The 144,179-nt window shown below is 42.7% G+C and overlaps 1 protein-coding gene across 2 annotated transcripts; it reads left to right on the top strand.

Annotated features, from left to right (window-relative positions):
• The first annotated feature begins 61,822 nt into the window (after positions 1 to 61,822).
• Lrp12 (LDL receptor related protein 12) lies at positions 61,823 to 140,072 on the top strand. Of its 2 annotated transcripts, XM_051159521.1 has the most exons (7): positions 61,823 to 61,949; positions 101,094 to 101,150; positions 125,375 to 125,510; positions 130,859 to 131,061; positions 132,835 to 133,939; positions 135,518 to 135,650; positions 139,028 to 140,072. In XM_051159521.1, exons 1-7 carry the CDS (start codon positions 61,871 to 61,873, stop codon positions 139,889 to 139,891), a joined length of 2,577 nt encoding a protein of 858 aa, XP_051015478.1. In that variant the 5' UTR covers positions 61,823 to 61,870; the 3' UTR covers positions 139,892 to 140,072. The 2 variants fall into 2 exon arrangements, with proteins under 2 accessions (XP_051015478.1, XP_051015479.1); XM_051159522.1 differs by lacking the exon at positions 101,094 to 101,150 and having other exon boundaries at positions 61,831 to 61,949.
• The last annotated feature ends 4,107 nt before the right edge of the window (positions 140,073 to 144,179 follow it).

The following is a 144,179-nucleotide window of genomic DNA, read 5'->3' as shown; positions in this document are numbered from 1 at the left end:
AAAAGGTTTATTTATTTATTACTATGTATACAGTGTTCTGTTTGCATGTACACCTACACACCAAAGAGGGCACCAGACCTCATTGTAGATGGTTGTGAGCCACCATGTGGTTGCTGGGAATTGAACTCAGGACCTTTGGAAGAGCAGGCAGTGCTCTTAACCACTGAGGTACCTCTCCAGCCCCATGAAACAATATTAATGCTTACTATATTTACGTTCATATTTTCCTAGTCTAGATTAGTCTTTCCAAAAATACTTTTCAAAATAACTGATTTGACTAACTACGCCCATCAGAATCCAATAGTAGACATGGTGCTATAGAGTAAAAAAGACTGCCACAGTGGAGCGTAATAAAGGGACTTGACGAGAACAGCATCACCTGCCGAGCATCACATTTTGCTGCTGTCTATAAAGGAAGCACTGGGCTTTCTGAAGAAGCCAAGGGGCCCTGGAGAAATGCTAGAAATGCTGCTGTCAGGATGGTAAAAGCCAACAGAAGCCAGTAGACTCGATGATTATTTCTCAAATATGACACAGTTAACAGAAACGATCAAAGGGCAGAACTTCTTTTTAAAAGGTTTATTCACTTATTATTATGGATACAGTGCTCTGCCTTCATGTACACCTGCAGGCCAGAAGAGAGCATCACATTATAGATGCTTGTGAGCCACCATGTGGTTGCTGGGAATTGAACTCAGGACCTCTGGAGGAGCAGAGGTCCTCCACCTCTGAACCATCTCTCCAGCCCCCAAAAGGAAGAACGTAAAGAAAAGAGAACTTGCTTTAAAAAAGAAAAAAGAACAATGCTAATAGGAGCAGCCTCTAGGTGTCTGTCCCATCAGAGTCTTTTTTCTGCTGTGAGAAATTGCCCTGGTCAGCTGAGACATCCCTGGCAGATGAGTAGAGGCTAACAAGAACCATCGTTAAAGCGGCAGACAGTGTTTGGGTGGAGGGACTCAAGTGCCCAGAGGCCTGAACTTTCCTCCTCATCAGAGACCTTATCATTCTTTGAATCAGGAGGAATTGCTGGATTTTTTTTTTTTTTTTTAGCACAATCATCACCAAGGAGGAAGAGTAACAATTTTCTGCCTAGAAATCCAATAGGGTTGGAGCCCAGAGAACCACAGAGACATGGAGTTGTCAGCCTTTCGATTTCCTGTGGCTCAGAAAAGAGTCGGCAGCCTCCAACCTCCCAAGAGAACCCCACAGCAAATGCTACGCTCAGTACATCTACTGGTTTGATTGAAGTCATGATATAAAAAAAAAAAGGTAAGGATTGTAAAAATAATAGTAAGGGCTTTTCTACGCCTGTTCTAGCTCCCAAATAATAACAGAGTCCTATTACATTTATTAATTAGCTTCAATTCTAAGCTGTCTACGCTGGTCTAGACTATTTCCCAGCCATGTCTAGTCTTACCCTGGCTGCTTCTGTTCTCCTCATGGTAACTCTCTCATGGCTACCCCACCCCCCATGTGTGTGTGTGTGTGTGTGTGTGTGTGTGTGTGTGTGTGTGTGTGTGTGTGTGTGTGTGTTTGTCTGTCTGTCTCTCTCTCTCTCTCTCTCTCTCTCACTGTCTCTCTCTGTCTCTGTTTCCCTTCTCTCCCCCTCCCCCACCAGTTATTGGCTATTTAACTCTTTATTAACCAATCAGAGACAATGAAGAACATTTTTTACACAACAATGAGACAGGAGATATGACAATGCCCACATCCAGACTGCAACCAGATCTCTGGGCACAGAATCTGAATACATAGTGCACAAAACCAACAGAGGCTTCCTGGGGGAATATGGCTGCTTATATATTTTAAGGAATGCTACATTTTCTATAGTCTAGAGGGAAAATATAAAAAGCATACAGTCTCTGAGTCAGATCCCTAGAGTAACCAACCATCCAGATTTGCCTGGGACTGCCCGGATTTTACCACTGAAGATCTTTCATCCAGAGAGAGTCCCCAGGCCTATGCAAACTGGCATGGCTGTCATCTTTAGTTCAGTTAGTTTGCAGCTTGTTGACTGGTGATTATAATTGTACTGACACTGTGACATCTGACAGTGTGACTCATCACCTCTGAGTAATTTACTCAACACCGTGGGCTTCAGTTTCCTCCTGTTATAAAGAGGGGGAAATAGTGCTTACCCACCACCAATAGGAAGGCAGAAATGCTCTGTGGTAGCACAGCTCTTTCACTGCTTTAGGGGATGGAGTCAGAGCCAACTTCAACTACAGCAGGACTAAGATGGAGCACAGAGTGAGCCAGTGAGGAACAAAACTCTAAGAACCAGGAGTGTAACCGCTGGCCACTAGCAGTGATGACAGCCTTTTGCCCTTCTAAGTGAGGAGTGATCTGAACAGAGCCTACAATGGGCCTAGAAGACAAGATGCTTTGGGGACGAAGGGAAAGACAGACATCTGTAAAAAGAAAGAAAAGAAAAAAGAAAAGAAAAGAAAAACATATCTATCATAATTTTATATATGTGTGCTAATATATAAGCAACAAAAATGCAAATTATCAAGTGTGTTCTACCTTCAGAACAGAGAAAATATTAAAAATGCACCCTGTCATGTGTAAAGAAGTTGATGCTTATTCAAAAAAAAAAGGGGGAGGTGTTGGCAATTATCCAGCAGTTGCCAATTTATTTATTTTTACATTGTCTTTCTCATGTTGGAGGTGGTTTCTCGCTTTGTTTAAATTCATAGTCGGCTATATTAGTGTGAATAGCTACGCTCTGAGAGCCATATGTTCCAACTGATTTAGCACTGTTCTGCTTCTGTTGCGGCTACAGGCCACGGATAAGACACTGCATACTTGCATTTTTACTTCTTTCTACAAAAGTTACTTTTTTTTAAAAAAAGCCATAAATTATTCAAAACAATTCATTCTTTCCAATGTAATCTCAGGGACCAATAATACCACTCTCCTAACAGTAATAACCTCCGATGATTCCCCCCAAAGGATGAAGAGGGACACTGTTAGGACAGTATCAAGAAGAAGTTGTGCCACACACTTCATGAATGGCTAAGCAAGGCAAAATGTAAGCCATTAAACAAAGGCTTTGGTCAGGAATGAGGTCTAGAAGGGGTCTGAGGGAAGGCAGTGAGCCTTACCAGCCAAAGCCAAGAGATTTTCCAGAGCAGGGAAGCACACATCATAAGAAGGAAATTAAGACCTTTCAACTGCACCAGAGGCAAGGAATGAAAGAGCAGAGAAATAAAATGTTAACATGACGGGTCGGACAGAACGTTTAGGAAACAAATGAATCTTCTTCTCAGCTGAAAGACCTCCAACTGTAATAATTAAGCACAAGTGATACTTGGCATCCCGGCCTGTGCCAAGCACTGCACTGGTTATTCTTCTTGCACAGATTTTGTGAGACAGGTACTGGAACCCATCTCAAGTCTGGGAAAGATAACAAATGTGCTGAAGGTTACCTAGCTATTAAATAACTGTTGAGCTTCAAACCCCAACTCATCTGCTTCCAAAGTGTGTGTGTGTGTGTGTGTGTGTGTGTGTGTGTGTGTGTGTGTGTGTGTAACATTGTGAGTACAAATATTCACCAATTAAGATTAATTTTTCAAAACGTTATTCACATAAGACTTTCATTTTTTTCAAGACTTAAAATATTTTAAAATTGAGTTCTTTGGTAACTCTCAAACCAAGTTTTTTTCAGTGTTTCTTAGTCTGCCCCCATACGGTGAGTATTCTTTCATGGCAGGTTAACATAAATTGCTCAAAGGTCGTACATAGACTATGGTACAATACGACATCACAGTTCCATGGGTACATACTAACTTTGGAAACTCAGTAATACACAGATAGATGAGAGTTGGGACACTTATAAAGCCATCTGCAACATCCTACACGTTAGGACAGAAGATCTCAGGGTAAGCAAAGTCACCCAATGTTAGGGGCACTGGGAGTACTCTCTGAGGCAGCTCTGGTTTTGTACAATCCAGCAACAGCAATCAGGGCCCAGACAGAGACTGACTTCTACTGAGATTTGGGCATTTGTTCAGACAGAGCAGAATTTATCACACCGTCCTAGTCACTGAACTGGAAGACTGCACCAAGAGCTGGTAAAGCAAGTGCTGTCACGCATCTCCCGTTTACCTGCCATCAAGTCCACGCGTCTTTTGCCCTTGCCAGTCTCCTTGGTGTGTAAGAATCCAGGCCTGCCATTTGCCTTAGTCTGCGTCTACAAAAAATGTCCAGTCATTTATCCAAACGCTGTTCCCACAACTGGGAAGCCATACATAAATAAGACAAATGAGAACAATTCTCCTAAGTGGCCCCCATTCTACATAGTTCACACAAATAAAAAGATAGGATCATGAGGCTGGAGAGACAGTCATTAAAAGATCAAATCACAAGGCTGGCAAGATGGCTTAACAGATAAAGGGGCTGGCTAGCCAGGCTGAAAATGAAGGTTTGACACCTCCCCCCCTCAGAAGCACGGTGGAAAGAGAAAATGAACTATTTTCCCACATACGCAACCACATACACAAGATAAATAAATATAACAAAAATTATTTTTAAACCAAAAAGAGGTGAAATTACATGAAAAGCCATTAAAGAAGACCTTGGGTGGTTTGGAGATGCTCACATGATGCTAAAACAATGCACATATCCATAATGCGTTGCCTTACATCATAAAAAGAAAATTGACCATAAAAGTGTGTCCAGTACTCAAGTATTTGGCTGGAAGAGAACATTCTGCCTCCTCTTTGCAGACTGTCTCCTTCCTTCTATGTTAAAGATGAAAACACTGTCCTTAGGTGGAAGGACTTTTTTCTGCACACCTGCATTAGTGGAAATAACAGTTCATACAAACAACCAAACACAACGTAAGCTGGTCAGTGGTGGCAGCCATCCCAGAGCGCACACTCGCGATCCATCTGAATACAAACGGCAAATCTGTGCAACTGAACAGATGTGAGAGAGAGAGGCTCAGCATCATGTTTTTTAATGCATCCTTGTGGGGCTTCCCATGAAAATTTAAATACCTGAGACTTTTGTGCTAAGAAAATGAGAGAACCACAGGAATCAAGTAAGACAGACAAACAGATTAGCAAGGAAAGCTGGGAAAAGGCGATGGAGGGGGACCGGGGGGGGGGGGGGGGGGGGAGGTGGTAATAACATGGAGTGGAGTCAAGCCTCAAAGAATACAGGTCTCCGGGGAGCTCCCTGCCATCCCACCATCCAGGGAAACGTCCCACTGCTGAGCTGTAGAGTCCCAGTGGGCCTGATCCTGAAAGGTACTTCAAGGAAACTTACCAACAGTGAACAGGCCCAGAATCATGTTTCCTCGTACACAGCATTGCTTTCAAGCTCCCTCGGGTGGCATCGATTTAGGAGACACTTTGTGAATAGAAACACTGAGCCGGACAATTATATCTCTCTTTTGCTTAACTCACAAGCCTGTGCCGAGCCCCTTTGAAGTTCCAGGTGCTGGGGCCCAGGGTGGGGTTGGGGGGTGGAGTATGAGGGGTGGGGGATCCTGGCAGCTCCCCTTCACCTCTGCTCTCAGCATGTCCAGGCAAGGCTTCCTAGTGTGAATCCCTAATGAAGTGAGGTCAGTGTTCACAGGGCTTATACTCACATCCTTGAGTGAACCGCAGATTAGAAGAAATGGAATGTTAAACCATCGCTATGAAGCTAATAGTGAGTCTGTGTACTTACCCCTTTTGGGATGCAGAAGGGGAAGTGAGAAGTGTGGTTAATTTGCAGCTTCCCAGAGGAGGCATCTGACAAGTAATCCATTATCCATAACACTGTCCACTGTTGTTCGACATTAGACATCTGGGCATAGAAGCCAGCTCTGGCTACTGCTTATTAAAATTAAACAGCATTACTGAGAAAAATTTATGATTTTAAAATCACCAAAACATACATCTTTAAACAAAAAGTTAGGATCCCATTGAAAGAAACAAATGTTAGTTGTGACCTAGCAAATACTTGATGCCATCTATAATACACATGACAAAATGTTTAAAACACAAAACAGCCCCTCAGTAGTGAAATCAGTACAGCATATGCCATTTTAGTGCTATGCATTATAAAAAAAAAAAAAAAAACCTTAACCTTCTTCCCAGAGATTTTTATCTACGTTGTAAATGATTGTATTCTCCACTTGAGCCAGAAGTAGGCAGTTTTCCCCTGAAGTAGCACTGCAGTAAAGCTCCAAAGACACCTGATTTTCTACAGTGTCTGCATAGAATGAAGGAGCTGGAAAGGGTTCCAGAAACGCTTTGATTAAAGTTCTGATGTCAGATGAGCCTAGGACATTTACCTGGAGCGTTCACAGCTGATAGTCAGATCGCTGTACACCTTGGTCCTTCTGCTGGGTAGTGTACCACTGCTGGACTGCGGGGATGTCCTTAGCTTAGAATTCTTCTCATTTCCATCATGAACAGGAACCACAGGTGGCCATCGGGTCTGCTGTTTAGAGTCTTCATAATTCAGGAAAGACTCCATTCTGATGGCAATAGGTTCAGCATTAGATGTAAACTCTCCAGGAGACCAGCTATATTAGATTTTTTTTTTTTTTTTTTTTTTTTGTCATATAGTGAACCACTGAAACCAAGTCAAGCAAAACAATAAATGTAATCACTCATGTGGCTCTGTAGTCAGATGCTATGTGGCTTTAGGGACAACTCAGCTCTAAATGAGTCTTCCAATATATTGTCAGGAAGTCTACCCACACTTGCAGGCTTAGACCGAGGGACCAAGACAGGACAAAGTGATTCCTTGGGTCCTGTCGGAACTCATGGGGCGGAACTTCACTGGTTCAGTTCTCTGGGAGCCTGTGTGCCTTGACTAGCAGCTAAGAGTGCTGCCTGGCTGCACTTGGGTTAGGCTGGATTCACAATTAGGGGCAAGTAAAAGTCTAAAATGACATTGAGATACAATTAGCAGGCGGGCCTCCTACGAGGGTCTTGCTTCTACTATCTGTTAAGATACTGTTTTTGTGCATGCACTTTTGCTATTAACATAGCAACTCAGAGAAATGCCTGAAAGGTGTCTTCTCACTCTTCAAGACAGTAACCCAGTTAAAGAACTTTTGATGCATAATATGCCTTCAGGCAGTAACCTCTCGGTTTATAGCATTGCTGTTGCCAAGCTCAGAATGCTTCCTAATTGGATGAAAAGAAGAACTAAAAGGAGGACACGACTGCTCTCAAGGGGTTCAGGTTCTTATAACAGATATAAGGCACAGGCCTCTGGAAGAGTCCAGACAGAACAAGCCCGGCAAACTGAACTGTGCCATGTGAGGAGGGGGAAGGGAGAAGGGAGAGACAGATGCCAAGAGGCCAAGAGAGCAAGGCAGGAGACAAAGAGACTAAGAGGTTAAGAAACCAGTGTGGCCAAACTGGCTGGGTTATATAGGAATCTGAGAAGCTGGAGAAGACCAGACCCTGTGCTGGAGAGCTTAGGGTATGGGTGGGATATGCCAGGTACTGGCAATGCTGAGAGAAACTGGCAGACAACATTTGCTTTGACATGTTAAATAGGCATCTCAGCTACTTGAGGTTTGAGGTTTAAGACCTAACATTCAATTTCTTTCTGCTCTATAGCTTTAACAACTATTCTAGATTTTGTGACAACACATTGGTTTTCAAGAAATACATCAATGCTAATGCCTAAAGGATGAGAAGACTTGTATAGTCACACACAAGTGGACAGTCTAGAAACTCAGGCCACCACTAGCCATGTCTCCTGATAGCCCGTGATGCCAAGCCAGTTTTCTACAGTATTTCTAAGGACACACAGAAGGTTCTAGAGAAGAAGGCTATGAAATAACTCTAATTTCACTGGGGGCATGTATAATACTATTCAGGAAGATGAGGCAAACTCAGAGAGCCAAGAGTGGCTTTATACAGATGTAATCTTTTTTCACATTTCACCTGCTGAAGTATGCTTTTCGATAGGAGAGCTTCTGCAGCCATAGAAACTGTGGAATTCATTTGTACAACAACAAACACTGTGTGTGTGTGTGTTATGAGTGCTGTACACTGAAATAAACCTTGACATAAAAACAGTGAAGACAATGAGGCCCAGGAATACAAAACAGTTTGCTGAAGGTCAGAGATGGTAGGCATCACGGCCGTACTTTGAAAGCAGGTCTGTGTTATTAAAAAAAAAAAAAAAAAAAAACCCTGGGTTCCTCCCAGACAGTCAGGATTCCTTCCTGAGCAGCCTGGGATTTTCCCAGCAAATTTTTTTCTGTTGCCAACCTCTGCCCTCAGCCTTCCTGAGCCTTCAGTATCTTATGCTTTTACATTCATTTGCTTAGGGAAAGGGGCCATGCCATAGTGCCCATAGGAAGTCAGAGGACAGCCGATAGGAACCAGTTCTTTCCTTTCACCACGTGGGTCTGGGGATATTTGAACTCAAGTCATGCATCACGCTTAGAGGCTAAGCCATCTCACTAGCCTGTATGCTGTCCTTCACAATTTCCTTTTCTGGAACCCACCCAGCCTTGGACTTCTTTGTGTAGTCTTCTCCACCTTCAACTGTTCCCTTGAATGAGCCATCACCTGGACTAGGTTGCTTGTTGCACGTACTTGGTCACTTCTTTCAGATTCTAATATCTCTTGACCCTGTTTGGTAAAGATAATAAAATGAAACTGCCAAGTTCCAATGACTGTCCTTCTTTTACTTACTAGATTTGTAAAATAAAGGCAAAAAAAAAAAAAAAAAAAAGTCTTAAGGATCTTCTGCCGTAAAATCTTCCACCTGAATCTTCTTTTGACCCAAAAACTCTAAGAATGAGTGGGATATAAACAATGAGATTGTGACTTGCATAATTAAAAAATATAAATAATCCATAATTGAGAAATCTCCAAGGCATAAGAATTCCCGCAGCTACTCAGGAAAAGAAAATGGCAATATGAATAGAAAGAATTGCATCTATATACTTGGACTCTAACCGCACAGATGTTTTTCTGGGATCCCAAGCCACAAAAGTTGCAGGGCCTAAGAGTGCACATATGTTTGCTACAGCACTGGAGAAATTGACAAAAAGCTACTTCTGACAGGGAGGTTGAATAAATCCCTGTGTATTCAAGCAAAGAATACAGCCTTTATGAGAGTAAAGGAGATCAATAACAGCCCGTGGGAACGGCTGCTCCTTTTGGCTGCTCTGACGCCCCACTCACCAAGCACACACTGACTAATAAACATAACACAGGACAGGTAGGGTACATTGCTCACTGGCCCTGTTCTAGCTATACCATGCTCTAAGTTCCTGAGTCATGGCCTCCCTTTAAGTTTTATGATTTGTCCCTGTGACCTTTGATACTAGCCATTCTAAAACTCGACTTTAGTGTTGCCTAGTGAAGCCCTTTAAAAGAAGTGAGTTCTATGTAGGTGGGTAGGGCTACAGCAAGGTCCAGAGTTTTGTAGAGAAATTGTGTAATAAGATGCAATATTTTAAAAGTAAACAATGTCCAAAAAATCAGATAGATAAAGCTATAAGGATTCATACTTAAATATTTATATAACTTAAGTAAGACTGATGCTTTTTCTCCCACCAAACAGTTTTTTGTTGACAACGCTGTTAGTTCAAAAGCCAGTCTGCTTGCCTGCTAGCCAATCTGATCTGTCTCTAGGTTGCTTAGCAACCTCTGACATCATCATCTGCCACCAACCACTAGGTGTGTGCCAGAGGCACCAGATATAAAAGGAAAAGGACCAACCAGCCACCTCTCACTCTCTCCAAGGGGCGCGCTCTTCCCTTTCTCTCTCTCTCTCTCTCTCTCTCTCTCTCTCTCTCTCTCTCTCTCTCTCTCTGCTCTCATGGCCCACTCAGCCCCTAACTCCTCTCCCCTTCCCTTCCCCCAAACAAATCTCTCCACACCATATCAATTGTGTGGCATCTCATTCTTAATGATAACTAACATAAGATAATTAGGGAGAACAGAGACAGGCTGGGGGTACTTTACTGTATTTAAATATATATTTAAAAACTATGAAGTCTCTGGTTTATTTCTATAACAAAGTCACCACATATAATTAAGATAATTTTATTTATGTTTAAGATTTCATATTTATTTATCATGTGTGTTCATACATGTGGGTGCCCATGTGTGGCGCTCCAGGGACAACATGTGGGAGCAGACTCTCTCCTTCCACCATGTGTGTTCCAGGGTTCAAACTCAGGCCATCAACTTGGCAGTGAGTCCCTTACTGACTGAGGCAGCTAGCCAGGCCAATAGTATAATTTTAGGAGAGGATTTTAATTTTTTAAAAAAAAGTTTACAGAAAAAAGTTTCCACACATGTGCCTATGGAGGTGAGGACAACAGTGGAAAGTGTTGTTTCATATGATGTCAAAGACACCGTTCCTGTTATGAGAGCCATCTTCCTCCCACCTCCTTTAGGAGCAACTCAAGAGCGCACTGTGAGTGGTGCTGCGTGGAGTCACACAGCACAGCAGCCTCAGAGAAGCCTTTTGGCATAAAAAAAAAAAGCCTCCACAGTTGAGTGGAGAGTGTGATACGACTTTCTCACGTACTCTGGTGCCTCACATTTGACCATGTCCCTGGAGGGGGAGACCTGGTGGCACTCAGAGGAAGGACAGCAAGTAGCCAAGAAGAGACTTGATACCCTATGAGAATATATAGGGGGACGTAATCCCCCTCAGGAACAGTCATAGGGGAGGGGAATAATGGGAAAATAGGGGGGGGGAGGAATGGGAGGATACAAGGGATGGGATAAACATTGAGATGTAACAAAAATAAATTAATAAAATAAATAAATAAATAAATAAATAAATAAATAATAAAACCAAAAAAAAAAAGCCTCAAATAGAAATCAGGAGAAGTGAATGTACAAGCAGTGTGAAGAGGCTGCCACACTGGAAAGGGGAGGCATGGATGGAGTGATAGGGAACAGCATGGACACTTGGCATGGACTTCGCCTGCAGATCTCAACATAGATTCCTCCAGAAGAGACATGACAGATATGATTGCTCACGATCATATTCAGCGAGCACAGCACAGTTTGATAAAGCCCATAGGCGTTCTAATCCATTATTACCTTTTCATAAGACCTATCAGCACATCAGAACTGATAGGAGTTCTCAGAGGATTTTGGGATTTCTAAAAATAAGCCTCAAGTTATAAGCCACTCCCCAAGGAATACTTGCAACACTGTACCTTTCATTTTCCATCAAGACACTACCTCAAATATAAGAAAAAGTGACAGGATATGAATGGAAGAATCAATTCGCTCTAATTTATATAGAAAATCAATCTTCGCAAGCTTCAATATTTCATCATTAGCAACAAAAAGCATGAGTCAGACCAAACCGTGATTGTGCAGATCTCGTTCATCACAAGAGGACCTTCTAACTCAGTACCAGAGAGCATTACAACAAGCGACGGATGCAGTTGTGTGCAGAATTCTAAGTGTGTTCTTTTAAAAAGAGAAACCCATGTTAGCAATAGCAAATGGGGCTGTGGACCCTGCCCACATCCTTGCACCTGCTAATCAACTGACAGACATGTGCCATCCACCATCCTACAGCTGCCCACCTCAAATTCTGGGTGCATCACCAAACTGTGAATCTATTTTTGTCCCTCTGGGCACGGGTGCGTGCGTGCGTGTGTGCGTGCGTGCGTGCGTGCGTGTGTGTGTGTGTGTGTGTGTGTGTGTGTGCGTGTGTGTGTGTGATCTTGGAGGATAGAGTCAATATGGGTCCTTTCTTCTAATACTCCATAGCCACCCACCACTACCAACTTCCCTTCTCAAGAAAACAATCAAAAATATGTCAGAGAGAGTAAAAGCTGTGGGGGTGGAGGGGAGTAGAAATCCAATGAGAGCCACATTACAAGGATTCAGACCAGAGACAATGAAAAAACCACATGGAAAGGAGCCAGCTTGGCAATGACTAACTCTATTCTAGAAAACAAACTGTATAAAGTTGCCGCCTTAAGCAAACATAAAATAAAAAATCAACGTGAGTTTGAGTTTTTGGTGTTTATTTTAATCCCTCCATACTTGGGGAGTTAGTGGTGGGGACCTCTAGTCAGGCACACCTTTTGTTAGGATTCTAAGGTCTACTTCTCGTGTCTTGCATCTCTCCGTTAGAAGGAACAATTTCTGGCTTCAGGGCTTTTACGATCGTTGCGGAGAACTCTCTCCCTACATGTGATTGCTCAACAAAGTTCAAACTTTAAGCACAGTTCCTTATGAAGCACAAATCGGATGCAGCCTGTGTTATAGGGTCGTTTTCTCTTTTAGTTCCAATTGTATCTTCAAAGGTATCATAACTCGATGAGTCTTCTTGTGCTGGGTGGCAATAAAGACGCCCGTTTCTTAGTTGTAGACGCTTCACACTTTTATGGGTCCTTCTCGGTCTCCGTTTACACTTAGGTGACGCGCTCGGCTCCCGTGAGCCTTTCCGTTTACTGTCTCCACATTACTTTCATAGCTTTACCTCTTTATCTATCTGCGGCCACTCAGATCTTGGCAGTATGTGGCTTAAAGTGGCTTCTTTCTCCTTTAGCATCCGCTTTCCAAAGTTGCCTGCTGTGGCTCTTACCTGGAGTTTCTCCTACCCCATCTTCGCGCCTCTCTACCCTTCTCTCTAGCTCCAGTTCCCCTTCTGTCCTTCAAACAATTACCCAGGGAATGCGAGGAATTCAGACTGAGTAGTAATTGAGACCTGCCCCCTGGAGTACCAAAGTCACACGCGACCCCCTCTTGCTGCAGCACGCCAGTGGGCACCAGGATGGGCTGAGGCAACTGATAGTAGAATACTGGTCAGTCGTCTCCTGAGCTCGTCCACAGAGCCTGAATAAAACACTTCTTAAAAGAGAGTAATTCATAGCCAGACATGGTGACATACGTCTGAAGCGCCATCACTTGGGAGGTGGGGTTAAGGGAGATCGTGGCTTTGAGGCTACACAGTCTCATTTACAAATAAAAGTGAGTATATACGAATAAATGATACATAGTTAGTTCACGGTGCCACTTGAAAAACCTACCACCCATCTTCATTTGCAAATCATGTGGCGGCACAGGATTAGACATGTTCCTAATCAAGCATCTAATAAGACTTACATCGCACGCAAACCATCAGCATCACACATTACTTACACCGCTGTCTTGATGTACAACTCCATTTTAAAATTGCCAGTGCTGCACATCTTCCTGCCTGGGGGGCAGAAACTGTGGCAGAATCAACAACATTTTTGATCCAGGTAACGCTGAGAAGGACTCCGTCCACCAGGGCAAGTACTCTACTCTCCCAGCATTAGGAGAGCTCATGTGTGTGTGTCGGCCACCCCATCCCCACTCCCCACCACCTACAAAGTCATATATTGAAGCATTTAATCCCATGTGATTCATTTGGATATGAGGACTTTAGGAGTTAATTGGATTTAGAGTTGATCATGAAGATCAGCCCTTCACATAAAGGTTAATGCCTTTAGAAGAAGTAGAGCCCACCCCTCCCCCCAGTGGTCTATAGCTAGAATGGTGGAGAATAAATGCTTGTTGTTTAAAGTGTCCAGCCTAGGGTGTTTTGTTATGGCAGCCCCTGCTAAGCCACGCAGGAGTAAATGCAATAATCGTAAAGACCAAAATGAATAAAGTGTAGCTGCAAATCTAACGATGAGTCATCGGCGCACGAGCGTCCCTCTACGTAGAGCCAGCCACACCATTACTCATTGGTGGCTCTGGATGGAATAGGCTGTGTTAAGACAGCCATCTGTTCTGTTTGATTTGATGATGGAACTAAGGCAGGAAACAGCAAGTTTATAGCCAGTGCAACTTAAACTTACATGGCAGAAGGTAAATGAGCTTTCGCTGGAGAAACTGAACAGAATAGCCTCCCAGAATATTACTTAAATTAAATCGTGTTCCATAGCAATTCATGTTGAAATTTTACTTAGATAGTTTTGCCTCCAATGGACTTAATAGGTGCTAAATATTTACGCAAATCCAGGGCTCCAACATTGAATTGTGGTATTTTATCATCACTCTTTTATGCTTCATCTGTGAGAAGAAGCTACAAACATTATGTAGAGATTTCAAGGCCAATTAGGTTATTCAATGATTATTTTTGCTCTCTGGGTGCATAGACTATTGATGGCATTTTGTTTATAGAGCTTCCAGCTGCTGAAGTATTAAAGGATTTCTTGATTCCTTCATAGCAGGACTAAAGCTTCCACCAGTACTTAACAGGAGTGGCCATCCTCCTGTGAGCTCTTAAAAGGGACTGTTAGCAGCGTTTTGGCAGAAATGGAACCTAAAAGCATTCGGTGCTAACTGCATGCAGCTGCCTTGCTGAACCCAACAATATACAGCTTTCAGAATGAAAACAACAGAGGACAAGATGCATTTCGGATGCTAACGCATTCTTCCACTCAAGGACAAGGCCCAAGAAACATACACAGATTTTCAGGATCATTGTGGTTTTATTTCTTCATAGCATACTATCCCCAGACTGTTTAAAATTATGCCTTTTTCTCCTTTCACGAGTAATTCCCTATTATGTCATGCAAGGATAATCAAATTATTTTTATCACTTCTTCCCGGTCGTTAAAAAAGATATCCCATGTAAGTGGTCTTGTAATAGTAACCCAACTGACATTCTGCTACCCAGCCTCTTCCTTGCTTAGTTTAAAACAGGACTATCTTTCATTATGGCTTATGTGCCTTTGTTCCCTCCTCCGCGCCCCCCCCCCAGCAGTTCAGAGGATTTGTAATACACCACCACTCTTCAGTGTTCAATGTCGAATTATCCTCCCATCAGACTACTGGAAGAGTCCACAATTGCTAATTCACACCAGAGACCTGTGAGCTTGCCCTTACCCGACCCCATGGCCTTAGTTGCCCTGGCTTCATTTTCATTTTCTACACTAGAAGCCATAGCTACTTTTTAGCATCTCAAATGTGATAACATTCATTTTGCTTGATGGCCTTTGCACTTACTTGGCAAATGGGAGCTGTATAAGAACTGTATTTAGAAGCTTGGGCTTCATCAGCTTTATAGTAACTTCCTCCTCTTCTTCCTAAACCTCTTCATAATGTGTACCGAGATTAAATCATTACTTGCCGTCCCCCAATTTGTGAGCTTCTTGGGGGGGGGGGGTGGGACAGAACTTGTCATGCTCACGCCTGTGGCCTCTGGTGTAAGTATAGACTTTCAGGAAGTGCTTACGGGATGAGGAAATGAATGAGGAAATAAGATCTTCCATAATAATCTTACTTCCGAGTCGCGCAACAATTTTCTGTGGATTCGATATAACAAAAGAAAGAAACATTGCTTTGATTGTAGTAGTTCCACAAGCTTCACTCCAGGAGATGACAGCATTTTTTTCATTTTCAATCATCTGAGATGAAAGAGCCAGAGCAAAATTGACAATATATACAGAGTAAGTGTATGCCACAAAGGCAGGATGATACTTCCACCATATTTGAAAGCTTCTCGTTTGAGACATATCCCAAGGAGATTGCCTGGTTCCCACAACGATCAAACCCCATGCCAGACTGAGTCCCCTGGGATCACCTTCTGTTTCTCTTCAAGTCATGAAAGACATTATTACACTTTGAAGATTCTGTGGCACAAAAGAAAACCTTCTTCTGTGCAAAAAGACTATATGCAGTGATGGGGCAGTAAATGTTTACAGTCCCCTGAGCACTGGGGTAAAGTATATGGCCTAGGCATCTGCCGCTTCCTGTGGTGTAAGAACACCACTGCAGCCAGTGCTAAGCTGTGTCTAATACCCAGCTTGTGAAACTCCTCAAAATGTAGCCATCTGCTTTTACAAAGCCATGTGCGCATCTCCAGCAACTCACCGGCTGCTTTGTCCCTTATAGATTTGCACTTTTACAATGACATAGGGCTTACAAATGAATCAAAATCACTTTCAAAATATGTGTGCAGTTGCGATAAAATTGGGAACAGAAAAAAAAAAAGTAATAAGGGCAAAGAAAGAGTTCATATTATTTTACTGTTGATAAAGTTGATTTTATGATCAGCTGACTCCTTCTTCCTGTCGCCATGAGGAATCTGCCCCCCAAAGTCTTTCCTCTGTCAAATGCTGTTCATATCACTTTACTGCTGACTCTGCCATCGTCAGAAGGTATTAAGTACAGAAAGAGCATTTTCCTGTTGGTTACTGAAATATTTGCCAAGTAACTAACTACTATTACTTACTTGTTATAGATCATACATAATTGTCACTATGAGCCACTACCTGGCCTGATAGCCTCTAGAAATTTGGACACACACAGTGCTAGCCTCAAAGGAGCTCAGTTTGTCCTGAAGAAAACCAAGCACAGCAGCATGCAGAAACTCTTCTGTAAAAGAAACATTTACTCTCTTTGCTCAATTACTGTCTGGGAGGCTCACTGCCTCCTTCTGCTAAGCTAAACCTAGTCTTTGAAGCTTCTAGCCTCTGTAGAATCTAACCTAGGCCTAGAATGTTTTCAGCCTCTGAGACTTACTGCTTAATAAGTTCACTCTTACTTGTTCTTTCTGAGTGCTGCGCTGGCTGGTTCAACTCAGCTGTTCTGGCTCAAACTCTTCTCCCGGCTGACTTATTTAATCTGGCTTCTCTCTCAGCCCGAAATGGTTCTGCTTGGCCTCAAACTAACTCAGCAATCTGCTCTAATCTTCTGGCTATTTCTCATTTTCTGGCTCATTCCATCTTCACCTGAGTCCTCTCTCTCAGGAACCCATCTCTCTATCACTGTCCTAGTAAATAAAACTGCCTCCTCTCTGTGAAAAACTGTCTCTTAAGTAACTTCCCTTTCCTCTCTTTTCTTATGACAGTTGGTCATACCTTATTCTGTCATATCTCCTCTGGTATGTCAGCTTTTCTGCCACCTAATTAGACATCACTTTCAAACATGTGTCCTTCTTTCTACAAACTAACTTCGCCTTCATTGTTTGGGATTAAAGGCATGTACCAACCATGCCTGGACCTAAGCTTTTCTTTATCTGATACTTGCTCTATACCAGACTGGCTTTGAACTCAGATCTGTTTGCCTCTGTCTCCTGGATTAAAGGTGTGCTTGTAGTTGAGTCAGATCACACAGACCTAGAAGATCTTTGGATGTGATCTCTTGCCAGAGCAGGCATGTTCTGTCTGAATTAGCATTCCTCTGCAGTCCTGGGTGGCCTAGAGAACACATGGTACATAAACATCACAAAGCAGTAAGAGAAAAGCCAGCGTTAACCTGTGGACTTGAAGCAGGAGTGGGTGTCGGTCATGGAAAACGTTAGGGGACAGGCACTCCCTGAAGAAGGGATCCCAAGCAAGAATTTACATAAGGAGTTATCTCCTCCCCTATGACTCATATGTTCAAGCACAGAGCATCCTCGAAGTGAAGGAGTCCTGAGGCTTTAAGCCTCCCTTGGGGTGTGGTGGATCAGTGACAAGGGCTTCCGTGCTGCGCAAAGGGCTTGGGTTTCACAGCAAAGGCAAAGCATCAAAGGACAGCCCAGGCTTTAAAACTGGGGAGCAGCAATGGGGCTGCCACAGTATGTGAGCATGGGGTGAGAAAGGGATGGGAAAATCATGTGACAATGACCTCAGCCCTGTAAGCCCAAGTCTCCATCCATCACTGTTTGTTTGCTCTGGAGTTCTTTACCAAAACTACTATAGCCCAACAACTTCTAGAATATAGGAACATGTTGCAAAATTCCCTGTCTGTGTTCCCTGATGACCATTCAGATCGTAAGAGACTGAAAAGCAGCTTTATATGCAAATGCAGAGACTAGGCCATGGGACTCCTTCCGAAGAAGAAGCAAATCTCCTGAAAGTCAGAAGAGGGCACGGGATGACCATGCCCTCAGCTTGATGGGACAAACAGTTTCCAAAGTGAGAAGATTCTGAAGGCTGATGGTAAAATTTATATGTAGTTATAAATAGTTGCCATCATAGACTATGAGTGGAATAATTCTCAAAAAAAAAAAAAAAAAAAAAAAAGTCCTTTACATCTTCCAAAGGTGGTAAGGAACACATTCAGCTATTCTCTGCATAGATGCCTGGATCCAGGGATGAGAAAACTAAACAGAACTTCATGAAAGAATTTTCTTTTAGCAAGGTTTATTTCTGTCTTGGTGTGATGTGCTTCTCACATCTAGCTCATAAGAGGAAGAGCATCTGAAATTCACGGAGCTTTCAACTAGGTTAGATTAATGTCATTTACCGTATCTACTGTGGCAGCTTTCTAAACCCTGATCAGAAGAGAGGGGAGTGGAGAGGGGAGGAACCCACTGCTCTGTCTGTGCAGATCGAACCCATTATTGGGAGATAAGAAGGTAGCATTTGCTTGCTCACCACCAGGCCCACAACACCTGGCCTAGACATAAGCACTGACTAAGCCGGCCTGTCATTTCACCAATGTTAGGCTACTGGGTTATTGTGGAAAAGGGAAAGACTAAAGGAAAGGAGGGAATGAGAGGGGAGGGAGGGAGGAAAAAAGAGAGGCTGGGAGGGAAGGAACGGAGAGGGGTGGAGCTAGCTCATGGAGAGGGGTGGAGCTTGCTCCTGGAGATGGGCGGAGCTTGCTCATGGAGAGGAGCAGAGCTTGTTCATGGAGATGGGCGGAGCTTGCTCATGGAGAGGGGTGGAGCTTGCTCATGGAGAGAGGTGGAGCTTGCTCATGGAGAGGGGTGGAGCTTGCTCATGGAGAGGGGTGGAGCTTGCTCATGGAGAGGGGTGGAGCTTGGTCCTCTCCTCTCACATTCTCACTGGAGCCTGAAGAAGACTGCCGTGTTCACACCCTGAAGAAGTAAGACCCCTCTAGCAGACCTCACTGTGGAGCAGCATGAAAAGCACAGGCCTAGCATGAGGAGATCCAGGTTGGCTACTCTTCCTACCAACCGAAAGCCCAGACACCCTCAGCTTTAGACATTCTTTTTAAACCTAAGTAATATTCCTACTTACCTTGAAAAATTGGTGTAGAGGTCATGTATTTACTTCCATATATATTTATTATCTAATTTTTACATATAACTATGTGCAACCAATGTATCAATAGTGATAGATAATACCCAGGGGGAATTACATGAGTGGTTGTTAGACTTGGTTACCAATAGAAACATTTGAGGATGTAGTTAAATTTTATATTTTTAGATTTCACCATATACAAGCCAAACCAAAATTTCCAGGGATGGCAATATATATGTATACATATACAAATATTTTCCAGTATTATTCTCAAAACTGGTTTGGTTTGGAATTCCAGTCACACTTAAAAATCAAAATTATTCAGTGGTATGCTGTGGCCTAGTGATTCTGTGATTCTGATTAAAGCTAATATTAGTGCCCATGAGATAATCTAGATTTTGGCTAAGGAGACAAGCAGTTACTTTATTCCACACGGTATCATGCAGGCACTTAAAGATGGCCAGGATCTTCAACAGACTCACTGAGGAAATGCCAGTACAGCAGTAACTTGCTTAGAGCAAATTCTGCTCTCATTTGCATGCTCAGAACCATTAAAGGGAGATTTTACAGCTCATGATCATTTTAAGCACCATGGATTTATGAATATAGCTGCTTTCACTGTTTCAAAACTTTATTGAGAATTCTATATCTTCCTGCAATCCTTTAATGTGGAGATGATGTAATGGATTCTTCAATGAGGGGTGGAGGAAGGTGAAAATTAAGAAGAATGTAAAACACAATATAGCAGTGCCAGCCTTCGCAATAACATTTTCTTTAACATCTGTTGTGACTTTATAATTGAAGTGTGAGAATTAATTTTTGCTCTTCAATTTCCCCCTAGAAGAGAAAGACATTTTAAAAGGTATTTAAAAAACAAAGGTAATTGAGACTTTCTGTAAGAACATCTCATTTCTTCAATATTTCCTGGTCTAAGCTTCCACGGGTTTATACCAGCTCTTAATAACGTCCTTAAGATGTGCCACTTTTTCGAAAATGTTCAGTCATAATATATGCCATGCCTAAGCACAACAAGGCTCCTTTCTGAAGGTGACAATGACTTCAGGTCTGTTTTCATAAGAGAGTAGAAGCAGCGTGTTTCGCCTGAGGGCTTTGCTCTAGGCTTCAGTTGGCTGCCCCCGGGTAGAAGGACCAGTTCCTTCCTTGACACATCTACTGGACAGAAGAGTCATCCTAAGGATACCAGCATGACTTCAAGATCACTGCTTATCAACATGCTGCTCCTCGAATAGACTATAGAAATATTCAGGGCTTTAATATTCAAATACAAGCTCAACAAAATAGAAATCACAATTCTGCATTATACTTCTTACTCTCCTCTAGGGACGTGACCACCCTCCGTGCTTTTTCTAGGCAACTCGATGGCCCCATCATCACAAACAAGGAAGATTAGAAACTCTCTTCTGAGGCCCACCTCTTTTTTGAATGTTCAAAGAAGCTTCCATGTGGCTTTCTGGATTCCAAAATCCTGCCTAATCTGCTCTTAAATCATAGTGAAATTAGTTCTTACAAGCGCTCCATGGAGGCTGATGAAATCCTAGCAGTTATGAATGCTGAGTTTCCCCCAGGTAGTAGTAGCACAGCGCTGCATTTGCTGCTATTCCATGGAATAGCCCACTAATCCCTGACTTACCACTAACTCCCACTTGTGGTGGTATGAATGAAAATGGTTCCCATAGCTCATATATCTGAATGCTGGGCCCTCAGTTATTGGAACTGTTTGGGAAGGATTAGGAGATAAGGCTTTGTTGGGGTCACTGGGCAAGCTTTGAGGTTTGAAAAGCCCAAGGCGTTCTCACTTCTCTCTCTCCCTCCCTCCCTCCCTCCCTCCCTCCGTTCCTCCCTCCCTTCTTCCTTCCCAGCTCTCCCTTTCTCTCTCTCTCTCTCTGTCTCTGTCTCTCTCTCTCTCTCTCTCTCTCTCTCTCTCTCTCTCTCTCTCTCTCTCTCTCTCTCTCCCCCCCCGAAGATAGGGTTTCTCTTGTAGTCCTGGCTGTCCTGGACTCACCTTGTAGACCAGTTGGTCTTCAACTCACAGAGATCCACCTGCTTCTGCCTCCTGAGTGCTGAGACTAAAGGTGCACGATTAAAGGGATGCACCACTACGCCCGGCACAGAGTCCTCAGAATTAAACTAACTGCAGCAGGCAAAGACCACACCCCTCTCTGTGCCACACAAGACAGGCCATTACCAGCTAGCAAAGACCACGTCGCACACAGGACAGTTATCAGCTGTGGACAAACTAAAGCCCAAACTAAAATCTCACACTTGGGATTAAAACAAAAACATGTTTATGTAACACAATTGCGCTTTTAAAGGCACCAAAACTCCACCATGCCACTCCTGCCATTCATACCAGAGTTCAAGTGCTGCTGGCCTTACTGATAGACAGCTCTATCTACCATGTCTATGAGAAACTGGTGGCCCTGGAATTATCCCCCATTAGAATGTCCTGCAGACCTGCTGAAATACAAATGCTGGCTCTCCCTAGCAGAGATTCTATGTGGTGGCTGTAAAAACATGTCCTGAGCAGTTTCCAGGGCTGAGCTCTCCCACAGCAGCAGCCAAAGGCCCCTCCTATTCCTTCTTGCGTGAAGAAATGCCCCAGTCGCTTATTTGTGCTGCCATTCTAAGGGCACAAACAGAATCCGTGTTTCCAATCCCAAATAAAGAAAGCTGATTAGAGCCACCCCTGTGGGAGGAAGTACAAGTCCATGCATCTGTTCTCCAGCATGCAGTCCTTTCCTTTAGCTTTTGTACTCGGTCACTCAAACGCCTCCTTTCTACTCATGTCTGCTACCATAGAAAAATTGTTGTCCTTCAACCATCCAACTTTTCTCTAAGCAATTCCTCTGGCCTTAGGTCTTTCAGCCCTTTATGGTAACTTTTTTTTTAATCATTGGAGTTTTTTATGTTTACCCCGGATTTGGCCTTACTCAAGACTAAGTGGCCTGACCAAGTAAACGTCCATAATATTTAATTTGAGAGTATCATTGTGGCTTCTGTCCTATGGAGTCCCCAGATTCCAAATGCAATAGATTTCACTCTTGTCTTAGCAATCTCCATAAGGAGACCAAGTGTGATTAAGGGCTATTAATAGATGTCACCACTGTGGATGTTGAGCTCTAATTAACAGATGCAGGGTAGATGAACAAATGTGTACACGTGGGCACACAGATGCACACACAGGAAAAATGAAACGACAAGATCTCCGGCAGAACAAAAGGCGCAACGCAAGGTTTTTCTTTGCAATGAGATCGCTGTGCAGTTTCCTGCAGAACAGTGGAGCGAGCCCTTAGTTACTCAGTAAATCAATGGCTGTCAGTCACAGCATGCGACAAATCTCCAACCCCCCAACCTTAGAAGCGAGCACTCCAGTATTAGCATAAATGTGATCATAATCACAAGTAGGTAAGTAGACAGGTAAATCTTTTTTATGGTCAGTGACCTTTATTATTTCAGCATGGCATTCTATTATATATGCATACCTAGCCTGCTTGGAAATTACATATTAATAATAATGACAGAAGACTTGCTTTCTGGTCAGTGTTCCCTTATTTGATATGTATAGAGTTTTAAATGTGTAACAATAGCAAAATTTGCTCAGTGTTATTCACTATCAGTATTTATTCTGTAAAGTGCCTTAAGGCATGTTCAGTATAAAGGATGTTGTAAAAATATTATATTTTGTTCCTGTTACTAATATGGGTAGATCACCTCTGAATGTACTTTAACATAAAAATAAAATTACTCACCAGTATCTTTCACAAGTAAAGAATACTGTGTAAGAGAATAATTAAAAAAAATAAGAAAATGAAACACCTTTTCCTAAGTATCTAAAAATCACATTAGTGTTTAATAAACACATTATGATATCATTGACTTTAAAAATATCTTCTTCATAGCTATTTTCCTCATATTTTAAGTTTTCACGAGTAAGCTTTGGTGTTTTCATTACATTGCACAAATACTACAGTTTATACATGGATTGAGTGTTTAAAAACTTTTTTTACACAAAAGTTTCATTACATTGTCAGGCTACTTTTAGAATTCATGATCCTCCTGCTTTAATTTTTCCAGTACTGGCAATACAGGTAGGCGTTTGCCACCATGCTAGTATAAGTTGTTTTCTTCTAGAAAATACATCAGATACTTAAATGCACAGAATAGCAATGTGAGGGGGACACCTCAGATGCTAACGGGACTGGAACTTATCTGTAGGTGAATAGACACTGTCCACTCCCAAAGCCTTTCTCTATCCACGCCAAACACTGAGCAATTGTCCCCAGTTTCAGCTGAAGTGTCCCGTCGCCCCCAGTTTCACCCGAAGCGTCCCGGCGTCCCCAGTTTCAGCTGAAGTGGACCTGTGTCCCCAGTTCCAGCTGAAGTGTCCTGACGCCCCCAGTTTCAGCTGAAGTGTCCCCGCACCCCCAGTTTCAGCTGAAGTGTCCCCGCGCCCCCAGTTTCAGCTGAAGTGTCCCCGTGCCTCTGGCGCACACCTCAAGCTTCTTCTGTAAAGTTTTGTTCACGAGCTGCCTCCATCTTCCTTCCTATCTGCTAGGAAGGTCTCTGCTAGACGGTCTCTAGCTTATAATACATGGCAGAGTGAAAATGCTATGATGTAGTTTGACAAATTTTGTGCAGTTTTTTTTTTTTTCAGAATGCTTTCAATGAACGCTTGGTTGAGTCTGCAGATGTGGAACATGCAGACATAGAGAGCCAGCTCTTAGCAATCACCGTCTTGCTTGGCTTCAGGTGGACCATTAGGCTTGCGTCTCTTCACCCTGGTTGCCTTTCTTGGCCCTTGGCCCTTTGATGCCCATCCTAAATACCAGGTATTAATCTGCTGCTTCTGGCTTCTTTTATTTCACATTGTGTTTTAAGTACGCATCCACTAGTAGTATACAGATAGATATATAGTAAGTTGTTCATTGTAATTGGTGAATTCTGTAATCTGACCTAACAAAAGGTATTCATGCATTCTATTTTTGTTGGACATTTGGACTGTTTACAGTTTGAGATCTATAGAACCGAAGCAGTGTGTGTTTTCAGAGCAATAAACCAGTATCAGTCAGAGATATTGTACAGCACATCCAAATGCCATTCTGTTGGTACTGAGAGTCTTGATGACAGTGCAAATATTAGAATCATTGTTAAGAATATACATATTTTAATTCCTGTGGGTAATATAAGGTGTATGGTGGCAAGCCCTTGTGTTGAGTGTGTACCTGGGTGAGGAGCTTCAAAGTCATAGGGTATATGTGGCCTCAACTTGCCATGAATGATACCAAGTATAGTGTAAACATATAACCTAACAGGTTACAGTTGAGAAATACGTTCTCTATTGTCCTTTACCCAGGTTTCAGCTCAAATGCTATGACCCTTGGGCATCCTGGTTAAAGAACACACAGGAATCCCTCTTCTTCCTGGACTATCTTGTCTGCTGCTCTTAGCAATTTTCTTTAAGCCCCTGATCACTATTTGATATCACGTTGTTCGTTCCTGTGCTCCTCCAAGCAAGCAGGAACATCCTCATGCAGAGATAAGGAGCCATCTGGAACGCAATAGGCTCCCGACAAATATTTATTGAATGACTGCCGTAGATGCTACAATAATGCCAGTAGAAAAGATGTCACAGAATATAAATTGTGAATATCCTATTGAAAGGAGCAATACATTTTTGAATAGGAATTTCATGATCCATGAAATATGTTTAACAGTTAGTATTCAAAAAACAATTATAATTTAATTATCCTGTAATGTGACCATCACGACACATATAGAATAAATTTTCCTGCTTCATGAACATGGGGGACATAATATTGCCTACCTGGGTGAGAAAACAGGTGCCTGTAAATAAAGACTTCTTGTCTTTTAAAGTAGAGGCCATAACAATTAATTGACATGCTTGTCATAAATAATAATGCATGCTTCCTCAAGGAACCAAGCACGTAATTGATGATCTAGTCTGAAGAGGCTCAGGCCTGTGATTGTTTGTTATCTATGGACTCCTGCAGCCAACTTTACTGTCTTGCTTTTAGCATCACTTGGAATAAATATTTATGAATTTGTATTTTGCATCCAGTCTCTGTGGACTAGAAAGCAGTAGTGAATGACTCTGGGGATATGCTGAGTCCTTCATGGCACTTGGACAGGAAGGCCATAGTGACAAAGTCAGGAAAGTCACTTCCTTGCAGGAACAGGACCAATCCCCCACAGTGAATCTAAATATTTGAAGCAAGCAATGATATATTAAACTATAATTCGTGACAGAGCACTTCCAATAGTAAATACTACGATGACAACAGATTTGATGGTGATCTTCAGTGTTCCAGTCTTTTGACGGGTCCATGCTTTCCTTGCTTTTATTTGTTTGGGAATTCTTCTCTTTTTAAAATTACTTTTCTTACATATACATTTATATTATTACACATATATACAATAAGCTACACGCAGCAAGAAGAAACATGAAGCAATCAGAATTATATAAATGTTACATTCATAGTGTTTTGGCCATTTGTACTTGGCAACCTTGAAGAAAAACATCTTTCCTATCTTGGTGAGTCTGAAAGTAATTCTGAATGTAAATCCTTAGCTATCATATCTCATCTTTATCAACTTAAAACATCTATCTAGACCTAAAAGCATCTTAACTCCTAAACAACTAAGCTTAATTGTGAAACTAAACTATCTGGTCTTCAACCCCATCAGAGACTTGAGAAGGAATAAAATTAATTACTTGAGTAAACAGGAAATGCAAGTTAGTAGCTTCCAAAATGAGAAAATGACGGAGACAGTTTGCTGCCTGAACAGTCACCCAAAACTCTCTATAGCGTTGGAGCATCACCTTCACCCTATGGCAGACATAATTGTGAGGCAGGAACCATTGAGGAGTTGGCAGATTTTGGCCACCGACTCTGTATGCATCCAAGCTTGCCCAGTTTTAGGCAGAATTCTGTCTGTGGCCAAAGGAGTGGCCAGTTTGAAGCCATCTCCATAAGGAGGTTCTTTGATGCTCATCATCTTCTTTGAGGCAGACTGGGTGTTGCCAGGAGTTAACCTGTCTCGTTGTCAAAGAACCTTTAAAATAATAAAAACATGTTTAAATGCCATATTCTGTAGGTCTCTGGGGTTTTGAAGACTTTATCTAATTATTTTACTTTATCTATCTATAAAATCATATCTATCTGTTATACCTAGGATGTATATTCTTATATTGAAAAATAGACTAGTAATTGACATGACCATGATTTGATCAACTAACAACTAACTTGTATTAATTAATTATCTAAGCAGCCTGCACTTTCAAAGTATTGGAAGTAAACCTTGTATTTTAATTGAGTTGTATGGGTACAATACTTCATATATAGTAGATACAGATATATATAATATGTGTGAAGAATGATATTAAATTTGATTTCTATACCAATGTATCAAAATTAAACTTATTTTGCATCAATATATGAAATTCTATGCCAGTAAATTAAAAATAATGTTGTAAGTAACAATTAAGGCATTAAAGTCCTGTGTGGGACAGTCTGAAATGCTGGACCAACTGGGATCAGAAGCTTTCCTCAAACCTGTCCCGGGAGCTGGCCTGTTCTGACGAGGAACAGCAACTGAAGCACTTGGTGCTGGAACATGGAGGATGCAGGACGTCAGGGTCCAGCATGCTGAGAGGAATCAATCCAGCCAGGTCTGGTCCAGCATCAGCTATCCAACTCATTTGTTCTGAAAACATATAATTTCTTACAAACATTATACAGTCCTAATGTTATAAGTGTGTGGAATGCACAGAACAACCAAGGCTGGCTCCCTGCTCTTTGTATGAGCAGAAGCAAGATGAGTCATCCTTGAACGGCGTCTAATAATAAGACAGAGGGATGCCGTAACCAACAAGAAGCCTTGTCTATGCATGGACATCCGTGTCTCAGCCAGTCTCAGAGCCAGTCCCATGTAGCTGGATTAGCAATATAAATTACCTGCTTGTTCCACAGCTTGAATTCTTCACATGCAGACTGAAGCCTCCTCCATCATTGCTTCTTGATCCGATTCCCCTCCCTCCCTCATCCCCTTTCCCTCCTCCCCCTCGTCCACAGACATACTTTCCTTCGCTTTAAGAGTGGTTTAGGCAGGTGACTCTACCAGCCTGACCACAGTTCACTGGACCTGGGATGAGCATCTGACTCAAGTCTGGCAGTGCCCTGTGTGGTGATACCTCTGGCAGGACTGCTCCACTCAGGAAAGCTACTAACTAAGCCAAGTTATCTCTCACAGGGAGCCTAAATGCAGGACACAACTAGCATTAGAGGGGAAATAATGGAGGAGCAATAAAGGAAACATGATAGAATGTGTAGGTTTAACTATAAAACTCAGGTATACAAATCACAGTTTTATTTCTTCTGTAATCCTACAAATATTAAAATTATTCATGAAGCTAAAAAATGAAAACAAATAAAAGCTGGGAGAATTATCTTGTGCAGCAATCTCCGAATCTCTGATTTAAAACCTTGTGCACCAGCTGCTAAGCAGACAACAAAATCACTGAGCAGGAAGAAATCCTGCGGAAACTACGTCAGTAGAAACCACAGAGTCTGTGCAGTAGGAGACAACAAAACTTAGAAGGTAACAACCCAAAAGGTAGAGGGTGACAGTTGTGACCTAAAAAAGTTGTAACTTAAAATAAAAACAAAAGTCATTATATAATCACAGGATATTAAAATAATGTTAGTAGGGCTGGAGAGATGGCTCAGTGGATAAGAGCACTGTCTGCTCTTCCAAGGGTCCTGAGTTCAATTCCCAGCGACTACATGGTGCCTCACAACCCTCTACAATGTGATCTGATGCCCTCCTCTGGCCTGCAGGAGCACACTCAGATAGAGCACTCATTCATAAAATAAATAAATAAAATAATTTTTAAAAAATATAATAATGTTAGTGACAGTGCTAACGAAACCAAAACTATTTATTTAAATGGAATAAATCGCAATAGCCCTTATGATTTTGAGAGATTACTAAATGACTAGCATTCATTATCTTCCTCTCTTTACAACTACCTGAGATGTGAATTCAAAGTGAATTACCTCCAACCTCCAGGCAGAGAGTTCCCAATTTGGCAGGTCTGAGGTATGCCCTGGAAACCTTCCGTTTATACATCTAAGCTTGGTAGCTCCCCCTCTCCCCCAACCATCTCTTTTTAAAAGGCTGTTGTATAGTCTTCTCGTGGTGTCCTTTACCGCTCCAGCTAGCTCTTTCCTTCCTCCCACCCTTCCACAGAACTCTCCGAGCACGGCCTGTTGTTTGCCACTGGACTAGAAGATACAAATGCCTTGTGAACTGGTGTCTTCATATCCTTTTTTTGTAAAATGGCAGTTATAATAGCTAATCCACAAATGAACAAAGATTAGAGATATTAGTCCTCCAAATAGGATACTGTGTAAGTGCCAGGCGGCTAGTACACACTCACGCTCCAGGCTGCTGCCAACACAACATAGCTGCACTATGCCACTGTTGCTCTGATTTACTGTTACTCCTGGTCAAACAATTCTGCTGACATCTTTCTCCTTTATGCCGGATCTCTTGGTGCCAACGGCCTGCGCAGACCATGTCCCATGCTGTTGCCTGTGAGCTTCCTCCTCAGCAATGAGTCCGCCTCGTTCTGATGTGTACCCTGTCATCTACTCTCTCTTTTAACGTCACCTGTCCCAGCAGGTAACAAGTAAGCAACACTCATGTCCCCAGGTAAACACCGTTCCTTCTCCCTTACCAGCTATTGTTGGAAGGCCCAATTCAAATACTTCTTCTTTGGTACGCTCTCCGATTTGCAGAATGCCTAGTACAAATAGTCTAAATAATTAATCTGTCAATTAATCACTTAGTAAAATCTTTTCTGCCATCTCTTGAATTATTATTTAAATCATGTATTCTTATTTAATTTATCATGCATCTGTCTTATGTACTTAGTAAAATCAACCTTTTGAAGATAGCAACTATGTCCTACTCATCTTTGTATGCCCCACAGCTAAGTACCGTGCTTTGCAAAGAGCTCAATAAATAAATGGGATTTGATTTGAAATGCTTAGTTAGAATACTATAAAAGACTAAACCATTCTGTGTTCTGGGGAAGTCATGAAGATTTAAAGAGGCCATTAAGGACTAATCCAATAGAGGAGAGGAGGGCAAATTGCTAACTTTCTAGGACACTATGGTTGTATTTAAGCAATTTACTAAGAGTAAATTACCAAATGGTCCAGGTAACTCAAAGAGGCTAATATCTGTTACTTCCTGCTAGGAGGTGAGCTATTACTCCCTTTCCAGCCAAATCCATCTTTAGCTTACAGTATAGTGAGAATTATCTTTAGGTAGCCAGTGGATTTAATTTACCTAGCTGAAGAACATTACAGTTCGCATCCCCGTAAACTGTAAAGGTGTGGTGGTGTGCTGATATTAGTAACAACTGACTTGCTGTAATGCTGACAACACCCTTCTTACCCCATATTCCAAATGCTTGTATGAGATAGGGAAGGAGGGATAATTGATTCAATTGTCTTCTCTGTTAATTGATAGGAGAATTGTACTCAGCACTAACAATGTAAAGAAATATGAAGCATGAAAAGAAAGTGCCCACTTCATGGAGCTACCATTCAAGCTGAGAGAGAATGGATGAGAAGTGATGTGAATAGGAGGCAGCACACACGGGCAGCACATACGTGGGCTTATGTTTCAGTGATATTTTCGAGTGTTGTGGGAAGATAGAAGAGCCATAAGGAGTGCTGTGGCTTTGGGGTAGACATGGGAGCAGGAGATACGTGAGCTGTGGCTTATGGGGTTGCTAAGCTTCCTCCAAACATCACAAGAGAAGGAATGACAGTCCCAGCAGATAGAGATGCAGAAACAATGACACGGTTTGACTTGGGGAAATAGCAAGAATCATGAAACAACAGATAGATGGAAATTCCAGAAATACTTTCATCCAAACCATAGGTTTTATAAAGCAAAAGCAAGCAAGCAAGCAAGCAAGCAGAGATAAGACCAAAGAAGATTAAGTCACAGGGAGTCACACAACTAGGAATGGATGAACAGGCCCTGACCCTTCATCTGCCTGACCTATGTCAAAGTGTGAGTGTCTGTGTGTGTTACCTTCATAAGTTTCTTATTTAATAGAAGTTCAATAAAAAAGAGGGCTTGGAAAATGAATTGTGCTCCACTGGACATTTCAGCTCTAACCATTTTGTCACTTACTCAACAAGTCCTTGTAGGTGTCAGTCCTGTGTCAGATGTTCCAGGAAAAGACATGAAACCAAGACTGCAGTACTGAACAGTTCAGGTGTGCTGTTGTGACTTCAGAGTTAACATTGTCAGTGTAGATTGTGGGAAAACACACAGTTAAGACAGATGTAAATGTAACGAAGAAATAGAAGGGGCTGTGGAAACACAAAGGAAGAAATTATAGAACAAAGAAGAGTATTTTCTACAGGGTAAAACCTGAAGCATGAGAAGTGTTGGCAAGGTATTCCAAGAAGTACATGAAAAGGTTCCAATGGTGCAAAACTAAGAGTGCACTGCGCATAAGGAAAACTCACATTTCACTATGGTTAGTGACATTGTTCTATCAACAGATCCTCAACCAACTCCCACATGTCACTGGAGTTAGAATGTCATGCATTGTCCCCTCCTCTGACATTCCTGAAAACCTGATCCCTTTTACACTGTTGGCTTTCTTCTCATTGTGAACTTCAATTGCTGACTTACCTTCCATCTTTCCCATAAGACCCTAAGCCCTGTCAGTTCACCTGCAATGCCCTGGATCTCTGTTGCTCTCTACACATGGTCATGTACCAGCCATGTGAAGGGATTCGTGTGGGTGCATTGATGTAGCTTAAATCAATGTTCCCCCAAAAGATATCCAAGTCCTAATCTATGGAATTTGTGTCTCCTTGTGGATTAAATGTGAGGGGGTAGGGGGAGAGTGTTGTAGATGTGATTTAAATAAATAACTTGAGAAGGAAAAAGTACCCTGAATTATCGAGGCAGACCCTACATGCAGCCATGGTGTCTTTATCAGCATGTTGCAGCCACAGGCTGATAAAGAGCAGTAGCCAGCAGAAGCTGGAAAAGGCAAGGAGGAGAGTGGAAGCCTTGAGAGGTCTGATGGTGGCTCCTGAGGTCTATACCACACCCCCATCTCTTGCTCTGCCACCTGCTTCCTGGCCTACCCAGATGTGAGTAAACTACCTCATGTTCCTTCTGCCCTGGCAACAAGATTCCCTTGCTGCCGCGTTGTGCCCTCAGCTGCCCGACATCTGTAGTGGACTTTATAGAGAGGTTGTGTGTACCCTCAAGCCAAGGAGCAAAATAAATCTCTTGTTTCATTCAGGAATGTCCACATGGTGACGAAAAAAAAGCAATTAGTATAGACTGGGTACCAGGATTTAAGGCCATCGCTATAATAAGCCTGGTGCTGTGGTTCTTACATCTTTGATAATGTCTGTGGTACAGTTGTCAAGAGTTTGGAGCTATGGGCTAAAGAGACCCTGGAATATTCTGTAAACAGTTTAGTGAGATATTCTGGATTGAAAGGTAATGGGCTAATTTGTGTCCTGAAGGAAATTTCAAGATGGCATAACATTCTGACTATGGTGTAGTTGTTGCCCACCGTGTTTACCTGACTTACAGTGGCAGAGAGATAAGGGGGGGCAGTTTGGTGAGGAGAGGGGCTTAAACCTGTAAAAGCCGCAGACAAAATAGACAAAGATGAGGTTATTGTTAAAGAACTTAGCACCACCAAAGAGAAACCTTGAACTTTGCCCTGGGGTAAAACATTCCCCCACCTCCACCCGACCCGTGGAGAGAACGGGGGCGCAACAATGCAAACTCATTGGAAATTTTTTTCATCGGAAAATAAAAGGCCCGAAAAAAGAGAGTTTCTGGGTTGTCTTATTTCAGAAGAGCAACCAACTTAGATGCTGCCCAGACCTCAGGCATGAAAACACACAGAGACGTTGCAGCTGTGTGAGCCACCGGGGCCCGGGTTGCTTATCAAGCTAACAGTTAAACTTGACCTCATCCGTATGGTGCTGGTTTTGTGGACATGTGAGGTGCAAGGCTTCTGAGGTCACGGAAGGTTGTAGAAGGCCACTCAGGCCAGCCAATATGCAGTTGTAGTGGGGCTATACTCTCTGTGTCGAGGCCCTGATGTGTCTGTGTGTGAAGCTCTAAGAGTGTAGCTTATGTCCTAAAAGGGACTCCAAGATGCTGTTCATGCCAGAAGCACGGGAAAGCTACCAAGCAGATATCAGATACTGAGTTGTCCCAGGACAGAGGGCACATGTATACAGGGAGTGAGTGATGCAGGGCCACCCAGGCCCTTGGGTGCATAGATGCCAGCGTGTGTCTGAGATGTTTTCCACGGAGCTATTGGGCTTGATGTTTGTCCTGCTGCCTTTCAGTCTTGCTTTGGTCTGCTCCTTCATTGTTAGGACTCCCATTTATCCCTCTCGAAATGAGGGTGTTCACTCCGTGCCACTGGATGCTCGAAGTATATGGCTATTTTTATTTTATTTTACTCTACTATTTTACAAGGGCTCACAGTTAAAAGACTGCCTTACATTTCAGGTCTTTTGAGATGAGTTGGGACTATTGGAGACTGGAGAATTTTAAAGCCAGATGGACTGCATCTTGCGTAATGAAAGGGCAATGAGCCTGTAGGGGACAGGGATAGACCCTTGATTCCAATGAGAAATATTCCCCACAGGCTCATGTGTTTGAGTATTCAGTCCCCAGTCTCAGGTGATGGTTCTTAGCGCGGTTGCAGTGTTCGGGAGCCTCTGCGACAGGGATCCTTGCTGAAGGAAGGGTCTCTGGGGACGGGTAGCATTGACAGTTTATAGCCTGGTCCTGCTTCCTGTCCTGTCTCTGCTTTCTAATCTACTCAGATTTGAGTAAGCCACCTTCTGCCTCTGTCCCCAGTGCCACAAGTCCCTCCTAGAGCCACATCTTCCCAGTCGTGATGGGCTGCACCCTCAAAACATGAGGTGCAATAACCCTCTGGCCCCTTCAGTTCCTTCTGCCAGGTACTTTGTCAGAGTGATGGGAAAAGCAACTAAGACAGGCCGAGAGGCCGTAAGGCAGCGAAAACTAGGTTAAGGGCTGGGACTGTACATAGCCCAGCAGCAGGGCCCTGGCCTGCTACAGTCAGGGCCCTAGGTTAGAGCCCCAGTACCAACCGCAAGCTTTAGTGTGAGAAAACCACTGAGGTCTGCTTATTAGGAAGGCACGCTGCCATCTCAAAATACAGCTGCACAAGTATTTTAATCTCTTGTCACAAGTAAGCATAGCCAATTTTTAAAGAGTCTCTACTTATACAGTTAAATATCGTGGTGTGTGTATGTGTGTGTGTGTGTGTGTGTGTGTGTGTGTGTGTGTGTTCTATGAATAAAGTTCTCAGAATACCAAAATTAGCAAGACATCGACCCAGTCATTAAAAAACTCAGACAGCAAGAGAGGCACACAGGTAAACAAGGAAGCTGGGTCCCTAAGTTAATAATCTCACGCTTTTCCAATGAGGTTGGCAAAGAAAGGTTTTCTTCTTGTGGTTGAAGCAGGCTAGAAACCACAGGACTCCCTCTCCTTAGCCAACTTCATTTACTTTGAAATAACAGCTGACACCTCCTATGAAGCCAGCACAATGGGATGAAAATTGTGGAGGTCCTTGGTGGAGACAGCTACAGAGAATAGTGCATTTAAACTCTGCCCTTAAACACAAATAACTTGTCTTTTAATACAGGGGGAAATCCCTGCTGGAGACCATTTCAGCAAAACGGAATGTGTTGAGAGAACATGGCACGTTCTGGGAAGAGGAAGTGCTTTGGTAAAAGTAGAGTTTCAATTATAAACCAACGTGGGAAAGACAAATGCAGTGTAGGGAGTCAAGCCTTGAAAAGCTAAGTCAAAACCAGAGTGCAATGCTGTGGTCTCTGTGTTGTCAGCCAGAGTCAGGCTGAGTTCTCAGTAACTGTGCAAGGCAGCCTGGCCTTTTTTTGGCTCTCGCTTGTACCCTGTCATTGAAATTACTGTTGTGAAGACCTCAAACAGTCTTCATGTTGCCGGTAAGTGATTTTAAAAGGTGATGCTGGGATATGTACAAAAAAGTTGATGCGAAAAAAGGCCAAGATTGTGACAAGAGTGTCACAAGAACTGATGAGGAACTGAGAGAAGAAACTGGCAACAAAATACTCCTTAACACGATGGTTTGCACATAGCAAAGGGAGAGAGAGGTCTGTGCACCTTAGCGAGGAACCCAGGATCATTTCTGCAGTCCCTAGTTTGACTCATTACAGGATGACTCCCAGGGTCGGGTCACCTGGGAAAGCAGTTCAAAGCAGAAATGTGACTGTTGTTTAAAAGTAAGATATGGGCTTGACACAGGGACTTGAAGAAATCCTGAATTTGCTCGTCATTGTTCTCTCATTGTAATCCTAGCCTTCTCCTTACCTGTGTGCTCAAAAGAATGATCGCGTAATAGCCATACTGCATACAGGCCTCATAGTCATAAGCCTAGAACGCAGCTGGAGAGCTCCTGTCACCTGCTTAAAGTACAACACCATGATCCACCCACGAGATGCTGGGTGGAAGTAACATATTGCACTGCCAGGTGCACGAAGTACATGCCCTACATAATGCTGGAGAATCATTATTACTGATTATTTTACTGGCTTATAAATTAATTACCTTCAACTGTTTAATCACTAAGTTAGAGTATACTCCTACCCATTTCCAAAAAGCTGACTTTTTTTTTTTTTTTGACATCTACCACAAAGGCTTGTACAAGTTGTGTTTACACAATGAGACTACCTATGATTCATTTCTCAGAATGCACCCTGTTCTTAAGAACTGTGTGACTCCATCTGACTTGCTATCATCAGCTGGTATTGTAGTCTAATTTACTTGAGTCATTTATAAAATTTGGTACTGAGCCAGGATGCAGGGATTGTGATCTCATCAGGACCATTCACTGTAGTCAGGTAGAGATGGTGAATGGTGCCGTGTCATAAGGTCCTGGTACTATGACCTCAATAGTAAAATCATGTTTACTCCTTATGTATGTCTGATTATGATCTCTGAAAAGACAAATCAACTTCAAATGAGGGAGTATATAGTTTCAATCAGCCTGTCACTGTTCCATGGAAATCATTTTTATCAGTCTCCAACACATGTTGTGTTGCAAGGTCAGTGAGCACATCTGCCCTCATCTTAAGCAACCCCTCCTAGATTTCCCAGAGAATGCCTCTCCTTCATGGCACGCTCTCCTTACATGGCCTGGTTTGGCTTTCTCCCTCACTGGCTCCTCCTCTTTTAATCTCTGTGGCCAGCTTTTTCTCCAACCCTTGACACACACACACACCCCAAAACAACGTACTTCTTCAGACCTAGGTCTCGGAGCATGCATTTTCCTCTGAGCCATCCATGTGATTTCAACTGATTTTTCAATTCTTTATGACATTCAAATTTACATCTAAAGGACCCTAGCACCAGCCGTACATATCTACCTGCTTACCTGACATCTCCATTAGTCTGTATCTTAGATGCCTCAGATCTAAGATAGCCAACATGAATCATTTGCCCCTTCCCTATCCCCAGATCCTTATATTGGTCTTTTCATGGAGCATTGACACAGTAAGGGAAATTCAGTCATACAACCCAGAAATTCATAAGGCGGTCTCAGTCTTTTCCTCACCTACTGTCTTATTTATTCTTTTATTACTCTAAAAGACACCACAGCCAAAGCTACTTATGGAAGAAATAATTTATCAAGGATCACAGTTTTGGAGAGTGAGTCTATAATCATCTTTATAAAAACTTTTTATTGTTTGTGAATTTTACATCATGCACCCAAATCTCACCCATCTCCCAGTTCCTCCATATCTTCCCTTCAAACTTGCAACACTACCAGATAAGAAAACAACAACAACAAAAAAAAGTAAGAAATCTTCTTTTAAAAAGTTGCTTTTGTGGTTTTTTTGAGACAAGGTTTCTCTGTGTAGCCTTGGCTGTCCAGGACTCACTTTGTAGACCAAGTTGGCCTCGAACTCACAGCGATCTGCCTGCTTCTGCCTCCTGAGATAAAATATTTTTAAAAATTAAAAACAAAATCTGGCTGTGGAAGCTGTGGTGTGTCACTGTATGTCCCACAGTATACCTTTTTGCCCAAACAGCTTTACTTGCAAATTTTATTCCCATGAATCCATTGGTCTGGTTCCAGGCTGCTGCTTCTGCCAGACTATCAATACTGGATCCTCACCAGGACTCCTCTCAGATATCATGTTGTTTCCATGTGTCATAAAGATCCTGCAGCTCTGGTTCACATGTTTCAGCAGTTCATCAATGGTGTAGATGTTGGAGTGGGCCAACTCAAAGCCCTGGATCTGGGCCTGGGTGGTCGCTGAGTTGGTCATCCCACCAGCTCTCCTATGCCCAAGCCACTGGAGCCAGCTCTCGTGCACTACCCAGGTGAGGCACAGTCCAGCTTTTCAAAGTGTTGTAGCTGGTTGGGGTCAGGGGCGAGGGTAGGCAACTCTCTTCTGCTCACACCATTAGGGCCAGCTCTCCCACTCTCCCCTTGGAGCACAGCTGCAGGTAAGAGGTGGAACAGGCTCAGCTCAGCTCTCAGACACCAACATGGCCCAACAGCAGCCCAGACCACGGACGTCCAAAAGGCCATTGGTGGTAATGTGGCCACAGAGAGTGACACAGATGCCTGCTGCAGCAGGGTCACAGACCCAGACATGGTCCTCACTGGTAGCACAGTCCATTCATCTCCATGACCTCTGATGACAGTGCAAGCCACTCACATCAGGCTGTCCCTCCAGGTCATCACATCTCCAGTTCTGCCTCTCTGTGTGCTGTGCAAACTGCTCTGCTTCTCATTCTTTCCCATCTCTCTGCTATATACTTGTTCATAGTAGTCAAGCCTGCCCGCCTGCCCGTCTGCAAGGGCTTCTGGTTGCCTTATGCCCATTGGCCTTATATGGCTCTTGATGGGAGCATGGGAACAGGCAGGTACTGAAGCAAGACCTGAGAGCCAATCTGCTCTACAAGCAGGAGTCAGAGACAAGGACAGAGACAGAGACAGGGAGAGAGAGAGAGAGAGAGAGAGAGAGAGAGAGAGAGAGAGAGAGAGAGAGAGAGAGAGAGTTAACTAGGAATAGCGGTGGTGCCATGGGCTTTAAAATTTTTTTTAAACGTAAAGTCCCCCCACACACCACAGTGACACACCTCTTCTAACATGGCCACACATCCTAATCCTTCTCAAACAGGTCCACCAACTGGGGACCAAAGTATTCAAATAAATGAGGCTACAAGAGCCTTTCCCATTCGATCTACCACATTTACAGTTGTTCTGCCCTTAATCCACTCATCACTTTTTCCTCCAAAATGTGTTGTATTTTTAAATATCTTTTTTTTATAGCTTCCCTGATATCTTTACTACTAAAATTTAACCATTTCTCAACTGGACTAATTCTGTTACCATCTGGCTGATTATTCTGGAGTTTTGTTTTGCTTTGTTGTTGCTTCTTGTTGTGGTTTTGTTTTGTTTTGTTTTGTTTTTTGAGACAGGGTTTCTCTGTGTAGCCCCGGCTTCCTGAAACTCATTCTGTAGACCAGGCTAGGCTCAAACTCAGAGATCTGCCTACCTCTGCCTCCCCTGGCTGTCCTGTTTTGTTTTTGTTTTTGTTTTTGTTTTAACAATGTTTTCCTTTTCTTTTTTTTGTTAATTTATTCATATTACATCTCAATAACTATCCTATCCCTTGTATTCTCCCATTCCTCCCTCCCTCCCGTTTTCCCCCTACTCCCCTCCCCTATGACTATGACTGAGGGGGGCTTCCTCCCCCGTATATGCTCATAGGGTATCAAGTCTCTTCTTGGTAGCCTGCTATCCTTCCTCTGAGTGCCACCAGGCCTCCCCAGCAAGGGGACGTGGTCAAATATGGGGCACCAGAGCTCGTGTGAAAGTCAGCACAAAGTTCTGCCTGCATGTGTGTCTGCCCGCCTGAAGAGGGCATAAGATCTCATTATAGATGGTTGTGAGCCACCACATGGTTGCTGGGAATTGAACTCAGGACCTCTGAAAGAGCAGTCAGTGCCCTTAACCTCTGAGCCATCTCTCCAGCGCCCATTCTGTTTTTTAATGTGCCTCTTTCCAATCTATTCTTCATTCAGGCAGTCAAGTAATCTTTAAGATCATGCATATATGTATGGATCCTCTCCATCAAGTGAGGACACATTCAATGTAAAGGATGCTCTCTGCACGACAAGAAGAGCATCTTCTCAAGAATCCAACTACTTAGAGACACACAGAGAAACAAAAAGACACAATGTAGCTCTCTATACTGAAAAAGAAAACATACACAAACAAACACAACACATGCTTTACTTTTCAGGGCCTTTTGGTGCTAATCCAAACCTTCCAAATCCCAATATGGCCTGCACTCAACCTTTTCTCCTAGCCCTCTTGGTCCTGACTCCCTGGTCTATAGCTACAGTAGCCTTCCTTCCTGGTATCTCTGGACTCTGTCTCAGTCTCCTGTTCCCTGTTATAAAAACAGTTTTATTCTGTTTGGATAGTACCCACAGCTTCCATAAAGAGGCATTTGCCTAGACATCATATCTAAAAGAGCCCTCCCCTTTATACATACACCTCGCGTTATCACACACCATATTTATTTTATAGCACTTTATAACATCATAATCACTCTGTGTGTGTGTGTGTGTGTGTGTGTGTGTGTGTGTGTGTGTGTGTGTGTGTTTACATTTTGGCTCTCCATCTCTTCCATTAGATTCTAAGCTCTGTTAAGGTAACATGTCTAGTTGCTCCTTGCTCTATTTTTAGTGCCAAATATAGAGCCTGGCACATGGTGACAACCAGTGAAATATTACTGGAGAGAAGGGAAGGAGGGAGGGAAAGGAGGAGGAAAGGAGGGAAGAGAGAAAAAGTCACAAGACAGAGTAGGGAGAAGGGAGGGGCAGAGGGTAGTGAAGGGAGTTTGGTTGTTACAAACTTCAGAGCCTATTACTAAAGACAGTAACTTTAGCTTTTGTTGCTTAAACACAGTACCAGTAGAGTTTCTGTAAGCAGACATTTGGGATTTGCCTTGTGACACCAACATTCATACAACTGAGAGAATTAAAGCTGGTAATTAAGGCTGGCAATCACGGTTTTTCTGCTCTTCTGGATTTAATAACCCTTAATTTGCAAACGCTTGTGCCAGAAAGACTGCATCTTCAAAAAACAGAAAACATGAAAACATAACTAATAAACAAGCACCCTCTGTTTGATTAAATATCAGAGGAAGAAGAAAGCCCTAAAGAAAACATGTTCAGCATATCTTCGTACAGCAGGAAGGAAAGTGTGGGCCAGAATCCATTCAAGAAGGCTTGTGTGTTTGGAGGGCTGTGGTCACCTCCGTGTCTCAAAGGGAGAAGCATCCTTCTAACTCCAGGCTAAGCTCTCCACCAGCATTGCTCCCTTCTGTCTTCTCCAACGCCCTGCTGCAAAGGCGATGTTCTTCGTCCCCTTTATGCCAACATCGGGCTCTCTCTTCACGGGTCCCTTAGCTGAAGCCTAAGCAAACTCAGCTTCCTGTTCTAAATTGGCTCCACATCATCAACTCACCAACCCCTGGAAGGGATATATGGGGACCGACACTTTCTTTCTGTCCGGTATTTACTCTGTATTGGCTGTTGTCAGTGACCTACCATAGAGTTACCATGAGGGAGGGTGTGCGCAGGTCACGTGACCACACTCTGCCTGGAGGCTACACATACTAGGACCTATTCCTGGAGCCACTCGCCCTGTGGATAGCGAGGGACAACCGTAACCGTTTTTAATACTCCATGAGCAGTCTCCATTCCTTTCTAGAATGTTCCTCTGTAGAATAATAGTCTTTCCTTCCTTAGTGAATTGTCATGGGGGTTCTGCTCTTACTAGCTCCTTGACATTGTGCTGACAAAGGTCAGCTTTGACATCCCAACTCTCTCGTCTTTGTTCAGTGAACATTTTTTTTTTTCAACACAGGGTTTCTCTGTGTAGCCTTGGCTGTCCTGGACTCGCTTGGTAAACCAGGCTGACCTCAAACTCACATTGATCCACCTGCCTCTGCCTCCTGAGTGCTGGGAGTAAAGGCACGGGCCACTACACTAGGCTCAGTCAACATCATGATGCCTATACATCTGACCATATTGGCACCTCTCTGCGTGGAACACGTCTGCTTTTGGTTAACTGAAAACCGCTCTCCTGCGTCGTACTGATACTGCCGATCCTTCTAGACTTGTTGGCTAGATCCTCTTCCTTTCTGGCCATTTGTTAGCAATGAACTGGACAAGTACCTGTACTTCTTTGTATTTGTAGTGTCCCCCTAACTGATGCTACCTATTTCTGTAGCTATTTAGCACTCAAAACCATGTCACTAGGTCAGACAACTTTTCTTTAAGTGCCAATTTTACTACCAGTGTTATTTGCAGGCGCCTAAAACCATACCCAATCTCTATTATATTGAGCTTTTCCTAGACAATCCATATCTTAACTACACGACTGGCACTTCGCCCATCATCTGAGACAAGATTCCCACCAGACTTACCCCCTTTTTTTTTTAATTCCAAGGCACAATCATGTCTTGTTTTCAAATCATTTTTCCAATTGGTCTCTTTCTTGTCAGCCTTGCTATGGCCGCCTACTAAAGCTTTCTCGGCCTTCTAATTTAACATCCATCTACCACATCAGGGTCAGGGACTTTTCTCTTACATTTCTATTCTTTCTCTATGTCCTGTTTCTCACACATTCATTTCTACTCTCCTGCATCTTTGGCCTGGAGTTTCTTAGCCTTACTTTACTCACAGCGGGGTCACTGGATTTTCAGTCACGTTTTAAGGTGAAATTCTGAGGAGAGAGAGAGATGTGTTAAGTCTCCCAGTCCCATAAAGTGGATGAGTCACCCTTGTTCTCTCCTTGCATTGCACACAGACATCTGTCACGCCACCCTAAACACTTTGTGGTGCCTAAAAATAGTTCCACTATATTCTAGGTTTCCTTTGCTCTATTTTTGCTTCCTTGATTTTGAGAACTGGGACGTACTAGCCTTTCTACTCTCTGCACTTGTGTGAAGTTCGCTGTTGACAGTCTCAGAAGCTTGCTGAATGAGTAAGGGAGCCTTTACACTGTCAAAGGGACAAAAATGTCATCACGAAAGGCACTCCCTCTTGACTGCAAGCAGTCACACAGCACACTAAATATTTACTGCACCAATATCCCCTTTTACCTCAAAAATCTGGCTTTGCCTTTAAACGACAGTCTTAACTGTACCTGTGATAGAATATTAAATATGTATTGAGTAATATTTTCTACAACAGATGGAAACATATATTTTCAGGATTGCCTAGAGATGTAATGCATAATCTAGACCTTCCATTTGCTGTTCAGTGCAGGGCCTCTGTATCTGCTCCTTGTAGAGTCATGTGCCCTCTTGACTTCTCTGTGTTTCCCACAGTTACATGTCTGAGCTTTGAGCCATCTCTGTCCTCTGGATGCCTAACAGTGATGTCAGGACAGATCAGGAGGCAGGCTATGTTACAGGGATCTGTATTTTACATAGGATCCATTGGGCCACGCCCACACTAGCATCCTTCTGATGTTGTTACCCAACACTCCTGACCTTGCCTTCCTTAGCTTTGTCTTGATTCCTAAATTCCATCGACCGTCTGAATCTGACCTATGACTCACTCTTATCTTTAGTTCTTTATCAGCGTTAGTGCCCAGATGACACAGACCGTGTCCTAGAAGCAAAGGAAGATGATGACTAGGTAACTTGAGAATTCACTGAAATTTGGCAGGAAATGAAAGGAACAGAGGCTGACCTAAGATTCCCCAGTACCAGAGGTCGGAGACTAAGATTTATAAGAACCTGATTGCAGATAGAGCCCAGATGTGTATCTGCCTATTCGGAATCAATGAATAGCACATCCCACAGGGACCACAGAGGGTAGACACTGAGAAATGGAGATAAGGAGAGTAGACATGCTCGGAATCAAAGAAGGGGCATATCAGCAGCTGGCCTGGCTCCCAAGAACAGACAGCAGTGAAGTCACAGCAAGAATCTGACTGTGATTGTCAGCCTCCAAAGCCTGTGCTGACACACTGAAGCACCCTGAACCTTCAGGATGCTGATGGAACACCCGGTGCCCAAACTGTGGTTGGCATTCTCAATACTGTTGTCCTGTGGTTGACCCCACAAGGTCATAGGCCACTTTTTTTAAAACCATGATTTATTTTGTTTCGCCATCTGCAGGAGCTTTGTGTACCCTTCAAATTCAACAGCTTTGTTACACTTGCCTTTCTTGAGAATGTTTACAAGATATCTATGGATCATGACCGCGACCTTTTCTTTTAGGTGATTCCTTTCTGTGCAAAGAAGCAGCTGGTATGCCCGTCTTTCCTTCTGGTTGGTAGTGAGTAGTTTCTCTGTGATTTCACGTGTGGACTTCAATGTGTGTTGACTTAGTTTTGCTTTGTTTTGATAGTAAGTTGTACCTCTCCAATGTCCTAAATAGGATTCTCTTTTTTTCACTTGACTGTCAACTCTTAGAATTCCAACATTCATCTCCTTTATACTCTGAGTTTGGGGTACAATGCCTCCCCAGAAGCTTGATGAGCTCCCTAAGTATTATGATTCCTCCAATTGCTAACCACTCAGAAGAAGATACATCTTAACAGCTTACCCACTGACACACTGGTGCAATAATAGGAATTCTGTGTCTCCTATAGGTACACACAAACAGAACACATCAAATAAATTGTATAAACTGAAGTGGCAGCTCAGCAGCTAAGAGAACTGTCTGTTATTGCTGTAGACTTGGGTCTGATTCTTAGCATCCACATGGTCACTCATAACTGTCCCCATTATGGGAATCCAGTTCCAGAGAATCCAATACCTACTTCCAGCCTCTACGAACAGAAGGGACACACACCGTACACGTACATCTATGCAGGCAAATATGCAAAAGGAAAATAAATAAATCTTTAAATATATTTATTGGTGCATTTGGTAAAACAAATAAATAGATTTACAGGATGTCTTAGGGGTTTATTGCTGCCATATCCACAGCAACTCTTATAAAGCAAAACATTTCATTAGGACTGGCTTAGGTTTAGTGCATTATCATCATGGTGGGAAGCATGGAGGCATGCAGACAGACAGGAGAGATAGCTGAGAATCCTACATCTGGATCCACAGGCAGCAGGAAAAGACAAAGATAAACTAGCCAGGCTGGAGCATCTAAGACCTCAAAGTCCATCCCCTACTGACACAGCTCCTCCAACAAGGCCACACCTCCTGATAGTGCCACTACCTATGGACCTATGGGGACTATTTTTATTCAAATTACCATAGAGTATAAATTATTATTTTTTTTTTACAAAAATAAATGTCATATAAGAAGCACACAAGGAAACAAAGCATACTTTAAAATGTGGTCCCTTCACACCTAAGGAAAAGATGAGCATCTCAAAGAAGCTTAGAGGAGATCCACATGGGGAGCCCTTCATTTTTTGGACTATCTCTCTGTATATTTTTTAACCAATTAATTCCATGTAGAAGCAGAAAGATCAGCGATATTAAAACACACCCCATAGCACGCAGAGATGTTCATTAATACTCAATATTAATTGAGCAACACAGTCCCTTCTGATGAGTGATCAGAGCATCATCAGACCAACAGTGCCCCCTTTAAAAAACAATAGAGTTTTACATGTGATAAGAAGATAGACTTAATTTTTTTGTTATGGCTCCTTTGTATCTAAGTAAACCACCCCATATGATGTGGACATGAAGAAGTAGAGTTTCTGTCAGACAAGATGGTGACTACAGGTGACTGTAGCACATTACCTGGGTGTGTCAGAACGGGTGCCACATTCTGCTTGAGCAACACAAACACATACTGTTGGTAGTAAATGTTTATGCTCACTCCTTAAAAAGGAAAGATCCAGGAATAATTTAAAATTTAGAAATGGAGTTTCTTGGGTTCTTAACCTTTAGACTAGAAAGCCATGGTGTTGTACTGATAAGATCAGAATTTAAATTGATGGAAAAAGTGACCAAAGAGATATGGCTATCACAATGGAGGAAAAGGAATATAAAATATGTCAACTGAAAAGGACACACTTGTCGCACAGATTGAACAATGCCTTCAGTTGCCAGTGGCATTTGTTTCCAGAGAGCAATCTAGTTTCTGATTTCTACATGCTCGGTTGGGTTGTCCTTAAGTGTGGCTTTTCAGTGGTCCACACAGTGGTGCACACAGCGGTCAGCAGAGTGGTCCACACGGCGGTCCAAACAGTGGTCTGCACAGTAGTCCCCACAGTGGTACACACAGTGGTCTGCACAGTGGTCTGCAGAGTGGCCCAAACAGTGATCTGCACAGTGGTGCACACAGTGGTCTGCAGAATGGCCCACACAGCGATCCACACAGTGGTCCACACAGTGGTCCTCACAGTGATGCACACAGTGGTCCACACAGTGGTCTGCACAGTGGTCTGCAGGGTGGCCCAAACAGTGATCCACACAGTGGTGCACACAGTGGTCTGCAGAATGGCCCACACAGTGATCCACACAGTGGTGCACACAGTGGTCCACACAGTGGTCTGCAGGGTGGCCCAAACAGTGATCTGCACAGTGGTGCACACAGTGGGTCTGCAGAATGGCCCACACAGTGGTCCACACAGTGGTGCACACAGTGGTCCACACAGTGATCCACACAGTGGTGCACACAGTGGTCCACACAGTGATCCACACAGTGGTGCACACAGTGGTCCACACAGTGATCCACACAGTGGTGCACACAGTGGTCCACACAGTGATCCACACAGTGGTGCACACAGTGGTCCACACAGTGATCCACACAGTGGTGCACACAGTGGTCCACACAGTGATCCACACAGTGGTGCACACAGTGGTCCACACAGTGGTCCACACAGTGGCGCACACAGTGGTCCACACAGTGGTCCACACAGTGGTCTGCAGGGTGGCCCAAACAGTGATCTGCACAGTGGTGCACACAGTGGTCTGCAGAATGGCCCACACAGTGGTCCACACAGTGGTGCACACAGTGGTCCACACAGTGATCCACACAGTGGTGCACACAGTGGCCCACACAGTGGTCCACACAGTGGCGCACACAGTGGTGCACACAGTGATCCACACAGTGGCCCACACAGTGGTGCACACAGTGGTCCACACAGTGGTCCACACAGTGGTGCACACAGTGGTCCACACAGTGGTCTGCACAGTGGTCTGCAGGGTGGCCCACACAGTGATCTACACAGTGGTGCACACAGTGGTCTGCAGAATGGCCCACACAGTGATCCACACAGTGGTCCACACAGTGGTCCTCACAGTGATGCACACAGTGGTCCACACAGTGGTCTGCAGAATGGCCCACACAGCAATCCACACAGTGGTCCACACAGTGGTCCTCACAGTGATGCACACAGTGGTCCACACAGTGGTCTGCACAGTGGTCTGCAGGGTGGCCCACACAGTGATCCACACAGTGATCCACACAGTGGTGCACACAGTGGTCCACACAGTGATCCACACAGTGGTGCACACAGTGGTCCACACAGTGGTCCTCACAGTGGTGCACACAGTGGTGCACACAGTGGTCCACACAGTGGTCTGCAGGGTGGCCCAAACAGTAATGCACACAGTGGTGCACACAGTGGTCCGCACCTACCCTCCAGGGTGGGAAATGGTTACTTAGTGTTCTTAGTATCTGCCTTCTGTGTCTCTTGCATTCACTTCAAGTTTCACACAGTAAAGGCTGAGTTCTTATTACAAAGATCTTGTGTCCTTCAAGAGCTATTAGTAAGTCCACATTTGAAACATAATTTTATGTTACTGTTGTTCAGGACATGAAAGTTGACATCGGAAGACTGGTGAGACCCTGTTTGACTCAGCCACTGTGCAAACAGAACCTCGTCACCGACCTCTGTGAATCTGGCGCTTTATCAGATGCAGATCACAATAACTTCCCCTTATGGATCCAGCCTCACTAGTTGTTTAAATCTGTTACATTACGGAATGCTCTGTGCCTCCATTTTCTTCTTTTACAAAATAAAGTGCCAATGGTGTCTGCTTTGTAAGGATATTTAAAAATTGAACAGAAGAAAGACACTTCCAAGATGTCATCAGCTGTTACCAGGACAAGATGAGTTGGTGTAATTAGCATGGTAGAGTAGAAATAGGCCAGTGTCTGATGATTTGGGTTCAAGTTATGCTCTGCTATTTATGGGCTGGGATATCTTACATGGGTGACTCAGCTACCTCTCAGCTTTAGTCACTTAAACTGCATTAAATTTAAAAATTACCAGTATTAAAAATAGCATGCAGGCAGACTGCTGTGAGTTCAAGGCCAATCTGGTCTACAAAAGGAGTCCAATACAGCCAAGGCTACACAGAGAAACTCTGTCTTGAAAAACTAAAGAGAAAAAAAATAGCATCCATGAAGAGCAGAGTAGAAATCCAATTATATGGTGGTAATTTAGTATCATGCAAAAATCACTCCAAAATTAAAAAAAAAAAAAAACTCACTCTCAGAGGTTTCTATCTCAGACTTCCTTATGAAAAGCCAAGAATGCATATGGTAGATAATTAAGAAAAATAACAAAACAACAATGAAGTAGAGCAACCACAATGCTATAGCAAAATATTTTCTTGAACACACGAGGAATTTCACAAAATCTAAGAAAACCAGGCTTTGCCCCAACTATTATGACAAACATACTGTGTAGAGTTGAAAAGGGGAAAGTGTGTGTGTAAATATATATATACATATATATATGTATATATATATTCACAATGTATAGAAGGCAATGCCTATTTATAATGTAACTTCTAAATTAAGAAGGATGGAGGATAACTTTTTATTTATTTATTAAGTACACAGTGCTCTGACTGCATGTACATCTGCAGGCCAGAATAGGGCACCAGATCTGATTATAGATGGTCATGAGCCGCCATGTGGTTGCTGGGAACTGAACTCGGGGCCTCTGGAAGAGCAGGCAGTGCAGCCCCGGGAGTGGGGGTAACTTCTTGCTGGCCTACTTTGACATGCCAGGGTGTTACAGGGATTATACTGTGAGATACACTCTTCCACATGCTACAGCAGAACTGACAAACACTGAATTTCCATCTAGAAATCCCATATAGTCAGTCTGGATGGTTTTCATGGCTACATGAACAGACAATTCTTCATCATGGCCGCTATTCACCAGGCTGGATAATACGAATTTGATTCCCAGAACCTACATGGTGGGCAAGAACTAACTCCTACAAACTGCCCATTGGTCTCCATATGCATGCCGAGAGAGAGAGAGAGAGAGATGGTCTCCATATGCATGCCGAGAGAGAGAGAGAGAGAGAGAGAGAGAGAGAGAGAGAGAGAGAGAGAGAGAGAGAGAGAGAGAATGTAAAATAAATTAAAGAATACTGACTGTCTCATGACATTTTTCTAAAGTTGTTTATAACTTCAGAGAGTCAGGAAAAGACCCAAGTCATGTTGAGTAATAATGAGCACACAGAATACACAGTCACTGGTCTGAGAAGAAATGGGTGCTTTAACCACTAAGCAGGGCCAGTCACCCTTCAGTATCTGAGGAAACTGACTCAGGGGCTTCTTACAGAGTGCAAAATTCACAAGTATCTCCTAAAAGTGGGTTAATATTTCCACATAACTAAGCACATCCTCCCATATACTTCAAATACTTTTTAGATTGCTTGTAATATCTAATACAATTAGATACGATATAAGTAGCTGACACACAGTATTGCTCAGGGACTAACAACAGTGGGAAAAGGTCTATCTATAGATATCCAGTACAGATGTAGTTTTACAACTCTTCATCCACCGTTGTTGCTGCAATTCACAAACACTGAGTTGCTGACATGGGGGCTGACTGCATATTCTACCATACACAGCCATCTTAGCTGCGCCCCCTAACCTGTTCAACAGTTGAATGCTGTGCTATGCCAACTCACTCTCCTTGCTTCCTGATTCCAGGCCACACCCATCTGTTTCCCCGAGAATGAAGTTCCTAGCAGCATTATGTCAGACTAAGCATGAGGCGAGGCCTTCCGTCCTCTTCATTGCTATGGCTGTACTATCGTTTTCTCCTTTATTCCATTGATGCTCATCTCTTCAAACTGTACCAACCTGATTGTTGGCTTTATATGTGTTGACTTTACTAGGCCATGGTATATAGGTCTTTGGTCAATTATCTGTCTGGATGTCACTTCAAAGGTGTTTCTTGGATGTAGTTAACATTTCAATAAGTAGATTTTGCTTAAAGCAGATTATCCAAGATAGTACAGAAGTCCTTAGCCAATGAATCAAAAGGCTTAAAAGCAAAGACAGAAGCTCTCTTAGGAAGGAGCAGTTCTGGCTCCAAGCTGCCATTTCAGACTCAAACTGCAAAGTCAACTCATGCCTGCTCTCTAGCCTGGTAGCCTACCTGAAGAATTCACACAAGTGGGTGTGGTACAGAGTTAGGAACTAAAGAAATGAGGTGGGTGGAACATTCTCTCCCAGCTATCAGGCCAGCTGATGCACAGGGACAGAGACAGGCTAGGAGAACAACAGCTGGGGGTAGGCTTAGGTGGCAACCAGGAGGACTAGGAGTAAGTGCAGATTGAGTAGCTCCTTGTGTTACTTGAGAGAGCTCTCAGAGTGAGTTCAGAAGCCCTCAGACATTTTTGAGTAGGTGTGACACAACTTGACATATTTTTTTTTTTTAGAACTTCAGTCTGCCAGATGACTGGAACCAGTACTCAAAATCATTCCATTTTTCCATACCTTGTTCGTAAAACTCGTAAGTAATATAAGAGATCTTTTTGGCTGCATACAGCTCTTAAGAAACCATCAAAATATGAGTGGAAAATATTTTTTTCGTCTCTGGTTCAATTAAATGTTTTTTAGTTTTTGAAAAATCAATTGCTTGGCTGTTTATTTAAACCCTGAATGTGCTTGGTGATACTGACTTTTGATGGTCTAGAATGCTACTCATCAAAGTGCCCTGCAAACGTTCAGATTCTGCTGGTTGCCATGGCCCCTTACTGTCCACACATTCTCACTACAACTTGGTTTGAAGAGCTTCTGAAATGAAAAGTGGCAAGAATTCAGCAAAGGAAAGATTTATTGTGAATCAAATTTAAGCAAAACTAATCAAGCACTGGCATGAAAAGCTAAGTACAATGTACGGAGACATGTCTCCCTAATGGCACTAGCAGCACTCACACAAGAAAGCCAAGCGCTCTTGGTCTACCTAGTTCTAACTGCTTAAAACAGTGGTTTTAGTGTTTTCTCAAGATATTTCTGAATTGGATTAGTGCTCAGTATCAAAATTATCAGAGTACTCCAGAACTGAAAAGATAGATAAATGATGGCAAATAGATAGATGATTGATAAATGATAGATAGATAGGTAGATAAATAGATGATAGATAGATAGATAGATAGATAGATAGATAGATAGATAGATAGATAGATAGGTGACAGTTGATAGATGTAATAGATGGCAGGACTCATTTTAAGGAATCATCTCTTGGGTCTGTGTCTGTAGGTCTAACAAGTCTGAAATGTGCACATACACACAAACATCTATATTGGTCTTCAGTCAAGCGTGCAGGCACAATAATCTGGTCAACCTCACCTATTCATTATTCATCATGCTACGTAAACCATCATTTCAAGGGTACGTTTTATGGTTTCATTACAAGCCAAATTGATAAATACGAATTCCCAAATTATCCCACTTATTTCAAAATGTGTGTTACATTCCAATAATACTTTAATTGCTCTTCACTTTTCTCTTCTTTCCAGACATAAAGCCAAGATCCATAGTTCAAGGGTCTCTTATCAGATTCATGCATTGCAATGCATAAGAACTCATGAGGATACTACTACCACTAATGTGGAAAGAAAGGGCAAATTTGCTTCCTTTTCTTTCTCTATCCCTATGTAGAAAATGTAGTAATACTTAGAAATGGTTAGGAAATCCCCAGATTCCGTTCCACTATTGCTACAGATGAAATACTTCTGCAGACTCAGAAATCATACTGCTGGTACTGCAGTCCCGTTTGGAGGTGGGGCCCTTGGTGATGGGGTGTCTGATAGTGACTATCAGCTTGACAGGATTTAGAGCCACCTAAGAGACAACTCTCTGGGCACATCTGTGAATTAGGTGAGGGCCAGGTCCCAGGCTACCATATTTTTCAGACCATAAGATGCACTTTCCCCCCAAAAGTGGGGGCGGGGTGAATTAGGGTGCACTTTATGGTCTGATTTCTGTTTTTACTGTTTTTATTGTTTTATTGCTCTAAAAACTGAGTGCATCTTATGGTCAGGTGCATCTTATAGTCTGAAAAATATGGTATACAAGATGGCTAACGCAAGCTGAGCATCAGTATTTACCTCCTGGCTTCCTGACTGTGGCTACAGGATGAGAGACTGAGGATGGACTGTATGCTCAAACTGTGAGCCCAAGGAAACCCTTCCTTCCTTACACTACCTTTGTTACAGGAATGAGAAATTAACACAGGAGGTAGTTCCAATAAAAAGAATTAATGCACACATAAAATGGGGCCCCAGTGATCACATTTACCCTGTCGCATAAGAGATTACCAGAGAGAGAGAGAGAGAGAGAGAGAGAGAGAGAGAGAGAGAGAGAGAGAGAGAGATTGATCAGAAGTTTTTTCGATAGAATATTTATAATAGCACTTCAAGTTGACTATGACATCTGTCACATGAGAAGTTACCTGATAGTGCACAGAAGTTGAGTCTAGGATGTTAGGTGGGACTTAACGTGTTTTCATGAGAAAGGAAGCCCTTTTCTCCTCACAGATGCCCCCAGTAACTTTTCATAGACTGGACTTTCTTGGGGGAAATCCTTCCATTGAGAGGAACACAGGCATTCTAGCCAAGCAGACGACGCTTCTGTTGTTTTGTCTCCCTCAGCTGACTCTGCAATGGTGTCCTTCCCTCTAAAGCTGCAATATCTACCTCAAACATTCATTCTACCTTAAGGCTGACTATCTACTTTTTACCTAAAGAGCTCCTAGTTTCTGGGATCAGAGCCCTGTGTGGCTTTTCTTAGAGTCCCATTCTTTTTAGGGATAAAATGTATGCCACTGGATTGAAGATAAGTAAATATTTCTCTCAAAGGTTCCACTGCTTACCTAGATTGTCCCAGTTAACTTGACTGGCCTAAGACTGTTAGTATTATGTCATCTGTACCTCTTCCAGGTTATTACTCCCACCACATCAGCCATTTCAACACCATGATTTTCCCATGAGGCCATGCGAAGTCTGCCATCTTCTCCATGGTGCCTGTAGGTCTGGTTCTGGGTGTCCATGTCTCTCAGAATACCTGCCCTTGCCAGAACCCACAGATGCTTTTAGCTTGTATGAATGGGCCTGGATTTTGTCCCTTGTAAAATTAGGAGGTTGGAATGGCAATGCCCCTTTCTGCTCTGACAGCCTTATGATTCTATAAATGCCTTTTCTACTTCATGGGCCAAAATAGTACCTCAGAGAAAAGGAAATCATACCGGGCCAGGAGTAGATGATTCCAATGCCACCATTTCTGTGCCACCACTTCCTTTTTGATATGTTTTTCATCATGGCTTTGGAGTAATGCTTCTACTTCTTGAAGGAAGGCTTTCCTTCAAATGCCATAGTTATTACCGGTTCACCTCATTTTTCTAGTCAGGTCACTTAAGAGATGAACCAAAGACTCATCTTTCACATTTATTATATCACACTGGTCGAACTTAAAAGAGAGCCTTGCTAACCAATTGCTTCCTGTCCTTTGGAACCTTGTCACTGAGGTTCTTGGCCAGGACCCAAGCAGGCCTCTGGTCCTGGGTCTCTGCCATTAGGATATCTTTGGGCTGATGTGCTCCCTCCTCCTCTCCTTTGATGAAAGGATCTCTTTTCCACAATGCATTTATAAGGAACCTTGCTCCCTGAGGCTTATATGTAAATAGAGGATTATGAGTGTAACTAATTTACATGAGATACAAAACATATTCATAAGGCATGACATATTATAAATGATACAGTGAACAAAAATTAATGTTTTCCAATTGCATATCAGAACAGACAAATCCTCTTGTCGTTTGTTTTTGCTTTTAAAACTATAGATCACAACATCTTTTTTTTCCAATGAGCTAGTCTTTCTGTTTAAATCAGAGAACTTCAGCAGAGTGTTTTAGGAAATAAAATATCTATAGTGCATACATAAACTGGATCTTTAAAAAAATGATTAATGAGCTTGTTTTCCTTTTCCTAAGCTGAATTAAATCAAAAGCATAATCAAACCACTTGGCTGCACAGAAGTCAGTCATTAATATTGCTTAAAAATTTAATGGGGAACAGCTGATTCAGTAGGCATGGAGATATATGGCCTTTGTGGCATTAAACTTCCCTGTCCTGAACCACATTTGAAGGTATTCCAAAAGCTTCAGGCAAAATAGTGACAGAATAATTGGCATTAGACAAAATAGAGGATATGTGTTCTCTGGCTATCGTGTTAGCAACTAAGTACATTGAAGTCCGCCAAAAATACAATTTCCAAAAAGAACATTACCAATATAATAAATGTTTGTGACCTTTAAATCTTCCAAAGGCTTTGTATGCCTATAGGAGGGAAAAACAGACATCTTTAGATCGACTTACGTTCTTCCTCAGGCAAGGACTGCCTCATGGTAAGAGGCTGCCTCAGAGGAGCAGTGGGGGAAAACCTTCCATGTTCCCAGGTCCTTCTCACACTGGCTAAAGTTCCACCCTGAGCCATTTCCCACACACCTGTTCACTGATGAGTGCTTGAAGAGAGAGACAGTTGAAGATGAGGAAAACACAAGCATGCCAGAAACTGCACTACAGTGGGAGGCAGAGGATGTAAACAAGACCGAGGACCCGACTGAAAGGACCTACTGGGTGGGGAAGGAAGTTTATAGACTTCGATGCTATATCTGAAGTCCATCCTGAGACTTAGCGATAGAGGAGCCTGACTCAAAATAGACAATGCTATAACATGAGATGGAAGAGGCAGGGAGGGAGAGAGAAACGTGGCAACATAGAAATGACGCCTAGGTCACCCGGAAGTCCATTCTGTTCTGAGTTAAAGGCCCAGCAGATCTCTGCAGCAGCTTTTCGACAGACACATACTCGAGGTTTTCTTGCAAACAGCTGTTGGTTCCCACATCTTTACCTTTCCACCGGAGCTCTCTGGCAGAGGCTCACTTTACTTCTTTCTTCTCAAAAACCCTCAACCCTCTTTGCTTGGTTTCTGTGGTCTCACACTTTCTGCTACATCTTCTTCCTCCGAAGTGCTCACTCATTCTGTGTTCATAGGTTCCTCTTTCCACACTGCCTCTTGGTCCTGAAATGCTCATGATTTCCGTATTTTCTAACGGAAAATCCATGCCCTTCAGATGCCACCAACACTGTCCTTCGTTTTTACACTGTCAGTCAACTTTGTTTCTCCATGATACAGTGCAGGAACTGCTCGCAGGACAGCCTCCCCACTCCAAGTGTACAAAGATGCAATTGCTCCGCCTAGACATCTAGAGACCTGAATTCTCTAATACAACTATTTTTTTTAAATTTTTATTATTAATTCATATTAGTTGTAAACAAAAACAGGCTTCTCTCTGTCACTTCTTTTTTTTTTTTTTTTTAAGATTTATTTATTATTATGTTTACAGTGCTCTGCCTGCATGTACACCTGCAGCCAGAAGAGGGCATCAGGTCACATTATAGATGGTTGTGAGCCACCATGTGGTTGCTGGGAATTGAACTCATGACCCCTGGAAGGGCAGTCAGTGCTCTTAACCACTGAGCCATCTCTCCAGCCCCTCTCTCTGTCACTTCTATACACCTGTAGACGGTGCCTCCTTGGCACTGCCCTCTTGTTCTCCTTGCCCCTTTTCATCCCCTTTCCTTCCCTCTTGTGATTTTAGATCCATCTTTCTTTCTTCCCTTGGTTCCTTATTTTTGAAGTACTGTTCTTTCACGTAATGAGCAATCCCTGTATCCGCTCTCCTTGCCCACTGCTGTAAGCCCGGCTCAGGCTGGCTCGGCCTTCACTACGGCCATTCGACGCCTGTGACAGATGGAGCAGACGGAGTCCTCTGCTCAAGTCTTACGAGGTCCACAGGCCTTTGCATGTTACAGAAGAAAACAACGCTAAGTTGCGTGTTAATCCCTGATCTTCTCTGATGTAATTTATCATTATATATCAGTGCGTGCGCGCGTACACACACACACACACACACACACACACACACACACACACACACACACCTTGAATCCTCAGTATCAACCCACTTTACAATCTCGGTGCAACTTCCCTTTCCTGTCTCCACTTGATATAGAACTTTTTGTCATCTCCTGTGCTTATACCGACAATCTCCCATTCAGTTCTCAAATAGAGCTTTTACTCTACGAGGAGTTGTCTAGCTCTATCTAAAAGAGCTAGTGTATCGTCTGTATGAACAACTACCATGACATTTACATGTGTTCACTGAGCAATGCGGCGCCCAACACTCACTTCCACATAGCAATGGCTCAGTAAACACTTCTGCATGAGCGAGTGCCATGCGTGTGCACCAGCCATGTATGTGCACCGGTGTGTTTCCCCATTTGACTGCAAGCTTCTTCGACCTCACAGTAACAGAGCTTGACCTGCTGAGTGACCGTGGCCGGGAATGTCTCAGCTGCTGCAGTCATCACCATCTTAACATACTTGCATATTAAAAAAAATAAAATCTCAAAATTCCAGCTAGTTTTTAGAGGACTGATTTTTATTTTGCCTAACAATCAACTATGCATTCATAAAGGGAAAAAAAACAATATTTATGAGAGAAAATGGTGACTCATAAAGATAATTTGTTTAGTGTCTTCAAATTGGAAACTACTCAGTATATTTAGCATTTGTGATAGTGACTGAAGGTTCAGAGATTCATGATGTGTTGAACATAACTTGGATATACACGGCAGGGGTCTACCCATCTGGGATGCCTTCTCTGCTCCTTTGATCCTGACTTTGTTCCGGGCAATAATTTCACCATGTCTGAAGCTGACACAAGAAACAGCATAATGCCATAGACAAAAGGATTAGAATTGTTCTGCCCAAGTGAATCGAGGTATTGGTTCACCTTTTGCCAAAGGAGGATGCTTTGAAAGTCTTCTGTTAAAGAGTCTTTGCTGGCTTGGAGAACAATGGTCATATTTATTTTAACAGCCAATAAAATGTTGCAAAACTTATAGACATTATAAAACTAATTGAGACTATAAAAGCTTTATTTTACTTAATATAGTGGAAATACTAAATGCTGGTAATAAAATCATAGAAAACTGTCTTCAATTCCAGAATGATAAAAAAAAAAAAAAAAAAAAAAAATTCACTAAGCAACATCTTGCGTGTCCTGCCAGATTGTACGGATTCTGTCTTGCAGTGATGTTTATTGACTCTTCCTAAGACCAAATAGAAAGATCCTCTCTCTGTCTGTCTCTCTGTCTCTGTGGTGTGTGTGTGTGTGTGTGTGTGTGTGTGTGTGTGTGTGTGTGTGTGTGTGTGTGTGTGTGTGTCCCTTTCCTTTCTATTTGTCCTACCTAACAATTTTGCTTCCCGTTTTCCCCAGGGAACCATTTTATTGTCTTAACTCATCACCCGTCAAATGTTTCCTGAACATCCACTTGCCTGCAAACAATTATCTAGGAAGATTCATTAGTAAAGAAAACAGGTAAAAGCCCCTACCCACCTGGAACTTTCTTTAGCGTTCTTCCTGAATTGAAAACTGGAGAATTCAAAAATTTGCTTCCATTCCCCAGATCAGGGGAAAACACCAATCATAGTCTACAGAGGTCTGTTCCTGTTTGGAGAGTGACCTAGGGCTCGATTTTTAGTGCTGTCTTTTCTGAGTAGTGTCCATGAAGGGGCCGGACCAGAACAGGTCTGTAGCCTTCCCTAGGAGGAGATTCCTGGGGAAAAGATTGACCATTCTGGACACAATGAATACCAACTGAGAAGGGATTTCTTCAAAGCCACCATCCACCGAATAGGAAAACTAGACAGGAGTGGACAAGTGTGAGCATGCATGGTGGGCAGCTTGGCTCTGCCCATATGAGGCTATGGCAGATGGCAAATGTGCCCAGGACCTCTTTCTCCGAGGTCAGAGCTGCTGGGACTCAAATCCCAGGTGGCTGTCAGAACAGCTGTCCTTTTCTCCCAGTCGCACATCAGCTGATGAAGCCGCTGAGGTTTCTTTCTACTAATTACCACTGATTGCCTTAAACCATGCATTGCAAGATGCATTTCGTGCAGTTTTGTATCTTTGGGTTTATAAATTGGAGTTATCACGTTTTGGTATGTCTGGTCTTAGGTAGGGCTGGTAAAAACATGGGACAGGAGTTTGGTGACTGCAGTGGAGTGCCCTGGTATTAGAGTTGTCGGACCTAATGCTCCAAAGTGCTTAACATTCTTAATCCATTTCACTGAGTATAAGAATAAATTTTTTATGTTGAAATACTTGTGGTACAGTTTTTTCCCCCCATTCCCTACTGTGCGAGCGAGGCCGGCAGACTATGGGGATCCTAAGGCTTAGGCTGTTCTTTTCCATCACAGCTGGTGTATATTCAAAACGCAAAGCCACCTGGGTATTTCGAAGGAGAGTATTCTTCTTCTTCTGGAGGCGGAGTACTCTCTTCATCAGGAGAAATGACCTCTGTTTCCATAGCCTCATAACCGAGCAGTTTCATAGGAGTTGTGCTCTTTTGAGATCAGAAATATCTGTCAATACATCTTTTCTGAAGATTAGGGCAATAAGCAACATAGGTTTCTCTGATCTTCAAAGAGAGCTATAAATAAGTACTCCAAGGTCACCAGGAAGAAATTAGCACAAGCAGGGAAAAAAAAAAAGCCAGATGGATGCTTCATCTGATTGATTCTTGATGCTTTACAAAATTGAGGGGGTGTGGGGGGGGAGTTTTAAAAAGTGACTTTTTCTTTTCAAAATAAATCTAAAAAGGCAGATGTCTAACTTAAGCAGGACACAGGTGATGTTGATCATTTTGCTGAAACAAAAGGTAGAAAAATAATCATACAGATTTCATTTTAAATTGCACATTAGAGAATATGACTGCCTTGATTATGCCACTTATATGTTAAATAACAGCCACTGTGATTTTCTGCCTTTACATACAACATAGACCAATGACATGCGCGCCATTCACCATCTGTGTGAGCTCAACAAACTACTGAACCTCCCTATCTGTTCATTTGAACGTTGAGGATAATAACAGTATTGACTTCAGAGAGGTGTTTGAAGATGAAATGAAAATCATGCCATAGGCATACGCATGCGCGTGCACGCACGCACGCACGCACGCACGCACACACACACACACACACGATATAGTATTAGTTCACTGCCATGTAATCAAAGAGGCCACATTCCACTCCCATTTTATCAGAGAGAATATAAGATACAAGAGTTTAGGGTTTTATCAGGGCTAAGCACGTAGATCCAAATCAGCCTCGCAAAACTCTTCGGATCTCTTTTATCTGCCACAGCATGTTGCATTTGCTAAACACACTGGTAGCCTCAAATTCTATTTGCTTTGGGCAGAATACAAATAAATTAGTTGTATGTGCCTGAAATTAGCAATATGTCCCTATAAAGAGTCATTCATTTGACAACGTGGTTTCCAGATTCACTGCTAATGGGCTCATGGGGACTCGGAATGAGCTCCAATCCAACGAGAATTTCCAGTTCATATTCTCAATTAGTCATGAGGAAAAATTTAAATACGAAGACAAAGACATGCGTTTAGAAACTTGCAGTTCAACAACACAAGCCTGAGAGTATTTCTGACCAACAGGGTGTGTAGCTGGATGCTTTCCTTTATTTGTCTTGATGGAGGCAATGGTTTTAAGTGTCTACCAAAAAAATGTTCTTGCTGTTGCAAGTTCATACAGGGGTAAATGGTCTGGCTTGGCAATCAAGAAGTTGAAGATATGAGGACAAAACTAAATATGCAACGATTTTCTGTGTAGAAGTAGGGTTGTGCTTTGGCTAGCAGGGGCAATGGTAGGACGCTAAAGCATGTGTGTAGTAAAAAACCACAATGAAGTGCTGGGGAACTAGTACTCCAATGGCCTAGTTGCAACTCTGTATTAGTCAACTCCAGGAAAACACTTTTCTTAGGAAGAGTTCTCATTTATCTAATTACCATCTTTAATATTTTTCTTCATATTTATATGTATTATCCAAGTTTGTTTTTCTTTTGGAAAATAATAATCCAGTGACAAGGAGATGATTTGCCTTTCGTTTGGAAGTGTGCCAAGAAGAATCCACTATCATCAATTTCCTCTCTGATAAAAGATGATGCTCAGAGTGCTAGATTTAAATTCCCAGACTGTGCTGACAATACCCTCAGATACCACCAAACAGGGCACCGATTTACACCGGATTGAGATGAATTTTTGCCCCATGACATGAGTAAAAAATTAAACCATATGTGATAATACACAAAAGAGAAAGATCTTTAGAATTAGAAAGGATTTTGATTATTTAAGGGCATATTGTCATAAAGTGAAAGATTGTGGCCCTTTCTAAACTACACTAAGGGAAAAGGAAACTCACGAGCCAGGCGCAGTGGTGCATGCCTGCAATCCCAGCACTCAGGAGGCAGAGGGAGGTGGATCGCTGTGAGTTCGATGCCAGCCTGGTCTATAAAGCGAATCTAGGACAGCCAAGACTACACAGAGAAACCAGTCTCAAAAAGCCAAAAACAAAACAAAATAAAGTTCACATACTTCTCCACTCCTTATTGTGTGTTCTTGAGAAGCATGTGACCCATTTGGAAAAGCATTAAGAAGCAACTCAGAGTGGCTTTAATAAAATTTTCTTAAACTGTAACGGCTGACAGAGTTCTTTCAGACTCTGTGGAAATAATGTCCCTATGAAAAGTACATGAACACAAAAACTCCCAACAATCTGAGAAGGCATAAAAGATCACTTGAAACCTTTTTATGCATATAAGGGCCCAGAAGAAGAATAAAGAATATGTTTCTTAAGGGCATGATTTATGCTTTATAGGATACAAATCTGAACCATCCAAGCATAGTAAGTACCCCCACTCAGTGGAATGGTTACCAATGCAAACCTCTTTATAGCCAGAGTTTTAATGGGTTTCCAAGTGCTTCTTCATATGACCTAGTTGATGTATAGCCTGGAGAGCCAGGAAAGTGGTTTGGGCAACATAAAGTGTGATTCTAGTGTGCTGTGCCTGATAATGTGCCTCCTCTAAGGCATGTGGCTTAACAACATCTAATTCTAGTAGAATTCCTTTGTTTAAGGGAACACATAGCCTTAGAACTGCCTATGGGGCCACCTTTCTTTGAATCTTCTAATATAGGCCGCTAAGCGTGATAGTTTTTGGTTTCTGAAGCTGTGTATTCTTTCTTCCAAAATGCTTGGGACCTCAAAATCTTGGGGGATGGGGTTATGGCTATTTATTTCTTGTTTTTGTGTTTCATTGCTCAGTGCTTTTGAGCACTTTAGATTTTCAGATTCGAGATGTTCAGCCTGTATTTGGTGTGTGTGGGTTAGCCTTAAACTATTTCAAGGAAGTATATGAGATTTCTCTTTGCCAAATCGTACATCTCCGTAAGTCTGAATTTCTTAATATGCTTCCACTACAACAACACATTGCAACAGATTGGCTGCAGAGAATCCAGATGTTTTCAGCCAGACACAAAGGAGAACTGCAAGGATAAAAACCTCGATACTTTTCTGTTGTTTGGGGGATGGTAATATAGATTTGTATGTTTCACCTGAAAAGAATTAAAAGGTTAAAACTTTCATTTTAATGTATAAGTAGAAGCTCTTTGGAGTCCTCATTAAAATTTATAAGAACGCTCAAGGGGCTTAGATAACAAAAAGTCTGACCATTGGACAAGTCTAAGAGACAGCTCAGTAGATGAGCAAGTGTGGGTGGAGGAGTGGGGATGAAAGGACAGTGGGGCCCTCTGTGGGTGCCACGTGTCTCCTTATGGGACAGAGTTACCTAAGCGGTACTAAAGTGATGGAGTATAGGAAGCAGGCTGTCCAGCCTACTTTTTCACCGTGCTTATGGCCTGACCCAAACTCACTAAACAGAAAGGGCCCTGAAAAGCAAAACAAGACAGACAAACAACCCGAGCAATCCGAATATAGTATCATAAAACAAGGAAGATTGTAGAACCAAGAACACCAAAAGTGCTGCGTTCTCAACCAAGTGAAAGGAACATTTCTCGAGTTCAGGATTTTACAAGAAATCTTGTAAAAGATTTCTTAATTTTTGTAATACTCAATAATAAAGTTTTTATCTTTTGTAATACAATTTCAAAGGGTCGTTAAAGGGTCAAATCAGCAAGAGACACACGAAAAGCCTAATGTATTCTTACCCCCAAGAGATTTATTAAAATTTAACATAACTGGTAAGCATTAAACATTTTGCTTGAGTTTCCTATTACTGTGGAAGTGTCGAGTTTGGAATTGGGAAACAAAAAGTTTGCGGATGATTTAATTGATAACTCGTTTGGGATAAGTTAACCTCTTCAAGTCTCGTTGTCTTATTTAAAGCGTGGATAATATTTATCTCATAAGGTTGTCGGGGATCAAATACAGCCTGTGTCAACAGTACAGCAGATGGCATTGCGGATCTTCAGCGAATAGCGGACAGGGACTGTAAAGGGCAAGGATGTCAAACAAAACCGCACAGACTAAAACACTTTAACAAGGCGGAAGGTCTGGTGTGCCAGTGTGTCACTACAGACGGGGAAGAGCCACAGGGACTTAAGGGAAGGAAGTGTCATACTTGTTAGGAGCTGGGTAGAGGCTTGGAGAAAATCGAGATATTCTTCTTTCCACGCCCGGACCTCAGGTCCACTCCAGCTAGGTACAGCTGTCCAGAGCCCATCCAACCCCCATCGAGTGTTAAAAGCCCTCTCCACCCCTGCGGCTTCCCCGAAGCGCAGGACCCTGAAGCCCGGCGGGATGTATCCACAGAGCCTCTGGTTCAGGCTTCTGTACCGGGCTGTCCACGTGGACCCACTACCCACTCGCTGTTTCAGGGTAGATACTAAGTGGAACCTTTGGGGTGGGGGTGGGGGTGTCACAGCAAAGAACTTCCAAGTTCACAGCCTCCGACCACCCACGCTCCCTCCACGCGTAGCCATCAGCAGTCGCGATGATCTGCCGGGTGGGCCCCAACACCAAGGCCCAGGACTGCGAGGACCCCCCTACTCTCACCCCTACCTCCATCCACCCCCCAGCTCCCTTGCTCCGGGAACCCCGCGGCCGGCGTTCGTGCGCTCGCACATCGATTGGCATTGCCTCGCCACTCGGGCTCCAGGCGCGGCGAAATCCGCGCGAGCCCGGCCGAGTCCAGCGGAGCGCGGGGCGGGAACCTAGGCAGGCGGGCCAGGGGATTGCCGAGTGCACGGATGGGCGCGGGTGCCGGCTCGCGCTCCGTCTGGCGGGTGGCGGCGCCGGCTAGTTGTGCGGCGCGAGGCCCCGGCCCCGCATTCGCCAGCCCTGTCGCCTCCCGCTGGCGTGCGCGCCGCGAGTCCCTGCCCCCAGGAAGGCCGGCCGGCTTGGGGCTGGCGCGGCAGAGGCCCGGCCGGCGGGAGGGAGCGCGCGCGAGCGGCCCCGCCCCTCCCCCTCCGCCGCCGCCGCGGAGCGCGCAGGGAGCTACCAGGGGCTCGGCGGCAGCGGCGTCTGGCCCCAGCTCCTCCTCCTCCTCCTCCTCCTCCTCCATCTCCGCACTCCCTCCATCTGCCGTGGGTATGGCCCGTCGCTGGAGCACAAAAGAGTCTCCGCGGCGGGGGTCGGCGTGGCTCTTGCTTTTCCTCGCTGGCGTGTACGGTAAGTGTCCGCCTCCCTGCGCCCCGCTGACCGAACAAAGCTGGGGCGACCTCGGGGGGCCATCAGGCCTCCAGGACCGGGACCCGGGAGACCCCGGCTACCGGCGGGACAAAGACCCACGCGGGCTGTACGGGGAGGGCTGTCTGCTCGCTGGGATGCTAGGGTCCGCTAGCTGCCCCTGACCCCGCGGGGCGAGGGAGGCGGGCCCGTCCCGGCCAGGGGTCCCTGCCGGAGCTACGGCGTGTGGACCGACTTCCCAGCCGGGCGGCGCGAGGGCCCCGGCTGCTCGCCCCTCTAGCGCTCGCTGCCGGGTGCATAGTCCTCTCGCACAAAGATGTGACCGTGAGACAACGTAGGGGAGGTCGCCTCCGGGACGGTCCTGCCACCGCCACCCCAGATCCTTCTCGAGGCAGGAAGTTCTCTTCTGGGTGAAATTGCCCTCGCGTTCATCTCTCTTGGTCCTCGTTCCCTGCTAAGGCACCTCGCTTGCTTGCTTGCTTCCCCACCCCTCCACCTCGGTGCCCCGGGCTCCGTGGGTCCCAGGCGTGTAGGATCTTGTTCCCCAGTAGCAGCACGCAAGAGAAGGCCAGAAAATAGTTTCCAGCCCCACCTCTGCCTTTCTCTACTGGGGTGTACTTGTCTGCCCTGACTCCCAGTTCACTTGTCATTTCATCCCCGCCCTCCGCTAATACAGTGATAACACTGATGCCTTATTCCGGTCTGTGATCTGGCTAGGGATACTCATTTAAGGTTAGCAGAAGGCTGATGATGTGTCAGGGACTGTCCTTTGTATGAATTAGAGCTAAGGGGAGTTAGGAGGGATGTTCATCACTTAAGATCTGAGCTTGGGCTCTTCTTGACTTCACCGTTCTTAGTTACCACCTTGAATGGGTATTCATATTTCCATCTTGGAGTATTGTTTTGATTTCTCCTTGGGGGAGAGGGGAGAAACAAACCCCCCCTGCCTTCTTTTATTTTTTGGTAAATTTTACTTATAAAAAGTCCAAGTCATTTGCCACAAATACTGATTCGGCAGTAAAATGGGGGCGGTTTCTGTTAACATCCAGTTCCCCAGCATGTGGTAGCATCTCTTTTGGAAAGGACTTGTCAGTGGAATTGACCATGGTGGTGATTTTCAAAGCCTGATAATTCATATTACATGAAAAATATAATGGACTTAAATTGACATTTCCTGACAGCCAAGAAATAGTAATCTTTTCAGTATAATTCAGGACGTGTTGCCCCTTTAGCTGACTGGTGTGTTGTTTTCTGTTTTGGTCTGAGGAGGAGGATGGGTCCGTCCACATTTGATGTAGTGACTGTCTACGGTGTGTACGTGTGGGACCTGAAAACCCAGTGCATGACTTTAGATTGTTCCGTGCCTGTTTGGCTGCTGACTTGTGGGTTTGGGTCTACACCAGAGATCAATAAGCTATTATGTTGTTTCTTCTAGCCTGGGGGTGAGCGTAGCTGTGCTCTAGGTTTGGTAATAATGGCCCAGGAGAAAGGAAGATGAGAGATAGCTTAATCTAAGGTGATGAGGAGCGTCCAGTTGTGTGTGCTCTGCGCTGTAATCAGACTTGAGTTTACGTGATGTCTGGTCAGACTAGATAAATAAGTGGAGCCTTAAGTAAAAAGCCCATGCTACCTACCAGGGGTCAGACTAAAAATCTTTTGCCTTTAGAAGTAGAGAGGCTGCAAGGCCGTATTGGTCTTGGTGCATTCTTTTCAACTGATGCACAGAGTGGCCTTCTGGTAGGTTCCTTATTTACAAAGGTTTGTCTTCAGTGAGGAATTGAAGTCAAAGGCCAAAACTCCTTTTTCCAACATTGTGGGATCATATTTATTAAGCTGTCAGGAGATTATCCCAAAGGAGGATGTCGCCAAGTGCTTGACTTTCAAATGATAAGAAAATAAGAGGCAGTGAGATGGACAAAACATTCAACTCTATGGCAGAGCTAAAAGGAACTGTTCACCTGAAGGTAGGGACATTCTCTGTATTGTGTGTGTGTGTGTGTGTGTGTGTGTGTGTGTGTGTGTGTGTTTCTCATCCAGATTTTGGTTTATATTAGTGGAAAACAAACAAACAAACAACTATGGCAAGAGTTAAACTATGTACCTGCGCACTCTCATAGGAGTAGTGCAATTCGGATGCGCTATGTTAAAATGTGATGTACAGTGGATGGACTCTGAGAGAATCATGTGAATATTTTAAAAGTATATTTTGGGAGATGTCTCAGGAAAGTGCTTGAAGTCCTGAATTCCATCCCCAGAACTCAAATGAAAAGCTGGGCAGGGTGGCATGCTTGGGAAGGCAGAGGCAGCCAGACTCCCTGGGTCCAGAAAGATGGACGGCACCTGAGGGAGGACACCTAAGGTTGTCCTCTGACCTCTGACCTCCGCATACACCTGCATGTGTGCATGCACATGTGCACACACACACACACAAGTGTGGCTTCAAAAATAAAGGACAGTTGAGATAGCTCAGTAGGTAAAGGTGTTTCCTATAGAGCCTGGTGACTTGAGGTCAGTCCTTGGAACCCAGATAAGGTGGAAGAAGAGAAGCCGTCCTCCGGCCTTCACACACTATCCTCTCCCGCACACAGGACCCTCACACACATGTGTACATAAGGAAGGGGATGTATAAATAAAATCAGAAACGTCCATTAAGGCAAGTGAATATTCTGAATAACTTGACATGGGCCTGATAAGGAAAAAGTTTTGAGCCAGTATTTAGGGGGTTCCAACACTTGTTTGTTTGTTTGGTGGGTTGGTTTTTTTTGCAGTTACTCTTGGCTGTTAACCAAAATACGAACCTTTGAAACATTTCATATAGATTTAAAAATTGTCATTGTTTGTACGCTTTACATAGCCTCTTATTTTGGGGGTGAACTGTGACATGTGACCATTCCAGCTGCAGGTTATCTTTCCAGATGCCAGAGTCTCATTTGAACTTTAAATTGTGTTAAAGGAGACAACGAATTTAGATTCTCCAGCAGCTTACAGTTCGTGTTTTCTGAGGCAGCTGTCCTGGGACCAGTAACCCACCGTTTAGTTGTTCTTCTGTCTGAATAGCTTGAATTTGCAGGAGAGCAGGAGAAACAAAGGTTGGCATCTGCTTTCTTTGGAAGCCCGAAGGACTAAGACGTTTAGGCCTGGGACCCTGAAGCTTAGTTGCATTTTACCCTAGACCTATTGTCAGGGAGATTGTCCTGCGCTGGGTCTCATACCAAGGCGCCTGTCCTGGCACAGTGTGGAAGTTCCCAATATCTGTCTCTTTGGTCATTAGAACTTAGTCTTTGCTTCTTTCCCAGACCAGTTTGCCAGCAGTAACAGCACCACTGCTCTGTCCTTTCCTGTCTGCCTCCTACGTCGAGGTTTGCTAATGGTCACTCAAATCAACCCTTAAAATAAATTGCACATTGCTTTCTAGATACATCTAGAAGAGAAATAAAGTTCAAAGGTTGCTGCCCTTAGCTTTGTGATATACTCGGATATATTGCCTGCCATTCATTCTCCCTTTTCCCTGCCTTTCCTTCCTTCGTTTGTTGATGTGGACTCTTCAACTTTGGACCCAGTGTTTCATTTGATGAACAGTGCCCTAGACAAAGCCACAGAATGTAATTTAGAACATTTGCCTATGATCCTACAGTTGCCTTGAAGACTTGCAGGTTACTCCTGCTAAAGCATTCAGTAGCAGGAAAAACTCATCCTGACGCATACTGGCTGACCTGTGACATCATTGCTCATCCTGACGCATACTGGCTGACCTGTGACATCATTGCACATCGAACTGTCAGCTGATTGTGGCCAAGAGTTTCATCGTGCACCTCCCGTTGCAGATGTTGTGACCAGGATACTCTTCTTCTTGCTCTTTATTTTATAGTTAACAAATGAATCTTTTCCCGTGAATTGTATGGAGCACTCAGCAACACTAAACAGTTTTCTAGCTTAAGAATAGACTAGAAGTTCCAATTTTAGAAAACTGGTAGAAATAACTAGAACAGAAGGGAAAAACTTTAAGCTGATACCAATTACTTCTGAGAAAGTCAAGCTTGATTACATAAAATATGTTGAATAAAACTGAATTAATTGCTTAATATGAACCCTTCTTTGAGTTCAGAATCTAAATTATATCGATATCCTAGGAAGTCTGTGGAACTAGGCAGCATATTCCTCACAATTCTAGGTGGTTATGTTGAGTGACAACTTTTAGAAGGGCAGCTGTCTACATTGCAGGAGGGATGTGTCGTAAGTGATTTAGAGGGTTCCTAGAAAGTATAGTCTCCACTGCAGAGAACCTAAGTGAGCTGCCGTGAGAAGAAAATGTTTAAACTTAAATGTTTTAAAACCAGGGTCTTGCTCTGTAGCCCAGATTGGCCTCAACCTCATAGCAATCCTCTTGCTCCAGACTCCCCAAGACTGAGAGTATGAATGTGAGATGTTAGGCCTGGGCCAAGACTCTTTTTGGAGAACCAAAAAAAACCTGAAAAAATAAGGGAGTTTCTGTGTCTGATCTTAGGCATTTTGTTGTTTCTTAAAAAAACAAACAAACAATCACCAATATTAAAAGAGTGAAAGTTAAACAGGAGATGGATATAGATGAGGTTTATGCACATTTAAGCAAATAGATAACATTTTGACTTTGAAATTGTAAAATGAGCATTAATCTGTTTTTGCTGGTTTAAGAATTGAAATAGAATTGATCTCTAATTTCTAAGGTTCTTTCTCCTTTGTCCTCTCCTCAGTCCTACTTCCTCCATCCTTTTGTGAAGTAGTGGATGTACACTACTTGCTACTATCATAGACTTACACGTATGTATGTATGAATGTATGTATGTATGTGTATATATAATATAGTATGTAATTATATGTAATCTCTATGTTAAATTAACTTAGTGAGTGAGGTCTTACCATCTAACCCTTAGAAGAGAGAAGGAAACTGACATTTATGATATTAAGCTTCCAGTATTTACTGTTACAGGTTCTGTTCTTAGACATTATTCGTTGGCAGCTCCCGCCGGTTCCACCTAGCAGTCAGGACTAGCAGACTAGGACATTGTTTTTTAATAAAAGAAAAAAATTGAAGTTCTGCGAATTGCCTTGAGATAGAACCACTAGGAAGCAGTCAGGGTTACTGCCCAAGCCTACGTTGCCCTCCATGCATCTCGCAAATGTCTGGTACTGTGAGGTGCTACCTGGAAGACGTGGTCTCTGGCCTCATGGTGCTTAGACTCTACTCAGTGAATTTATGCAAGCACCGTGGCAGAAATTAACAAGCAGGGAGATAATAAATAATGGAGCGGTTACGGCTGGGGTGTCGGTCACGGGGGACATCTATAAGACCTAAGTGATGGGTAGCATGAGAGTTACAGTCAGAGAACCTCGTATGTGGGAGCAATAAAAGGCGGGCGTGGAGTCAGCAGAGCCTGACGTGGAAGAGCTGGAGTGCTGCAGCGATGTTGGCACGTGTGCTGGAGTAAGAGCATGGTGGGCCGAAAGCCTTCACTTACCAGGAAACTGGGACAGAGGGGAGGGCATCCTATTGGGACTCTAAATGAGAGACGCATGGGAGAACAGCAAAATAAAAGGATACAGAGGGTCCTAGAAACCTACAAGTAGAACAATATGATAGGCAGATTTGGGCCCAGGGGTCCCACTCAAACTAAGGCACCAGCCAAGGACAATACAGGAGGTAAACTTTAAACCCCTTCCCTGATCTAGCCAATGGTCAGAATATTCTCCACAGTTGAGTGGAGAGTGTGATATGACTTTCTCACGTACTCTGGTGCCCCACATTTGACCATGTCCCCTGGAGGGGGAGACCTGGTGGCACTCAGAGGAAGGACAGCAGGTAGCCAAGAAGAGACTTGATACCCTATGAGAATATACAAGGGGAGGTAATCCCCCTCAGGAACAGTCATAGGGGAGGGGAATAATGGGAAAATGGGAGGGAGGGAGGAATGGGAGGATACAAGGGATGGGATAAACATTGAGATGTAACAAGAATAAATTAATAAAAAAAAAAAAGGAAAAAAATGTAAAAAAAAAAAAAAAAAGCATGGTGGGCTACAAGGAGGCAGAGCAAGGTGAGTGGAGGGACCAGGAACCTTGAAGACCGTGGTGAAGCCTGGGTTTTATTTTACAAGCTAACTACTGGAGAGGTGTAAATGACACGACACACTTTTTCTCTTGACGTGATCAATGCTGCTGCACAGTGCGGAACATTTGAAGTAGACAGGGTAGTCAGGGAGCTTCGGCTCTAAGTCTGGTGAGAGGCACTAGTGGTGGGGGCAGGCTGGTGGAGCTGAGGTAGATGGGTATTGTCCTGTGGACAGATAAACAAGGTACTTCCTCTTTCTTCCCTGGGGGAGGGAGGAGAGGAGGAGGGAAGTACCAGTGTGTTGTACTTGGAGGTGGGGCTTGGGGTGGGAAGATGTAATTGCATCTGATGGTTACTATCTAGTGTCTTCAAGTCATGTGACATGAACACTGAGGGTGATTTCTGGTCCTTCCGTTCAGTCTAGCAGTTTGGACCCTTGGGGGAATTCCTGTTATTCCATCTAGAAAAGAGAACAGTGAGGACACCCGTGTGAGAAGTGATGCTGTCCATGCTGCGCTCTAGGCGGAAGCTGTGATGGGCCACGGAGACAGCAAATGACAAGAACGTCTAGGAAGATGGGTTGTGGGAGAAGCTCAAGGCGTCATGGGAAACTCAGCTCCCAGCCTCGCCCTCATGAAGTCTTAGGAGTTGAACAGGCAAGAATCCCAGGGTAGGAAAGCTAGATTTCAAGCACATTTTTGCCCAAATTCAGTGCTTTGAAGTAAGTGATCAGTAAAATGCCTTACGTCGTTGGAGTAGTCAGGAATATATATTAATAGGTTGGTGAATTTCAGAAGAAATTTGGAAGAATAAAGTGACCTGTCACCTTTTTACTGGATATCCTGTGTGTTATTTGTAAAAGATACAGTTTTAGCAGCTTCCAGGACATCAGCATAGATGGATCTGACAGAACAATTCTTTAGTTCTTTTCTTAAATATTTGATAACTCAGTGCCCTGTCCAGGATCAGTATAATGAAGTTGTTTTAAGCTGATGCTCTCACGCTGTTGAAAGAGCCCAGCTTCGTGCCTCCCTGAATTCACTTAAATGTTCCAGTTTTTAGAGAAATAAAAATGGTATCGGCCCTTCAGTGTTAGAGTGAAGCGCACACAGTAGAATGCTTAGCGGCTGGGCCTTAGCCCTTCAGATACAAGGAAGAAAAAATGCAAAACAGATGCATATTCCTAGCGCGTTCTGAAGTGTGACATTCAAGTTTTTTTTTGTTGCTGTTCTCATAACGAAACCTAGTAGAATACAAAACAGCTTTACAGAAAAAAAAAAAAAAAAAAAAAAAAAAAAAAGTCAGTGTGACGTGGCCCCCTGAGGAAAGATGACCCAAGACTAGTGATTTTGCTCTGGTGCTTCTTGCACTACTTCTGCTTTCTATGTGCAGAGGCCGATTGCTTTGTTATTAATATTAGTAATTTTTACTAACTAGTCCAGGATTGATTCAGTCATGCCATGCATACAAGTCTGAAATAAATGCGGATTTATTTATGTAACTTTCTTTCATAAAGTCTAGCAGTAGGGCCAGTGAGCGGTTCAGCTGGTAAACACACTTGCCATCTAACTTGACCACCTGACTTCCATCTCAAGACCCACCTGAAGAAAGAAAAGACTCAATTCCCACAAGTTACCCTCTGACTTCTGCGCGTCCATACGTACTACATATAAGGAATGAAAGGGGGTTGGCGGGGGACCCAGCAGCATCTCATATCCCGGCTCTTCCTTCACTGAGCCCCTGCTGTATGGTGTGTTTCTCTCCTCTCCCGGCCTTGGCATACGCTGTCTCTGCTGCCCGGCTTGTCTTCTTGCCTCCTTCACTGTCTGCACGAGGGAAGCTACCTCTTTAGCAACTGCCACCTTTAGAGAGTCTTGGGTTCTCAAAAGCTCATAAACATCTCAAATAGATAAGCCTACGATATGAAACATACATGTGTACACACACTCACACCATACACACATGTACACACACATTCTCGTACTTTCACACACTCCCCAGTGGCCATGCTAAAAAAAAAAAAAAGTCAACAAAACCCAATGTTAATATATAGCCCAGTATGCCTAAAGCATTACTGTTCATGCATAAAATCAGTAGCAAAAATTATTAATGAGATACTCTGAATTATGTTTTCATGCAAAGTCTTCGAATACAATGTAAGCTTTGTACTTTGAGCTGATTTCAGTTCAGCTAGCCATGCTTGAAACACTCACTTGCCACTTTGAAAAGTCAGTGTCTATTAAAATCGAATACGATGTGTCCTGTGGCCCAGCAGCTTTACTCTTCGGTACGAAACTCAACACAGTCCCTAATGTGTGCGAAAGGCACGTACATGTTGGTGGCATCTTTATTTGTTGCAGTCTCAGACCAGAAACATCCCTCACTTACCTCACCAGTGGACAGGCCAGTAACTTGTGCTGGAGAGGGCTGTGGAGTGCGTTACAGCAAGTTCTCAGCGTGCAAGTCTCACTAGGCGTCAGGCGTTTGGGAATCCAAAGAATCTTTTTAAATTGGAGCTACATATTTTCTTAAACCGTAGTAGAAGTTAAAATGTTGTTAATACTAATCTATTTAAATGGCAGTAAGGAATACATTAGCTGTTATTACCATGCATACATTGAAAGTCTAAATATGTTAAATGACACATATTTTCTACAGCAACAACAAAAAAGTCCGATGAGAAGAGTGGAATTGTTTTGTGCTTGTGCAAATTATGTGTGTGAAACATGCTTGGTTGGTATAATAGCCGACAATACTTGTTGAATAAAAGACTTCATTTGTCCATAACTGACGGAAGTTATATTCGTGGTATTCCTAGTGTTGGAGTATTTTCCCATTCATAAGAGTGTCATAACAGGTTGGTAATAATAACATTTTATGCTGAAATACATTTACTAATATTTATTAAACTTTGCACTTGTAAGATCAGTCTATAGCCACCCTCTGTTTTCTTTCTACCTTCGTTCCTCCTCGCGCTTGTAAACCTGCCCTGCCGCCCTCTCCTGCCTGAGTCTCATAGCTGGTCATCCATCCTTTCTGTTGTTGGTTTTAGTGGATGGAGCACTACGGAAGTTTTCAGCGTCTGAGTTGTGGTTGTTTTGCCTTAAAGACTGGGAATGTGAGTTGTGTTTCTGAGCAGTGTAGGTCCTGTGGTAAGCAGAAATGGGTGGTTTTGCCTTAGTAAGAATGGCTGGAGAGAACATTGTTCCCACTGTGATTAAACTTTGTTTCACTGAAGAAGATAATGGAGAAGAGGCTGCAGAAGTAGTAGACTTCTGTTCTGACCAGGTTGGCGTGGCCTGGGGGATGGGGTGGGGGGGGGGGGACACTGCAGCTCTCCTGAAAGGCATGGGCGGGGCGGCGGGAACTTGCAGAACAAGGGGACTTGAGCCCAAGCCTGGGTTGCAAGTCTCCTAACTCAGCTCCATATACAATGCACCTGTGTTGTGCACTACCCAGAGCAATTTAAAGTACACACCAGCCCGTTTTCTTCCTAGTGCTGCAATCCAACTTTCTCCGAGTACCAGCTAAACACTGGCTGTGGTTACAGGGCACATAAAAACATAATACAATTGCCTGATTGACTTAACCCCAGATCACTGTTACAGTAAGGGACTGAGTGCCTTTTCTTAATTATATTGACACACACTGTACATATTTATGGTAGTAGCATCATAATCATATACATATATATGGAGGAATGATTGAATTAAAATATATATATTCAATATGTCATGATCAAATTAGAGTAGTTAGCATTCCGTCTCAATTTTTTTTGTGCTAGGAACCTTTAAACTCTTCTAATTTGTTATAAAATATATAATAAATTGTGAACTGTAGCCGGCTTGGTGTGCTTATGTGTGGATATGCCAGAGAGATTTAGAATTTGAATACAGGATAGATACATCCCTGGTTTTACCTTGTTATTTTTCTTTTTCATCTTTAATCAAGCCAAATGTGGGGGCACATACCTGTAACACTAGCATGTAAGGGGCAGGAAGACCCAGGAGTTCAAGGCCAGCCCAACATCCTGTCAAAAACCACACATGCGCAGATACACACACACACACACACACACACACACACACACACACACACACACACACACACTTACTTCTGTTTTGAGTAGGGAGTTAGCTTTGATAAAAAGACACTACAGTTCTAAATGTTTATTAGCACTTAGGGATATATAGTATGCCTTTGGAGGGGTAACTCCTTGGATTTTGTTTGTTTGATTTTTCCCAATTTCTTTTTATGTCAAATTTGTTAATTTGTATTTTCCTAGAATATAGTATTCCACCTATGTTTTCATTTTGCTTCAAAGCTAAAAATGATTTTCCTCTTAAGTCCTTTTCTACATTCGTGGTTATCACTCTCGTCATTCTTAACGCCTATCTGTGTCTTTGCTGTGTCATTGTGTTTTTGAACAGACTTACCATGCAGGCGTCTCCATAGTGTAATCGCGCTCTTCAGCTCTTGTTAGGCTTGATGGTACACTGATTTCCTTGTGTTCCGGCTTCTGAGATGGTGACTTTTTAATCTTACCTTTAAAATTATGGAGCACATTGACCTTGTGTTCTCTGTTGTGTGGTTTTGTGAATGTTAGCATATGTGCACATTTGTGCGCTTGGTACCTAATGCTGGACAGAGCAGTCACATCACTTTGGACTTGCTCCTGCTATCCCCGGAAGGTTGCCCCTGCTGCCTACATGTACTGAGCCTTGATAGGCCGTGATGTGTTAATCATCTTAGTTATGTGCTTTGGAGATTGTCATATAAATGGTATTGTGGGTAACCATTTGAGACTATTCCTTTAATTAGCACAACTTTGAGAGTCGTTACATTATCATCACAGTTTTCAAAAGTTTGTTCCTTTTTATTGGTAAGCCACTGTTGTGGATGTACCTCAGCTTTAATCAGTTTGCCCGCCCCTTTCCAGTTCCCACTGTTGTACTACTAAACGTTCATGGAGAGGCTTTGTGTACACGTGAGCTTTAACTTTTTCTAGAGTGGGCGCTCCTGTGTCTTCAGGTTCCTTAGGAGGAAGCACCACACTGTCTTCCACTGCGCTGAACAGTTTGCATTCTGGGCAGTGAGTGTGCCTGCTGCATTTGCTGTGGGGCCTCCCTGAGTCTTGGTAGTCTCCATATCTGTTTTTGTTAAAGTGTTGGTAGCTGTAACTCCTGGCTTCATTTGGCAGCTTTTGAGTGCCTACTGCTCTTGAGCGTCTTCTCACATGTGTTTTTCACCATCTTGGATGAAATGGTCAGGTTCATTATTCATTTTCAATTGTTTTCTATTTTACTGTTGAAAACTTAGGGGTCTTAGATGTGCTTTCCTCTTGTGTCTATAGCATGCCTTCTACAAAGTGTCATGAACATCTGATCAAGTTGAGCCTATAAATATTTTGTTTTGTGAATTACAGTTTTGGTTATAATTCCCTTTGCCCAACTACAGATTGGGAAGGGTTTTCTCTTTTTTCTAAACCTTATTGTTGCACATTGTAACTTAAGATCCATTTTGAATTATCACTTTATGATAATAAAGTTTGTAAAGAAGTTTTGTTTTTGCAGATGGTCTCAGCACCATTTGTTGGAAATGCTACCCTTTCCCATTTGAGCCACTCCTCCGTGAGAGGGTAAGGGACCGCGTTGTTGGGTCAGTTCTGGGGCTGCTCTTCCGTGAGAGGGTAAGGGACCACGTTGGTGGGTCTGTTCTAGAGCTGCTCTTCCATGAGAGGGTAAGGGACCACGTTGCTGGGTCGGTTCTAGGCTCTCCATTTGCTTTCACTGCCCTGTGTGAATTGTTTCATCTTTCATCATAAGTGGGATGGTCTAATACTTTACCGTCTCCATAAGAATTTCCTGATTGTTCTGATTACTATTTCCTTACACCAGATGCTATCAAATTAGCCCCTCTTTGTCTGGAAAGTATCTGGATAATATTTTTGTTTTGTTTTGTTTTATCATCCAGTGTTAAACTTCTAGACTGCTCTGGAAAAAAAAATTGTCATCTTATCTGTCATAATTTCTACTCCATGAATATGGACTCTTTCCATTTATTTAAGTTATTAATTTCTTTGATTGGTATTAGATTTTAGTATGGGTCCAGTGTTTTGATAGATGTTTTACTGTTTCATTTGAGAAGAGCTATTAACAATCATAATGCTAGTCTGGAAGATGGCTTAGCAAGTATGAACACTTGCAACAAAGCACGAGGACCTGAGTTCAAATCCCCAGCACTCATGTAAAAAGTTAGGAATGACTGTGCATGGAGCCTGTAAGCAAAGCACTTTTGGGAAGCAGACAGGAGGGTTGCTCAGGGTTGCAGGCCACCAGCCTAATCCTAGGTTCAGTGGAAGGCCCTGTCTCAAGGGAGTAAGCCACCAATAGAGAGGGACACTCAGTATCTTCCTCTGCATCCAAGCATGCTCTGCACACACTCATGTGCTTACTCCTCCCACTTACACACACGGACAGATACACGCAGAAATAAGTTAAGATTATGATAATATTTCTAAATTTGACTTATTAATATTAATTCTTTTCATATATGAAATGTTCATTATAAGTAAGCTCACAGGTTTCAGGAGTATTTATGTATATTCTTCTGGAATTTTTTTATTGTAATTTTATTTGTGAATAAACACAGTGTTATATTTATCTTTCCAGACTAGCTGGAACAGGTTCTCATGTCCTTGAATTTATGACTCACATTTCTAGTGAGTTTCCAAACTAAAAAGTGAATTCTCCAGGTGTTCATCTTTTTCAAGGTTGTTTTTGAGATAATCACAAATAGGAGGCTAGGATTTGAACCTAGATAATTTAGCTGCAAAATCTGTGTCCCCTCCCATTTTATGTAATTTTTTAACGTAACAACTTGAAAAAGTAAATGAAGCTTCTTAAAATATATGCATACACATTTATAAAAGAAATTTAAATGGGGTTAGGCTGTAAGAGAGACAGTGCCTTCCCTTGCCATGTACCTTAGGCTGTCAAGCCCGGGCTAGGTATGGGCTATTTCTTTGCAGGTTGTTGGTCAGTGGGGTCCCATCCACACTCCCCAGAACATGAGAGGCAATTACTGCTTTTGGTGATCTTCTAGAATTAAGTAGGGGTAAGACCCTACTGCCAAAGACACCACATACTTGCGTCATAGAACATGGAGAAATCAAGCTGGTGCCAACCTGGAAACCTCATGCCGATGCTGGAAGGTTCTTTGTACACCACTGGCGAGGAAAAGTCCCCAGCAGCCTCACCAGCTGTGACCCCTGACAGCTACAACAACAACGCGTGTGGCAAGATGTCCCCACTGGGGCGGTGCTAGGACCCGCTGTCTCACACACTATCCGCTGCTCTGCATTGTTCCTGGAGACCACCCTCAACTCAGTGCCCCTTGGCAAACAAGCTCATTTAATTCTTCTTGCATTCATCCTTCTTAATTCATTACGAGAACTTATCTGCTTGTGGGCCTACTGATAGATGAGCCAGGAATGCTAGATTATTAATGTTTTCTGAATTTATTCCAGCTTGCTCTTAATTGAAATTTCTAAGTGGCAAGATGCTTGGTTATTGGATTTGTATACTACCTTCCCTCAGGGTGGGTTGTAAGGCTATTAACTGACTTACACAAATACTTTCTACATCAAATCTTAATTTTCTTTTTTTCTTTAGAAGATAGACAAATTACAACATAGAAGAACAGTAATTGGATAGTTAATAAAGTTAGAAAGATTAACTTCAGAAGCATTTAAAAACACCACCAACCAATTTAGAAAATAAGTAAAAATCAAACTGTTCCATCAAATGTTCAGAATCATTAATAAAGACAAAACAAGACTGGTTAAGGCTCAATGAAATGAGCATTCATGCTTAGCCAACATGCTAATCTTTGGCTCATGTGTTTTGAATATTATTTGATATAACCTGGACATATCATTTCTCTATAAACTATTTTCTTGATGTTGATTATTAGATTATTTATAATTTTGCTCACATTCACAATTAATGCTATAATTTATAAGCTTCTTGTTAACTTTTCTTTGCTTATTTGTATTTCTGTAAATCATAAAAGTACAGTTACTGGGTCAAATGCTGGAATACTCTTAAAGATATCAATAAAAGTACTACTCAATTTGTATTAAATTCATCTCTTTTACTAATTATTACTTTAAACACTTTATATATAATTTATTCAATCTTTTTCCCAAACTCAAAATAGATCATATTTTAGCTCTATAAGAGCCACCGAGAAATTTTTTATGCAATTGAAACCAAGATTTATTTTCTAGAAGAATTTGAGTACATTAAGCCTTTGCTAATAGACGTTAAGATTATGTGTCTTTTAATGCCTTCCCAGTGAACTATTACAATAATAGCTCCAGAGCAATGAGCACAGCCTGAGCCATAATGATGGTCACTAAATACCATTTGTCACAGAAAGGATTCAGGGGTCATGGGATGGGCGATTGGTTCCAGTGTGGTATAGCAAGCACAGCAGACCACTGAGGGTTATTCTGCATCACAGAGCAGGGAGGCTGCCAGAGACTAGTGGCTCATATCAGAAGGACACAGGCGTCCACTGACATAATAGGTCTGTTGGCTGAAGGTGAAAAGCAGCAACAACAACAAACTTTAGCGTCAACCCAGTAATGAAGACAGGTGACTGAAATGCACTGGATGTATAAACGCTTGCTCTTCCTGTCCATTTACAGTAGTATTGTAGCACTATTGTAACAAACAAATGTACTGATACCAGGAAAGACAAGCTCACTGTGCACTCTGTTTTGTTTTGTTTTGTTTTCTGAGACAGGGTTTCTCTGTGTAGCCTTGGCCATCCTGGACTCACTTTGTAGACCAGGCTGGCCTCGAACTCACAGCGATCCGCCTGCCTCTGCCTCCCGAGTGCTGGGATTAAAGGCGTGCGCCACCACCACCCAGCTCACTGTGCACTCTGAAAATAAGCAACTGTGAGTAAAGAATTAAACATTTCTGTGGTTTCTTTCTATGAAACAGGGAAAGTTTTTTGTTTTTGTTTGTTTCCTTTAGAGTTATTTATTTATTATTAATTTTTTGAAAATTTGGTCAGAACAAGCAACACGTCCTTTGTATGCTTTCTACATTTAATTTTGCTTTCGTTCGTTTGTGTTATTGGAGCACAAGCACTGCTTTATCTGCCTGTTTTCTGTGGCTTTCGTGCTGCAGCGACAGAGCTGAACGCTCACAGCCGACTTTATCACAAAGCCTAAAATATTGAAGCTCTCTTTTTACAGTAAGTGTTTGCTGATCCCTGAGCCAGGTAGACAAAGTTGAATGAGCTCAAAGGGAAATGACACCACAGAATGTGGCCGTGGGGCAGCTGGTCTCCTTTTTGTAACAAGTCATCTTGTGGACATGAGAGGGACGAGTCCAGGTTCAGAGCGACTGAAACAGTAAGCGGATGTAACCCTGAGACTCTGCAGAGGGCTTGGCGTGGACGCACTGAGAAGATACATATGAGCTAATCAGGCAAATCAGGCCTAGTCACGGTGTAACTCTCTAAGACTTTGTTAATAGCATTGTGGCTAAGTAGAGCTTTGAGACACACAGAGAAGGATGCTTAGCATTTACGTTTATAGCTTACAGAAGAGACGGTAGCAGCAGAGCAGTAGTCAGGTACAAAACTCTTGAGCCAGCAAGGCTTACACTCTTCCCTAGACGTGGCCGGCTTTCAGATAGCTTGCCTTTTTGAAAATGCCTTCATCCCTCGATGTCAGTGTGAGCATAGTAGGTGTCTCTTGCTCCACAATCCATGTGTTTTGCAGAGAGGGGGTCTAGGACGAGTCCACACAACTGGGTTTGGTGGCTCAAGAGCCTATTTCAGTAAATAAGAGATGAGTATTGTCAGTTTAACTGCTGCACTTGAACTTCCCGGACCTTAGATGAGCCTGTATCAGTTATTCCCAAGATTGCTATGAAATGAAAGACACACAATGGGAAAGTGTTGAGCAAATGATGAAACTATTAACTACAGTAAGACACATTTATATCTTGGAAAGTATCGTGAGAGAATTAAGTGCACGATTTTTAATAAGATAGATCCAAGCTTGGATATTATGTTCTCTGGCTGTGTTACTGTGAACAAGTTGCTATTGTCGTTAACATTTAATTTCTTTGTTTGTAGATACTGGAGGAAATACCTGTTTCAGATCCTTGCCACAGTAATTAAGTAAATAGAAATCAGTGAAAGATGTCTGTGGGGCTGAGATGGTGGCTCAGTTGATAAAGTATCTATCTCGTACCTGTGTTTGATCCCCAGAACCCATGTATCAAAAGAGTCAAGTGTGGCAGTACACACACTTATGATGCAAACTCCAGGGAAGTACACACACACACGCGCGCTCGCACGCACGCCCACACACACCCTGTACAGATACACATACATAAGATATTTTCTCTTTCAGAGAAGCACGCATGCATAGCAGAGGTAGGTATATTTACGCGGAATCATTTTTAAAGTTGCACAACAAAGGATGGGTCCACATGTGCTTTGTCTATAGGATTTTATTGTGTGTGTGTGCTCACATGCTTGTGCAGGCAGATCCAGTGCCACAGCACTCTGAAGGCCATCAGAGGGTGGCTTGCGGGAGTTGGCACTCTTCTGCCACCCTGTGGAATCCTGGGACCGTATGCAGGTTGTCAGGCCCGCCCCAAGCACCCTATCAGTGGGCCATCTTGCCATAGATGATAGGTGTTTTAGTTTATGGAGTAGGTAAGTTGTGAGATAAGCTTCTTTAGAGGTAAGTGAGAAGCTAGCTGTTCACTGAGGGAAAGGGGACTGGCTGTATATATTAAGATTATAATAAGCTAAGAGCCCAGGAATCAGGCAATTAAAAACAGTGGCAGCATGCTTTTTCCTTGCTCTCTCCTCCTCCTTCCATCCCAGCAGGCTGTTAACAGTGAGAGAGAGAGAGAGAGAGAGAGAGAGAGAGAGAGAGAGAGAGAGAGAGAGAGAGAGAGAGAGAGAGCGCGAGAGAGCGCGCGAGAGAGCGAGAGAGCGCTTCTCAGTAGCTTTAAAAGCCCTTTATCAAGTAGTTTACATTCCAAGGGAAGGCCACTGCTAAGCAGCTAAGCAGTGTTCTCTAATCAGGGTGACAGCTCATCTGAATTTTCTTTCTTTTTGTGGCTTTCAAAATACATCCACCCATGAGGAATACCTCTCTTCTTTCTTTTCTAGGCCTTTCTACTCCTTTTCTTATGTTTTGTTTTCCGTCTTAATAATTGTAACACAAAACCAAATTTTTCACCACATGAAGGTATTGTATGCCTCATTTCAAAACAGTTAAATCAGTAAGCATTTAGAAATCTTACTGTCAGAAACTGGGCACTTTGGGTGGGTGACAGCAGGGCCAGCAGAAAAATGCCTAAGGTACTCAGACTTTGGTTGAATTGAATTAGCTGAATTAATTACACAAATTATGGTGGCTGAATTGTTTCCCCCAGAGATAGTTTGGGCTATGGTATATGTTCAGAAGTCAGTACTAATTTGATCTACTGTAGAAACAGAAAGACCCTCCCTATCCTAAACATAGACATATGTTTACTTAGCTGGGTGAAAGGGTTTAACAGACGGACTGATGGTAGTCCAGTAGCACATCATATTGAAAACACCAGAGTTTCAGAAACTAAATCTAGAACGTGTATGCATACAGTAGAAACAGCAACAGGGAATCTCATGATAAAGGTTAAAAGCTAGGGATGAGCCAAAGATGGGCCTTTAAGCTGTTATGCATAAAGAAGTTGAAACGTTTTTTAAAGATTAACACGAGATGTGCCTTTAAAAATGTCTCGTCTCAGTGCAGAGAACGAGAGGATAGAGCAGTGCCAAGGATCAGAGAGCTGCGCGATCAAAAGCCAGAAGCCAGCTTACGGGGTAATTCACTTATCCCCACACTTAGCAAGTATTCATCTATGATCTAATATGAGCCAGGCACTATCCTGTGTTTTTATTCCTGTGACGCTTATATTCCGTGCAGAAAGATGGGGAAATGTATTAGGGGCACGAAATAAAGAGATATCAGGACATTAGGGAGAAGAGTGTGACGAGTCAAGAGAACGTAGCATATACTGTGTGAGGAGAAGGGAGAGATGGTAAAAGACTGGTGAGTGACTTGGGTTTCTGTTGGGACAAGTAGGAGATAGTAGTGTCAGTCGCCGAGAGGTATAAGAGGAAGGCTCGGGGCTGTGGAGATAATGCTAAGGCGGCACAGTGGTACAGTAAGAAAGTAAGCTAATAACAGGGCAGTGCTGGCACCACTCTAAACACGGAGACTCAGTGAAGCAAAATAGAAAACTGGGAATCAGGCACAGTAACAATAATCATCTGGTTCTTGACAGAAGCATACGTGGAGATTCCAGCTCACCACAGTCAGAGTGGCTGTCACGGGGCTCCAGAGAGGAGTTGCGGCAGGGATGCCAGGGAAAAGGACTCCTTAGACACTTGGTGAGGATGTGAGTTCGTCCAGTCACCAGGGACATCAGTGTGGAAGCAAACCCCCAACATAATACAGTTCCACTACCCTGCGTGTACCCAGAAGGATCTATGGCAGTGTCCTTAGATCCCTGTTTAGCATTGCACTGTCCACAGTAGGACATTGCAGCATCAGCTTAGATGTCCATAAGCACATGAATGGGTAAATAAAATGCGACATTTTTATTCAGCTATAAAGAACAAAATTATGTTCTTCACAGGAAGATGGAACTAGAAGTCATCATGTTAAATGAGAGCCAGTTTCAGACAAGTATTGCCTGTGTTCTCCAAGGCAAGGAATCTGAGAGGACAGAGAAGTACGAAGGGACAACTAGACGTGTGGGAGGGGGAAGTGAGAAAGGAAGGAATAATAAAGGGTAGTGGGCAGGTGTGACCTGGTGTGTTAATGTATGTGTGCAAATGTCATGATGAAGCCCATTACTTTGATCAATTAGTAAGTGTTCACAATAAACAAACAAACAAACAAAAGCCTTATAAATCATCATTGCAGCCCCTCATGGGGCAGCTGTAAAGAATTCTGACCTTTTCTGAGTGTCAGTTCCTCTGCATTTATAGACCCGAGGACAGTATCTACTGCACAAGAATGCTGTAAAAATTATAACAGTGAGCACAAGCACCAATTGTACCGCTTTGTGCAATATAAGCACTCAGTGAGTGCTGGGAGTCAAGTAAAACTTGCATCTCAGGAAAGGCCTGTATTATCATGAAAACTGACAAACTCTTAACATGGAAAGTTTGAACCTTTAAACCTAGAATTCTGTGGCAGAATAGGAACAGCTTTAAGACTGGAATGATTTGCTTTGACTTGCAGGTCAGATGGCAGTAGCTGTATTTATGGCCGGGGGAGTGAGAGTGCACTAATGTTCACGTCATAGTAGACCAGGAATTAGAAACACCTGGAGACAAGGGTGGCCATACCCTTCAAAATCTTGCCCTTAGTGACCTGCCCTACTTCTGCCAGCCAGGCCCTATCTGCAAATGATTCCAAAACCTTTAAGTACTGTCAGAAGATGGGACCAAGTGTTTAAACAGGAGCTTCAGAGAGAATATCTCAGATTCAGACCTAGCATCCTGTCTCTGGGTCCCAAAGGCTCATGGCTATCTCCTAATGCACAGTGCATCTATCCAGTGCAGCATCGAATCCCCCTAATCTCAAGAGTTTCAACACTGTTTAAAAACCTGAAATACCTTTGAGACTGGAAGCAAACTTTTAGCCGTGAAACCCTGTAAAATCAAAAGAAAGTTATATACAATTCAGTATAATGTAATGTGCAATATAATATACAATGCAACATACAATGGCATGGAGGCAAACTGCCCGTTCCAAGAGGAGAAAGTGGGGGTATAGCAAGAAAAAACTAGACCAAAGCAAGTTGGAAACCCAGTAGGACAAATGTTAAATCCTACAGCCCATGTCCATCATCAAGGATGCATGAGGGCATCATCTGAGCGTCAGTGGGCTTGACCAGCCCTGCCCCCGGCCCTGCTACCTGTAGCAGACATGGCTTCTTTCTTAGGTTGACCTCAGCCAGTAGAAGAGTTCTTATTACTGTAATCTCCATCCTGAGGTCTTCATTGCAACTTAACATTCACCCCCAAAGCTTCCCACATAGCTTCCTGGGGATCGTCTAAGAGAATTGGACCCTGCCACACACCTGCCTAGTCGTTCTCCAGAACCTTGGTGTAATCATCAGTGCAAAGCTGGCCTCGTGTGAACAAGGCCAGCCTCAGACATGGCAAGACCTGCCGTTTACCTTCAGTCTTTAGTCCCCGAATGTCCGGGCAGTTGATCTTGCTTTGGTGACCTTCACTCTGTGGCCCTTTCCCAGGAAGATGTTCTCACAGCTCTCTTTTCAGATAGTCTCCTGTCAAGTGAGTGTGTGTGTCACATCTGGAGCCTTTGATGGGAAGGTTCTTGATCAGGGAACCTTTCCATTTGTCTCAGTGCAAAGCTGAGGCCCTCTGCTGGCTTTATCTTTTTGTCAACCATTACTTTCTCCAAACTTGCTTTGTCAACAACTTTAAAAGTTATTTACACTCCTTTCCTGCCTGTTTTAGTTGGGGCTTTATTGCAGTGAAGAGACATCATGATCACAGCAACTCTTTTTTTTTTTAATTTTTTATTTAATTAATTTATTCATATTACATCTCAGTTGTTATCCCATCCCTTGTATCCTCCCATTCCTCCCTACCTCCCATTTTCCCCTTACTCCCCTCCCCTATGACTGTGACTGAGGGGGACCTCTTCCCCCTGTATATGCTCATAGGGTATCAAGTCTCTTCTTGGTAGCCTGCTATCCTTCCTCTGAGTGCCACCAGGCCTCCCCATCCAGGGGATGTGGTCAAATAGGGGCACCAGAGTTCATGTGAAAGTCAGACCCCACTCTCCACTCAACTGTGAAGAATGTCCTGTCCATTGGCTAGAGCTGGGTAGGGGTTCAAAGTTTTCTGCACGTATTGTCCTTGGCTGGTGCCATAGTTTGAGCAGGACCCCTGGGCCCAGATCTGCCCATCAGTGTTCTTCTTGTAGGTTTCACAGCAACTCTTGTAAAGGAAAGCATTTAATTGGGGCTGGCTTATAGTTTCAGAGGTTTAGTCCATTATCCTCATGGTGGGTAGCATGGCAGCGTGCAGACAGACATGGCGCTGGAGAAGGAGCTGAGGGTTCTACATCTTGATCTGCAGGCAGCAAAAGGAGACTGTGTGCTATACTGGGTGTAGCTTGAACATAGGAGACCTCAAAGCCCGCCCCTACAGTGACACACTTCCTCCAACTCTCTATGGAGGCATTGACACAGGCGTCTATGGGGGCCATCCCTATTCAAACCACCACACTGCCCAAACAGCACATTTCCTGCTCTGTGTCTGGGTATGTGATTCCCACTAAAACTGGCTCAAAGCATCAATGACTACTCCAAAGCTTGAATGTTACCCTGCCTTGAAATTTCCTCTGCTGTATAGATTAGTCCATTAACTTCAGTTTGAAGATCTGCTTCACACAGCGACAAACATCTACAAAATGTAGCCAGATTCTTTGCCAGAATGTACCACAAATCGGCTCTCGTTGCTTTTTTTTTTTTTTTTTTTTTTTTTTATTCCTTCCTGTTTCATCCCTGTTATGAAAACTCATGAGCACAGTATTTGCTGGTTTTGTGCTTGGTAGCTTTTTCCTGTGTTGATTGCTTCTCATCACTGACAAATAACCTAATACAAGTGACCTAATGGGGAAAATACCTGTTTTGACTGTGGCTTCAGAAGGCTTGAGCCCATCATTATAGAGAAGGCTTGACAGAGTGTCTCTGTTTGTGGCAGCAGGAGTGTGAGGCGGGGGCTGTTCACACCATCAGGAAGCAGCTAAGTGGGACCTATATGGTAAACCTTCAGAGGCTCACTCCTAGTGACCTCCTCCCACAGCCAAGTCCCACCTCCCACAGTCGCAACATCGTTAAAATGACACCTTAATCTGGGGACCAAGTGCTCACAACGTGGGGGATGTTTTATGTTCAAACCATAGCAACAGATGTATCAAAAAGTTTCTGGAAAAGGAAAGACCAGTCGAGCATACGTAAAGACCCCTGACTATTTGGCAAGAGTATTAATTACTAAGAGTTTTGGTTAAGAAAGTTGGTCAAAGCCTTGAAGAAAACAAAAAAGGGCTGGTGTGGTTGACAGGAAACAGGAAGCAGGAGATAGAGTTGAGTGTGGCGTCATTAAGAGGTTAGACAGCAGTATTGAACATCCAGAAAGAGAGCGTGAGCTGCTGGGGTACTCTTCCCCAGCTGCAGAAACCAGATTAAAACTGCATAGTTTTGAGGACTAGGGGATGGTTTTGAGGTGTTGTATGCGTACGTTACTGGTATCCTAGTCTGTTTAACCCTGTGTGGACTTCCTTGTTAGGAGTAAGTAGGTACTAGAAGCAAACCTAGGCTTTTGAGCATGCCAGGAAAAATATAAATATACAAATGTTATCAATTATTTTAATAATTGTGCAGTTTCTTTTACTTCAAAGTAGTGATTTTTAAAAATAATTCTGTTTTTTAACGGTAGGTGTTCTGTACCCTAATATATTATAAATCATACATAAAGCCAGTACTTTTTCTGGTTGCTTTCGTTAGTTTGGTATAAATGTTATTAGTGATGCCAGCAAACATGGAAAGGCTGCAGCCGCCTGCTACTCTAACTAATGCTGACTCTCACGTTTGAGGAGTTTGTTTTTTAATGACCCATTTCTATACAGGAGGGTATCACTGGATATCTTAAAGAAAAACTTAGAACTGTATAGCTACAGAACTTTATCTTTAGAAAGGTAGCATTCAAGTCCATATATTCAGCAAACCAGTTAGGAAAGTAATACATGTTTTAACAAGCCAAACATAGACATGGATTATGAAAAAAACCCAAACATGTCTACTCCTACCTTGACAGTAGGTATGAAGGGATGGTTAAACTGTAAAACCACATCTATCTCTTCATGTTTAATTCATTTATAATGGGGGTGGCAGATGAACAACACACAGGAACCACACGTTAAAACACTGATGGAAACTAGAAGGGTCGATGTCAGAATAGCAAGACATTGATTGGAGTTTGGCACCTAAACATTTGCTTTTAAAGCAGGTCAGCCACACATGCTTGACGGGTATATATACGGAAATACAGGTAGACAGACATAAGTTCTTCAGCAAAGGAAAATTGCTTATCTTAAGAAAAAATATTTTTAGCCAGGCATGGTGTTACATGCCTGTAATCCCAGCACTCAGGGAGGCAGAGGCAGGAAGATCTCCGTGAATTTGAGGCCAGCCTGGTCTATAAAGCAAGTCCAGGACAGCCAAGGCTACACAAAGAAACCCTGTTTCAGAAAAAGAACAAGACAAAAAGCCCAACTGTTTTTAATGCTGAACTTAAGTAGACTAGAAGTTCACCTGGCCACTTACTATCTGAAAGCTCTTGCATGAGTTGCTTGCCCTGGGCTGTTTTCCTCATCTGTAATATGGGTGTAATAATAATCTTACAAGTTCAGGAGACAGATCTAAGTGTATATCATAAGTTCAGTACAGTGCATATGCTTAAATGTCGATGGTCAGTAGCTGCTGAGCTTCAGGGCTGTGCAGTGGGAACTGGCTGCAGAGGGCAACCAGAGAGCCCTTGAGGGTCATGGACATGTTTTATCTTGGTTGTAGCGCTGGCTGTAGCTCTGTATGTACCTGTCAGAACATGGTGATAGTCTTCTTGACATTAAAAAAATAATAAATTGTATGTTAACACCACTGATTACTAAAACATGACTTACCTTTTCTCTGCACTTCCGTTTCATTAGTGGTTGGTAAGTAGTTTGTAAGGTTCCTTCCCAGAGGCATGGGTGTGGGTGAGCATACTCTGGAAGCAGGAGAGCCTGCCCTGCCTCCTGCAGTGGCAGCATTGGGTGTCCTAGCTGCAACTAGTGCTGGAGAGCTCACACAAAGGTGGTTGGTCACAAGACCTAGCAAGGATGCAAACACACCATCTGTCACATCATGCCACATTTGACTAGTGGGAGGTAAAGTGCTGTAGCCATTTCGAAAACAGTTTGGCTATTCCTCAGAACAGTAAAGACTGGGTTACCACATACCCACCAATTGTGTTCTCTGTGTATACACTGGAGAGTTGTGAACACGCCCTCACAAAAGCTAGAGCGCACCCCATCTTTCAGTTGATGAGCAGGTAAGCAAAGTGTGTATGTCCAGTAACAGAATATGCAGAGACAAAAAAGGGAACGAAGCCGAGAGCGGACATAGTTTGACTAGACGAGGCAATCCAGTCAGGAAGCAGGGGGCATGTTGTTAGCACCCGGTATAGACAGGAAATGCATGCTCTCTTTGGGGAATGATGAAAATATTCAGACCTTAGAAAGTGTTTGGCTGCATAACTTACTGAATATACTAAAAAAAAAACACAAAAAACACTGACTATACACTTTTTATGATATATGAAATGTGTTCTAATAAAGCTGTGTAATAAAGTAGTGTAAATGTATAATTTATGAGATTTTCTTGGAATTTCGGCTCCCCTAAAACCTTCATGTCAGCAAATCATAAGAGTGACAGGTACGAGTTGTTGAACTTGGATCATCTTAAATTCCTTTCCTTGTTTATTACAAGTTCTTATAGCAGTGGTTCAAGCTAATTTTAGAAAGAAATTCTTTCCATCTGCATGAACACTCAGCAAGATGCTTAGCAGCAGAAGTTATATTATAAAGCCTTTGTGTTCTCTCTGGGGTGTGATTCATTCTATGGGTACTGGGAGCCGGTGTTGCTTAGTCTTTGTACTTTGTTTAGTTTATTGTCATCATAAAGATCTTTTTTATTTTTAGTTTTGTGTGTGTGCATGCGCACACTCACGCAGATGCATACTAGTGCAGGTGTCCATGGTGACTTAGTGGCAGTTGGAATTGAACCAGCATAGGAATTGAACTCAAGTCCTCTGAGAACAGCATCTGGCATTTATTGCTGAGCTCTCTCTCCAGCCCCCACATCCTTCTTCTAAAGAGATTCAAACAAAATCTTACTAAGATAGTACATAGGATACATAAAGTATCTTTTCCATAAAAGTAATATGATAAGTAACCATTACTATTATTTTAGGTAGCAGACAGATTCTGACCATTCCATCAAAAGCTGTTGTAGATGACTTAAATTAGAAGGTTGCAGAAATAAGATAATTGTAGAGTACTAGCAAATAGAGGAAATGAGAAAAATCTAATCCTAACCCTTTCTGGGGGGTGGGGGTAATGGTATGCAACATTTTAAAAAAGATACTAGGAAGCCTTTCCCCATAGTATTGCATTGAATTCTTTACACATTTTCAAAGACTTCATAAACAGGTAGAGTTGTACCTGGGGAAAGAGAGAGAGAGAGACAGAGACAGAGACAGAGACAGAGACAGAGACAGAGACAGAGACAGAGACACAGACAGAGACAGAGAGAGACAGAGAGAGAGAGAGAGAGAGAGAGAGAGAGAGAGAGAGAGAGAGAGAGTGTGTGTGTGTGTGTGTGTGTGTGTGTGTGTGTGTGTGTGTGTGTGTCAGGTTGTTTGAACCACCACATGAAAATGCCACTGACTATACCCACTAACAGATGTTATTGCCCTGCAGCTGTGAATGCTGGAAGTTCAGGGTTTGGACGGTGTCAGATGGACGTTTCTGCTGAAGCCTCCCTTCCTGTGTCCTCCAGGCCTCTTCTCTGTGCACATGTAAAGAGCGAACTCTCTGCTACTTCTTCCTCTTAGAAGGATACCCAGAATAGGGCTCACACCATAGAATGTCCTTTAACAGAAAGCCAGGGTTAGCGTGGTTCTGAAATGATGTGGCCACGCTGCAGATATCTTAGTCCTGCCCTGTGTAAAAGATCACAGACAAAAAGAGTGTCTGACCACCAAACTGGTCTTTCTAGCAGACCACATAAAAGTTCAGATGTAGAGGCCTCATTGGTAGTGCAAAGATAAGTATGTATTTGCCTTTTCTTTCTCTTTGTTTTGTTTTTAACACTTTTCAAGTTACTTGTTATCCTCGCAAATAAAAGGTAATGACTGGGTCAGAATTGAGGATTCTAGGACCGGGTTTGAGCACATCTCTCTTGAGGTTGGGTATCTTTTCACAGAGTTTAATATAATTATATATGGAGCTTTATACATAAAAGTCATAAGGACTCACACTCACCTATCTACCTGAAAATACCTATAATACATGTCGGTATATAAACATACAGATAGTTTCCCATCTAGGCTGACCATTTCCTCCAAAAGCCAAGGACTCCAAAAACATTCTAGACTATTGCAAGGTAAGTCCCTACTGCTGAAGCCACCATGCGCTTCTGACACACAGACCAGGCACCCTGAGCTGGAACTGACCTGAAAGTTTCCTTTCCTGAGAACTAGCTTTTATGGGAGGGAAGCAACCAACAGTCCTACCCTGTTAGCATGCCCATGAACCACAAGGATAATGGGCATGGCATGGTAACCTGGGGGTGCAGTAGTGGCACACACACATGCCCTGGTGGTAGATTGAACTTAGGCACTCTCCATGAGAGGAAGTCATACCTGGTACTAGAAACCTAGCCAACTACCCAGGCTTGACGAAGTTGTGGATCTTGGAAGGGAACCAACAATCACCACTTTATTAAGCCAGCATAATCCCTAACTAGAGTCTGATTATTTGTCCTTGTATCCACAACTAAGTTGTTTGAGGATTGCCATAGGACCCTTTGGTGAACAACTCAATTAGCTGTAACCCATTCCTGGTACTGGAAGCGTCATTTGGTGACAAGAGATGGCCAGCTGGGACTCTGCCTCCCCTATTATTTTGCAATTTCATTTAGATCACCTTCATATGTGTATGTATTTTAGGAAGTTTCTACTGTACTAAGTTTCTATACTATCTCTCAAATGTCCCTTAATTTTAGCTATCTCCCCCCATAAGCCCTCTCTCATCCTTATCCTCCCTCCCCCTCCCCACTTGATCCTCCTTGTCCAGTCCCCCTACCCATCCATCCGTAACTATTCTGTTTCCCTTTTCTAGGGAGAGCTATCTGCCCCCCTAGTCCCTTACTATATGCCTGATCTCTGTTGGTCTATGGATTCTAGCTAGCCTATCATTGACTTAAGTATCCACATAAAAACAAATGCCCACCATTATTTGTCTTTCTAAGTTTGGGATACCTCACTCAGGATGATTTCTTTCTAGTTCTGTCCATTTACCTGAGAATTTCTTGATTTCATTTTTTTTTAAATGTCAGAATAATGTTCTATTGTGTAAATGTACCACATTTTTTTTTATCCATTCTTATGTTGAGGAACAATCAAGTTTATATTTCTGGCTATTATGAATACAGCAGCAATGGACATAGTTGAGCAAGTGTCTCTGCAGTAGGATGAAGCATCCTATATGCCCAAGAGAGGTGTTTTAGTTAGAATTTCCATTGCTGTGAAGAGACACCATGCCCATAGCGGCTCTCATAAAACAAAACATTTAACTGGGGCTGGTTTACAGTTTCAGAGGTTTAGTCCATTATCATCACAATGGGAAGCATGCCATCCTACAGGCCGACTTGGTGCTAGAAAAGCCCAGAGTTCTACATCTTGATCAAAAGGAAGACGGGGATTTGTATTTCACACTGGGCGTAACTTGAGCATTTAAGACCTCAAAGCCCCACCTCCACAGTGACACACTTCCTCCAATAAGATCATGCCTCCAATCATGCCCCTCCCCATGGACCAAGCACTCAAACACATGAGTCTGTGAGGGCCAACCCTATTCACGCCACCACAAGTGGCACAGCTTGGTCTTTAGGTAGGTCAATTCCCATTGTCCTGAGGAACCATGACACTGATTTCATTAGTGGCCATACAAGTTTGCAGTCCCACCAGAAATGTGTGAGTGTTCCCCTTCACTCCACATCCTCACCAGCATAAGCTGTCACTTGTTTCATTGATCTTAGCCATTCTAATTGGTGTAAGATAAAAACCCCAAGGTAGTTTTGATTTGCATTTCCCTGACGGCTAAGCATGTGAAACATTTCCTTAAGTGCTTCTCAGCCATTTGAGTTTCCTCTTGAGAACTCTGCTTAGATCTGTACCTCACTTCTCAATTATGTTATTTCTTATTTTTAATATCCAGTTTTTGAGTTCTTTTTATATTTTAGATGTTAGCCCTTTATCAGAGGTGTAGTTTGTAAAAATTTTTCCGATCCTGTAGGCTGCCACTATGTCCAAATGATAATGTCCTTTGTCATTTAAAAGACTTCCAGTTTTCATGAGGTTCCATTTATTAGTTGTTGACCATTATTAATGCCTGTGCTATTAGTGTTCTGTTCAGAAAGTTATTTCCTGTGCCAGTGAGTTCAAGGCTTCTCCCAGCTTTCTCTTCTATTAGGTTCAGTGTATCTTGTTTTATGTTGAAGTCTTTGATCCATACGGTCTTGAGTTTTATGCAGGGTGCTAAGTATGGATCTACTTGGATTCTTCTACATGCAGACAATCAGTTTGACCAGCACCATTTCTTGAAGTTTTTTTTTTTTCTTTTTTTTAAGTAAAAAAATTAGGTATCCAAAGTTGTGTGGAGTTATATCTGGGTTTTCAATTCAATTCCATTGGTCAACATGTCTGTTTTTGTGGCAATACCAGGCTGTTTTAAATTACTATAGTTCCATAGTAAAATTTGCTACCTAAGATGGTGAGACCTCCAATGGGTCTTTTCTTATTCCGGATTATTCTAGCTATCCTATTGGTTTTTTGTTTGTTTGTTTGGTTGGTTGTGTGTGTGTGTGTGTGTGTGTGTGTGTGTGTGTGTGTGTGTTTCCATATGAAACTGAAGTCTTTTCAAAATTTGTGAAGAATTGTGTTAGAATTTTGATGGGAATTGCATTGAATCTGTCGATTGCTTTTGGTAAAATAGTCATTTTTACTGTGTTAATCCTACTGATCCATGCGCATGGGGGATCTTTCCATCTCCTGATATTCTCTTTAATTTCTTCAGAGACACAAAGTTCTTGTCATTCAGGTCTTTCACTTGCTTGGTTAGAGTTACACCAAAATATTTTATATTCTTTTTGGCTATTGTAAAGAGTGTTGTTTCCCTGATTTTTTTTCCTCAGTCTGTCATTTGTATATATGAATGCTTTGAGTTTTGTGAGTTAATTGTGTATCCAGCTACATTGCTGAAAGTGCTATCAGCTATGGGAGCTTCCCAGTGGAATTTTTAGGGTCACTTATGTATAATATCATATCATCTGCAAATAAAGGTTTTGACTTCTTTCCAATTTGTATCCCCTTGATTTTCTTTACTTGTATTATTGTTCTAGCAAAGACTTTAAAATGCTATCTTGAATAGGTATGGAGAATGGACAGCCTTGTCTTTTTGTGATTTTAGTAAAATTGCTTTGAGTTTTTCCCCATTTAAGTTGATGTCGGCTATAGGCTTGCAGTAAATTGCCTTTAATATGTTTAAGTATGTCCATTATATTCCTAGTCTTTCTAGGACTTTTATCATGAAGGGGTGTTGGATTTTTTGTCAAAGGCTTTTTCTGCATCTACTGAGATGGTCATGTGGTTTTTGTCTTTGTGTTAGTTTATATGGTGGATTACATTTATCAGATTATGTAAGTTGAACCATCCCTGCAACTTTGGGAAGAAGCCTACTTGATCATTATAGATGATCTTTTTAATGTGTTCTTGGATTCAGTTTGAAGTATTTTATTGGGAATTTTTGCATCTATGTTCATAAGGGAAATTGGTCTATAACTTTCTTTGGTCTTTATGTGATTTGGGTATCAGGTTAACTGTGGCCTTGTGAAAAATGAATTGGTAATTGTTTCTTCCATTTATGGACTAATTTAAGGAGTATTGACATTAACTTTTCTTTGAATGTCTGGTAGAATTCTGTGCAAAAACCATCTGAGTGAGCTTTTTTTTTTCGTTGGGAGACTTTTACTGACTGCTTCTATTTCACTAGAAATTATATGTCTATTTCAATTGTGTATCTGATCTTGATTTAACTTTGATAACTGGTATATTATCTATTTCTTTTAGACTTTCCAATTTGTTGGAGTATATGTCTTTAAAGTATGTCCTTAGTATTCTCTGGATTTCCTTGATGTCTGTTACACACACACACACACACACACACACACACACACACACACACACCATTGTTGCTAGTTTTGCTCTTCTGTCACCATCTTTTAATTAACTTGAATATAGGTTTATTTATCTTTTTTCCCTCAAAGAACCAAGTTTTTGTTTTACTGAAACTTTGTATTTCAATCTTATCGATTTTAGCCCTGAGTTTCATTTCTTTCATCTACTTCTTTTGGATGAGTGTAACAGCATGGTCTGGTGCTTTGTAATTGATTGCTAATTATTTTACCGCCTGAGGTCGGCTTGCTGTCTTTTTCAAGACACGGACTCCAAAATGGCATTTGTAATCCTTGCCTCCAAGCGATCCCTGATTGGCTGAGTAAGTGCCTACACACCTGGGCAGGGCAGAGTGAAGTGGGTGTGGCCAAAGTTCCAGGTCTTGGAGGATCGACACTCATGGGAGAGGAGAGACAGGTAGAGGAGAAAAACGGAAGCAGAGTCGCCATAGGATAGATAAAGAACCCCATGAGGGGAACAGCAAGGAGAGAAGAGGCCCAGGTGGAAAGCATGGCCAAGTATTGATGGACACATTGGGCAGGAATAACTAATAACTAGTCAGCAGGAATGACCACAGCAAGTGGCATGGGATGTGGGGCTGAGAGGTAACAAGGCAGATGAGGGGTAATATCTGCCCAGCCTCAGGGGAAACAAGGCTTATTTAAATACAACAGGTGTCTGTGCCTTTTATTGATATGGTAGTGGGTTAATAACAGCTGCTGTAATAATTATAGACTGTTAATAATAAACATCATTAGCCATACTTTTATTTCTACAACAGTTGAGGTTTTCCCCCCTCTCTTTGTTTTAGAGCTTTCGGCTGTGCTGTTATTTCACTACTGTGAGATCTGGCCAGTGTTCGTATGTAGGCACTTCCCTTAGAAACGCTTTTGTTGTGTCCCGTAAGTTTGGATATGTTGTGTATTCAGTTGCATTTGATTGTAGGAAGCCCTTGATTTCCTTCTTAATTTCTTGACCCATTTTTCAGTTCGTAGTGAGGAGCTCAGTTTCTGTGAGTTTTAGTAAGCTTTCCGTTGTTGGTGTCCAGCTTCAGTCCACGGTGGCCAGATAGGAGTCAGGAGTTAATTCCGTCTTCTTCTGTCTGTGGAGACTAGCTTTTTGTCAAGTATGGTCAGTTGTGGAGAAAGTTCCATGAGGTGCTGAGAAGATGGCATATTTGTATTTGGGTTAAATGTTCTGTAAATGTCTCTCAGGTCTGTTTGGTTAATGACATCAGTTAGTTAGCTCCAGTATTTCTCTTTAGTTTTTGTCTGGATGACTGGTCCATTGGTGAGTATTAGTGTTTGGTGCCTGATGTTAAGAGTTTCAGTGTTCTCCTGGTGGACTGTGTCTTTTGATGAGTATGTAACAACACCTTTCCTACCTTCTGGTTAGTTTTGGGATGAAGTCTATTTTGTCAGATATAAAATGGCTACACCAGCTTGCTTCTAAGCTCTATTTGTGTGGGATATCCTTTTTCCATCCCTTTACCCTGAAGTGATGTCAGTCCCTGATTTTAATATTTTAAAATTCACCTCTAAAGGACAAAGTGCTTTCATTCTTGATGACTGTAAATGCTCTTAGTTATTGTTGGTTTTTAATAAATCCCCTCAGTTTTATTAAAGAATCCAGCTAGGTACAGATTTACATTCATTGAAGCTTTCTTCAGTTTATAAGTTCAGTCACAACCCTTTGAATGTTATTTTTGTAAACCACAGAATATTTTTAAAAGAAACTACTTTACAGTTTTCGTTCTGGAGTTTGCCAAGTGTATCTCAGTAATGTAATTAAAGTTGTTCCCTGTCCTCTGCCTTTCCTGTAAATTGGTAATCAGCCTGAGAACCACGTCTACATAGCCACTAGCCACAGGCGCTATTTTAAATTAAACTGGAATTAATTGCAATTAAATCAAATTAATTGATTTGTTAAGGTACAGTGCCCTTATTTTAAATGACCGATGATAGCCACGTGTGCCAAATGATTGCCAAAGTTAGATAATGTCTCTATGGTGTGTGTTCATCTTTCTAGAAAGTCTATGTCACAGTTCTGTTAAGTAAAGGCTTGCTCAAATTCACTTTCCTTTTTGGGGTGTGTTCTACTATTGGGAGGTGGGCAGTGGCTCCTTGCCTCTCCTCTTTTTCTCACTTTCATGGCTAATGCCCAAGTCTGTTACATCATCAGAGGATGCAGAATGCTGACCAGAGGAACTCACCTCTCACCAGCAGGATCCCCAGAGTTCATCTACTGGGTAAAGGACTAGAGGAGGTTACAATGAGAAACGTGGCAGTTTGTAGCTGGCCCTCTGCCAGCCTCCCAGTTACCGCTTTTCTCTTCTTAATCATGCCCTGGTGTGCTTTAGAAGAATCAACACCTCACCCTCAGCCTGTGACCTTCATTCCTTCCCTTCTGTTGTGAAAAACTGGCCAAGTGACTTCAACCGCCAGGAAGAGAACGATGGGCCCTGCCTTCCTTCTCCCTTCCTGTGGGTGTGCCATCTGAGCTGTTGAGGCTGCTTTGGCAGGCTGATGAAGACACACACCTCTGTGGCCAGCAGGGTTAGAGCAAGGAGCTAGACCTCCCAGTCAGATCCGGTCTGCAGCCCAGCCTGCCTCTTTAATATCGGCTTTATTGAGATAAAAGTTGCATGCAACGAAATGAGCGCATTTTGCAGATACATGTGGCGACGATTGCCTACGTAATGCACATGTAACGGTCCCCAGAGTGCAGGAAAGCCTCACCACTTCACGCTGCTTGTTGCTGTTAGAGTCCCTTCCCCTCAGTACCACTCACTGTGGCCTGTTTTCTGTCATTCTTGTGAACTATTTCTGTAACAGGGTTTTTAATGGCTGAAATCCCACTTCCAGCAGCCCCAACAGGCGAGGCTGGGCCACCCATGCCAGTACCTCATCTGAAGAAAAGAGTATTGGTGTAGCGTCGAAGGAAATGCAATTGATGGATCGGTCCAGTGACCCCAAGACATCTTTGGGGTACTGATATGAACTTTAGTTTCAGGTAAAGAAAGAATTAAAGCAAGGACAAGAAGGCCCAGGCCACATCTTGCCTAAACATGGTTAGCAGTCTAGTCTGAATGACCTTCAGCACTCTGTTGTATGTGGTACCCTAAGGAGAGCAGGCTGCTTCCCTGAGGTGAGAGAAGGCTTAGGACAAAGGAGTCCCCTGTGCCTTTAGCCTGGAGGCTGATAACAGGTCAGGCTGACAGACACTCCTGTTCACACTAAGCAGACAACACCCAACAAAGGCAGAGCCCTTGGACATAGGAGAGGACACTCTGCTGGGTGCTGTTTCCTTAAAAAAAAAAAAAAAAGTTCCTTCTAGAACTTTACATAATGAAGTTTTTGGCTTTTTTTGATTTGCTTGCTTGTTTGATGTTTTCTTTCATTCCCCCTTACATAACTGTATCATGAGAAGAAATTTCTAAAATGGTTGTACAAGTGTAAGCTCCCACCAGCAATTTTTTATTCATAAAATATGTTAAACCAGACACAGTGGCACACACCTATAATCCCAGCATTCAGGGAGGCAGAGGCAGACAGATCCCTGTGAGTTCAAGGCCAGCCTGGTGTACAAAGTGAGTCTAGGACAGTCAAGGCTACACAGAGAAACTCTGGCTTGAAAACAAAACAAAATCAAAAGAATATTTTATTATAATTTTATAAAGTAGTGAACTTATCTATCTGATGTGTAGGGGTGTGTGCACGTACACACACATACCATGAACACATATCACATATGTAGAGTTCAGAAGACAGCTTGCAGTAGTTCTGGCTTTCCCTCATGTGGGGTGAGGTCATGGGGGTTAGTGGCACGGTGCCCTCCTTGCTCACCTAACACTGGGCCATTGGGAAGTTCCAATGGAAGTTTCGTGAGGGGACTGTGAGTGGTGACTTCAGCCAAGCGGGTAACCCTATGCCACTGTGGATGTTGTGATTGCTGGTGAAACGCGTTTCACCGGGGAGCCTTTCCACAGTTCAACTAGGTGGGTGGCGAGCACTTAACTTCTGCCTTGTGGCAGCTTGGTGTGTCCCTTGGGAAGACTCGCCATACACATACGCAGGTTAGTCTAAGACGAGGACCCCGATGTACATTTTGGGGGTCATTTTTTTTGCTCTGAATATTACTGCTGCTTCTCTAACCCAGTTTCTGTTCCCCACTCTGCTGGGGTGTTGTGGTCCAGCAGGTTTTAGGCAGAAAGCCTGTGCAGTGATAGTGCTCACCTTATTTGTCCCTCTTGTCTGGGCGGCCTCCTCCTTACATCACAGACCGAGTCCTTGAGTTTAATTCACCTTTACCCCAGCTTTTTAAATTGTTCAGCATGGACTTACTCCAGTTCCTGTCAGGACCGGTAGGAGGAGTCCTCTATGGGAGCTTCTTTCTTTTTCTTTTTCCTTTGGTTTTTCGAGACAGGGTTTCTCTGTGTAGCAGATCTGGCTATCCTAGACTCACTTTGTAGACCAGGTTGGCTTCGAACTGCCTCTACCTCCCTGAGTAAAGGTCACAGCCACCAAGCCCGGCTGTGAGTTTCTTATTTTCATTGATTTTCTGTGTGTGTATGTTCTCACTTCACACTCTAATCCTTCACCAGTTATTTGTTTACTGTTTTCAGCTTTTCAAGTGAATGCACAATTATATCATGTAGAGATACAGCTGGACGTTTCTTTGCAATTCTCAATGTCTGTGGCTTTCCAACTGAGTTGGCTGAGACAGTTAACTGATGAGGCCACCATGCCCCAGTCTTACCTTTGGTACAAAGTTCCCTCCTTCAGTAGGACACTTGTGTTGTTTGCTTTTATTTCATAAACTTTTGGGTAATTTTCTCCAGAGAGTGGCAGGCCTTTGGAAGGCAGGACTTTGCAGGCCTCTTACTTACATGTCAAGGGCTCTTTATTTGAGCAGATGAGACTGAATATCTCTGTCTGTATCCTGCTCTGCTCTAGTGCCCAGCGTTGCAAAACAGCCCAACCAGCAGTGTGGCATTGCTGCCCACAGCATCTCCCCCAAAACCTCCCCTCCCACTGGGGTGTGGGGAGGAAAGGGGAGAGAGAGAGGGAAGTGGGGTGGGGAGAGAGAGGGAGGGGGAGGGAGAAAAGTGTCTGATAACTGCTGTACATACAATGGAAAATAAATTGTAGGATGCCAAGTATGCTACTGTTACTAGCTGTCAGTCATGAAGGCTGGGTTTTTGTTTTTGTTTTTGTTTTTTTTCCTATAAAGATTAGGTTTTACTCTGAGGTCTAAGCACTATTTCTTTTATAAACAGGAAATTCATCCAAGTCTGAGTCTTTTGTTTTTAAGTAAGAAATACAGAGTTCTTTGTGCCGTGGGAATTGGTATAGAGCCTGGATTCTTTTTTAAAGTAAACAGCAGTACAAGCCAGTGACTGGTGTTCAAACTTCTACTCATCCAGTTACTTGCTCTGAAAATAAAATTACTAAAACTATAGAAGCTTTGGTTCCTTCATATGACTTGAAAAATGTCTGTCAGAAGTGTAAAGGGTTCGCTGAATGGATGCTTGCAAGGCATCTAGGACTTAGCTGGCACATACCTGCCAAATCTTCAATGTGGTTACCAGTCAAGACATTTAGCACTGAATGAAAAGAGAACAGAAAGAACACCATAAATATAAGCATTATTTATGACACCACTGCTGTATGCAAGTGAGGAGCCCAGTCTTTAGAGAAGTCTTCAGACACCCAAGAGCAGTGTCTGAATGCAGCAGAGCTTGGGTCGGATCCCAGGGAGGGAGTCGGAACTCATGTGTTGTTAGCTGTGGCCCAGCCTCACACAGCTTCTCTCCTGGTTGATTGTCAGAATTGCAGAAGAGTAAGACCTGGGACTAAACCCCTCTTAGTGTTTAGTTAGTAAGGTGAGGATCATTAACCCTTCTTTGTATTTATTTAGTAAAATGAGCACCATTAACCTCTTGTAGCGTTTGATTAGTGATACGGGAAATACTGGAATAAAATATGTCAAAAGAAATAATTTCCTGATTTAGGTGCCAGTGAAACTTCATTGAAAACCTTTTAGGTGCTATCCAGTCCATTGTCTGGCTTTTTAACTAGCCAGCTGCTAATGTGAACTTACAGAAGTAACGTTAGTACGCTTTCCCCCACTACCTGCTACCAGGAAGGGCAGCATTGCGTGAGATCGCTGTAGGACTACATACGTGCTGTTGTTACCGGAAAGAAGGTAGAGGCTGTGCGCTCGTAGTTTGTGGTATGAGCTTCTCCAGGCTGGAGGGGTAAAAGCTGTTTTCTTTGGGTTGTTCCTAAAACACAGAAGCAATTAGTAATGCTGTGTAGGTGATGTGCTTGTTAAAATGTTTGTGGCGGCAGTACACCTGAATTAAGTTATTCAGTCTGAATGGTGTGTGCTCAGAAACATCCGAGGTAAGAAGAACAAAATATTCCATTTTAACAGAGATTATCTTTTTTTTTTTTTTTTTTTTTTACTTCCAAAAAGGACTATGTTCAGCTAAGAATAAGTATATGGAAAACCAGCAGTGTCATCAGTTTCTAAAAGCTTTTCGAACATTGTAATATTTTCCACCACTGAGCAGCGTCACATCTCTATTTGCCCAGAATGATAAGGCATGAGCAGTATTTGTTCACTCGCCTTTCTGTTTATATATATATATATATATATATATATAAAATGAATAACATTTTTAAAGAAACCTGGGCCGATAAATAACATTCAGCCCTTGTGTAAGTGCACAGAATACATTGGTCTAACCCCTGTTCCTGGAGTTTATAGTTTTACATACCCCTAGACTGACAGTTTATATAGATGTACACATGCATCTGTGTAACATGCATGTATATTTTTGAATGCTATAAGCTATATAGACATGATTTTATAGCCAAAATTAGATATTATAATGTTGTTCTGAGACTTTTTTCAAAATTTACTATACCTACTTATTTCAGTTTATTAAACACTTTAGTATAAGGCTCTACCAGTTTACATATTTGTTTGTTAATAAAGATTTAGACAGTTTTTTCCATTGTAAGATTTCCATTAAGCCGATGATGTATTTTCCCTGTTTTAGGGGTGATTTGAGGTCCAAAAAGGTTAGGCAGCTTCTCCTCACCTGCACAGCAGGTGGCAGAGCTGGTGTTAGAAGCGTGGGCACCTAGTCCAGGATCTTTTCTTCCTTCAGCCTGTTCTTATTACTGCTCTGGAAAAAGATTTAACATAACGTATGTCCAACATTAAAGTCCACAGCTGTATGTCAGGGTGTCAGAAGTGTGGCTATAGTGTGTAGATGTGCACTATATAGAAAGCCTAAGCCCAAACCTTGCATTGCTGCTCCAGCTGTCACGTGCTTTCGGTTACTCTGTGCTTGGAGTGCCAATGGTTGGACAGTAGACACTGCCCTTTGGCCAACTGTGGTAGTTGCTTTATTGAATGTGTTTCTTATTTTGTTTCTTCTGTCTTTAAAATAAGTAAGTTGTGTGTGGTAAAGAAGTAGACAGTAACTTCCTAGTGTTTCCCGTTCTCCATATGTAGGCTTTGCATAGCTGGGCAAAAGAAATGGTGCTTATGTGGTGTTAACACACAGTGTGTAAAGTAAGTACATCCAGGGTTGCTTGTCGTGCACACCTGCATTTCTAAGTGAGGGGAAGAGAGCAGTTCTTTTCCTTTGAGCAATATAACTGTAGTTGTCTGAGTGTGTTTTTTCTTTAGAATTGTTTGGTTCTGCACTTTCCCCAGTTGGAGGAAAATGAATGGCTGCTCAGTATCACGTGCCATGCCATGGTTTCATCTTAAGAACCATGGCACTTCCCAGTTAGCCATCTTTCAATGCTTTGAGCATCTTCTGTTCTAGGATCTGCTAAGAAAAAGAAAAAAAAATGATTGCCAAATAAGCACAGACTATTCTAACTCCTCCTCGTGAGGTGGGGATGCTGGGCAATGATCCCTAATTGTGGAAATGTCATGCAGCACTAAAAGAGAAAGGTTGTTTGTTACAGCATTGCACGGTTCTCCATAGTCAGCCACAGGAACTCTGCCAGCACTTCGTGATGTCACCGAACTAGCTCACCCTGCTCCACCCCTACCGTACAGATAATCCTTCTCTGCCCTTCCTCACTGTTGCAGTGTCAGTTCGAGACAGTAAGTGGAGAAAGACAAAACTTTAGAAGTAACAAGCAGTTATATCAGAAAGAACTGGGCATGGAGCGTAGTGCTAGAGGATTCGCCCTGCCTCTTCAAGACCCTGCATTCGCTTCTGCTCAAGCAACGCAATCGGGGAAGGTCATATTTGATGGGAAATAATTTCTAACAAAACAAAAATATGTTTTACAAAAAGAATATCTGAAGGGATCCCATTTGCATTAATTTGAAGGAGTAGAAACATTGGCTTTTAAGACGTCACATTTTTATTAGGTGTCAGTGGTAATTGGTGGTTCCTTGCATGAGTCTATGGAAGGAGATGTAGAAATCAATGGCTTCCAGAGTGAGAGAATCGCTCCTTCTCTGAAAACCATTAAAAGCGTGAGAAAAGGTGTAAAGACACACAGAGCAATGAAAGACCTTTGCTGAGGAAGCGTGAGTCGAGCTCTCACAGTCTGAGGGACGGGCTCTGACTGGACACCTGACGGCAGCGGTAGCTGCCCGCTCCTTTTGCTCTGTATTTGTGAGATCTTTATATTGTACTGTGTTGTAATTTCCAAAATGTTTTGTATTTATTCTTTTTGGGGGGGATATTTAAAAAAATTAGTTTCTGATAATTGAAGGTCATTCTGTATAGTCTTCTTTTAAGAAGAATGTGAAATTTTTATGAGTTTTACCTTGGAAATTAGTTTATTCATTATGTTTAATTTTAGGAAATGGTGCTCTTGCAGAACTTTCAGAAAATGTGCATATTTCAGGAGTGTCAACTGGTAAGTCATCTTTTGTAATGTTTAAATTTCATGCATGACCTATATGGTAAATATTGAAAACCACCTGATATCTTATGAAGTGATATTTGGCTATAAAAATTATTGCTGCTTTTCATAGCATGTAATAAGGAAGGAAGGAACTGGAACATGGAGAAATTCTCATAAGATAAAGTGATATTGCATGCCAGAGGGTTTGATTATACTTTTCTAAACAGACCACATAATTATTTTCATGTGGAAGTTAAGCCGAGAGAAAAACCAGCTCAATAGAACTAGTATTTTCTCTCCATGTAAACTTGCATAAAAATGAAATTAATTTTGAATGTTATCCCTAGAATTTACAGCCTTAGAAATGAAATGGTTAGTAGATGTTTTAGATTAGAGAGATGCTCCACAAAAAGCTATTTACTCGAGAGCAGTTTGTTCCCAGCAGTGGTCCATCAGCGCTGTGCAACTCAGAAGTTAGGGAGAGAACCCGCCTCTGCATCCACCCCAGCCACCTGAGTTACCAAAGGCCACAGCCACACAGCGGGTGGGTGTGAGTGATTTCCAGGTTGTCACTATATATGCTCTGTTAACTGCATATTTTTTTATTTAAATAATTTATTCAGATTACAAATCAATTGTTATCCCATCACTTGTATCCTCCCGTTCCTCCCTCCCTCCCGCTTTCACTCTGTTCCCCTCCCCTATGTCTAAGACCAAGGAGGGCGCTCCTCCCCCACTATATGGTCATAGGCTATCAAGTCTCATCTTGGTAGTCTGCTTATTCTTTCTTTGAGTGCCCTCAGGGCTCCCCACCAAGGGGAGGTGGTCAAATATGGGGCACCCAAGTTCATGTCAGAGTCAGTCCCCACTCTCCACATAACTGTGGAGACTGTCCTGTCCATTGGGTAGATCAGAGTAGGGGTTCGATGGTTACTACTTGTATTGTCCTTGGTTTAGTGCAATAGTTTGAGCATATTAAATATTAAAAATAATTTATTGAAATAGTTTCTGACTACTATTAATTGCTAATAAGTCTCCATTTTACTGTATTATTGATAAGATTTAGATAGTTAAAAGTTGCACAGCATACTCCCGGCATACTCAGGCAGTCAAGTTATTCCTTCTCAAGTCTCTGATGGAGTTGAAGACCAAGTAGCTTAGTTTTACAATGAAGTTTAGTTGTTTAGGGGTTAAGATGTTTTTAGGTCTAGATGGGTGTTTTAAGTTGATAATGACAGTATGTGATGGAGATTGATTTACATTCAGAAATTTAGACGCACCAAGATAGGAAAGATGTCTTCTTTGCTGAAGGAGGCAGAGGCAGGAGGATCACGAGTTCGAGGCCAGCCTGGACTACACATTTTGGGGGCTGGAGAGATGGCTCAGAGGTTAAAAAGCACTGTCTGCTCTTCCAAAGGTCCTGAGTTCAATTCCCAGCAACCACATGGTGGCTCACAACCATCTATAATCAGATCTGGTGCCCTCTTCTGGCCTGCAGGCACACATGGGAGCATAGTACTGGATAAATAATAAATAAATAAATAAATAAATTTTTTTTAAAAAAAGGCTGTCAAATACAAATAGCCAAAACACTAAGAATGTAACATTTATATAATTCCTGATTGTGTTGTAGTTCTTCTTCCTATAGGTAATCTATTGTATATATGTGTAATAATATAAATGTATATGTAAAAAAATAAAAAAGAAAGACAAATACGACTAAAAAATGTTGCACAGCAATAGTTATTGGTCTACTGAGTTTGTCTTATAAATTTTTCAAATTTTTTGTTTTTTTCTCCCACAAAGCAACTTTAGAAGTTTGCTGTTTATTTTGTGTCTCTGACTTTGCATTCAGGAATCCCCTGCTCTGGGTCAGTCTGTATGCTCATTACACACTCACAGACATGCCTGGGCTCAAAAAAAAAAAGCCTCGTTTGTTCATTTATTTCACTTTTTCATAGGCTTTTTCAATTCAATTTTATACCTCAACCACAAACAAAGATTTAAAATTTGTTATCTTCCACAAATATGGAAGCCAGGTGGCCACTTGAGTGGCAAGTGCTTTCACTCACTGAGCTGTCTCACTGGCTTGTGGAAGCTGAGTTGTAAAGATGATCGTGTGTGTGTGTGTGTGTGTGTGTGTGTGTGTGTGTGTGTGTGTGCGTGTGCGTGCGTGTGCACGCGCTCCTCATCTTTAATAACTATGAGAATTGTGATTACACTCCCAACTCACAAAAGCAAATGGTATTGTTTACAAATACTTTACTTTCTATAACCAAAGGCTTGTTGTATAATTTATAAGTTTTTAAAAACTAATATCTTAAAAATAAATAAATAAATAAATAAATAAAATGAAAACCCACTATCTCAGGACTCCTTTCAAATGTTGCTACTTTCAGCCTGCCATAGCAGTGTAAGCTAAGCAGGTGGTTTAAGTAACAGCAGTCTCCTCAAAGTTCTAGAAGGTAGGCTGGAAGTCCAAAGTTAGATGCTAGCAAGGTTGATTCCTGGTATGGCTGTGAGCTCAATGACTCTTCTCTTGAGAATGCTTAGAGGAAAAGGCAAACTCTCTTCCTTTCATAAGGACACTATGTAGTATTGTAGTGGCCTCTCAGCTAATCTGTTCAGGTGGAAGTCATGAACAATCAAACTAAACCTCCTTTGGCGCCAGTAACTCCAAGCCTTGGTTATCGGCCCCTCAGCTCTTAGTGTTAGAAGTCCTTGGTAGTGTGTGTAACAGACTTCCCGTGGAGATGAAAACACACACAGTCTACTCACCCCAGGCAGGGAGCCCACGACACACCAGAGTACAGATACCACCAAAGCCCAACGTGGTGAGCCCTTGAGTGTTTGGGGTGACTTAGAAGGATATGGATGAAGGGTCCCTTACAGGAGCAGCAATGACTCAAAGGCAGCTGCATCATCAGTGCCCACCCTAGCATGGGTGACAGCTCCTCACAGAGCTGGGAGCCTGGAGCACATGCACAGCCTGCAAGCAGCTCAACAGGTTGGAGTGTGTCCTTTCCAGATGGCTCAGTTGGCCTCAGCCTCTTCCAGGCAGCTGGGCTGGTTTCTGTCTCTTTGAGGCAACTGGTCTGTTCTCCGTGTCCTTGCAGACTGACTCATCTAAGGTGTTTTGTTTTGTTTTCATTTGTCTAAGGCTTGTCTGAGAGTGGCCCTCAGCCATTTTTACTTTTTCCTCTTGGGAGGGAAGAGCCTAGTAAATCTGGTCAGTTGTAGGAACTTCCTGAAGCTACTTTCAGTTGTCCACCTTCTTTCTTAAAGAACTTACCTACAGGGTGGAATGTTACAATTAGGGAGGAAACTGCTAGACAACGCATAGTCCCCGAAGTAACTGTACTGGTTGCTTCCTGAAGTTCCTCATAACTGCGTCTGGCCGCTGCTCTGCGGTCTTCCTCCGTCTCTTCTGCTCCTGGCGGTTTCCTGTGCTCTTGGGCTGCTGCTTCTGCTTGCGCCAGAGGCTGGCAGTCACTGGAGTTGTTTCTTTGGAAACCCACCTCACCCTGCTCTCCCCCCTTGATGAAGACCACAAATAGATAACAAAACCGTGAATCAGTAAGTCTGTGTTGGGGTGAAGGCTGCAGCACAAGAGGGTCCAGTGCGCAGGTCAGAGGCGCTCTGGGGAGAGTGAGACGGTGCTGCTCACATTACAGACGTGCACAGCTGCTGTGGGCGGGGGAGGTGCTCCGAGTCCACCTGAGAGGAGGTCAGAGTGTGTGTAAGGACACTGAAGCAGCTATCGGGCGCGGGGAGGGTCGGTCATCCAAGGGTCTGCCACTGGAGCTGACACAGCCAAGTCTCCGTAAGCAGAGCAGCAGCCTTGACAACGGCAGGGATCCCTGAGGCCTTAAGCAGTCTCCTCGGGCATTAGTGCTTCCTCTGCCTTCACCCACCTTTCTGTGAACTGTGGGGAGGTCATCAAAAGAGTGTAAAGAATTGTGGAGGAAGCACCGTGGCTTAGTTGAAAATGGCAGGACTGCTGATGCAGTGTGCTTGCCATCCTGGTAAACCTTTGGGAGCAAAGGCAGCATCACCCATGAGCTCCTTGACGCAGGAACCATGGAGACAACTGTGCTTGTTCTCGTGAGGACTTGGCCATGTCTAGCCTGACACAGTCGCCCAGTTTGAACTTTTTCAAAGCTTAACCCCTAGTGGGAGTTGGTTCCTTCTGGTTCCAACCCCTACTGCTGGGTTGGAAGCCGTCCCCTTTAACCTCAATTACCTCCCGGTGGGTAAATTTTCTTACCATCAAGTCCACGGGGTGGAGAGAGGGAACCAGCCCCTGCGTGGGCCCTTGCTCTGAGCTCCACATGTGCTCCTTACCTCAGGTTCCCCTCCCAACACATAACATGAATTAATATGGGAAAATGTTTTAAAATGATTTTGTTCTCAAATATTGGGAGCAGGTCTTCAGCATGAGCTTTTAAGGGGGAAATGAACAAAAGATTCGAGGAATTGGAGTCTTGTTTTGATAGCAGTTCTGGAGATAAAACCCAGGCCTTGAGCATGCCAGGCGTGTGACCTTTTCACTAGTAAACTGCAGCTCTAGCTCTTGTTGTTGTTGTTGGTGGTGGTGGTGGTGGTGGTGGAGGAGGAGGAGGAGGAGGAGGAGGAGGAGGAGGAGGAGGAGGAAGAGGAGGAGGAGGCAGGATTTCAAAGCAGCTGTGGCTAGGTCACTAAACCTCCTGCCACCTCCTCTAAAAGGCTGAGATTGCATGATTATTAATGTGTGTTGCTTTTGAGACAGATCTTACTGTGTAGCCCAAGCTGTCCTAAAACTCCAGTCCTGAGGCATTAGTGGAGCTGTTATTGGAATTACTGGTGCACAGATCCATGTCCAATAAGAGTTTATATATTTGATCACTGCCAGTATTTATTGTATTAGAAATTAAAGATGAAAAATTGCCTTAAAATTTGTAAATTCAATTTAAAATAACGAGAATGAGTTTATTGCAAGCTTGTATCTATAGCACAGTTTTAATAAAATATATTTTCCAAGACAAAAGTATCAACAGTATCATTTTTTTATATTGTAAAACCTTTAGTGATAGATTTAAAGTAGTTGGTTTCTCATCATCTGCTTCTAAATTCACTTTTTTGCAACATAATGCTTTAACACATGAAGATAATGTAATTAATATGTAACTAAGAAAGTATAGCATTCTAACAATATTTTCCAGACAATTATGAATGCCCATTGTTACAAAATCCAGTAAGTGCAAATCTGAATTTCTCTGTGAGCTTCGTGTGCTGTGACACTGCAGGATGGTTGACTTCCGCCTCTGGGTGTATTTTCATTACTGAGTGTGATTTTATAGTATGCCAGTTACTTAGTACTGTTTGCTAAATTGTGCAGATTAATACAGAGTATGAAAAGCTACAGAAATGTGGGCAAACCCAGTATCAAGTTGTAAATTTACCATCCACTCATCAGGATTAAATTATACTTGTTACTTTTGTCTGTTTGCCTGAGACTAGGCTGCTGGGCCCCTTTCCAGTGTTGCCTTTGCTCGTAGTAAATTCCTGTTAGAACATCTGCAGAGGCTACCAAGATGAGACTTGATAGCCTATGACCATATAGTGGGGGAGGAGGTCCCCCTCAATCATAGACCTAGGGGAGAGGAATAGGGTGAAAGCGGGAGGGAGGGAGGAGTGGGAAGAATCAAGTGATGGGATAACAGTTGAGTTGTAATCTGAATAAATTAATAAAATCAAAATTAAAAAAAAAAGAACATCTGCAGAAAGGAACACTTAAAGGGAGTAAATGTGTTCTCTGTACTAGCCTTTCCCTACTCGGGAATTCAGATAAATTTAGATGTACTTACTGTTTGCTATGTCTGCCATGTCAGAGCAACCACAGACTAAACAGGGGTAATGTGTTTCCTCCTGAGCCTGGAGGCCACCAGCCCAAAGTCAGGATATGACAGGGGAATTTCTTGTGTGCTCTCCCTGTGGCTCTTAGATGCCAGCTACTGTGTCCTGCCCTGGATCTGGTCTGTCTTCTGAAGTTACATCACAGTATCCTACCCATGTGACCCCATTTTAACATAGTTACCTCATCAGAGTCCCCTGACATCCAGTGACACTCTGAAGTTAGGCCTTTCATTAGTGAATTTTGAGGACAGTACACAGTTCGTCCCTTAATAATGTGTATTTTAATTATTTGAAATTATAAATCAATAAAATATTCCAGTTCAAAAGACAACAAAACCTTATTAATGTGGAATATTTTTCTGAAGCTTAGTCTTAGAAAAATCATTATTCTATGAAGAACAGCATATAAGACCTATCCCAGTTACATTTTAAGGAGAATGAAGGGACATTTTCTCAAAGGCATTGGCCAGTGAGGAACTGTGCGTGCAGTGTTATCCATTGCATGAAGTCTTTCAGATTCGGAGTGTTTGGAGACTGGAGTATTTATGTAGACTTTCTAGATTAGACATCTCTAATTCAAAAATATGAAATTCAAAGTGTTCCAGATCTATTATAGCAACAAAAAATAAACCTTTCAGATTTTAGAGCATTCTGGGTTTTCGATTTGGAGGGTAGCAAAGTGCAGGCTGATTTAAGGTTTCTGAAATCCTTGCATCCAGTAGCATTGGGTCCCGTTGGTGCTGCTCACAAAGATGTCTGCTCAGTGAGCTGCCTCGCCTGAGCACACTCTAATGTGAGCATATCTTCCCTTGGAGAAGCAAAGCTCAGGAGGCTGAGGTGCTGAGCTCCACCTGAACCTTCTTGCTCCTTTGGTACTGCAGTCTCAGCTCCAGCTGTCTGTGCTGCGGGAAGTCTACGGGAAATGCTTAACGAGGTCCTAATTTATCCAGTTAGTACAGTCACTTTGAAAACGAAAGTCTGCTCTAAAAAAACAAGGACCATCTGAATGCATATTCACCTTACCTGTGATGAGTTTGCTTTATTCTGCATATATTAAAGTACTGACATTGACCTTGTGCCCAGCAATAGTGGGAGTATGGGCCTTAGTTACTCTGTTTATAAAATACCCTGATAAAAGGAAATTAAGAGAGTGTTTATGTAGCTCACAGGTCAAGGCCCATCACGGCAGGGAGGTCTAGGCAGCAGGGGCTTGAGACAGTGTGTCGGAGGAGGAATGTCAACTCAGCCTGCTTTCCACGCCCAGGGAATGGTCCCTCCTACAACTAAGATGTCTCTTCCTGTATCAGTTAGTGTAACCTAGGTTACCCCTATGGGCATGTCCAGAGGCCCATCTCCAGGGATTATAAGCTTCGTCAAATTACAGTTACCCAAGCCCTCGCTGTAGGTGATGGGTCTCTCGGAACCTACTTAATAGAAGTGAGCATGTGCAGATATGCCTTACCATAGCGCACCCTGTGGTAAGTCACAGCCTTTTAGGCTAGCTATGAAATTTACAAAAGACCCAGCTGTAACACTGAGTGGGTAGTCAATGACTTGGCCTTCATGGTTAGTTCTGCTCACTCATGCCACACTCCAAGGCAGTTGTTAATTTATGATTGGTGATACACTTTTGGTCCCTGTGCTCGCAATGTATGCTTTTAATAGTCTATTTATTTCTGTCATTTTATTCCTTAAAAAAATTTTCCAAGAGATGTGTTTGTCTTTTTGCTTATTTTATGACTACAGATTGGCATAAGAAGTATTAAATTATAAAGTCTGGTGATAATGAATATGAAAAACTAAACATTTTATTTTTTATATTTTCCCATTTAATTTAGAACTTTTGTGAGCTATGTTTTAAATTTTCAGCTTCTATATAAACAGAAAGGAGAAAAGACAAGTGTTTTGTGAATCTAATAATATAATCATTGTAAAATTATATCAAACACTACCAAGTGTTGTATATGAACAGAAAGGTTATCTCAATGTTGTTTTTAATATAAAATCTACATTTTATCTCTTGTTCATTTAAAATTTTGACTTAAATATGGTAGCCAAAATATAGCTTCTTTATTCTATGGAATGGAACATGTTTTAGGTCAGGTTGATTAATAACAAACCCTTTGTACTTGTTGAACAAATGTATTTGATTTTTAAAGATGTGTTTAATTTAAACTAAGTTTTACTCTTAATTATGATATTGACTTGAGTCAAACAACCAATATTTGATTATTCTTTTCTTTCTTTTGATTGCTTCTAAATTAGATTGGTTTTCAAAAATTCTCTTTAGTCATTAATTACACAGTTTCATTAAACTTTTTAACAAATGAAAAAGTAAAAAGATGAAGAAAATAGCCTCCTAGTATATTGTACAGACTAAACACATTAGTGAATAACTCAGAGTCACCAACAGTGCATCAGATGTGTTACATTAAGGAGAGAAGTAAGCCAGGCATGGTGTCTCATGCCTGTGATCCCAGTGTATAAGGGAGGCAGAGGCAGGCAGATGGTTGTGAGTTCGAGGCCAGCCTGGTCTACAAAATGAGTCCAGGACAGCCAAGGCTACAGAGAGAAATCTTCTCTAAAACAAACAAACAAACAAAAAGCAAAAAAAAAAAAAAAAAAAAAGGAAAGAAAGAAGAGCACTTACCCCTGGGATAACCTGGGATAACTAAGAACAAGTCAGATTTGGATTTTTTGCCCCATCCTCTCTGTCCTCTGCCTGCTGTGTGAGTCTCCATCCGTGCCTGCTTGGAGGCTGTCTTGTGAAGCTGCCCCTAATGAAGGGCCTTCTCTGTGTTTATTGGACAGCACAGCAAGCTGGGGAAGGAGCCCATGTGTCCTATGGGGAAGGAATGAGGACTGCTTTACACAGGGCCTTGGTGGGGTGTTCAGGAGATTAGGCCTCTTACTTCAGCCAACCCCGATAGCAGAGTCACTGTTTGTCAACTAGTATCAAGCGCTGCATCCAACGTGTCTGGTGGATAGGCACCCATAAGGTCACTGTCAACCTCTGCATTTGCTGCTTTCAGCAAATGACCCACATGAGTTACTCTGGGCCGGGGTATGGAAGAGCACATGGTTTAAGACTGCAGCTGTTCTTTAGCTGTGAAAACTGATTCCATGGGAGTCCAAGGCAAGCAGGGTTGATGATTACATCGTCCTCTGAAAAGCAAGTTAAACAAACAGGTCTATTGCACAACAGGCCAGCACTCTTGTCTTAAGTGACCTCAAGATGTATTGCTAACTCCGGCTGTGAGGTCCAGCAAAAGTTTCAGTCTATTGGAATAATAGTAAGGGATAGTTTTATTATCATGCACTGTCACAGTAGATAGAATATTTCATTTTGTTTCATTTGTGCCTTTTCTGTGCATTCCTTGAAATTATATTTTCACTTGAATTATGACTATTCTTATCTCTTGCCCTTTCCATTTAAATTTTTATGTTTCATATTTATATTCATGTGTGTTTATTACTCTAATGCTTGCATAAATTCCCATCATGTGGGATTTATAATTAGTGTTTCGGAGCACATCACCAGCTGTGTCCAGTGATTTCCCCCTAGGGTGGATTGTGTTGCAAAAGACTAATTTTAGGTACATATTAGTATATATGTAACATTTTTATTTCTAAGACTGTATTCATAGTATAAAATTCTAGTATAATAATTGCACCAAAAGGGATTGCACTAATTGACACAGGTATTTGCAGCATATATGGGCATTTACATTAGGTATGATCATCATTTCTTGTTTAATATTTTTCCTTGTGGTATTTCTATCAAATCCTAACTTTCTAGTTTCCCTACTCTTATTTTTTAAAAAAGAAAAGAAACAAGAAATTAATTGCTTCTCCTTTTGACTCATGCATGGCCTAGACATATATATTATAAACAAAATAATAAGATTGACTTCTCTTTATAATTAGAAAAAACTATGCTGATTTTTACAAAATTCTCATTGTTAGAACAGACTTGAGGGCTTAATCCTTTCTCAGCTGCAAAGTTCTGTTTGTTTTATGGTCTACTTTAATGTTATTTCTGGCAGCTCTGTGTTCCTACCTTTCAGTATGAACAGTTGAATGCTCTAGATGAGGTTAGTCTGAAATCTTTTATCAGGTAGACTGAACATATGAGAGCTGAGAAAAAGAATATTGGCTTCAAAGTTCTTGTTAATATTAATTAACTTAGCAAAATGTGGACTTCAATCTTTTTTTTTCTTTTTGTGATTTTAGGAAACAGGATTTCTCTGTGTAGCCTTGGCTGTCTGGCACTTGCTTTGTAGACCAGGCTGACCTTGAACTCACAGCGATCCGCCTGCCTCTGCCTCCCGAGTGCTAGAATTAAGGGCATTTGCCACCTTGCCTAGCCAAATTATTATCATCATTATTATTTTAATTGTCAGAACTGGTTCTGTGAAAATCATCCTCCTCTGTTGCATTTATGTGTTTGCATTTGTAGTTTCCTGTTCTGCCATCTAGAGATCCAGCATACTGCTGATCCCCAGACCCTCTTACAGCTGATGCTAGTTCAGTCTTAAAGAGGGGATGGAGGGTGGGGAGGCACTTACTACTGTCTGGCCTGCATGAGTTAATAATTTGTGAAGTGCACAGCAGTGTGGTGAGATGACTTGTCATTAACCATTACTCTAGTTTTAAATATCATAGTGTAGTATTTTACAGTTTTACTGAAGAACATTTGGTCTGATGCAATAGTAATTCTAGAATTCTTAAGGGCTTGTAAGGAATCTGAAAGAAAATAAAACTTAAATGGCAGTTATTTGATAGTGCTATATAGTTAATTTTAATATAGAAAGTGGCATGAATGAATAGTGGCCATTTGTACCTTTTCTGTGGGATTTTTAGTAATATTTTACAGTTTTTCAATCAAGTACCTTGATCTTTTGCTGAAGCAGCCAAAAAGAATGTCACTGTTTTATTTGACCAGTGCTTTTCTCCATGTTCCAAAGGAAGAAAGATGTGAGAGATTACTATGTTCTGGTTGATAATGAATCCACGGAGATTTTTAAGATTAGGGAACATAAACTAGAACTTAATGTGAACCTAAGAAACTCCTTCAGGCAAAGCAGTGAGTAGGGGCGCAAGGCTACGTTTTTTGAGGAAAGCGACACACATTGGTGCAGGGCTCTGCGTTGCCTACTGCACATGCTCCAGAGGGGCTGTAGTGGGCATGCCTGTGAGCTTCAGCAAGGAAAGGGAGGTCCCATGATTTGTAAGATTATAAACGTGTTTTCATGTCACACCATCATTTGAACAGTGACTAAACTCAGCATTGAAACAGGTGGGGTGAGTGCCTCAGCTGCAGTCTAAGCCTGTTGTACTGTGAAGTCCGGCCAGATGAGCAGGTCCGCTGCACTGAGGGGGCAAGACCCCTTGAGTATATAAAACATGTTCACATATGTAATATGTTCTCTGACACTTTGAGAATACTTTTTCAAAGTGTGATTGCATATTATCTGTAGTTTTGCTAAATCTCCTGTTTACTATAAAAAGCCAGTCACTTAGTAGGTCCTTTAGTTTGGACATTTCCAAAAGGTCCACACATTAAAGGTGGAGGCCCCCAGACAACTCTCTTAGGAGGTGGTGGAGCATTGAGGGGGTGAAGGCAGTGGGAGGTCCAGGGCGCAGCAGCACAGCTTGCCCCCGCCTTCCCCCCCCCCCCCCCCCCGTGGTAGTTTTAGGACCCTGTTGGTCCTTCTACCTCTCTGGCCCATTGTGAGGCATCACAGGCTCGTACTGTGCTGAGTTATCTCACCAAAGACCAAGAGTAGTGAGGCCAGTCATGTGACCAACCTTCTGACATCATGAACCAAAAGAACCTGTCTCTCCTTAGAGGCTGATTATCTGGTACTCTTATGCTAGCGGGCAGTGAGCAGCAGGTGGGTGAGCTGGGGCTTCATTTCAGCTTGCTAATATCGCCCAATATTAATAAGGGAGATTTTTTTTATTTTCAGTTGCACAAATAGAAATATGGTATCCAGAACAAAGTGTGTGATAGTTTTTATCACTCCTCACTCAGCACCAAAAGAATATAATGGCTGATATATGAATTATATCATAGCTGATAGAGATGCTTTGGAAAGTCATGAACTCTGAGACCAGTTTGTTTGTCAAATACTACTTCCTGCCTCGTCTCTTTTTTGCTTCCTGCAAGAGTCACCATAAGCTTCAGAATTAATAGTTTTCCCCATTCAGGAAATAGAAATAATAACTTGCTCAGCATTTAAATCTCCAGTGCATAAATTTAAAAACATTGGTACCATAACAATAGTTTTTATGCCCTCACAGTGGGGGTAGAGGGAGTGCCCTCATGGCTTTAAAAAATGTGTAAAAGGTTGACTCTTCCCTATTTATCTTATCTTGTACTTTGCCAGCAATTTCGGAACTACTCCTAGAACTCAGAAACCTCCTAGGAAATGGTTAGTCTCTTATAGTGTAATTTTATTCAGCTTCATTGCCTTCCTCATATCATATTTTACTACATTTCTAGAGTTCCTCTTCAGTATTTTGGGCCTCTTCTGACTTTATTGGGTGTTTTATTTTACCACCATGTAACATTTTCTTATTATTGTTATGAACATTAATGATGCTCAAGAAACCATGGAATCACCTGCTGTGGATAGAGCTAATGTCCAAGCAAAATAATTTGGTTCTTAAGGAATGCCTCTCAGAGTAATGAGAATAATTTTGTTGATATATCCATCCTTACATATCTGTGCTAATGCAGGAGAGTATTCATGTAAATTATAAACAGCTAGATGCGGGGTTTCTAATGGTTGGTGTTAGGAATGACAGTCTTGTAGAGTGATAGATTACTGTATTTTCCCACTTGCACTCATTCTCGCCTTTAAAATTACAGTATAAGGTTTTTTTCATTTTAGTAGGAAATAGTGTCGTTAGAATGTTAGTAATCATTTCTCCACTGAAGGAAATGTTTGGTTTTCTGAGAAGGAGGGGTGTTACAGTTCAGATTTGTTTTCTAAATCTCTATGAGTTTGGAGTAATTGGAGCTAAGATAAACAATTTAAGCAGGGCAGTGGTAGCCCATGTCTTTAACACAGTCAGATCCCTATAAATTAGCTCCTTTCTAAATCCTACAGTTACAACAGATAGGGTGGCGCTGGTTCCACACCAACATTGGGATGCATCTGCCTTTAACCCCAACACTCACAGAGACAGAAGCATGCAGATCTCTGAGTTCAAGGCCAGATGGATACAGATCAAGTTCCAAGTAAGGAAAAGCTTAGATCCAGGCATGGTGATACATGCCTTTAATCCCAAACAAAGGTAGTTAGTTTGTAGAAGGAGGCATCCATGTTTGAAAGTAACGAATCAGAGAAGATTTGACAGACTAAGATACACCCAACTCTGAGGAGAAGTTAGTGAAAAGGGAAGCCACTTAGGCAGTTTTTCAGAGAGAGGAAGCAGTTTTACCAGGACGGTAATAGAGAGAGGGTTGCAGAGAGAGAACTCAGGTGAGGACAGAAGGAGCCAGAAAATGAGAAGGAGCCAGAAGAGTAGAGCAGATTGCTGAGTTAGTTTTGAGGCCAAGCAGAGGAGTTCACAGGCTGACTCTCAGCCAGATTAAACAAATCAGCTGGGAGAAGAGTTTAAGCCGGAACAGCTGAGTTGAACCACCGGGCCCAGAGCTCGGAAAGAACAGGTAAGGGTGGGCTTATTAAGCAATGCGTCTCAGAGGCTGGAACATTCTAGGCCTAGGTTAGATTGGATGGGGGTCCAGTAGCTTTCAGGACTAGGACTAGGTTAACAGAAGGAGGTAATAAGCCTCCCAGACAACAACTGAGCCTAGAGAATAAAATTACTTTTACAGAGGGGCCTTGAACTCCCGGGCTTCCTGCACTCTTTGCAGTGGCTCTACCACTGAGAAATACCCCCAGTGATTCTGACTTTAAAAAAAGGATTTATTTTAAATTAGGTGCACATGTGTGGAGTTATATGCGCATGAGTGCAGGTTCCCATGAGGCCAGAGGTGTTTGGAGCTGGAATTACAGGCAACTGTAAGTCAACTGGCATAGATGCTGGCAACCAAACTTGGGTTCTCTACAAGAACAGGAAGTGCTCTCCACTGTGGGACCATCTCTCTAGCCCAAGCTGACCTCTGGCTTCTTATTAAAGAATAAAATAATGACTTTGGAGTACTTCCTAGGTATAGCTCATACTCAGTCTCTTTCCTTCCAACCCTGTCCATCCTCGGCGTTGGCGGTTCTCCTTGGAAAGAGTTCCGCTCAGGTGCCACATGGTCAGAAACTCAACGTTGGGAGTCTGGACAGTTGAGGTTCAAGTGAAGACACTAGCTGGGTATGGCAAAGGGAGAGGTAGAAGAAGTGGACTTGAGACCTGTGGAAGGCCAGCTTTGACAACCAGGGGTAAACTGAGGTGAGGTGTAGAGTCCGTGCTCCTCACTCAGCAGACTTCTTTCTGAGGGGATTAAGCTTGATTTACTGGAGCTCATTTTCCTTGTAGCTGGCAGAATGTTCTTTTAGTCTTTAATATTCCTTTACTCCTTTAATTTACTGGAGCCAATGAAATAGAAAAAGAAAGGGGAGAAAGAATCACACACGCACACATGCACACGCACTGGATGGACGAAGCAAGACAATCTGCAACGCTTTCATTCATAAACATACATGCATGCATGCATACACACACACACACACACGTTGGGTGGATGGAGCAAACTCCAATGAACAAGCTCCAACCAGGGTTATATTTCCCCTTAGCCTTTGTAGTGCCGTCTATGACAAAATTCTCTATATAAGAAAAAGATTACCTTATTGCCACAAGTTATATATCCTCTTAAAAATCACCCCAAAACCATATGCTTCAAAACATTAAAATCATTACAGAAAAGGAAATTACAACAGGATTATTAATATATTTTTCTTTTAAGACTCATACCTAACTGAACATTTCCCTTCTGTCTTTCTCTCTGCAAGTTCATTGTAACCCCAAACAATAATTCTTTAGTCATTGGTTAACAAAGTTTAAGCAAGCTAAATTTATCATAGCAAGTTTCCCTCTATGCTTAGCTGATGACAATTTATATTTACCAAGAGACAGATCATCTTTTTTTTTTTTTACTTATTTTTGGAGTCTTGTTCAGCTAAACTGGTTAATTGTCTACTATCTATTCTTACACTCATAATAGAATAATTTACTCTTTGTTCATAACCCCCCTCTTTATGGTGACCACATCCCTAGGTCTCAAGATCCCTAAGAACTCAGCCCAACCTGGAGTGGATGCTTTCTCTGATCAGAACTTGTCCCAAGCCTATTTCTCTCTTCCCAGTACAACTAATGTGCTTGTGTCGCAGGAAAGCTCAGTGTCCTCTTTTCTAACCTGTGCAGCCCTCACTGCTCTACAAGGGGGCGGGGGCACATTCTACTTTTAATTCTAACTTTATTATAACTTTCTATCAACTACCCTAAGTTCCTAAAACTATTCAAATCAAATCAGGAATTCTGTAAAATCATTAATTCATCTAAACAACATTATATGGAAATCTATCTTCATAATGATCTGCAGAAAATTACCCAACAGAGTGAGCTCCCTCCCAAGAAGCCATCACACCAGTCAGTAGGCACTCACACTGTGCTGGGTGTACGAGGAGGGCAGCAGTGACAGACACGAGAAGGCACAGTGGCAGTGAGAAGTAATCTGGAGACCAAGCCCCTGAGGCTGCACCTCTCCAAGGTACATCCATCACAGCTCTGCAAATGGTGGACCTTCTCCAGGAAGCTTGCCTGCCCACTGCAGCCAGCTCCTCCTGCATGGTCTCCACCACAGACCCATGCTTTGCTAACCAGAAAGTGTGCTTCCAGTTCCAGGTGCAGGCCGCCCTTCTTTCTTTCCTGACCTCAGAGGGACATCCATCCTTACGTGACATCTCACAGAAGGCCATTGCAATGCAGATTCCTTACACATTTGCTCGCTTGCCCTGTGTTCTCAGTGGCTTCATTTAAATTCTGTTCATATATGTATATGTTTTAGGGAGTGTCGAAAGTCATAGGTTGCCATCTGGCTTTTCAGAAGGTCTTTAGTTTTAAGTTTTCACCTTGTTACTGTTCTAAATGGGCAGTGGGTCAGCAGGTATCCGATTAAACAGCATAGTCTGTTTTTCCACATTCAGGGTCTTTGACTTGCATTGCTACAGTCTTTCCTATGTGCTTAATGATTCACATACTTGCACATGTATGCTCCTTTGTCTGGAAGGCAGAGGTCACCTTGGGTAGGCTATCCTCAGGAGTCACCCACCTTTTTTTTTTTTTTTTAAATATTGCTCTCTTTTTGAAAAGTGTGTGTGTGCACACACATAATGTATTCTAATCTTATCCACTCGCTGTTGTGTGCTTCGTTTTTCCTCAGAACCCACTGCTTTCCCCTCACAGTTTCATGCCCTCTTTGTTGTTGTTGTTTTGTTTTTTGATTTCCCATGGAGTCAAGTTAATGTAGCCCATATGACATGGGCATGGGTCCATGGGCTGGAGCTTAGGTGGCCTGCTGGCAGGTACAGATGTCTGCTTCTTCCAGCAGCCATCAGCAGTTAGGGGTAAGGTCTCAGAGCCTCTCCCTAGGGATGCTGGACTGGCTGAAAGGCCAGACAGGGAATTCCAGGGGCTCCTGTGTCTTTGCCTCCACAGCAATGGGATGCAGTGTACGCACACCTCCATGCCTGGTATTTGCACATGGCCACTACAGATTGGCTTGGTTCTTGTGCTCAAGAAAAGCACTTTGACAACTGAACTGTTCCCCGGTCATGGCTTCCCCCCACCCCAAAACATCTCTTTTATTGGAATCAACCCCTTCTTAACAGCGTTTTCCTACATGTTTTCTTTTTAACTGATCTCATTGCCTCAGCCGTTTTTTTTCCCACATGTGGAGTTAAGTACATGGCGTTATTGAGCAGGGGAAGACTTTACAAAAGCCTCCTGGATTATATAAGTATAAAAACGGGAAGGTTACAGCTGATTAAGAACAAAAGAGTTCTTTCTGTAATATGCACTAGGCATAGGTATAAGAAAAGCACATTCTGAACTAGCTTGAAGAAGCCAAGAGAAAGAAAGTCACAGGTTGGAAGGAGTGTGGCTCAAATTACCTTGTAATGATTATTTTGAAGTGCTGTATGCCATACGCTTATTTACCTTTCTTTAAGAATAACAAATTTTAAGTTATTTTAAATATGTAAGTAACATCATGTATTCTTGTATTTATTACTTATGTCTTATGGTGACTTGTGTTTCTTAGATTCTGCTAGTAGTTGTGTATGCTTCCACAGCTCTTATTTCCATGGAAATATCAGTTCTTTTTTTTTTTTTTTCCTTCATGCCCTTCATATTTGTCATGTGAAATTCAGTAGTCAGTGAGTATAATTTACTAACTTGTAATTGAGTTTTGTGGTTTATAAAACCCAGAACTGCAGACATTTCATGGCCCTCTTCATCTCAGCTACCTGTTGCCATGAAATGTCAACCCTTGTCAGTTCTGAAAAGGAAACTGTTTTTTCATCCTTTAAGCAGGAAATTGTACACTTTCTTTTACAAGTACTTTAGGCCGAATCGTAAATTTCATTGCTAACTTCTTTTTCAAAGCTTCAAAAACCATGAAGTCTGAACTTGAATGATTTATTTGACATGATTTTGACATGATCTCCTCTCTCCCGTCCCCGTCTTAATAGAGGTCATCTGACTGCAGTAAAAAGTGACTGGTAGAGAAAATAGGCCTGATGTGGTAATCTACTTTTATAACCGCAATTCTGTGCCTTTACTGTAAGATTATTGAAATATCAGTAGAAACTTAAAAGTCTTGTATTTTTATCAGTTTTGGTTAATTTTAAGGCATACTAATGATATCTTTATTTTAAGCTAGGAATCTAAAATTAAATGCTTACTAAGAAATCCATCAAAGAGCCTCTCAACCTGTTTGTTCTTCAGTAAAATTTTCTCCTGAGAAACAGGGTACATGTTAAATAGAAACCGTATTTAGTTAGGTCCTCTCTGGACCGTAGCCACTTCAGGGTTGTAGCTAAGGCACTGTTTTCTGTAAGCCACTGCCGACGCCCTGTATTTTAGATCCCCTATCAATGACAAGTAGGCTTTGAGGGGCTTTTAGCCTGAAGTCTGTGTGTGCCTGCAAAGACGCTGCTGCCTGCATTGGAAGCTGTCATTTTACTCTTCTTGTTTTTTCTTTTTTTTTTAAATTGAGTTTGGGTTGGTTTTCTGAGCTGGGTCTTGCTCTGTAGCCCTAGTAGGCTTCAGTGACCAGTCTTTCTGCCTTCATCTCCCAAGTGCAGATGCTGCCGACGCAAGCAACTTGCTGTCCTTTTAATGAACAATCACAATTATTTGATATGTGGGTACAGTTCTTTTCCTAGAGTTATTGGAGAATGTATAAACACTGTAGGTATGTGTCACCATTCCTGCATGCGTTCTTGTTTACGTCTAGAGGTGCCCACCAGAGTCAATTAAGTAGATTTGGTCAGGGTGTGTTTTTGGAGGGGGAGGGATGTTATATTCAAAGAACAAGCAATTAATGTTCCTAGTCAAGAGATCTAGGGCCATGCATGGTGGCGCACGCCTTTAATCCCAGCACTTGGGAGGCAGAGGCATAGGCAGACAGATCGCTGTGAGTTCGAGGCCAGCCTGGTCTACAAAATGAGTCCAGGACAGCCAAGGCTATACAGAGAAAACCCTGCCTCGAAAAACCAAAAAAAAAAAAAAAAAATCTATCAAGCAAAATGAACAACAGACTACATATGCCGTCTTTTCTATGCCATGTGCGTGCATGCATGTGTGTTTGCTTGGAAACCTCATGCTTTATAAATCACACACACGCTGAAATAGCAAGGCCTTTGAGGAAAGTGGCGCTGGTACTAATCTCTCACAACCACTTATCTTCGTAAGTGGGGGAAGAACAAATGAAATGCCTTTCAGAGTACTAATGTGGTCAGACACCCTTGGACTTTTATGCCTAGACTTGGTTTGTGCTGTGCAGCCACATAGTTCTGGGTTCATGCATGTTTCTTCCAGATGTTTGTTTCAAACAGAGACCAATATAATCAAAACAACAACAAAGTAAAGATTCAGACAAGTCCTTCTCTGGGAAGGCACACACCTGTGTGGTAACTTCACCGCCAGAGGAAAGCCGCTCCAGGCCTGCCTGTAAAGTGGCCACTCCTTGTAGTGGAGAAGATGCTTTGAGGGATTTTTTTTTTTTTTTCCTTAACTAAAAACTCCTTCTTCAGATCATTAGCATGCTAGGAAACTTTTTCATACAATTTTACATTATACTAACACAATTCCTCCCTTTGCCAATTACATATAAATGAACTTTTGTTGAATTAACTAGACTATAGCTAAAATAATTATGTATAAGCAATAGACAAGGCATGGCTTGGATGAATGTAGGTCAAAGAAGGTCAAGATTGAAATCAGGAGTTCTGTCAAAGCCTAGAAAGATGACATTTAAAGGCTGAAAATACAAGTTTTTGTTTTAAGACAAAAAAACTTATAAATTTGGGAGCTGGAAAAAAAAATGGCTCAGTAGCTAGGAGCATTGACTGCTCTTCCAGAGGACCTGGGTTCAATTCCCAGCACCTACACGACAGCTCACAACTGCCTGTAATTCTAGTTCCAGGGGATCTTGACACTGTCACACAGACATACAGGAAGGCAAAACAACAATGCACGTGAAATTTTAAAACTATGGTTTTTTAATTTTATTTAATTTAATTTTTATTTTAAAATGTCTTTTAAAAGGTATAAATACATAAGGTGTGAGTGTGTGTCTTCACCCATCCTCACCTGGGCTTTCATCCAGCACCTGACTCTCTGTCATCCTTTTCTCTTCTTCCTGGATCATATGGTAACTTTCCTCTGTCTTCCTTCCTGCCATGCCAAGCCCACGCTCCCTGAAGCCATCCAGTCTGTACTGGTCACTAGTCTAATTTGGCACACGTGATAATATTTATTAACCATATTCTAGTCATCAAAGCCGAGTAATCCCTTTATCAAAGTAATTGTATTTATGCCTTCAGCACCTTTGCTTAGTACTCGTGGTTTGAATACCCACTTAGAAGAAGAAAAAAAAATACTGCATTAAGCAGAATAAGCCGCTTCAGATTCCAGCTGAGGTCCAGCATCAGAGCTGAAGAGTTAGGACGAGATGGGGACCATGCAGAGCTACTAATATAATGCGAGACCCGAGGTCGAAAGACACCAGTTCAAAAGCCACACTTTGACAGCAGGTAGTGAAAGCAAACTTGGTTCCCAACTGGAACCTCCAGTCCTGCTCATTACTAAATCTTGTTTTGTGAATTTCTGAGCAACCTGTGGTATTCTTGAAATGCATTTCCTTCTTACTCACCTGCCTTTTCTCTTGACAATGACGTTGGCGCCAGTGAAGATGTAGACTATGGAATAGGAAGAGAGATTTCGGAAACATATAGTCTGACCACATGGAATTTGAAGTTGCAGTGTCCAGCGAGCATTTGACCATGCGGACTCCCTGGCTAGAGAGTTTAAGGCATGTGACCTAGAGAGGCTCTGGGACACACCATGGATGCTGCTTGATCACAGTGCCCGGGGAGGAGCACCAAGCCAAGAGCACCTACAGGGCAGTTGGAGGAGAGCCAGGCGTGCTGCCAGCCCAGTCAAGGTGGTAGACCTTAACGAGAAGCACAAGGGCTAAAGCCAGGCTCTTGGACACTGGGGGCCCCTCTAGATTTGGCAGTGAACGGTGTGTGTGTGTGTGTGTGTGTGTGTGTGTGTGTGTGTGTGTGTGTGTGTGTTTAGTTTCTGTGGCTGAGGTTAGAATTGAAAGTCTGATTTCAGTGGACCAAAGGAACGCAAAGCAAGAAAAGGAACAAATGTCTTGGCTCTCCTGGTGAGCCTTTGGAAATGCACCACAGATGGAAGTGGCGAGGGGCAAGAAGGCTGGTGTGGATGTTGGAGGCACTCATGGTCACTACTTGTTTAACATGAGGAAATGTAAACCGAGTCAGTTCAAGCAGTTTATAGTGCAGTCATGGCAGTAAAGCCAGTCCTGACAGATGGAAGAGAGAGCCTCTGGACCCCCCATTCCAGTTTTCCAGTGTAGTGCAGGCAAGCCCTTACCCCAAGCAGAGGAAGAAGGCTTTAATAGTCTGATGTAGCTAATTCTTTCTTAGGCCTAGGAGATTATGTAGAGATCATGGTAGAGTTTATCTATAAGCCCAGTACATTGTACTTGGGTGTGTTGACCATAGACATGGTCCACCATAAGGAATGGTAATGTTGAGGAGCTTGTTATCCCCGATTTAAAGTTTACTCAAGGCACATGTATTCGCGTGGAATCATGCTAACACACAGTTTTAGCAAGTTCATAGATCAGTTGAAGATTCTTTTAAAGCCACTGGAACAAAATGCCAACGTCTGCCATGTTATAAACAAAGTCGGACTATCTAAGTGAACCCAGGGAAGTCTTTGGTGCTAGTTCAGTTTTGTGTTTTCTTTTTTTGTTTGTTTGTTTTGGTTTTTGGTTTTTTTTGGTTTTTTGTTTATTTGTTTGTTTGTTTTTGTTTTTCGAGAGAGAGTTTCTCTGTGTAGCCTTGGCTAGGCTGGACTCACTTTGTAGACCAGGCTGGCCTCGAACTCACAGTGATCCACCCACCTCTGCCTCCCAAGTGCTGGGATTAAAGGTGTGCGCCACCATCGCCCGGCTACTTTTGTGTTTTCTAAGGGGAAATAACGATGGGATTATAAATGTAGTAGGTCTTAAAATAACCCTGTATGTGGCAGCATGTCTCAGCCTTGTGCAGTTGTGCACAAGTGTTCGTATATGCTCACGTGTACTCACTCATGTTTGCTCATGTGTGTCTCTGTGCATTCACATGTGCCCTGTGCATCACACAAGTTTTATTCCTTGGTACGTGAGCACCACCTACTGGTTTCTCATATACTTGGATTTTTTTTCCTTAAAACCTAATTTTTTAAAAACATTGATAATATAATAATATCTTTCCAGTTTTCCCCTGGTCTGGTGTTTGTTTAAAAGCTGGAGGTTTTCTGCTGTGTCACAGTCCACACCATCCAGAGTTCTGGCTGCTGTGGTAAAGAACTAGGTCTTTCAACTATCTTCTCCTGAGACTGCTGTCAGCGAGGGGAAGCAAAACTGTGCTGCATTTCCAGTAACTTCTTATACTGGAATTACCCTTAGAGAAATGAGTTTTTTTCCGACCCATCCATCATTAAAATCAATCTTTTTTTCTTCTTGTAAAGGAAGGGGTTTACTCTTTGGTGTAGTTAGAGATGACCTCAGACCTCTGATGTCCCTGCCTCTGCCTCCCAAGCGCTGGGACTGGAGTAGTCCGCCATGCCAGATCAAGACTGAAGCTTAAGGACAGAAATACAGAAATAATCAATCAGTGAATGGTTAGCAGCAGCCTTGCCTGTGATGGAGGCGGAGCCCTTGGTGTGTGTGTCCCCGAGTGCTGGGCCGTGAATCTCCATCTTCGGACAGTGGTTTGGATCTGGCCCCTTTGCCTGTGTGTTCTAATTCCCTCTTACGCTTAAATTTGTGCTCTGAGCAGGGTGTACTTTAAGACATCATTTTCTACAGACAGTGAGTTGCTCTGTAGACTCAAGAACTGACTGTTAGCAATTTGGCTTGCTTTATTTTGAACACCATTAGTAACATTTCTTAACCTGTGCGGTATTTGCTGCCATCCTTAGCCTAAATTGAGTGGCTTCAACCTCTGTTTAAATGGAAGGGTTTTTCCCGTTCTAACTGCAGTGAGGGAATTTGGCTGTCTACAAGTCTGGTCGCCTGATTTTTTTTTTTTTTTTTTAAACTATGTCAGAGTTCAGGCCATGTGTGGTACCAAGTGCATGGCTTGCACTGACTCATTTTCTCCTTTACCAATGCTCTTGTAAGTACAGATACTAATTAGTTAATTAATTGGGGCATTGTGCTCATCAGTTTTTTTTTTTTTTACTCTGATGCATATTTTTTTATCATTTTTTGAGAATTGTCCCAAGACTTCTAATAATTCTTTATGTATCCTTGGCAGGCATTCTCCCCACCACTAGTTTGCGGCTTCTTCTGAACAGACGTTGCTCAAAGAGTCGTCAAATATAATTCATTAAAATTGTGTGAAATGATAGCTTACAAGCTTTCAAGTTCTACTAAACCCTTTTGCTGTCTTTCTTCTTCCTTTTCCCATTTTTCTTTGCTTCCTTGCATGCTTCCTTTCTTTCTCTTTTGCCTTCCTGTCTAGCCAAGCATTCTTATCTCTATTGGGGAAGATTACATTGTCAGATTATCAGCAGGACCCTAGATACGTAAAAGCATATGTAAGCATGAATATTTTCTTTTATTTAAATCACATTGTGATATTTTAAGTGTTGCTTCAGAAGTTTAGTTATCAATACTACAAGAATCTTTCAAGGCCCTTGTCTTAGGTATTTTTCTGTTGTGATAAAACACCACGACCCAGGCCACTTAGAAGAAAGAAGGCTGGAGGGGTGCTTACGGCTCCAGGACGATGAGACTCTATGGCCAGGAAACAGTTGCGTGTGGTGCCTGGGGCAGCAAACTGGAGCTGCGGTCTCACCTCTCCATAAACAGGAAGCCAAGAGTGGACTGGGAATGTCACACGGCTTCTGAAACCTGGAAGCCCCAGTCTCAGTGATAGACTTCTTCCAGCAAGGCCACGCCCCCTAAACCTTCCCAGATAATGCCACAAACCCGGAAGCAGGTATTGCAACATGTGAGCTTATGGCGTGCTGTCATTCGGCCCTCAGCCCCAGGGTTATAAGAGATGACTACAGGAGTACACGCAGGAGAGCTCTGAGCGTGTTAATGTCTTACCAGCTTTATCCTGTCGTCACCTCCTTTGTATCAAAAACCACAGTTCATATCTTACAGTTATTTAAAGCTCACTGAAACGAGCTTGCTGACCCTAAAGATCGAAGTGCATTTCTTAAATATTGAACAAATATTGAACTTAGGAAGCTCACAATGATATAAATTTAAGATAAATTTGAGAAAAGATGGACAGGGCAATTGACTGCTCTCTACACGTAAACCTAAGAGCTCTGGCACCTGCGCGACCTAACAGGAAAAGGCCCTTGCCTGCCAGGACACGGTTCTTTTTTGTAGAAGGGAAGAAAATAAAATGCCACATGCACTAGAGAGGCGTTCTGAGTTCGCTGAGCCACATCTTACTGCTTGTGATTTCCTGTCTGCAGTGTTTTGGTTTTTAAAGAAATGCTGTTTTTGACTTAAGATGTAGTGACTAGCTAAGGTTGCTGTGGCTGTCTTCCAGCTTGTGGAGAGACCCCAGAGCAGATCCGAGCACCGAGTGGAATCATCACAAGTCCAGGCTGGCCTTCGGACTACCCTGCCCGCAGCAACTGCAGCTGGCTCATACGGGCGAGCCCAGGGGAGATCATTACTATAAGGTAACTCTGAGACCTTTCCTACTGTTAATCTTTTCTTTAGAAATATAAATGTAATTTCTATAGGCACAACAATATAAAATATTTTGTAGAGCATAAAATAAGTTGACTATCAGTGTTATCTAAAAAGTAAGTAATGACCTAATCTGTGTGTTTGCAGCACTTTCTTCACTGATAGAACATTGTACCGAGCTGCAAGGCCTCTTGCCTCAGCCCCCAGAGTGCTGGACATCAGGAGTGCATCACTACACGCAGATGCTGCAGCTGCTTTTTAACAAAAGTGCAATTTACTACCTAGCTTATTAGGATCAACAGTAATATTTAGCAGTGTGTAGGCAAACAAAACTCACTAATCCACTCAAAGATTTATGCCATAACCTTAGCTTTATTAGTTAACTCCTCTGCTTTAAAGAAGTTAAAATATGACTGTAGGTGTCTGCTCATAAAAATTTAAATATGCTATTACACATATCTCGAAATTTCTTGTCTTTCTTTGGTGTGTGATTGCATGTGCTATAGGGGTGTTCACCTAGGTTTGCACATGTGGAAGCCAGAGGCTAATGTTGGTGTGTCTTCCTCAATTACTTTGAACCTTTTCTTTTGAGAAGAGTCTCTTCTCTGAACCTGGAGCTGTCTTTTCGCTAGACTGTTGGCCAGCGAGCTTTGGGCATGAGTCTGTACCCATGACCACTGTAAGCCCCAGGCTCACAAACATGTGACACCGTGTACCACGTGGGCATCCAGACGCAAGTCCTCCTGCGTGCACAAACATGTGACGCCGTGTACCACGTGGGCATCCAGACGCAAGTCCTCCTGCGTGCACAAACATGTGATGCCGTGTACCACGTGGGCATCCAGACGCAAGTCCTCCTGCGTGCACAAACATGTGACGCCGTGTACCACGTGGGCATCCAGACGCAAGTCCTCCTGCGTGCACAAACATGTGACGCCGTGTACCACGTGGGCATCCAGACTCAAGTCCTCCTGCGTGCACAAACATGTGACGCCTTGTACCACGTGGGCATCCAGACACAAGTCCTCCTGCGTGCACAAACATGGGACGCCGTGTACCACGTGGGCATCCAGACGCAAGTCCTCCTGCGTGCACAAACATGTGACGCCGTGTACCACGTGGGCATCCAGACGCAAGTCCTCCTGCGTGCACAAACATGTGACGCCGTGTACCACGTGGGCATCCAGACGCAAGTCCTCCTGCGTGTACAAACATGTGACGCCGTGTACCACGTGGCATCCAGACACAAGTCCTCCTGCATGTACAAACATGTGACGCCGTGTACCACGTGGCATCCAGACGCAAGTCCTCCTGCGTGTACAAACATGTGACACCGTGTACCACGTGGGCATCCAGACGCAAGTCCTCCTGCGTGCACAAACATGTAACGCCGTGTACCACGTGGGCATCCAGACGCAAGTCCTCCTGCGTGCACAAACATGTGACGCCGTGTACCACGTGGCATCCAGACGCAAGTCCTCCTGCGTGCACAAACATGTGACGCCGTGTACCACGTGGGCATCCAGACGCAAGTCCTCCTGCGTGCACAAACATGTGACGCCGTGTACCACGTGGGCATCCAGACGCAAGTCCTCCTGCGTGTACAAACATGTGACGCCGTGTACCACGTGGGCATCCAGACGCAAGTCCTCCTGCGTGCACAAACATGTGATGCCGTGTACCACGTGGGCATCCAGACGCAAGTCCTCCTGCGTGTACAGCAAGCACTTTGCTCGCCGAGCCTTCTCCTCTGCCTCCTTTTTATAACTTAGAAGCAGTTAACATTGTTTAAGAATACGAAGTGAGGGCTGCAGAGACTGTTCAGTCAGAAAAGTGTGTGTGTCGCAGGCATGAAGACCAAGGCTTGAACAGCCACATGCCCATTTAACAAACTCCAGCTCAGTAGGGGGCTCTCAGAGAACATGGTGAGTGGAGTCTGAAGAACAAACAGCAGCTGAAGTTGTGGACATGCACCCCAAGAACATGAGCGTACACAGACGCGCGCACGGCGCACGCACGCGCGCGCGCGCGCGCGCACACACACACACACACACACACACCTGGAAAGTGATTGGGAAAGTATTACTTGTATAGTAAACACTAATTTAAAATGAAGAAGACTGTAGAGTGAGGGCTACAGTGCAGTTCAGGGAGAGGGGTCCATAAGCTAAGGCTGTGGGCGTGATCCTAGCAGACAGGTATAAAAGGCACATTTTTATGTGTTTGAGTGTTTTGCCTACATCTGTGTCTGTGTCCCGTGTGTGTGCCCGGTGCCCTGGGACGTCAGAAAAAGTCACTGATTCTTTGGAACTGCAGTCCCAGATGCTAGTGAGGTACCACGTGGGTGGTAAGAACTGAACCCAGGTCCTCTACAGGATCGGTAAGTGCTCTTAACTCCTGAGCCACCTCTACAGCCCCCAGTTCCTATGAAAATTGGCATTTCTATGAAAAATCGCCACCAGCTTCAGATTCTAACATAAGTATTATGTAAAAAGGTTGATTAACTTTTAAAATACTTAACTATCCATAGAGAAAAATGGTGAGAATAAGATGAGAACGTGTTTATTTACTAAGCTGCTGATATTTTCTTACAGTCATTATGCCAAGATTGTTAGGGGAAATAGTTTTGCTAAAAGGGCAAACTAATGTATCTAAGCTCTAGGTGAGAGGCGCAAGTCCTGTCCTTTACATTTTAAAGTAACGTATGTAAACTCAGTCTATGCTTAGTGCATTTCTCTCCTGTGGAAGCTATAAACCACCAGCCATGAGGTACTTTTTCCCTTTAGTCTCCTCCCTGTGAGGCTACGTGTGTCCTGCTGAGGTCTGCAGAAACACCACCAGAGCTGGAATCTGCCTGTTTTACCTGGTCTCAGTAATTTGTAATATGACCAATCATGAATATGCCAACAAAATAATATTTTTACTAGATTTAAGGGGATTTGTATCTGTGAACCTAAAAGTTAAATCTGTAGCTCAGTGGTTAAGAGAGCACTTGCTGATCTTGCAGAAGACAGCACCCACCGACGTGGAGACTCACAGCTGTCTGTAAGGCCAGGTCTAAGGGCTCTGACACCTCCTGGCCTCAAGGGTATTACACACACGTGGTGTACTTAAATACATTCAAATAACACACACACACACACACACACACACACACACACACACATATTATATATTTTTTTAAACTTTTTAAAAAATTGTAGCTTACTAGCCCACTCAAGTAAAACTTGAAGATCTTGCCAGCCAGACTGGTATGGAATGCAGCCATGAGAATTTCATTGTGTGTTGTATCTTGGAGACTTCACAAAGCAAAATACACTAAAAATAAAGGGTGCTGTTAAAATGCAGAACAAAATTGGAAGTAAACGCCATAGCTATAGGGGTGGTTCCCGACTTGGGCAAGAGTTAATGAACTTAGATTTTCACAGATAAAAGGTGACTTTAGTAATAAAGTTTTTTTTATGATAATAGCTAATTTTTTAGACCAAATAACAGGTGGACACCAGAATAGGCATTTCACGTGAGACTATTGAAATACAACCCTGTTATTCAAAGACATGATCACATGTAACCCATTCAGATGTGCAAATGAACCCATGATAGCAAAGTCTAAATTGATTTACTTTTTAATAAGTAAAATGAAAGTACACTGCTTCCAGGTAGACGTTTTAAAATATCTAACTATGTAAGTAAGGATAAAGTGAGCATTCAACTTTAAATTTAAGATAAAATTAAAATTCTTATTAATAACGTGAAATATACAGGAATATGGAGGTGTGCTGGGTTTTGTTTGTTTACTATATTAAGGGCCCGAGCTGAATATGAAGCCAAGGACCCTGAATTCATATCTTTCTGCCTCAGCTCTGAAGCAGTCTGAACTGAGGTGGGGCAGAAGACCTAGGAGTACATGAGGGAGAGCTGCCTGCATAGACGTCAGAGCTGGAGGCTTAAACCTCTTCTCCCTCAGCCAGGACACATAGACTATGCAGTCACAGGCAAGGACTAGTAATGCCTCCCAGCAAATAGCAAGACTTTGCAACCTGCTGACTCCACGGCAGGATTTGCAGTGTGTGAACCCCCATGTAAGACTAGTTACAAATAAAAACCTGCATAGGGAATACAGAGGAGAGAAGGAGGTCCACACAAAGAGCCTTCCACAAAGTGAGGCTGCAACCCAGGCTCCAAACAACAGGAAAACAAACGCTGTGATAGAGCCAATAAACCAACCTGCAATGCAAGTTTGTGCAGGCATTGTAATATTTATGAATTCAGGGGCTTCTTTCTTAATCTTTTTGCCCTCTCAGCACTTGGCAGTCTGGTAAAACTTACAAAGTAATTCTCAGAATGTTTCTTAATTTATGGAACAAATAGCCTTACAAAGTATAATAGCATTAAAATATATCTACTAGATATATTTGAATGTTTATAATATGGTAACATATGCTTACTGGCATGTTGACTAAAACAAATCACAGTTTGAATAACTTTTCAGTGTAAATAGTCATTTTAGGCTATTGAAAACTAAATGTAATATGAAAATCTGACTCCTTGTGTATAAGAGAGGGGGAAGCATGTGCGCAGGGGTCTCTGAAAACGTTGCGCCTAATACTGGAAGGCCAGAGACAAATATTGGCCTGAGCTGGAGCTATGCAGAGTATTTAAAGAGAAAATAGCTTGACATAATCCTTGTAGCTCACTTCCTTATCACTTGATTTCAAGCAGAGGCAGAGAGATAAAGCCAGATCTTCATTTATTAGTGAGCCGTGTTCATATGTTGGAAGCAAACTTGGACTTCTCATTTCTGCGAAGCGATGGCTGCTTTCAGGTTCCCATGCGACTTTTTTGTCATTTACTGGTCCTCATATTTTAGGGATCGCATGATAATGCTGAGCTCTAAAGCGACTTATATGAAAGAGTGTTCTCAAACTCAGGGACCTGTCACACAAATGTTACTCTTTCGTGTGCTTCCTCTCCCCTCCCCCCATCTCTGCTGTCCAGAAAATGCTAGCCGGAGTTGCTTTAAGGGAGTGGGTGGCACAGTGGTCTCTCTGGCACACTCGTCCCTGCTTGGCTTTCCGGCCCAAGCATGAAGAAGTGTAGGAGGATCTGGACCGGAAGTGGACTTTCCTAAATGTGTAAACAAAAGAACGTGTGCTGTCGTCATCTGGGGCTCAGCATGGTCTCGGAATGTGGGAGCCGGTGGGTGATGGCTGATGACGTGGCTGTGTGCTGGGGCAGGAGCCTCAGGGACTGGGACATCTGCCTTCAGTTACATAACATTTTTATGACTGTTCTTGTCAAAATATTTACAGTCTCTCCCAACTTTCTCTTGTTATAGTTTTCAGGATTTCGATATCCAGGGGTCCAGAAGATGCACATTGGACTGGTTGACGATAGAAACATACAAGCATATTGAAAGTTACAGAGCGTGTGGGTCCACAATCCCACCTCCATATATCTCTTCCCAAGACCACGTTTGGATCAGGTTCCATTCGGATGACAGTGTGTCCAGGAAAGGCTTCAGACTGGCATATTTTTCAGGTATGTCTTTAAAAAGAAAGACACTGCACCACATTCTGTGGTAGTAAGTGTTCGATCACTCTGCAGTTAATTCTCTGAACAGTGTCCATTTAATCATGAGTACGCCCTCAAGGCAGCTAAGATTGAAGATTCGAAGTCAGGTTTCTTCACTTTGAGTGTCCAGGTCATTGTTTCATATAACCATAATAAAATGATTAATTCCACAAACTAAGGTCTGTTTTTAAAAACATCTTAAATATATTTATCTTGAAAGTAGGCTTTTTTTCCAAGCTTTTGCCCAAATCGCAAGCATTTCATCAGAGCATATTTTTTGGTGTGTGAATTACTGTTTTCTTGTTTTTATTATTATTAATTCATTCGTTTTACATCTCAGTTGTTATCCCATCCCTTGTATCCTCCCATTCCTCCCTCCCTCCCGCTTTCCCCCTACTCCCCTCCCCTATGTCTGTGACTGAGGGGGACCTCCTCCCCCTGTATATGCTCATAGGGTATCACATCTCTTCTGGGTATGAATTATTGTTTTCATTACCCCCTTAGACAAAGGCTGTACCCTATCCCACCAGCACAGGTTATACTCTCAGACTTCTGAACTTTTCTCAAACCATTTCCAAGGATGACGAAGTCACTCACATGTGGAAAATTCAGAGCTTTGTACCATTCCCTCAGCTTTGAAGTGTTTGTGCCAACTGCTTCTCCTAAGTAAGCTGTTAGTGGAGAGAAAACAACGCCCAGTGTGGGGGCTGTAGGAATCTGCCAGGCTCTGGCTCATTCTTCTTTCTTGCTCTTGTTGAATATTTAACATGGTATACTGAAGTAATTAGAACTCCCTAAGCATTTTTTTTTTCTGTCTTTTATGAACTATTCCTCGAACTACCCATACTTTCAGAAGTACCTGCACCTGGTAATAGATACTGGTGATCATCATTCAGTCATTTTGTGAACTATTTGCAGTTGTATTAAAAGCAAAAACTGTAAAATAGGAAGTATTTCATCATGATTACATGGAGTATGGGCAATTTTGGTTTTGTTTTGGGTTTTGAGTTTTTTTTTTTTTTTTTTTTTTTTTTTTTTTTTTTTCAGGGGCGGGGTGGTTTTTGTCTTTTTGAGACAGGGTTTCTGTGTAGCCTTGGCTGTCCTGGACTAACTTTGTAGACCAGGCTGGCTTCAAACTCACAGTGATCCGCCTGCCTCTGCCTCCCGAGTGCTGGGATTAAAGGAGTGCACCGCCATACCTGGCTAGCAGAGCAATTTGAAGTTAAGGTGACAGTCTATCAAAAGCAGTCTACACTGTAAAACGCACCACACTGTACACAGTAAGTTACTGCTGTGCACGTGGACACAGCTAGAGGAGAGCGTGAGAAATACGTGAAAAGTGCTTGCTTGGATGATTTTCTTCTTTAAACACACCTCGTGTTTTAATCATGTGTACAAAGTGTTAAATTCTTAGGCAGTGGTCCTTTGGCTCCTGTGTCTTAAGTCATTTCACTAAATATTCTGCAGTGAAGTAGCTTTCTACAAAACAGAGCTGGTCCCTTCTGTCTTAGGCAGAAGTGCACGCAGCTTAGCGGTAAAGGAGCGGGTTCTTAGTGGAATTGCTGACTGTCATGCCAGAGCTAGGTTCTCACAGGGATTCTACAGACTAGTTAAAAGTCTTATCACTTGAGCTCAGTCATCACCATTATAAAAATATGCGCTCCCTGTCTTTTGAAGTGGTGGCTGTGTTTCATTTCTGTGGTTCCTTCCTCTCCATCTTTCCCTCCTCCCTCCTCCCAGGGAGATCCGAGGAGCCGACCTGTGCCTGTGATCAGTTCCGTTGTGGGAATGGAAAGTGTATTCCGGAAGCCTGGAAGTGTAACAGCATGGACGAGTGCGGAGATAGCTCTGACGAGGAGGGCTGTACCAAAGACGCCAACCCCCCAACCGCTGCTGCTTTCCAGCCCTGCGCCTATAACCAGTTCCAGTGTCTGTCCCGCTTCACCAAAGTCTACACCTGCCTCCCCGAGTCCTTAAAGTGCGACGGGAACATCGACTGCCTGGACCTCGGAGACGAGATAGACTGCGACGTGCCAACATGTGGGCAGTGGCTAAAATACTTTTACGGTACTTTCAATTCCCCAAACTACCCAGACTTTTATCCTCCTGGAAGTAATTGCACCTGGCTAATAGACACTGGGGACCATCGGAAAGTCATCTTACGCTTCACTGACTTTAAACTGGATGGCACTGGTTATGGGGATTATGTCAAAATATACGACGGCCTGGAGGAGAACCCGCGCAAGCTTTTGCGTGTGTTGACGGCCTTTGACTCCCACGCCCCCCTTACAGTCGTCTCTTCCTCTGGACAGATCAGAGTGCATTTTTGTGCTGACAAAGTTAACGCTGCGAGAGGCTTTAATGCTACTTACCAAGTAGACGGCTTCTGTTTGCCGTGGGAAATACCCTGCGGAGGTAACTGGGGCTGCTACACAGAGCAGCAGCGCTGTGATGGGTATTGGCACTGCCCGAACGGGAGGGATGAAATCAACTGTACCATGTGCCAAAAGGAAGAATTTCCATGTTCTCGCAACGGTGTCTGTTACCCTCGTTCTGACCGCTGCAACTACCAAAACCACTGCCCAAATGGCTCCGATGAGAAGAACTGCTTCTTTTGCCAGCCAGGGAATTTTCACTGTAAAAACAACCGCTGTGTGTTTGAAAGCTGGGTGTGTGATTCTCAGGACGACTGCGGGGACGGCAGTGATGAAGAGAACTGTCCCGTTATCGTGCCTACCAGAGTCATAACAGCAGCTGTCATAGGGAGCCTCATCTGTGGCCTGCTGCTCGTCATTGCACTGGGGTGCACGTGCAAGCTCTATTCCCTGAGAATGTTTGAACGGAGGTCAGTGTCAAGGCAAGCCGTAGTTTATGACGTCTGTAGTAAACGCCTGGACCCAGGGCTAGGGTCGGGGTGGCTCAGTTGGTAAGCAGCTTGCCGCACAGACATGAGGAGCTGAATGTGATGCCCATGTGCACAGAGTGAAACATGATAGTGAACACACATGTAGTCCAGTGCTAGCAGATTCCCTGAGATTCCCTGGCCGGCTGACCCAGCCTCAATGGCAAACTCCAGCTCTCAGTAAGCAAGGTGGATGGTTACTGAAGATTGGCTTCCAAGTGCACACAGGAAGATACACACATGCACACACAAAACCAGAAAAGATTTAAAAAGTGTGGCCCAAATGTTTGCCATTAGTCCTTTTATTGTGGCTTATAGATGTATATGTCTAGAATACATAAAGTTAGGATGAAAAGCCCAATAGTCAAGCATAGTACAGAGTGTTGTTTAGCCTTAGTATGCAGATGAGAAAAGTCAGTGTTACATTTTCTAGGTTACTGTCTTAGGGGAATTTTGCTAGCTCTTACTCTCAGTTACAGTTTTATCTTGTTTTTATAAATAGTCAATAATTCTACCTATGTGAGAGTCCAGTGTCTCCAGCACTTGACAGGTGAGAAGAAAATGAATGAGCCATATTTTGACAAGCAGGCTCACAAGGAGGTGGGACTGGGTACGTGAGGTGAGGATCTATAGTCTGTAAAATAAAGAGGCATGAGCGCCCTGCGGTGGAGGCACGTGGAGGGCTTTCCTTGCAGAGGTGCCATTTGAAACATGTGCGTGATATGTAAAGAGTTACTGGAGAATTTTCCTCTGGGAAAATAATGTAGAAGAATGCCCAGCATTACTCTAAGAATAAGTAATAATTCACTTGCTCTGGAGCCGTGGAAACACGTGGAGGACTAGTCCCACACAGGGTGCAACTCCAATGAAAGCTGTGTTCTCCGCTGAATAGCCACAAGGTAGCCAGGAGAAGAGACAACAGGGGGCACAGCTTCCAGTGTGGTGTAAGAGAAACTGAAAGACATTAATGGCAGGGGCGTCTCCCAAGAGGCTATTGTGGGGACAGCTGCCTTCAATCCTGACAGCTACAAATGATCAATTAACAGTGACCATGCCAGACTACATATGGTGCACAGATGCATGGGGCCGTAAGAGCCATTGCTGCATCTTTTCTTTGAGTAAATATAAAAGGTGGGGAAACTTCACCATACTGCACCAAAAGCGCACAGTGGGGAGTCGGGTCTCCTGTTCCATCATGTCGCTCTTACCTGCATTGAGCTTGATGGAGGAAGTGTCTTCTGAGACCTCTCAGTGAGTGCTCCCAAAGGCTGGGGGCCTGGGCTTGGAAAACCTATCATTTTATCATGTACAGATACTTCCTTTCAGGGAGATTTCCAGTCTGTTAAAGCATAATAATCCAGGCTGTTGCTAGCATAAGGACAGACTCACTTCAGCCCTGCGTTCCCGGAGTGGACGTGGTTGGTTTGAGTTAGCTGGTTGAAATATTGAGGTGTCTTCCACGCTGATGGTGGAGCACTGCTGCTTGTCTTCTGCTGAGCTTTCCTTCCCATTTCCTCTAAGATCGTTCGAGACCCAGTTGTCACGAGTGGAAGCAGAATTGCTACGAAGAGAGGCTCCTCCCTCATACGGGCAGTTGATTGCTCAGGGCTTAATCCCACCAGTGGAAGATTTTCCTGTCTGTTCACCTAATCAGGTATAATGCGAATTCTAATCTCTGTCCCATCATCTTTTTAAAGTCTATATGTAGCAGAGACCCTTCCTTAACTTTAGAAATTTTCAATCAAGCAAATGATAAGTGTATGGAGAATTGAACTTACAAATTTTATTGCATTTGAACAGAATCTATAAAATGTTAATTGTTTACATTTATAAGATTGTCATTCTTAGACATTTTACTTTTTAGAATAAGGGAGTGCACTGAAATTTAAAAACTTTGGCCACTTTTTTGATTGAACTGAATGAACACTTAGAGATTTAAGAGCGAATGTTAACGTTAGTGTGCTAACATGTTACTTACGACAGACTAACCAGCTCTCTGTGGAAGTAACCGAGGGGGGGGGTTACTATCTGCCCCGCAGTGAGGGAGCGTCCTGCTGGGTTTCACAGTGTCTGTGAATTTGGTCCACGGTCTCTGGGCTGTAGCTCATGCTGCTCTGCCTTCCAATTTCTCAGGAAGGTTTTTAAAACTGTTCAAGCTATAGAAATGTACCACAGTTCATTTAAGTCATAAGGATGTGTATGTATTTAAATTTTAAATGTATTCACACACATTTATAAAAATGATTCTCAGAACTAAGAAAATTTAATGTTTTTCCAATGACTTAAGTCTTTAAAAATAGAACAGCATTTCACTTCTGGCACGTGTCAGCTTATTTTAGTGTTTAGCAAATCCTTGGTGAGAATGTGTAGGTTTTAAACATTTTTCACATGTAATTTCTAATTCAGAATTTATACTGGTCAAATTTGGGGGTATAAAATAGAAAACACTAGGTCATAGTTTCTTTATGTTGTTGGCCCTGCCACAGTCAGTTTCTTTGAAGGTAGGTGACAGACCGTGGTTGACTTAGTCCATTGGCTACAATCTCCCTCCTCCCCATTGTGTTCTGTGACCTAGTAGGAACACGGACCAGGTGCCTGCACACTTCCCCAGCGCTGTTACTGTGAGAGGATACAGATTAAAATCCACCGAGAAGAGATGCACAGGGCAAGTTCAGACAGCCCGATGGCAGAGCATGGCTCTGTTTACACCTGTGCAACCATTTTCTCTAGCTGTTACCAACCAAGGACACTCACCTGGGCCCCGTCCAGACTCACAGTCTTGATTAATTTATATGGCTAATCTAAGCCTGTAGCCTTACCGAAACTGCCACCTCTTACCGTGAGTCAGCAGAGCCCTAAGTAAGTCACAGTGTTGTCGCTGCATGCCAGTCTCCAAGCAGAGACACCTTTTTCTTCAAGTATATAGAGATCCTGTCCCAGAAGCCAAGGTCTGAGGCTTCAGATAAGACTGAATTCTTTATTCCAGATTGCTCTGTTCTCTAGAGCTATAAATTACCTTTGGGAGAGAGTTCTGTTTAAACAACATTTTGAATAAAATGTTCTTAAAGGAGACTTTGTTTAATGAGACCAAATTCTTAAGTTTGAGATTTCTGGTAATGAATTACCAACTTTCCACAGCTTTTAAAGGAAAATAATTTTGTAATCTGCCATCAAATATAAAACAGAAATAGTTTCTGGGCAGTTTTGTTGCTTCACAAGTTAAACTATAGACATTTATCCACCGAACATCCATTACCTTCCCCTTACAGAATCTGTTAAACGAGCAACCTTTGAATTAACAGGCTTGTAACTAATTAAAGATCGTCCTGATGGTGACAAACCATAGTGATAAAGTTGGGATAAAGTGTGCTGAGGGCCCGACAGCCTTTTCTCACTGCTGTGTGTTAGGACCATGTGTTCACCTGTCCGTGACTCGAGCACTGCATTCAGGACTAGGTCTGTGGAGAAGTCCATTCTAAACTTGAGCTGCTATTTGTTTTTAATTTCGTAATTAGATGCTTCCAAATTGGTGAAAAAAAAATCTTAACAAATCTGTACTTAAAGTCCATGTGTGCTGACAGCCAGAGTTCTTCCTGGTGGTGTGGATTTTACCACAGCTGGCTAGGAGATGCTCCTGCATTGTCACCTCTTAGCGTTCCTGAACAGTTTTCACACTATTCAGGCATAACAATATGGCCATGAGAGACACAGGTGGGGAGCATAAGCCAGAGTTGGTCCCAGTTCACTTCCCTTTTGTTTCTGTGAGAGGCTGGGCTTTGGCAGGGAGACACTGTGTTGTAAATGCTCAGTGCCAGGTTCATTCAGGCTATGTTTGCTCCAACTCTACAGCCACTAGGTGGAGCTGAAAGGCCGTTTAAATGATGCACATTTGTTAAAAATATATAATAATAACAATAATAAAAATAATAATCGAACACTTTCATCTAGAAAAGAATTTATCTTTTAATTACATTTATTTATTATTTGATTCAGAAGAGGGTGTGTGCTATGGTGCCGTCCTCTGGCGCTCAGAGGGCAACATGCATGAATCTGTTCTCCCTTTCACCCTGTGGGTGCCAGATACCAAACTCAGGTCAGGCTTGGATGCAAGCGCCCCCACCTGGTGAGCCCTCTCGCAGGCCCCAAGGTTTTCTATTACTTGAGCAAGACACTTTCATTATATGCGTATTAATTTGTGAAGCATTCCTTTGTAAATTTTTTTGGCTTTTGTTATTTTTGTTTTGTTTTGTTTTCTTTTTATTGTTTCAGACAGGGTTTCTCTGTGTAGCCCTGGCTGTCCTGGACTTGCTTTGTAGACCAGGCAGAGCTCCACTTGCCTCTGCCTCCCAAGTGCTAGGATTAAAGACATGTACCACCATGCCCAGCCTCTGTAAATTTTTTCAATTATCAGTTTTTAAAGACTAAGATGATTTATATTTAATCCTAAAATGAAAAAAAAACATAATTCTTAAAAATTGAGAAGGAATCCAGATGTATATTTTAGATTTCTATTCCATATCACAAGTGTGTTTGGCGCTTTATTTGCAACAATAAAACTGAGTATTCAGTCACTCAGTCCTTGAAAACCTGCTCTGGAAATGCAATTCACACACTGACAGGACAGTTCAGCCTTGTAAATCAAATCGAACTGTATTTTTTTAAGAGGATAAAAGACCTTAATCGTAAACAAGACCATGTCGCTTTAGTGAAGTATGGTAGAGATTTGTCAATCTCCCCAGTAGATCCCAATAGATAGATTTTTTTCCAGGCTTGGTACAGTTTTAGGATGGGGTTATTATTGAGATTTGGGATAAAATAACTTATAACTGATACAACTCTCACTGTGAAGTTAAGGTTAAGTCACAGATTAGATTCCCTACAGTGGAGCTGTAGAGGTGAGAATTAATTCATCCCAGTCCCTAGTAACAGTGAGTCAAAGAATGCTTTTCATCCTCACACCTCTTAAGTAATTAAGTAATACTTAAGTAAAGTCCTCCTTTTCTTACTTCTTTGGTTTGCTTCCTTTTACAGGCTTCAGTTTTAGAGAACCTGAGGCTGGCTGTCCGATCCCAGCTGGGCTTCACTTCCATCAGGCTTCCTATGGCAGGCAGACCCAGCAACATTTGGAATCGCATTTTTAATTTTGCACGATCACGCCATTCCGGGTCATTGGCTTTGGTCTCGGCAGATGGAGATGAGGTTGTCCCAGGTCAGAGCAGCAGCAGAGAGGCTGAAAGGAGCCATCCTCACAGAAGCCTGTTTTCCGTCGAATCTGACGACACGGACACAGAAAATGAGAGAAGGGACACGGCAGGAGCGTCTGGTGCGGTTGCGGCGCCTCTGCCCCAGAAAGTCCCTCCCGCAACAGCCGTGGAAGCCACGGTGGGAACAGGCGGCAGTTCCTCGGCTCAGAGCTCGCGAGGCAGCCATGCAGATGGAAGGGATGCGTCTGGTGTGGAGGCGCCGAGTGTGAGCCCAGCACGTCACCAGCTCTCAAGCGCGTTAAGTCGGATGACTCAGGGCCTGCGCTGGGTACGGTTTACATTAGGGCGATCAAGTTCCACAAATCAGAACCAGAGTCCCTTGAGACAGCTTGATACCGGGGTGAGTGGAAGAGAAGAAGATGATGATGTGGAAATGCTAATTCCGGTTTCGGACGGGGCTTCAGACATTGATGCCAGTGACTGCTCCAGACCTCTTCTCGATCTTGCCTCAGAGCAAGTACAAGGGTTTAGACAGCCATACAGTGCAGCAAACGCTGGAGTCAGAACAAGTAACCGGGATGGCCCCTGTGAGCGCTGTGGCATTGTGCACACCGCCCAGATCCCAGACACTTGCTTAGAAGCAACAATGAAAAACGAAACGAGTGACGACGAGGCTTTGCTGCTGTGTTAGGGCCCAAGCACCAGAGATTGTATACAAGCTGGAGCAATATCCACTCCTTGTTTTGTAACTTTACAATTAAACTAGTTTTAGTTTAAAATGAGAAGATGCAGGGTGGCTTCTTACCGTAGGTTAGCCTGCACGGTTGAATTAACACCATGTAACTCTATGAGCTCGAGTTTCCTGTGTTAGCAGCTGAAACGGCATCATGTATTCTTCAGCCATGTTCTTCCGTTTGTTTATACTTGTTTTTATTTTTTTAAATTCTGGTACTTTCAACAGTAGAAATATGGCTGTTCTAATTCATTTGACTGTCATTTTATCTGTCTTATGTTAAAAGGTTTGTACAAAATAGTACCTTCTTTTAATTGAATCCTTTATGCTCTTTGCCACCATGTAATTTATTAAACTAGACGCTAAGGTTGTTAATGTACAAAAAAAGAGAGCAAACCCTTCTAGTCACCTCTTTGTTTGCATAACATCGTCTGCTGCTGGATTTCATCGTACGGACCTGTCAAAGGGAATGAATCTCCTCTGTTACACACAGTGATGTGCAACTAAGGCAGAGTTAGGGAAATTGCTGTCGGGAGACAAAACTCTTTTATAGATTTTCTAATGCTGACTTTAATATTCTACTATGGTACAGACCAAATGGTAAAATCCCAAGACATTTCTGTTTTCATCTCGGTTTAGGGGCAGAATTAAGCGGATGAAGATACTCTACTATGCATTACATTTCGAACTTTATAAACAATGTACATGAATGGCACACGCTCAGTCTCTCTGGGGCGGCGTCTTTCTCTAGTACAGGGCTTTGCTCGAGTTGGACCCTAGGGATTTGCACTAAGTCCTGTCAAGGTCTCAGATGACGTTAGTGCACAGGCACTCCCACTTCAGATGCTGTCATTTGCTACCACAGTGACTATATATTTCCATAGCTTTGGGGGCGGGGCACCGTTTTTATTACAACTTGAAATTTGCTTTGCTGGTTTCATATTTATTTGTTGTATTTTAAAACTGCATTATTGTAAGAGTGATGTTCCCCCCCCCCCAGGATACTTTGTTCTTGGGGGGAAGGGGGGTCCACTGCTATAATCTTGAAGAAAAACAAATTAAAACTTTTTCTGATTGTCCCCCTCTTCAAGTAGAGTGAATTACGAACCCCACTTATTTTTTATTGTTAATTCTTGTTTATTTATTCTTTAGCTGTCTGTTTTAGTAGCTTAATGATTGGGTATGAAAATGTGTTTGTGTGTGATTATTGCTATTTATTACATTTTGAATACTTTGCTGAATGTCATTTTAAAGCATGTTTGAGGTCTTGTGTATCTGTCCTGTTATGCTGTCAGGAAGACCTGACTAAAATGTTTTAATATGTATCAGAAATTAAAATAATTTTTTGTATTGCCTTGAGGTACTTTTTAAATCAAAGTTGTTCTTTATTTTGGTGGAAGTTATGTCCATGTAGAGATTCAGGTCATGTGACTACAGCGAAGGCCATGGAAGAAGGCAGTCGCTGTAGCTACAGTGGTGAGTCGCAGCTCACACGGGAGTGCTCCACCAGAACTCCCCAAGGGCTGGAGCGTCAGTTTCCCTTTAGAAAGCTGCTGCTTAGTTGATAAATCTTGTCCAACCCACTCAACATAGCAAATGAACCTCCTTTTAGGTCCTAATAATGCTGCTAGCAGCTGGAACTTTGAGGTTGTTGTGCTGGCTTTGTCTTTGGCTGGCTGGCTTTCTTGTGTGGTTCTGGGCATCAAGCCTTGCCTGTGCTGCTGCCATGTTTCAATTTCTTTTTAACTGACTTATAGGACATCGTGGTTCAAGGAGTAACAATTTAATCTCTCTCCTTCTCTGACCTCCGTCATTTAGTTCTATTTAAAGAGATACACACAGGTACCAGTCTCTTGTAGCTCTTGTAGCTCTCCCCAGAGCTGTACATACAGTCCATATATATATATGCTATCCTAGACTGGCTTTGTAGACCAGGTTGGCCTCGAACTCACAGCCATCCTCCTGCCTCTGCCTCCTGAGTGCTGGGATTAAGGTTTTAAAGTTTGAGAATTTCCTATGTATACTTCAATTGTCTTTGCTTATTTTCACTTGTTTCTATTTTACTTTTTTTTCCTAGACAATTTTAATTTGTAATGAACTTAAATTCAACATCGTTGTGTCACATTGTCTATCTAAATTAGTGCCGTCTCAGAAAGATGGCAGCCATTTATTTAAGCCCGTGTTGGGTCTTTCTGATATATTTTGTGTTTTACTTTCCAGTCTTAACAAATTGTATCACTGTGTTGCCATTATCACTGGCATTCTTTCCATCGCTACTTTTAACCTATTCATACACATACTGGGGCAGTCTTCTACCAGCTGCCACATTTGCTCACGGTTCACATTAGTGGTTCAGTTAAGTGTGTGTGTGTGTGTGTGTGTGTGTGTGTGTGTGTGTGTGTGTGTGTGTGTATACATTGCAGTTTACACAGCTCTGTGCTTTAACTGAATGGTCTAATGCCTCTAAAACAACACTAGATGAGAGGGCTTCTCCTGAGAAGTTGATCCTATTGAAGTGTCCACTGAGCCTGTCCTTTAAGCCATTTTTTAAAAATGCATGGTGGCCTTTATCACATGCCCTTTCAACATCCATGGGGGAAGTGCATCTGATTCCTCTCCTTTAATCCCATTTTAGCATGCTCTGTAACTTTAAACCATTTTTGCGTTCCTGAATAAATGATTTCGGCTAGGTTGCTGCACTTCCCTGTAGTCAGAGCTACTCAGGACTCTGGAATCACTGGGGCTCCCAAGTTTGAGTCATAAAATTCCTGCAACATAAAATCTTGCCTTTTTAAGAAAAGAGGGAGGGAGGCTAAACATTAGAAAGCTGACCTATTTTGTTTTGTATGCTGTATTTTGTTTGTCTGTTCTCTTACATGGTTTGGTTTTTAATTAGTTATTCCCACCTCAATATGTTAGCTACTTTTCCCTAATTCCTTTTTATTATTTTATTTGTTTACTTTATATTTTAATTTTAAAAATATATTTCAATTAAAATATTCCACCCCTTTTCTCTTTCCTCCTTTCTACCCCTCCCATGGCCCTCAACTCTAAAGTTGAAGCCTCCTTTCTTTGGTTAATATTGTACATACGTATGTGCAAGTATGTAAGGTCAAGCCTGGACTTAGCGCTGAGCTCCTCTCAGACTTAGTCACCGCTGGAGATACTCGAGAGGCGCTGGCTACTTTTGAGGTCGCTGCCCCTTTTGGTTTTATTTCTGGCAAACACTGTACCTAGTCTTCTTACTGAGCCCTTAATCCCTCTCCTTGGTTCCTCTTTAGCCTGAAAGTGCTTCTCAAAATTTCTCGGTGTTCACTTTGTTTTTTCAGAGGTAGTAGGTATTTTGATAGAATTGTAGGGTTTTTTTTTTTTTTTTTTTTTTTTTTTGTTTTTTTGTTTTGTCTCATGAAATTTCATCTTTTAAGACATCGGAAACAGTCTTTGGGGGAACGTATCGCTCTCTCTCTACATTGTCTAAAGGTTCCAAAAGCACTTTTAAAATATTCTTTTTACATAACATGAATTTGAAAGGATAGTACATTTGTTGTTTGGATGTGTGTACAAAACTTGGTCTTACCAGTTTATCAACAGAGCACCAGTATTGGGAAAGAACAGAAACAAAATGGGCGTATGGGAAGGAAGGGTTCTGTGGCCCACACCTGCCCTGGCTCCCCGGGGAGGGTGTGAGGGTCCCAGCAGATGTTGCGGTTTGAGTTCCTTCTGTCACTTCCCACCGTCACTCACCGAAGCCGGAAATAAAAAGGAATAAACGAGGAATGAGTGTGTTCAGTTTGCTAGCTGCTTACTGGGTGCCTGCCGCAGTCACAAGTGTTCGCATTTTGCTGCCCTCCTATCTCTTTCCCAGTGTTCCTAGTACCGTTCCCCAGGGGTTCTAAAGGAAAGATAACATCTCTGTTCACCTGCTTTGCTTGCTCAGTGCGTGTTGAAAGCGCAGTGGGAGACAGTGGAGTGGGAGACAGTGAAGAGAAGCCCAAATTAAATGTGAGCATTGGTTTGGATTCAGAGTTGATCTTCCCTTCAAGGTGGTAAAAGGGAAAGGAAATTTTTTACTGGGTTTTAGAGCTGAGTGGAACCTTTATAAACACAAGGAATTTTTCTTGACCTCAAATCTGATGTCCTCACGCTATCTCACACACACACACACACACACTTGAAACCTCGTGCGCACATGGTGGTTTGTCACTGTTCTATTATGATATGCGGTGTTTTGTCATTTAAAACATTA

This window comes from Acomys russatus, chromosome 17 (assembly GCF_903995435.1).
Source record: "Acomys russatus chromosome 17, mAcoRus1.1, whole genome shotgun sequence".
NCBI classification, from domain to species: Eukaryota; Metazoa; Chordata; class Mammalia; order Rodentia; family Muridae; genus Acomys; species Acomys russatus.
This window is presented reverse-complemented; position numbering and strand designations above follow the sequence as displayed.

What these genes read in the sequence shown, in the direction of transcription:
- Lrp12 (XM_051159521.1), top strand. Translation starts at nt 61,871, where the DNA reads ATGGCCCGTCGCTGGAGCACAAAAGAGTCTCCGCGGCGGGGGTCGGCG. An exon ending in TATTTCAGGAGTGTCAACTG is followed by an intron (nt 101,151 to 125,374) that starts GTAAGTCATCTT and finishes GCTGTCTTCCAG; the next exon opens with CTTGTGGAGAGACCCCAGAG. An exon ending in CTGTCTGTTCACCTAATCAG is followed by an intron (nt 135,651 to 139,027) that starts GTATAATGCGAA and finishes TTCCTTTTACAG; the next exon opens with GCTTCAGTTTTAGAGAACCT.